Source organism: Eschrichtius robustus, chromosome 3 (assembly GCF_028021215.1).
Source record: "Eschrichtius robustus isolate mEscRob2 chromosome 3, mEscRob2.pri, whole genome shotgun sequence".
NCBI classification, from domain to species: Eukaryota; Metazoa; Chordata; class Mammalia; order Artiodactyla; family Eschrichtiidae; genus Eschrichtius; species Eschrichtius robustus.
In genome coordinates, this window is record NC_090826.1 from 2,520,412 (window position 1) to 2,659,382 (window position 138,971).

Sequence of the window (138,971 nt, forward strand, 5' to 3'; positions counted from 1 at the left end):
AGGGGGGAAGGTCTGGGGGTCATTTGGAGCTTTTGTTTTGTTTTGTTTCGACCACATGCAGGTTTTGCTTTTTCAATTAAAAACAAACAAACAAACAAAAAACTTGGTGTGGTAGAAAGTCTTCGCACTTTGGTGTTAAGCTTCCTGGGTCCAGGTTGTGATCTGGCACCTTCTAGCTCTAAGGCGACCACGCTGACCTCTCCCACCCTGATTCCAATTCCTAAAGCCAGGAAAAGTGAGGCCAGGTCTACCTTCCCTAGAACCTCAGCAGGTGGCAGGTGTGGAGGGTGCTGCCTTCCTCCGCTAAAGGCGAGCTTGGTTATTTTCCCTGTGCTCACAGCTCGAAAGACTAAGGAACAAGATCATCCAGGCCACCTTCAACACCATAGGATTCAAGTCCTTGGCCACCGAGATCTCTGACTATGACATCCTGGAAGCCTTGCAGGTATACCCAGCCTCCTTGTCCCCGGGGCCACGTCTCCACGCCAGAGCTCCAGGGTCTGCAGCTGGGGGCAGAGGGGAGAGGCCTGGATGGGAGGCTAGGGACCCCCATTCTTGTCCTGGTGGTGTCACCCTCTTACTGTGACCTCAGAACAGTCCTTTCTCTCTGCTTAGGCAGAGGGGACTAGGTCTGCCTAACGGGTGGCAATGTCCCCGAGCTGCTCTCAGCATTCAGCGCCCAGCAGCAGCTGCTGCAAACCCACCCAGTGAGGTAGGGAGGGGACCAAACTGCTGGGTCCTGGGCATTTTCCTGCAGCAGGAGCCCATCCCCAGGCTCTGCCCAGCTCAGCCTCCTCCAAGGATGCTACTTTGCACCTCAGCCTGGCCTCCGCTGGAATCCCTGCTGAGCCGGGAGTCTGGCGCGGACCCTCTCCCCGGCCTTAGTCCATGCCAGCTCCTCACTGACAGGCAGAGGCCTCAGAGGGGCAGGGCGGTGTAGGGGAAATAGTGCAGCTTTGGGGCGGCAGGAGTGAGTCACCACCTCCTGGACCTTGGCTTCAAAGCTGTGGGCCGGTCACTTGACTTCGCTGAGCCGTAGAGCTTCCCTCTGTACCCGGGACAGCGTGCCTGCCTTCCAGGCATCACGGGGCCCACAGCTCTGGGAGGAAAGCATCTGAAAGACAGGTGCTCCGTGCAGGGCCCCAAGCCTCCTTCGACAACACAGCCCTAGACCCCAGCAGCTACCCATGACCTGCCACCGGCCCACATTTCTCTGGGGCTTGGTGCCTTTCCTCTCTGAGGTGGGGCGGGCCCCTAGTTAATGGTGCTCTTGTAGGGTGGCCACAGTCCTCGGGGCAGAGGGGACCTCCGCATGGGGACCTGGGGAGAGGTCTCTGTTGTTTGGGGCCTGGGGCCTGGTTACTGTCGTTTGTGGGAGGGGAAGAGGGAGGAAGGAGAGAGGGGGGAAGGAGAGAGAGGATGGGAGGGATGGGGGATGGGAGGGAGGGAGGGGGAGGGGGATAGGAGGAGTCATCACCACCACCCAGTAGCCAGGGAAGACCCCCTTCCTTTGCCAATGCCCCACACAAACCAGCAATGGGCCAGAGAGAAGGAGGCTGAGGAGGGGCGGGACAGCCTTCCCTGCGCCCAGGACAGAATGGACTTGAGGTTAAGACTTGACGGCCTCTGAGGTCTCTGGGAGTCTGGGCTCCCAGCAATTCCCAGAGGACTAAGAAGTGCATTCGGGGCAGACTCCAGGGGTGAGCTGACCTGGAGCCGATGGTGGGCATCTCTCCCCAGCTCCGAGTTCTGTGGCTGGATCAGCCGTGGTGGGAGGGCTTTCAGGACAGAAATTGACAAATGCTACAAACCAGAGCTTTTTATTTTCCCCTGGAGAACAGGCTGTAAATATTCACCAGCACAGCACTGAGGCAGCGGGCTCTTCTCGGGGAGGGAAGGGTGGCGTCCCAGGAGCCTGCAAGGACTGGACACACGCTGCTGCGTGTCTTTTCTAGTGGATCATCTCAGAGAGAACCGACTACTACAACCAGTTGAAACAGAAGGGGGTCAAAGTGCCCCCCCTGCAGCAGTCGGAGATCTTATCCTCGCCCAGCAAGTCCAAGAAGATAACCTCCAAGTAGGCCCAACTAGGACCCCAGGCGCAGCCAGTCCAGCGGAGGCCGGGACCCAGCCTGGGTGTGCCCTGTGTGCCCCCTCTTCCCCTCCGTCAGCCCCCCACGGCCCCACCCTTGCGCCCAGATTCAGAATTACACCTGCTTTTGGCCACCGTCTCACCTTCTCCTTCACTAGGACACGCAGGGGAGCTTGGGCTACATGGACACCCTCCATTCCAAAACTCACTCGTTGGGGGTCAGCACAGCAGCCTGCACCCCTGGCTCCTTCCTGGGAAGACCCCACGCTGAGCAGGGCGCCCTCTGGTGGTCCCAGGTGTAGGAGGCCTGAGACTGCGCTCCTGTCCACCGCATTCGGTTCAGACCCCACAGAGGTCCTTCTCTGCCGCCCACACCTGCGGCGGTTCCCCTGGCAGAGGCTCCCCGGCTGGGGCACTGTTTTGCCGGTGCGACCCCGTGGAAGAAGATGGGTCGGGCTGCGGCACTTCTGTTCACATCCATCGCTCCTGAGATGAAAGATCTGCGAGGACAGGCACGCTTGTCAGTGTCGTTCGCAGAGACCTGTGCCAGGCACACAAACACGTGCTGAACCTAGTCAGTCCTCGGCCTCTTCTCTTTGCTCTCCACCCTCACCTGTCCACGCGTCCTTTCAGCCCCTCCTTCGCGCAGCGCCCGCTCGCTGAGTGCGTCCAGTGCGTGGCCGCCCCGCCCAGGCCTCTGGCCGCTCAGAGCGAGCGGAAGGCCGGCTGGCGGCTGGGGGCCCCGATGACTGGCCGTCCCCGAGAACAGTCCGGTGCCTCGGTTCTAACCAGGCGCGCTCGCCATCCCCCCTCCCCCCACCGAGCCCGCTTCTGCGCTCGAGCCCGGTTCCCGGCGGGGAAACTGCAACAGTGGGGAGGGGTCTAGGCCCTGGAGAGAGGCGCGCTCTGCGGCCCTTGCGGCTCCTGCGGCCCCGGCGCCCCTTGCTGCCCCTCGCCCCTCCAGCACGCACCCCCTGGAAGGCCTGGGGACCTCCCTCTTGCTCCGCCCCTGCCGCGCCCCCGGGAACGGCCCCGCCCCTCCACCCCTCCACCAGGCCCCACCCCCGGTCCCGGAGTCCGGCGGCCGCCCACCCACGGCCCCAGGCCCCGCCCCGTTTGTGCCCCGCCCATCGAGCCCAGGCCCCGCCTTGACCTACCTGCCCGGCCCCTCCCCCGGGCCCCACCCCCCACCGCCTCGCCCCGCCCACCCCAGCCCTGCTCCGCCCCCGCTCAGGCCCCACCCCCCACCAGGCCCCACCCCCTCCAAGGCCCCGCCCCCCTCCGGCCCGGGACACGTCTGCGGCGCGCGGAGCGGCCGGGGGCTGTCGAGCCAGGTGAGACACGGGGTCGGGGTGCGGTTTCCTCGAGTAGAAGAAGGTGGTGCGCTTGGTTTCGGCAGCCCCCCGCCCCGCTAGGCCGCGGCCTCTGCGAGCGGCCGGCCCGGGAGAGAGGAGTTGCTGGGGTGCAGGCGGGGTTGAGGCTGTCCCGGGCCCACAGACCCCGAGGCTAACTGCCTTCGCCGCTCCTGCTGGCCGCCCGGGACGCCCCAGCGCCCCTTTCCCTTCCCTAACCCCTGGCAGCGCCGCTCGCTCCTCTTCACCTTTTTTAAATTTTCCGTCTTTCTTTAAGGTTGGAGGCATCTGAGGTTCCTCAGATCCCGAACTGCGGGCTGGGAGGAGGTGAGATCCACGGGCCGGGGTCTGACCATCTTCCTGGATCGCAGAGGCTTCGACCCCCAGCGCCAGGACTCTCCCCTTGTAAGCTGTGGGCTCCCTGGAGCTGCATTGGGGGTGAAGGGGTCTAATGTATATGCAGCCCCTGTGTGCCAAGGACTCTCTGTCCCCACACACTCCCAGGAGGCGGTGGTACCCCTGAGGGTCCCAGGGCTTAGCAGGTGTCCCTGCCAGGCAGCACAGCCCCAGGGTCCTGTGACACTGTGTGACCATCGCATGTGGGTTGGACAGACCATTACAAGCAAGTGAATGAAGCCCTCAGAAGCTCAGCTCCAGCACCTCCCCAGCTTCTGGTGGCTTTCTCCAACCAGGACTACCTGAGGGCCACCATCCACATCAGTCAGGAGCTTGTTCTGCTGCAAATAACAGGAACCCACTGTCCCAGGCTTGAACAGATTGAGCTTGACCCTCCTCAGATCAAGAAGCTCATGGGTGGGCAGTTGGTGTGGATTTGGAGACTCAGCACCATTGGGCTGGTGTGGCAGGATATCCAGATTGCAAAGTGGCTGCTCAGCTCCAGCCATCACTTCAAGGCAGGAAGAAGGAAATGGCTGTTGTTTTGTTCATGAAAGCAAAAGCCTCCTACCTCCTGCTGCACCCCAGCACCTTGCTCACATCTGGGTGACATGGGAAAGCAGGGGTCAGAGTATTAAGCTTGTCTTAGCCCATGACTGTCACTTTGGGCTGGCACACTGCTGCCTGGAACAAGATGGGGACTCTGGCCACAGGAGGGAGGGGGTGGACATTAGGTAGGTAGCTAACAGAGTTGGCCCTTAGCCCCTTTCCTGGACACACCCTGGGAAAGCAGAACCCACGCTCAACAAATGCTTGGCCTTTCCCAGGCCTGAGACCCGGCCTGCATGGCTGCCCCAGAGCACAGGATCCCACAGGAAGGACAGGCTTTGTGGCTTTGAGACAAGCTCGCTTCCTTTGTCCCATGGGCCTGGGATTTGGGAAAGGGCAAACGTGGAAGCATTTTGGGGGTTTAAGAACTGCCTGATTTCCTGAGTTTCTGGGTTGGCTTCTTGCTAAGTGGCTCACTGTGACTTTAAGCCTCTGTGTCCCAGATTACCTGGATGAAAGGTCAGGTTTTCCCAGGCTGGCGGGAGCTGAGCAAAGTCTCAGCCCCTGGACTCCCAGCAGGGCACAGCAGTGGGTGAGGGAGGGGCTGCAACTCGGACAGGCCAGAGGACACAGCTGCTGCTGCTGCGCAGGCCAGGCAGGCCTCCTCCCCCTACTGGACAGGCCGTACCAGCTGCCCCCAGTCCGGCTGCCCCGCTTGCCCCGTCCCCTTCCTGCCCAGCCTCCAGGGACGGCTCTGGGGCCTTATCTGGCAGGAATGGGAGGAGGGAAGGCCGTTAGTTATCAGGCTTGGTGACCTGGCCCCAGCCAGGGGCCCTCCAGGGTGGCAGCAGCTGTGCCTGGAGGGCCGCCCCTGGGGGAGCAGGCTGGGTGGAAAAGCAGCCTCTCACATTCCTGAGGGCAGGGTTTGGCAGACTTTCAGACTCCCTGTTGGAATTCCCTCTTGCCTCCTCCCACGTGACCCTGGACAAGTGGCCTAACCCCTCTGCATCCTGGTCACCTCCTAAGCTGGATGAGAGGATGCGGGCAAAGAGCCAGCCCACCTGGCCCGTTACGGCCCCCAGGCAGACCCTCACCCCAAAAGCAGTGCCACACAGAGCCCTGCCCCTAGCCTCACCGGGTCTGGAACAGTGTGTCTTGGGAGGCTCAGCCCACCTTCTGCCCCTCCCGCCAGAGCCCCGTGGCCCCCAGGATGCAGCCCCAGGAGAGCAGCATCCAGTACAGTAGGTGGGAGGACAGCAGCCGGGATGAAGTCAGCGTGGCCAGCGGGCCCGGCGCAGAGGAGGCCTCGGGCTGTAAGAGGTGAGGGGCTGGGGAGGAGGGGACCCCCTGGCCCTACGCAGGCCCCTCCCATCCTTCCTGCCAGCCTCTGCTCTGCGCCCACTGGGCGCCCACCCCAGGCGGTCTCGGCAGACCCGGGCCCCACACCTTCCCCGGTGTCTCCGCCACTCCCCTCCCTCCTGTCTTCCAGTCCGGAGCGCCCGGGCTGCCCTCCTCTGCAGTCCACCTGCCCGGGGCCCGCTCCTCCTCCTCCCCGAGCCCAGCCGCACCCCCCCCCCCCCCGCCCCCCCGCACCGGGGGCCGCCTGGGGGCTCACGTGCCTGCGGTTCTCACTCTAGGGTCTCCCGGAAGCTGTGCTCGGGCAAGCTGGGCATCTCCTTGAAGGTGCTGGGTGGAGTGGCCCTCTTCTGGGTAGTGTTCACCCTGGGCTACATCACCGGCTACTTCGTGCACAAGTGCAAATGAACGCTGCCCAGAACATGCGCCCGGGGGCGTGGGCTCGGAGGGACACCCCGTGTGCGAGAACCCCTCCGTGTACACGGACCCGCCGGTCTGCACGGACCTCAGCGTACGCAGCCTCCCGTGTACACAGACCCTCCTCTCTATACACAGGCTCCCCTCTGTGTACACAGCCCCTCACCATGCACACAGACACTCTCCCCCCACCAGCGCACAGACTTCAGGGGCGCACGGGGCACACGGGGCACACATACTGGCCTCAAGCTCACGGGGACACCACTGTGCACAGCTGTCACAGGCACCCACAGGCGTACAGCCAAACAGGGACACGGGTAAACAAGGACACACACGTGCACGCCTGGCACACACAGCCACCCAGGGGCCCACGTGGCTGGGAGGCCGGGCCCAGCCTGAGCTGGGGCTGCAGGGTACACCCAGGCTAGGCCCTCAGTCCAGGGCCCCGAGAGCTCCCCTTCTCCCCCAGGCCGAGGGCACAGGCCTGGCAGCCCCAGGGTGGGGTCCTCCCTGGGTGGGCATCGTGCGGAGCTGTGTGGCCCTGACCAGGCCCCTGCCCTCTCTGGCCCTTCTGACTCCCATTGTGAAAGGATGGCTCTGAGGGGGTGTATGTGTGTCCCTCTGTCCATCCACCCTCCCCGGGGGCTGAGTCATTTCCTGGGTAGAGTGGGGAGAGGGGCCTTAGCCCTTGTCCCAGACCCCCCACTGCATCTTCCCTCCAGGAAGGTGGACACGTTCCCCGGGGCTGTCCACCCCACGGAGTGGGGCCTGCAGGAGCCCGGCCCCTCCGCCGGCGCCCTGCAGGAGGCCCAGACCCTGCCCACGGAGGTCGTCATTAAATGTCTGCTGAATGAAAACACGGATGACGGTGTCTCCCGTGGGTCTCCCCGGCGAGGTGGGACTCACGGCCCCCGATGTGAGGCCAGCTGGAGGGTGTCTGGACAGCGGCCGGGAGGCCTGGGAAAGGGCCTGTGAGCCTCCCGCTGGCTCTGGGCCTTGGGATGTGCCCAGTCCTGGCCAGGCCCTCTGCCGGGAGATGGGAGCACAGGGGCAGGCCTGGGGGCCCGCATGTGGCTGGACCTGCTCCTGCCTCTCCTGACCATGGACAGCGCCTCGCCGGCTCTGTTCCCGCTCGCTTGGCCCTCGCCTGCTGTGAACTCACGCCTCAGGCCCTGCACACCCCTTGCCAGAAACACCTTCTTAGGGAATTGGTCCTCACCCCACAACTGCCCAGAACTGAGGGCAGGAGACGAGGGACAGTCAGGATCCTTATGGGCTCATAGCAAACCTGGGTGTCTGAGGCCGAGCTGGCAGGGAGGGCAGAGACCCCACGGGGCTGGCCTAGGGCACAGCGGGTCCACTCCAAGTCTGCCCGGGCCGGGCGGGTGTGAGGTGGGGCTGCACCACCTGCATCCCTGGCTCTGAGCCCGCTGCTGGGCTGGGGTCTCCCAGCCGCGGTGCTTCAGCAGGGCCTGCTGCGGGGCAGGGGGCGGGGGAAGCAGGTTAAGGGGCAGTGGTGGAGGGTCTGTCCCAGCCGCCCTGGTCTCTGCGCCTCAGCACCTGTCTCCGGAGAGACTCTGCCCCCACCTGCTTGGCGACAGGCAGGGAGGGGGCCCCAGCTGGCCCGCACCTGTCTGGCCTCAGCCTAGCACCCCAGTTGGAGTCCCCTCTGGCCATCTCAGGACGGGCACTGGGGTGGAGGGTGTGGGGAGGTGGGCAGGGGCCTCTGGCCGGGCATGTTTCGGCTGCGTGGCCTCCGGGGGCTCGCAGCGGTCGGCGGTCCTCGCTGGAGGTGCAGGGGCTGGCCCTCCCCGAGGCCCAGTGCAGCCTCGGCCAGGAGCGGGGCGAGGGCGCGGGACAGGAGGGAGGGGCCCCCGCTGCCCCTGCCCCCGACTCCCTCTGAGGCCTCTTTGGCTCCAGGGCCGCATTCCCCGAGTAGACCCTGGGCAGGGGCAGGCCTGCGATGGACAGGTAGATGTGACTGGCCTGGGGCAAGGCAGGGAGGTGGGACGGGGCAAGGAGGGGCAGCCAGCAGCGGGAGCCGGGGGAGAGGAAGTGACCTCGGAGCCTGTCCGGCTCGGTCCAGCACTGCTGGGTGACGCCCAGGGTCCTCACGAGGCCTGCTCCCCAGGGTCGGGGGGAACCTTACGGGCGGCCGTGGACGGTGCCGGGGTCTGGCCTGGGTCTGGCTGGCCGTGTCCTGTGTGCCCCACGGCCCAGCAGGTCTCAGCATGGAGAGCTGGGCGCACCAGCCCAGAGCCTGGGGGATGCGCAGCACCCCTGGCCCGGGCTCTCCTGGCACCGGATGCCTGGCCCACGGAGGTGGGGGGCCACAGGCAGGGGCACGCTCCTCCACGCGGCCCACCTCAAGAGAGACGTGCCCCGGGGCCCCAGCTGGACCCGAGTGGCCGGGGTGGAGGTGGCGTCCCGACAGCCCTGGGAGGGTTGGGAGAGGACGGGACAGGACCCTTGGCCTCCCCTCCCACAGGAGGTTCGGGATTGGGGTGGTCTGCTGGAGGCGGGTCCCAGGAACTTGCCTCCTTCGGGAAAGCCCCGGGGTGGGGTCCACCTGGTGATGCTGCAGGAGCAGGTGCCCAGGACCCAGGGGTCAAGGGCAGCAGCTTCTCTGGGCCAGGCCCGAGTGACAGTAGATAACTGCCTCTCGCTCTTTGCTGGCAAGAGGGTCCCAGGTCCTCAGTTTCTCCACAGACACTTCCAACACGCACCTCCAGAAATCCCAGGAAGGACTCACGGGCAAGGAGCCGAGATGTTCTTTCTAAATGTTTTTATTAGAGGGTCGGGCTGACAAAGAAAAAGAAACGTCAGGGGTTTTCTGCTGTAAGTTGAATACGTTTCCAAACCTCACACGGAATCAAACTGCACCAGAGAAGAGCAGCAGGGTCGGCGGCTTCCCCAACATCAAGGAGGCCCCAGACCTGGTGCCACGCGGCCGCTGAAGCCATAGCCTGATGCCAAGAGGGCAGCTCAGCTGCGGCCCCAACCCGGAGCTCCCAGCAGGGCTTCGCCGTGACACCCACACCCACGTCAGCCACAGCGTCTGCGGCCTTGATGGCCCGAGGGTCATGAAGTGACAACCCGGAGCCACCGATGCACACAGGTGTCAGGTAGGTTTGGGGAACACCGTCACCTGGTGTCCACTTCAGCGCGGTTAAGCACGGCTGCCCCAGGGCCGACGAAGGGCAGCCCTGGCAGTGACCAGAGAGCTGGGTCACGTGTCAAGGCAGCCCCGCCATGTCCTTCGAGGAGGGCTGGCCGGGCTCTGGGGAACCCACGTGGTCGTACGGCAGGCTCAGCGTGTGGGGTCTGGGCCTCACGCGGGTCTGGTTCTGACGGCTACGTGCCTGGGCCCGGGGGGGGGGCTCTCGCACGTGCCTGCCAACCGCCTGTCGTTGTGACAAAACACAAAGTGTCCTTTGCAGGTCAAAGACCACGGAACACGCGTCACTCAACAAGAAAAAGCTGGCGGGTCAGTTTTTCCTGCGCTGGCCGCTCCTGGAGCAGTGAGGTCGGTGAACTGCCGACCCAGAGCTGGAAACACCTAGAATGCCAGATGCTGAGACCCCCTCGTCCGGCACATGCTCCGTGACTCCTGGCATTGAGCGCCCCACGCCTCCTCCAGTCACTGCCACCCCCGTCCTGGAGCAAGGTGACGACGGCTGACCGTCCTGTCTGAGCGTGGAAGCCTGTTTTGCAGTGGGAAACCTGCGCACTGACCTCCAGACGCAGGTGTGACACCTCACGGCCCTGGTGCTGCTTTACAGACGACTGACGCCCCCGCCCTCCCCAAGTCCGGCCAGTGCAGCAGGCGGGTTGGGCCGTCGCTCCCGGATGCCCTGCCTCCCACCCCCAAAGCATCCTACCGCAGCAGTAAGAAAAATGATTTTGCCAATTCTAAGGTCACGTTAAAAAAATGTTTTTATAAAAAGATTACGGTTTACAACAACTGGAAACCATGACATCCCACATTTCTAAGCTGCAGTGCTGGAACCGTAGGACTTTAAAAGCTATTGCGTCGTAGAAAAATAACTGTGCAGCTCAGTAACACGCATGTTGTTCAGCTTCTCAACTTAGAACTAAATATTCACACCAACTATAGTGTCCTTTCCCCCTGTGAATACAGTGAGTTGCTGTGTGGCTACATGATTTCAGAACCCTTTGAGCAGTAAGTTCCAATATTCAAGTGATTTCATAGAAAGCACTGGCAGAGTCAATTTGGTGCTGTAAAGGTGAAATGACTTAACTGCATGTCAACGTGGCACCCCCTACGACAGAACCGACTGGAAAACTGAACAAAGAATGCACATATCTTAAAAACTACCGAGGTGAAGGAATAATTTAATATCACCACACGGAAGCCCTGCAGAGCCGGTGCGGCGGGCAGTGCCTCCCTGGGAGCCTGAGGCAGTGGCCCGGCCGTCAGCGGAGCACAGTCACGTGGGCGGCGGCGAGGTCCAGGTCCGTCTTGGACGGATACACCACCTTCAGGTGCCCCTCCTCATCCACCACCCGGACCTGCTCCACCACCAGCGGGGCGCTCCCAGCCTGTTCAGCACCGGTAGTCGCCCTGGGATCCGAGACTTGTCCAGGAATGGCATCGACTTCGTGGTCGGAGAGGGAACCTTCGTCTTTATTTTCCAAAGTGTATTTGTTGATTTCTGCCATTTTCTGCAAATGAAAAATATCTTTTTAACCGAGAGATTAGGGGCAACCCAGGGAAGACAGGCTGCCGTCACCCATATGGCAAAGGGCAGCGGATGTGCCATCTGTCCCGCGGGGCCAGAGCCTCGGTGGGCAGGATGGGCGGGCAGGACGCTAACCAGGATGAGGGCGTCCATGATGTCCTTGCAGATCTGCAGGCTGGCGGCGCTCGTCACTTCCAGAAACAGGTCACAAGTGGTTTTCTTAATCTTAAACAGAAATCAGAAAGATTTCAGGAAAGAATCAAGGTATCACAAGCAGAGACCAGCAACTGCAAGGTCTAATCTGCAGAAAACCCTGTAAGACGGTGTCACACAAATCCGGACTGTCGCCCTCCCGAGGGCGGACACACACCGGGGCGCGGCACACGCGGCAGCGAGCACACGCAGCCACACGCGTGAACGCGACACGTGACGCGGTCTCAAAGGTGCCAGACGCTGGCAGACGCCGCCCACCTTCGTCTTCTCGCTGTTTGTTATGGGCGGGAAAGAAATCACGTCGCCGTTTGCATCCACGAGGCACGGGTAATGCTCCTTCCCGTCCAGCAGGTGAAGGTACCTGGGTGGGAAGAAATACCGGTAACAGGCACAGCTGTGGAAACACGCCTAAAGGTGAGTGGACGAATCGCAGTTCTCTGGACACGGTAGGTGTCAGGTCAAGGGCACGTGACACGAGCCAATTCAGAGGAGGTGTTCGCAGGGCCTCCTCGGTGCCCGAGCCAGCCGAGCCTGACCCGGATCAAGTGCAGCAGGCCCGGCTGTCCCCTCATCCATGGCGCGCTCTCCCTGGGCACCTGGTGGACATGCCGAGGGCCCCCCTCTGAGACAACACAAAGCCTGCACTCCTGGCACCTGCTCCTCTGAAGCCATGCGACACGGGGCCACGGTGGATCCTTCCCCCCCCCCCGCGTAAGAACCCGAGAGGAGAGTGAACGAAACCTGGACGGCCTCTCGAGTTGGGGCAGCTTCGCGAGCGCCCGCCTCGGCACAGGCTGGTGAAGGGGCCCCACCTGTGCAGGCCCGACACGTTCTGCCTCCTCTTCTGCTTCCTGTGCTCCTCGGCCTCCAGCTGCAGCTGCCGTACCAGGTCCTTGGCCTTGGCTTCCCGGCGCCCCAAGGGGACGATCTACGGGGTGGACACCGCACGTTGGCCTGTCGCTGGGGGTCCCAGCGGGAGGCTTCTGAGAGCTGACAGTCCTCCAGGCGGACGTCCATCGGGCTGAGGACAGAGGCTGCCCCCACGTCACGTGCAGATATACTGTGCCTGCAGAGGTCACCCTGGGGGCTGAATCTGAAACCCGCCTAGTGCACAGCCGGGGTTCCACGCCTGTGGCTCTGAGGAGGCCGAGGGAAGAGATGGGGCCAGCGGCCGGAGCCGGTCCCCTGGGAGCCCTCCGCCTGGGGCCCGAGGTGCCTCACGCAGAACCCGAGAGACCAGGAGCGGGGCCTTGACAGAACTCACACTGCGGTCAACCCCAGATCCGGGGGTTTGCAACTGGGATATAAACCACAATTTCTGGTTAAAAGTTAGTGAGCAGGTGAAGGAAACCACTTTCAAATCACCACCTCCTTTGATGTGTTTACTTTTGAAAGTAACTGTCAACACAACCTGTTTTATTTTATGTTGCTGCTGGGAGCAGAACAGGGTCAGATTCTACCCAAAATGCTCTGACTCAACCACCTGCACGTGTATTTTTTGAAAAACACACAAGGAACACTCAAACTGCAAACACTGGGATGTGTGGCCTCACCCTGAGGTCCTGCGGGGGGCGGGCGGCATACAGCAGGGGCCCCCGGATGGCTCTGAGGTCGTGGGTTGCGATGGTGGCCGCCGTCCTCTTCTCACAAAGGTCCTCGTGCAGCTTTGTCTGCAACACAAGTTCAAGGGCAGGCAGAGCTCAGTGTCCAAGGCTGGAGGGCAAGCCCCCCGCCACCCCAGGCCCCCCAGAGCAGCCTCCCCGGCCAAGTATTTATTTCGTGGAACCTCCGCTGGAAAGCTGGTATCTGCTTATCAGCAGAATTTCTTCTCGCCCTAACTCTACGGTGCAATGCTTGAGACTTCAAAGAACCCATCTCGAGCTAAAATTTATGAGTGAATAGACAGAAGTGTGACTTAAAAACAACCCCAGCAAGCTTTTCCTCCAAAACACTGATCTTCGAGTTCTGAGCTCCCGGCTCAGCTTCCTCCCCGTACGTACGGCCTCAGCCCCGCAGGCCACGCTCGGGGTTGCCCACGTGCAAGGATGTGCTTTTTGCTCTAATAGCTGGGCAGACTTCACAGAAGAACAACGAACTCTAAGTCTGTCTAGCTGAAACCTCACAAAAACTAAACAAGTCACCCGAGAACACGATGGCAAGGGCTAACGATTTCAACACTCTCTCATGTGAGACTGAACATGGCACCTATCGCGGAAGTCAGAAACCCACGCGCACAGCAGAGACTCAGGGACGCTGACTGCGCCGGGTCCCCTCCCCACCCCACGCGGGCCGGGTCGCCCCGCCCACGGCCCGCCCCCCCCCCCCGCCCCCATCGCGGCCGCGGGCACCCACCTGGGAGGAGAGGAACCGCTTGAGCGCGTTCCCAGGCTGCAGGTCCATGCCCCGCACGACGGCGCCCACGATGAAGGGCCGCACGTCCCCGACCCCGGGGCTCACCGTGACCGTCAGCGGGGCCGGGTTCTCGGCCACGTGCAGCACCCGCAGCAGCAGCCGGCTGGCCTCGTCCACCCACGCCTCCTCGGGCTCGCCGCACTCCCTCTTCCTCCGCTCCCGCCGCTTCCTCCGCGCCTCCTCCCTGTCGGGGCCCTCGGCCTTGCCCCGGCCCCGGCCGCCCCCGCGGCCCCCGGCGCGCAGGTACTCCAGGATGGACCTGGTCTGGCAGCCGCTGACCATCTTCTCCAGGCGCTTGTCCCGCAACCTGTTCCCCCGGAAGTTGATGTCCTTGAGCTTGGGGCAGTCGGCCAGCTCTGCTGGGATCTCACTCAGCTGGTTGTTGGACAGGTCCAGCGTCTGCGAGGGAGACCGGGACGCATGAGACCGCCGGGACCCGCCCTCCTGCCGCCTGCCCCGCCTCAGCCCCCCGCCTCTCCCCCAGCCCAGCGCCCAGCACGGATGCAGTGACCGGGGCTCCTCGGAGGGGAGGCGTCAGTGGACTGCCAGTCGCCTCTGTGAAGTGCTGGTCTTGCTTGTGCTGCCTGACCACCGTGTGCCCGTAGTAACAACCACGGCAGAATTTCCCATCGATGGTTAGGTTAGAGGGGAAAAAAGACAACGAGGAACGCGGGGAATGTCTGGTTATAAACACATAAGGACTTTACATGAGAAATAGGTTCCCCACAAAGTAGCGCTGAGATGTCTTTAATTAAATGAGCCAAAAAGCAAGAACAGAGCAAGAGTAACACAGCACGATGCTCTCTATCCTGCGTGTGCGACAGACAGCGACTCAGCGTCAATGCTGGGACGCGGGAGGAGGGAGCGGGGGCTACTGCTTCTGCCCCGTAAGGAGGTTGGTGAAACCCTGCGGCCCGTGAAAAGGAACCTTCTATGACTACTACTGAGGCTGCCATCAGTGTCGCTGATGCGGTGGAAACGGGCCAAGTGGCCACCTCACGTGGTGGGCAGAAGGCAGGGTCCTGTGCCGGGGGAGAGACTCAGCTGGTGGTAAGGAGGACAGGGCCCCTCCCAGGAGGCCCAGGTGGCACACAGCCCTGTAAGTAAAGGGCTTCTTCCTCGTTCTCCTCCAGGGCCCGTGGGAAGCTCTGGATGGGCCCCGCTCGGCTTCGCTTGGACCTGACACGGGGCCTGGGGAGAAACCCTATCACCTGGTTTGGTGGGAGTAAGCACAGGGGACTGGCATTTGGACAGCAAGGCAGTGACGGGCGGCAGGGGCCTCCCAAGGGGCTGCAGATCCGGGAGCGCTCGGGCAGGCCCCTCCTCGCACCCAGGGAGCAGCGCCCACACCAGCGTGGCCAGCGAGGAGTCCTGGTCCTGACGGGGACACCACGGCCCCGAATGACCACAGCTGGGCCACAGCGGGTGGCGGATTTGTCACCTGCTGGGAAGGGGGGCAGGGGCTCTGACTATCCACAAGATACGGTCTGCTGTGGCTGGCACAGAGGGTGGTTTTAAGGGAGCGTCACAAACCCCGGTTATGAAGGAAACTCCGGCTCAGCAGTCAGGCTGCTGCGAGGCTGGAAGAACCAGGGTGGGGGAGGGGTGTGGGTGCCCGACAGAGGGTGACAGAGGAGCCTCCGCACGGCAGGACCGGGGGCTCGGGAGGGAGGGAGCGAGCAACTGCAGAGCAGACTTTGATCCTGCAGTTGACCCAGAAATGGAGAAAGAGAAGGTGAGCCTGACACGGTCTCCAGTCACCACTGGGGACCAAGCACTCAGGGGTCACGCGGGCTGTGGGTTAACCGGACGTCACCGTTTGGTGCCTCTCCAGGCCTCTCCCTGCTCTCAGGCGAGACTGGACAGGCGGGTAGATGGGCTGAAACGTGGCCCTTCCAGGCTTCTCTGTGTCCTGCCCCCCCCCCCCCACGCTCACGCACACACACACCCACCCGTGCACAGGACTCGGCGGTGCCCCCTGCGCCCCAGCCTGGGGTCCGCTGGCCTCCTCACTCACTGCTAACTGGCAGTGTCAGCAACAGCCAGTGCCGAGCCCAGGGCTGCAGAGCTGCTCCCCCAGGACACGCCCAGGTGTCAGAACGCACCTGGACGGGAGGACAGGCCGGGGCCACCTAGACCAGGTATCCCTGTGTGCACACTCAGCCTGGCCTGGGCCAGAAGAACCGGGTCCCCGCCCACCGGCAGGCTGTGAACAGCAGACAAGGGCTGGCATTTCAAGGTCAGGTTTGGACCTGCACACCCAGCTTGGGGTCTCAACAGCTTGAACTCCACTGGCAACTCTCACTGCAGCGTGAAAACACAGCCGCCGCGGGTGGAAGGTCTGTGCCTCCATGAGGAAGAGACCCACAAAGAGCAGCAGAGGAAGGGCCGGCAAGCGTGGGGGAGGGTGGCCCCCAGCCCCGACCAGAGCAGCGTCAGGCCAGCAGCCTGGTGAGGTGGTCTCCACGGAGGACAGGTGCAGGGGCACTGGGGCGCGGGTCTTTCAGGGGCAACAATCACCAAACACTGGGCATTTTGGAGCAAAGGGCAGTGGCAGCAGCCAGTGCCACAGACAGCAGCCCAGGACCTGCCCCGGGGCCCTGCGGGAGACAAACAGGGAGCAGGGCAGGCAGCCGACAGGGCTCTGGGGGTGCCATGTCCAGCAGAGGCGGGGAGACCACCGACGAGTTCAAAGCGGCCCCCACAGCAGGACACACCACCCGGCGCCAGGCACGCAGAGCCGCAGGTCGATGGGGAGTGGAGTCCACGGGTTTCACGGCCAGAGCGTGAGTGCCGGAGGGAGAGCCTGTAGCTGAAGTGATGTCTGGATGGCGTAAAACTGCGCAGGGCAGGGGCCGGGGGCGGGAAACCCACAATCGCCGAAGGGAGATGAAGTGAACTGAGTGCCCGTGGAGGGGCCCCCAGGCGCCTGCCCAGAAGGCACCCAGGCACTCTCCCCTATAGGTAACACAATAGTGACACCGGCCAGGCAGGGCCAGCCTCTGACCCTAGACTGTGACTTGACTGCTGGGCCGAGCTGCGGGGAAGGGACCCAGAATCCCTGGTTGTGAGACCCTACAGACACACACTCTACCCCTGGGGGTGTGGAAGGACCCCCCTGTTCCAGGTGAGGGGACCTGAACCCACCATCTCCAACAGCAAATGAGAAAATGAAAAGATGGAATGATTTTTTTTTAACTTCAGTTTTTCATCACTGGACAAAGGTTTCATGGTCAAAGTTCCACTTCTCTGTGAAACGTGATTACGGGAGAAGTCCCATAAATGAGCGACACCAGACAACACGAGTGGGCACAACTCCTGGCAGGGCTGGGAGAAACCCTGAGTGCCGTGGCCCTTCAGCTGATGAACGTGCTGTCCCGGAACAGTTCATAGATCTGGGGGCACATCTGGCCTGCCCGTCCCTCCAGCAGTCCCCGGTGGCAGTGCCATGGGTCTGGCTAACTGTCACTTACAATGAGGGCATCCTTGGAGCACCACAGCCCTGCGGCTGAGCCCGATGGGTAACAGAACCCCAGTGGGGAGAAGCCCAGCTGAGTGGGTCCGAGGTCAGGACAGTGATGAAGCCGGCTCTCCAGGCAGAGTTAAGTGGGGAGGGAAAGGACAGCTCTCCCTTCAGCTTCCTCGTCCCCGGCAGCTGCAGTGGGGAAGAGGGTCCGACCTTCACGGCTCCCAGGGAAGTGGGCACCAAGGAGCTCTCATTTGCTGTCTCCCGACTGGGAGGTGAGTGGGACAAGCAGGGGCCTGTGTGCTGTCACCTTGGTGGCCCCTACAGAACCACGCCTCCAAGTATTCACCTCCTTGTGTGGCCTCTCCCACAACTCTGGACTGAGCTCTACTTACTGAATCAGCAGGATGCAGTGGAGGTGGCAGGCTGCTAGGTCCAGGTCTGCACCTCAGGAAAGCCTGGCAGCTCCTGCCCTTGTGCTCTAAGGAGCCCTGAGCCGCCATGTGAGAGGTCGGACTACCCGGTGGCGGCGGAAGACGTCCCAAGATGACATGGAGAGAGGAGTCAGCCACGCCAGCCACGCCAGCTGAGCCTGGCCCTGAGCCCACGGCAGCTGACCGCAGCCACACGAGTGACCAACGGCAAGTCAGCAACTGTCCAGCTGGGCTGGCCCACAGTGGAGGACCGTGAGCAAATAAAACGACCGCCGTGTTAAGCCACAGCCCTGGCGCGGTGATGCGGCCACAGAGGACCCGCACCAGTGCCATCGCTGCGCTTTCTTCATGGCACCGTGGTCATCCTCAGAGGAGAGGAGACAGGCAGGAGCCCAGGGCGCCGCCACAAGACACTGAGCTGAACCCACACTTTCTGGTTCCGAGTGCGGCTGTCCGACTCCGCTGTCCCCCCAGCGCACAGGAAGGACAGAGAACACCTCTGTCCTCGGAGCGCCAGCGTGTGGAGTGACGCTGCTTCACCCAGCTCTAGCAGCCGTTCCTCGTGAAGGCATCGGTTTAGAAAAGGCCCCAAAAGGACATCTAAGTCCAAAAGGGATTCCAAGTAGCTCTTACATGACACTCTCCAAGAAACAGGTCTCTTCATGTGAAAGAGATCGACGGAAGTCTAAAATGGGGAACAGGATGGACCGGCCGAGGGGGGATTGAGCAAGCAAGACGTTCTCTTTCACCTGAATGAGGGTGCTCTGGACACAATAAAGGCTACTTTACTGGGCGGGCACCCAGAGGTACTACAGAACATTAACAAAACAAAACAAAACCCAAACTTGAATACTGCTAAAACATTATAGATTTGAAGAAAAATATAAAAACTGTACACTCACACGATGCTATGTTAAGCTACACGTTTGGTACATCTACCTTCTGGGAAACCAAGAGACGTATGAGATGGGTGATGGAGTAGAAAAGGGTTATATCATGTGTCACACCACAGCCCTGAAGGGAAGCTACAGCCCTGGGACCAGCATCCCAGGAGTCGTCCCCCACAGCTTCTTCCCGGAAATGCCAGTTAGCGCGTGTCACTCTGCAGGGTGGCCTCCTGTTTCTCTTAACTATAAACACACACACATACACACGCACACAGATACATCCTGACATAAAGACATTTGTAAAATGAGTTGGCAACAACTTAAGAGTAATTCCCGCTGCAAATAGGTCAGTTGCTAAACTGCACACACGTTTTATTGTTTTAAAAAAGTCTGCATTGGGAACCTACCTCAACGTCATGAAGGCCATATACGACAAACCCACAGCAAACATCATTCTCAATGGTGAACAACTGAAAGTATTTCCTCTAAGATCAGGAACAAGACAAGGATGTCCACTCTCGCCACTATTATTCAACATAGTTTTGGAAGTCCTAGCTATGGCAATCAGAGAAGAAAAAGAAATAAAAGGAATACAAATTGGAAAAGAAGAAGTAAAACTGTCACTGTTGCAGATGACATGATATTATACATAGATAATCCTAAAGATGCCACCAGAAAACTACTAGAGCCCATCAATGAATTTGGTAAAGTTGCAGAATACAAAATTAATGCACAGAAATCTCTTGCATTCCTATACACTAACAGTGAAAGATCAGAAAGAGAAATTAAGAAAACAATCCCATTCACCATTGCAACAAAAAGAATAAAACACCCAGAAATAAACCCACCTAAGGAGGTAAAAGACCTGTACTCGGAAAACTATAAGACACTGATGAAAGAAATCAAAGAAGACACAAACAGATGGTGAAATATACCATGTTCTTGGATTGGAAGAATCAACATTGTGAAAATGACTATACTACCCAAAGCAATCTACAGATTCAATGCAATCCCTATCAAACTACCAATGGCATTTTTTTTTTTTTTACAGAACTAGAACAAAAAATCTTAAAAGTTGTATGGAGACATATAAGACCCAGAATAGCCAAAGGAATCTTAAGGGAAAAAAATGGAGCTGGAGGAATCAGGTTCCCTGGCTTCAGACTATACTACAAAGGTACAGTAATCAATACAGTATGGTACTGGCACAAAAACAGAAATACAGATCAATGGAACAGGATAGAAAGCCCAGAGATAAACCCACGCACCTATGGTCAACTAATCTATGACAAAGGAGGCAAGACTATACAACGGGGAAAAGACGGTCTCTTCAATAAATGATGCTGGGAAAACTGGACAGCTACACGTAAAAGAATGAAATTAGAACACTCCCTAACACCATATACAAAAATAAACTCAAAATGTATTAAAGACCTAAATGTAAGACTGGCCATTATAAAACTCTTAGAGGAAAACATAGGAAGAACACTCTTTGACATAAATCACAGCAAGATTCTTTTTGACCCACCTCCTAGAGAAATGGAAATAAAAACAAAAACAAACAAATGGGACCTAATGAAACTTCAAAGCTTTTGCACAGTAAAGGAAACTATAAACAAGATGAAAAGACAACCCTCAGAATGGGAGAAAATATTTGCAAACAAATCAATGGACAAAGGATTAACCTCCAAAATATATAAACAGCTCATGCAGCTCAATATTAAAAAAACAAACAACCCAATCAGAAAATGGGCAGAAGACCTAAATTTCTCCAAAGAAGACATACAGATGGCCAAGAGGCACATGAAAAGCTGCTCAACATCACCAATTATTAGAGAAACGCAAATCAAAACTACAATGAGGTATCACCTCACACCAGTTAGAATGGGCATCATCAGAAAATCTACAAACAACAGATTTGTAGAAAGGGTGGGGAGAAAAGGGAACCCTCTTGCACTGCTGGTGGGAATGTAAATTGGTACAGCCACTATGGAGAACAGTATGGAGGTTCCTTAAAAAACTAAAAACAGAACTACCATACAACCCAGCAATCCCACTACTGGGCATGTACCCAGAGAAAACCATAATTCAAAAAGACACACGTACCCCAATGTTCATTGCAGCACTATTTACAATAGCCTGGTCGTGGAAGCAACCTAAATGCCCATCAACAGATGAATGGATAAAGAAAATGTGGTACATATATACAACGGAATATTACTCAGCCATAAAAAGGAACGAAATTGGGTCATTTGTAGAGATGTGGATGGACCTAGAGACTGTCATACAGAGTGACGTAAGTCAGAAAGAGAAAAACTAATATCGTCTATTAACGCATATATGTGGAAGCTAGAAAAATGGTACAGATGAACCGATTTGCAAGGCAGAAATAGACACAGATGTAGAGAACAAACCTATGGACACCAAGGGGGAAAAGCGGGGGGTGGGATGAATTGGGAGATTGGGGATTGACATATATACACTAATATGTATAAAATAGGTAATAAGAACCTGCTGTACAAAAAAAAAAAAAAAAGTCTGCATAAAAGGATGGCAATGAGGAGGAAGAAACAGAGGCTTGCTTCTTTAAGCACAGGAGCCTCTAGGCTGGATTTAGGCCATGGTCACGGCAACTCCTGCCCTCTGGTCTCTTCCTCAACAGACCTACTGGGCCCTTGTTCCGAGTCGAGCATTCTGTTGGGACCTGGGGTCCCCGGATGAATAAAATAAGCAAGCAGTCCCTAAACAAGAGAGCCTAGACGAAACCCCAACCTATTTGCTGTGTACTTTGGCAACCCCTTCCGGCCTTCTGTAAGACAGGAATAACCACCCCTGCCTTGGAAAGCCGCTGTTGGGGTCAAGTGAACTATCACATGTGAAATCACACGCGTGACCTTATACAAATTCCAGTCATTTCACATCTCCACGCCCTGCCTGGGTGGCCCCACGCACAGGGCTCACCCAGTCCTTTCACAAACGTTTGGAGATGCAAAAATTTAGACACCCGTCCCTGCTGTTGACCTGCTTCCGACCTGAGCGGAAAACCCAGTTAGTCCACGATCACGAAACACTGTGTTGCGTGTTAAAGCCCAGTTGTGAGCAGAGTGTGTGGGGCGAGCCGAGAGGACCACCCGAGGACGGAGGCCAGGCTAGTGCGAGGGGACCCGGCGGTGGGCCCGCTTCCCAGAGATACCGACGCTGCGGTGGCCCTTCCCGGCCGAGTTGGGACGGCTCGGCACCGGGAGGAGACCCCCGTCCGTGGCTACCACAGGGCCCGCCCCGCCCGCCCCGCTGACCGCTGACCTTGAGCGAGGCCAGGTGGGCGATTTCGGGGCTGAGCTCCCGGAGGCAGTTGTCGGCGGCCGCCAGTTCGCTGAGCAGCGGCAGCGCGCCGGGGCGGAAGAGCGCGGCGGGGAAGGCGTCCAGGCGGTTGCCGGTGAGGTTGAGGGTCTGCAGGCGCGGCGCGCAGCGCGCCAGGTCGGCGGGCAGCTCGCGCAGCCGGTTGCCACTGAGGTTGAGGCTCTGCAGCTGCGGGAGGCCCGGCGGCTCGGCGGGGCCTAGGCCCTGGCCCGGCGGCAGCGCCTCCAGCGCGTTGCCTGACAGGTCGAGCACGCGCAGCGCGGGCAGCGGGCCGAGCTCAGGGCTCAGGCCGGGCCCCAGCGCGTTGCGCCGCAGCACCAGGCTGTGCAGCTGCGGGAGGCCCTGCGCCAGGCCGGGGCCCGGCTCGCGTAGGCTGCCGCAGCCGCTCACCTCCAGGTAGTGCAGCAGCGGCAGCGTGAAGAGCCGCGGCGGCAGCCGCCCGCCCGCCGCGCGCACCCGCTGCTCCAGCCCGGGCCCGGTCAGCAGCAGCTCCCGCCGCCGCTCCCGCTCCGCCAGCTCCAGCTCCGGCCAGGCCTCCGAAACCGCCGCAGCCGCCATCGCGCCGCCACTCCCGCAGCCCCTACCGGGGCGCTTCCGGGGCACGCGGCGCCACTTCCGGTCTGGGCCGGAAGGAGCCGTCGAGAGCTGTGCGGACGCTAGAGCGCCGCAGCGAGGGCCAGAGAGGAGCCCGGTGGGGCGTGGCTCGAGGCCGTCGCTGGCGGGGTCCGGGTCCTCACCGTGGGTGTGTGGGTGGGCGCCCGGAGCGCCCATGCCCACGTAGGGCCGTGAGTGCTGGGCCTCCGGCCGAGTCTTCCTGCCCGCGAGGCTGTCGGGGAGCAGCGGGGAAGGCCCCGCACGCCGTGCTCTGTGGTCTCGGCCGAGCCCCTAAGACAAGGCCGGAGAGCGAGTCTGCGGACGCGTCCGCCTCACGGACCTGAGGGAGACGCCCGGGAACGTGGTGACTCCCAGGTGGCCTAGAATTCAGGCTAAATGCCGTCTGAAGGGGAAGGGGGAGGAGATGAGTGGTTCTTAGGGGAGATGAACGGTCCCTAAGAGGACAGACGGGCGGAAGGACCGTGTGACAACGGGTGTGTTATCACTTCTAGTCCCTCCGGGGACGAGCCCGTCTTCCCTGGACGGTGCGCTCCCGGGAGGGGGTCTCTGATGACTGAGCTCCTTTGGGAGGATGTGTTTAGGCAGAAGGGGAGTTCAGACAAACCTCTCCCTGCGTTTACTGACTTCCAAGAGGACACAGCTCAGAATAGTCAGTGTACCGAGGTGGTACATTTCGGGGTGGTATGATCTGAACTCCTAGTCATATTTCGGGGTGGCATCGTCTGCTACCCTTCAAACACCTAACCAAGTTCCTCTTCGTAATTTCCCATCCGCTGGCTCCCTCTCCCTGCCCTGTGGCTGTAACCTCCCAGCCGCCCTGTATTAAGAGTTGAGTTCACTGTCCTCTGCTGCAATCTTGCATTAAGTCTTCCTTGCTGGTTTTTAACAAGCATACAGTGCACTTTTTTTTTTTTTTTTTTTTTTTTCCTTTTAGCGGTTAGTGATTTGTGCATTGGAATCACCAGGAAGTTACAAGTGACTGATGCCCGTCCCTAGTCCAGAGATTCTGGCCTAACAGTCTGGGCTGCAGCACGGGCATGGGGGTTTTACAAGCTCCCCGGGCATTTCTGTTGGGTACGCAAGGTTGAGAGTCCGCTAGGGATCAGATCGTTTCCATGTGTTAGGACCCACTAATCAGGGCTGTTTGGAGGAGGAGGGTGGGAGGAATAGTGCTGAGGTCGGCTGTCCTGTTCTCTGCCCCTGTTTTCATGAACTCCTCACCCCAGCAGGGTTTTCAGTTTTATTTTGTTTTGAAATTCCTGAACATTGTATTGAAGGGTGAAGTACATCCAGAAAAGTGTGCACATAGCATAAGTGAATTTTGTCCAGACTGAACACATCCGTGTAGCCATCACGCAGAACAAGAAACCAGTGATCACCAGTCCCCCCAGACCCCCCTTGTGCCCTGATATTGCAGTTTTGCCAGTTTTTGCACTTCGTGTATAACGTGCAGGGCCGGCTCTCAGTGCCTGGCCTCTTTTGCCCCATGTCATGCCTCTGGGAGTCATCGTGTGTGGGAGGTACTTGTGGGTCGTTTGCTGTCTGGCATTATAAGTGCGTTGTGACTGTACCATGTTTATTTCTGGCAGGGCCTTTGTGCTGCCCTGACTTCGCCCCCATCAGCCCCAGTGACCCCACACAGGAAAGACAGATTTTTGTCTTGGTTGCTGTTGTGACCAATTCCATCTGTGAAGGGCAGGCAGTGACTGTCCCCAGGCAAGGCCGGGAGAGGTGAGAATGGGCCCCTAGGACCTCTTCCACCTGTGCCTTCTGAGCCGGCTTCCGCTGCCCTCTGCGTGCTGCTGGGTCTCCTCAGTGATTTCTTGGAAGGTTGTACATACATGCATGATATCAGTGGCTTTCGGTTCCTGGGACCTGGTGTTGTCTTGCTTGCTTAGTTTCTCGTGGTAGATTTCTGGGCCGCTGTCCAGCAGCTCATGCTAACACACATCATCTTGACAGGCTATGAGAGTAGTAATAGTTTTATAGTAGCCAGCACTGGAAACAACCAATGACCATCAACAGGAGAATGGATAAATAGATTGTGAGACGTTTCTTCAAGTGGATGACCACACGGAGAACGTGTCTGAGCTGCACACGGCAGCATGACTGACAGACGGTCAGGGTCGTGATGGGGAGGGAGGAAAGCAAATCACACAGATACACACGGTATGATTCCACGTGCACAGCTTACAGATATGTCAAACTCAAGATTCTTTTGTCTGGGGATACATACCTGCGTGGTGAGTCTGTGAAGACAGCCAAGGTTGATACTGCAGACAGCGCGGCCAGACCCCAGTGCCACCGCCGTCTCTTCTCCAGCTGTGCCGAGCTGCTTGGTCGGCCTGCAGGGTGCAGCCGGTCCATCCAGACCCCCTCCATCCCCTTCCCTCCCCAGTCCCCATCGCTGTCCCCACCCTGGTCCCCGACCGTGTCTCCACCCAGGCTGAGGCTGAGGCTGGGAGCTGGAGGCCCTGGACACCTGGCAGTGCTTGCCCTCCGGCCACTGTCCCAGCCTCCGGGGTGATTTGATTTAGGATCCCTGAATTTGGTAAACAGCATTCCCAAGCGTTGTCTCCTTACCCCGTGGGGGGAGAGAGATCTCCATCTAGAACCCTAGCAGTGGTTCCAGCAATGACCCCCACCTTCAGCAGGACACTGCTCCCCTCCATTGCCAGGACTGGTCCCGGGACACCGGGAGGCACCAAGGAGGGGTGGCCAGGTGACCGGTGTGGAGGCGGCGCTAGGTCACTCCTGGGGAGTCCTCAACCTTCAGGACGAGGGCCATGAAAGGGGGCTTTAGGGATGAGCTAGGCCCCGGGACTCCTGCTCACAAGGGCACCCACCCTGCTGCTCGGAGTCTGACCTCACTCCCTTCCCCGCTTTCCCTGCTGGGACATCTCTTGACGGGGAGGGGGCTGCACGCCTCCCCTGCGCTTGAGAGCTCAGAGACTGGGGGAGGGAGGAGCGGGGGTGGTGTCCTTCCTCCTGAGGCTGGCTCCTCCCCCCCCGCCCCCCCACCCACCCACTGGGAGGCACCCCTGGGGACCTCAGAGGCCAGAAGGAAGCTGGGGAGCTTTTGAGGCCAGCCGGGCAGGTGGCGGCGCCACACCTTCCGTCTCCCCCCACCCCTGCAGGTTCATCACCTTCCCCGCCTGAGATGAAGGGGTGGAGACTGCCCGAGCGGAACTGCTCTGTGCTTGGGCGCAGGCGCGCAGAGGGCGTGTGCCGGGAACCAGGCTCAGCACCTCCCCGTCAGCTCCGTTCCGGTGTCGGGGGGGTGGAGAAACCGAGGCAGAGACAAGCGGATTCCAGTACCCCGAACCTGCTCCCGGCAACCCTCACCGCAGGGTGGACAGAGGCGCAGAGCCCAGGGTTCACATCTGGGCACGCTGCCTTCCGGTGGTGAGGGCTTGGGCTCCGAGCGTTTCCCTGCCCGCAGTGGAGGGTAGGACCAGCTACCCTGCAGGTCCTCTGACCCTTCCAGAACACGCACGTGGGGGCATGGGGCGCTCCACTGAATTGCTCCCGTCCGCCCTGCAGCAGCGGCTCCGGGGGTCACCGCCCCAAACCCCGACCCCAGATCCGAGAGGCTCAGCCCCTGCCCAGGGCTTTCCTGCCCCTGGTGGCAGCAGGGTGGGCGGAGACCCCAGCGCTCCGAGGATTCGAGGCACACGCTGCTCCAGCAGGCTCTTGTTTAGCACTGGGCTAGTTTTTAAGAGCAAATAAGCAATGGCACGAACGAACACCTAGTTGAAAGTAGCGCACTGAAATCTCTCGGGGTGTCTGACACTAGCAGATGGAATCACACTCTTCCCTTTGGACAGCGAGCTCTTTCCTCCCACGTTCTCCAGAGCACACACTCAGGCACACCCCCCACCTACCAAAGTAAGTAATTTTGCTGTTTAAACTGTAATGCTAAGTTTTAAGTTTATATATGTGTGTGTGTGTGTGTGTGTATATGTATATATATATATATATATATATATATATATATATATATATATATATATATATATATATATATATATATATATATATATATACATACACACACACACACACATATATAAAGGAAAAAACTATAACTTCAAAATGGAAACAATTATAAAACCATCAAAGGTAATAAAAGCTTAAAACCACTCTACAAATCAACAGAGAAAATACTGTATTTTTACTTATTTGAAAAGCAAAAGAGCTTTGTTGGCTGGTAAAAATGCCCTCTTTCAAAAGGGATAAAAAACACAGGAAGAGACTATAAAGTATAAACCTCTGATGGGCACAACTGGAGCATTTATAAAATATTCTCATTTTATTCCATGGGATAAAATTGGTAAAGAACTTTCTCTAATTTATATGTAGCTTAAAATCTTTTAGCTTCTTCAGGAGTAAACCCACAAATAACTTATTTTAGGAACCACACTCTCTCCTGGCAACTTAATACCCACTGCCCCTTTCTAAGCAAATCTCAGCAATTCCCTGGCGTTTCAGGGCTGAGCTACACCTGCATGTTTACGAAAGGAAATGTAACTTACCGATTGTTTTTTAATTATAATTTTAAAATAAAAGTGACAAAACATTTAGTAATCTTTTTATTATATTCATATACTCAGGGTGAATTAACCCCTAAGCCCTCAAACAACAACAAAAATATATTACTTATTTTATAATTTTGGTACCTGAAATAAAGACAAATAGAAAACTATGTCAAAACATTAAAAAGTTGCAAATTTTCATTAAAAGTATTTACACTTGTACTCTAATGCCAAATTTATAGATACAATTCTTTTAAATTAGAGTATTTTGAAATATGAAAATAATAGAAATAAATATTGTTACGTATCCACAACATATTCATGAGTGAAACTTCAATTAATGACTGTTCCAGGTTTAGATATTTATGATTGGCCAAGGGAGCTTATAGTTCCTTTTTAGTTTTTTCTCCTTTATTCTTGGTTCCTTAGTAGTATATAACTCTGTAAAGATTTTAATAACCACTGATCACTGCCAGGAATCATCTGAACAGAAACACATGATTCTTCTGTAACCAGCAAGACTGATCTGTTTTAAATGCACTCAATTTTGTTTGTCAATCACTAAAAATTAAGTAATTTTACAAATATCTTCTTTATGTTACAATACATAGGAAACATTAACTGTATATTTCTTAAAAGTTTTGATTGGAGAGAAAAGAATAATTTCTTGGTTAACTTTTCTCATTTTTCTGTTTAAAGAAGTGTTTTATCTGTACTTCACTCTCATGGGTGAGAGACTATGGCAACACCTTTTTGAAACCAGGAAGGATCATTTTATAATTATCTTGGCATCTGTACTGTGCTCTCTCTAGTAAAGTTTTATGTTATTTCTCCCCCCATACTTTTACTTTTTTTATAGAGTCTATTTTTGAAGGTAATTATCTTGGTCACTCTTATTCTGGCTCAGTATTTTGCGTCAACCATACGAGAAAGCATTAGCCTACCAAAAATGGAAATTGATCGACTAGTACAAATTCACGGTCACTAACATACCCAGGGAGCACATTGCTCAAATAGCTATTAGTTTTTAAATATATATTTTGTTATTTTACATGGTTGGGAATTAAAAATATTCTTACACTAACTGTGTAGTACAGATTTCATCAATCCCATGCATTTCTGGCCATCATCCTGGAAGCCTGCCCGTATCATGCTCAGGAGGAAAGCGCACCCTGGGCACGGGGCCGGGTGGGGTGGGGAGGGACATCTTACGGCCCCTAGTGGGCTGGGCACCCGGGGACCACAGGCGTGGACGAGAAGGCGGCCTTTCCAAGCACGTTCTGGACGGACACTGGCTTCCCCTACAGCCACCGGGCTCTGAAGTCAGGTGAACCACTTCCACGGGCCGGGAGGGTTGGCTGGGGGCTGGTCAGGAGACTGGATTCTGAGGTTTGGTTTCATCATTTTAAGTGGTTTTTGGTGTTGAGAGTATCAATACGAAGTGTTTGAGAAAGGTGAACATACAGTTGCAATTCCCACGCGGATCCGAGCGGGACAGGACGACGGGCTGAGCAGAGGCTCGGAGGCTCCTCCGAACGTTACACAGAGTGGGAGTCGCTCTGCCTGCCCCAGGGGTTTAGGAAAGGGCTATTTCGACGGACACACCTGCTCAGGTGAGCGCAGGGTCATCGGGGGATGTCGTCTCATATTTTTCTAGGGCTTCATGCGTGTAAAGAACTTGAAGCCCCCCGAGGAAGGGCCTGACGTGGAGCCGCCAGCATTAACCTCCACTCCGCCTGGTGTGGGCGCCGATGGGGGGGTCAGGTGGGCTGCGCTCCGAGCATCTGGCAGGTGAGAGCCGAGGGGGCCGGGCCAGGACCTTAACTTCTCGACCTTGACCTTACTTCTTGCTGCCGTGGCCGTGTAGGCTTTGCAGGCCGGCGGCCGCCCTACCCTGGGGAGGAGGGGCACGGGGTGACTGGCCCCCCCCATCCCGTCCCATCCCCCGGCCTGGCGAGCCCTGCAGACCTTCCACCACGGCTGAGAGAGACCCACATGCAAGAGGTTTAGAGCAAGGACTTTATGGAAATCACTCCAAGCAGCTGCGGAGAGAGGGTGCTGCGCTCAGCCAGTGCCTCCGCACGGGCCGCCGGTGCTGCTCCTCCAACAGAACCATCTCCTTCTGTGGACCCCGGGCCCCGGAGGGCGGAGACCTGCGAGCCGGAGCCACGGGGAGATCAGGGCCTCACTCCGGACGCAGGGGCCACGGTCAGGACGGGCGCAGCCAGGAGCCTGGGGGCAGCGGGGGCGGAGCGGGGGTTGCCACGTCTAGAGATGCTTTGAGGTGACACGTCCACGGTTGGGGAAGCTGCTCGGTCCCTTTGGAGACGAGGGAGCAGATGGGGGGTTGTGTCACCGCTTTGTGTACGTCCTGCCGGAGCTTTTACTCAGGCCCCCCTTGGGGGTGGGGATCTTGCTTCCGACCTTGGATCCCGAGGTCCCTGACTTGGTTGCGGCTGGGCCTTTACCTGCAGTGGACACGCAGACACACAGAGCACGGGGGACAAACGTGAGCCAGGGTGCAAGGCCGCTGTGACAGTATGAGTGGCCCGGGGTCGCCAGACACGGGGAGGATCTGAGCACGAGGGGCTGGGACGCTTCCGGTCACCCAGCCCACAGGTGGCCGGGCTGGGCGGGCTACCCTCGAGGATGCACATGTGACGGCAGGAGAGGAAGAAGAAAGAGCCAGAGGAGAAGCCTGACGCATGGTCAGAGGAAAGAACTGAGCCGCTTACCTAATTTTTAGTTTCAAACAGTTAGCTCCCGAAATGAAAGACCAGCAGCCATGTGACCAGGGCCGCTTACCTGGCTAGGAGGCTCCCCCAGCACCTCTGGTCCTCACTCGTGGGTGTGTGTGTGTGTGTGTGTGTGTGTGTGTGTGTGTGCGAGACACATTTCCTCATGTTCTCGTTGATCGAATAATTTTCTAATGAAAAATAACACTTTTCTGTAAGGCATTCTAAATCCTACAGAAAGTAGCCAAAACTGTGATTCAGAAGTCAGGTCGTGGCGCCATCTATGGGTCTCCTACTGAACCTCCTGTTTCTGGACACTGGCATCCACGGCGTGGAGGGACACCGAGACCCGGGGTGTGCCTGCGAACACCCGCGGTTTGGTTTGTCGACTCTGTGAGTGCCACCGCGGAGCGTGGGGAAGCAGGGCCACGTGGAGGGGCTTCGGCCAGAGCTGGTGCCGACGACACGATCGCCCTGCTTGTGCGGGACCCAGGGACGGGGCCGAGGCCGGGGCGGATGCTTACCTGGCGGCAGCGTGGGCACCTTGCGCAGCACGTGCGTCCGGCGAAGGTTCACCGTGCAGCCCGCGGGGCCCATGAGGTGGGCCTTCCACGCCTGAAACGAGAGGCACGTGGAGTGGGAACCAGGCCACCGGAGGGGCCGCTGAGACGACCGAGCCAGAGGTGGCGACGCGCTGCGTCTGCGGGAGCGGGTCCTGAGCTCTGTGCGCGTCCCGCCTCGGAGCCCCCTGGGCTGAGTGCACCGCCGGAGCACCCACGTATCTTGAGATGCTGCCTGCACTTCTCACCCCTCCCAGTTCTCATCACCGCTGAGCAAACACGCCAAGACCGCTGTCACGCAGGGTGCGCAAATGTGCGACGGTCCAGGGGCACAGGGTGTGCAAACGTGCGACGGTCCAGGGGCACAGGGTGCAGGGGCTGAGGGTGGCCCTGCTGGACAGCCAGCAAGGAAGCAGGGCCCTCGGTCCTACAATGACGAAGAAAAGAATTCTGCCAGCACCTGCGATGGGCCAGGAAGTGGCTCCTTTCCCTGCCGAGCCACGCATGAGAGCGCAGCCCGGCTGACAGCTCGAGTGCAGCCCCGGGAGACCGCAAGCGGAGGGCCCAGCCAGGTCGTGCCTGGACTTCTGACCCACAGAAACTGTGATAGAATAACGGGTGTTTAAGCTGCTCGGCAGGTGGTGACACGTTAAGAAAACACGGAGAAAGCAGAGGAAAAGCAGCACAAGCGTGCTGATGCCTCTTTGCAGTTGACTGTGAGTCAGACGCCATCCCCGCAAGGCAGACGCTGGGGGACTTGGGGGGAGGGCAGGAAGGAAGGGGGCCACTGCCACTGTCGGCGCTGCTCAGAGCAGGAGCCGACTGGTCTCCAGAAGGAGGGGCTGGTCACGTACGACAGTAACAGTGCGAAGGTGACAATGACAACAAAAGCTCAAAGGCTCCTAAATTCTAAAAATACACAGGGAGAGAGAAGAAGTGTGGGCAGTTGAGAGCAGTTCATATTTAAGACAAATGGATAAACCATAAAAAGCCCCTCGTTCTGTAAGAGGAGGGATGGTGGGCAGGGCAGCAGCTTCTGTCGGGTCTTCCCTGAATAAGTCTCATTTGACAGACTTTGGAACCATCTAAGTATCTCATGTAATTGTAGAGCTTGATTTTGAAAACCCCTAGGACTTGAACACAGACCGAAACAATGAGGCTGAATTGTTAACAACTGGTGACACAAGCAAGTGGAGCAACTCCCGTGACCGTGAAGCAGAGATGCTTGCCCCATGTCTCCAGAGGGAGGCACGGGAGGGACACGAAGAGCTGGGACAGCGTGACGTCCAGCAGCATCTCCCTGCCCACAGCGCCTGCACCGCTGCTCTGAGCGCCCCCCACGGGGAACGTGGGTCCGAGCAACGCACACTCTGTGACGGTCCGACGGGCATCTCTGGGGGCTGCGGGCACTGATTCTTGGGAGGGACGGAAGGACACACAGACGTGCGACGCAAGAGGTTCAAGAAACCCTTACAGCTCAGACTCCGAATCAGGAACGTCACCATGAACTTTTGATGGATTTATCTCAACGTTTTCCCTGGTTCTGTCCGCAAAGAGGCCCAGAATGGTACTGAACCAGGAGCGAGGAGCATCTGAGGCACCCGAGGGGGTCCTGGAACGTCATTTCCACTGCAGGGAACCAGGAATGGAAGGCTCAGTGGGGCACCTTGTTACGACGGCCAGGAGGCTCTGAGTCCCCTGGGCCACCGGCAGCGCCAGGAGCCCGTCTGCAGAGGCTCTGCTGGCCAGAGATCGGCTCGTCCACGCACCACTAAGCACAGAGATGCCAACAGCTGAACACAGCAGGCAGTTTAAAGCCGTGAGTTCCTGATGGTGCTAAGATCCAACAAGCAAATAAGCCACCACTGGAAGATGCTGGGGACCCAACTTGCTGTTCTGAAAACCAGTCAACGATGGAAGAGACCTAAACCTTCCCCGTGCCTTCCCCACACGCGGCCCGTGACGGTGCACGCGGTTCCTGTGCTTGTCTTTGTTACGTGTGTGGCGTTTTCTGAGAGGGAGAGAGGATGAGCCCTGGACGGCCGGATGGCCGGGGTGCTGAGGGAGCAGCTGGGCGGCCGGGCCCACCGTCTGGCATGGCGGGGCGTCGCGGGGTCTGAGCCATCCTGTCGGCACCACAGCCCCAGGGCTGGGACAAGGGACCCCGCAGTGGACGCAGTGGGTGGACCGCAGGTGGCCGCGGCTGAGGGGCTCAGGGCAGGAGAGGCTGGGCCTGCTGGGCCCCACGGGAGCTCAGCACGCAGGACAGCGCCGGCATCGTGTGAGCCGGAGCGAGTGGGCCAACACCAGAGGACCGGGCACGTGGAGGAGAGGGTGGGAGACCCTGGTGCCCCCCAACTAGGCCCGCTGTGTCACCCGCATGGCTCACGCTGGGGGCGGGCGGAGCGCTGGGCACCGGACACGAGGTAGGATTTCCAACCTGGACGGGGCTCGGCTTTATTCATCATAAGGGACCAGAGCGTTACAGAATCTGGCCAGGAGGCCAGTCTAGGCCCCAACGTGGAGATGAAAGCCAAGCCTGGAAAAAGTGAAACCACTTCACGCTTCCGTCCCAAAGAGCCGAGATGCTCCCCCTTCCCGGGAGATGCCGCAGGCGTGCCGGGCAGGGAGCGCAGGAACCCTGAGACAGAGCCTCACCCCACCCCGGGGGCCAGCCTCCGCCCGACGCCCGCCGTCTCCGCGGCGACACAGCCTCGCCGTCGTCCCTCCACGCGGCCAGGTCGCCCCCGCGTCAGCCCCTCACCTCTTCTCCGGGGGGGAAGTTCTCGTGGCACAGAGGACACCGGTTCGCCAGCTTCTCCGCTTTGGCAGCTGAAACGGTTTCAATGAGACAAGATCTAGTTACTCCTGTGGGGCGCGAATGGGGGCGCAGAGGAACAGGGCGGGCAGGGGCGCCGGTGGACGCGGGCTCTGCCCCCCGACCCCCCTAGCCGGGCCTCCCGGGGATGGCGCAAGGGTCTCGGGGGCCGCGGGGCACTCACGGTTGCAGTCTCTCGTTTTTATGTGTCTGGGCAGCTCTTCCTTTAAAACGGCCTCCCTGCAGTGGTAGCACTCCCCAAAGCCGTCCTTTTTGTCACACTCCGTCAGCAGGTGCTCCGTCAGGCTGCAAATCTCCACCACCTGCAAGCCACGCCGGGACGCGTCACACGGCTGAGCGCCCCGAGGTGCGCGCGGCCCCGGCCCCTGCACGAGCGCGCGCTTCCTGTCCCGCCAGCGCCGCTCGGGAAGGGAGGCGCATGCCTGTTACCTCCGCAGTCGCGTACACGTGGCTGGAGGCCTCACATCCTGCTTGCCATGCTACCTCAGGAGCATCCAGAGGCCACGGCTAAGCGGGGACGGGAAGCGACGGTTCACCCACAACACTAACCCTGACCTGTACTCTGAAGAGCTCAGGGGTCTACGTGGCCTTGGGTTCAATCCGGCTCCCGGCCATTTCTAAGCACGTGCCCGGAAACGGGTCACAAGAAGAGACCCTTTCACCACTGTGACCTCTTTGCCAGGAGGGGCTTGTACACACCCTAGAGCTTCACGCCGCAGGCTCTTGCTTGCTGTCAGAGGAGCCAGGCCACGCCGGCTGGGGCAGTCCGCACCGCCAGCCGGGCGGGCGGGGGGAGCTGCTCAGAGGGTGGGGCCCGCCCCTGCAGGCCTGAGAGCCCCCAGGACAGGAGAGAGGGTCACTCCCCTTCTGGTTCCCCTCCTCTGTCTAAAGGAGGGCCGGCTGCATAGAGGAAAGATGAACACCTGGGGTGCGCGAGGACCCCTTCAACAGGACGCGCAAGCATTAACCCTAAGACGGATCAGTAGGGTGGACAACATTAAAACGAAAAGCGCCTGCTCGTCAGTGAAAAGGCCAGACACAGAGTGGACACCACACATTCAAGTGGCGAAGGACGCACATCCGGGTGTGTCAAGAATGACTACACGTCAGCAAGAGTGGGACTGGCACCCAATTCACAAGATGGGCGAGAAACTAGAAGTGCTTCGCGAAAGAGGGCAGCGAGAGGCCAGCGGGGGACAGCGCTCCAGCCCAGCATCGTCAGGAGAGCGTGACGGGCGCGTGGCCGGTGGCAACCGCGAGGCTGGCGAGGACGGGGAGCGGCTCCCGCCTGGACACCAGGAGCGCTGCTCACACTGGCCCTGCAGCTGGACGCGAGCCCACCCAGCCATCCTACAACGAGGTGCGCACCCAAAAAAGTGCGCCCGCACGCGCGGAAGATTACACAGGGGTGTCTGTAGCAGCGCTATTCCTACCAGTCTCAGCCCAAACCCAGACGCAGTAGAGAGGACCGGTAAATTGCGGTACATTCAAACAACGCAATACCGTAAAGCAAACCCCAAACGTTGCGTATGATTCCACTTCGGTAAAACTCACAGAGCAAGAAACAGACATGAGGACAGTGACGACCCTGGAGAGGAGGGTGGGGTACCTTGGGGTACGTGGCCTGGGGGCGGTTACATGGATTTGTTTACCTTGCGATAATTCAGGAGCTGTAACACCTATGACTTGTATGCATGTATATATATGTGTTACACTTTAATAATAAAGTAAGAAAAATCGACCCCAACAAAACTTTCCCCATAACGTTTCCTCTGAAAATGCTACGATTTGGGACATTTTTGTGATTCGGCCTTCGGGAGCGGCGTGTCCAGCTCGCCTGCCTGGGTCTGGCCTGCCCGCGCCAGCACTTGACCTGTTTGCAGTAGTCACATCTCGTCAGCATAAGACAGTGCTTCCAGTAATGGAGATCCAGGCCTTCTTCTGTGAAGGAGTCGCTCCTCTCCCCACAAAAAATGCATAAACTGAAACAAAACAGAAAGGTAAGAAATGAGGCACAGACCGGCTTAGCCATCCCCATTCTGCCAGCTCCCGGGGAGCTTTGTGACGCCCCCCGTGCCCAGCCTGCGGCCACCGTTCTGGACCCACTGAGTGGGCTTCAGCTTGACCTGGAGGCACGGCTGCCCCTCACCGAGGGGCCTCAGGAGGGGCTGGGTAGCTCCTCTATCAAAGGGCGCAAAAAAGAGTCTTTACCACGTAGGGGTTTGAGATAAAGTAACTTAAGATCCCTTAGAATTCTAACTCTGTCAGCGTCACCAAGCAGAAAGGATATTTTAAATCACAAGAAAAGATTAGACCAAGACATTTCCCTTAAATTCCTTGTAGATTTGTCTCAGCCACAGCACAGGAGAAAGCATTTTGCTGCTATAAAATTTGAGCCGGACCATATTCAATATCCTGTGATAAACCACAATGGAAAAGAATATGAAAAAGAACATATATACGTATAACTGAGTCACTCTGCTGTACGGCAGAAATTAACACACTGTAAATCAACTATACTTCCATAAAACATTAAAAAAAATTTGGGGCCTGTAACGGGACTTTTGACGAACAGCCTGCTCATTTCTGTCGGGGAAGAGAGGAAAGGGTACCCTGACTCACAGCGGATGCTGCCTGGTTTAGAGGGCAACTTCCTAGCTTTCAGAATCACTGAAAAGAGCCAATTAGTTCACCTAATCCTAATGAACCAGGGAGAATATATTTATCTGACAGCGTCTTTATGTGGTTAGTCCCTCTACTTATTCTACAGTGGGTTAGAGACAACTTTACTCACTTATCTAAATAGTGATTATCTGGAATTTCTGGAACATTAGGTGGGGCCGCTTTCCTTCCTTGAGTGTCTAAAGAAATTAAAAAGAAAGCTATTTAAATAACCTTTTGTAGAAAACTATTTTCAAAGTTTTAGTAACCAGTTTGATGGGAAATACAGTTTAAAAGCTACAAGTTCATAAAGGTAGTACTTTGCATTCAGCCCTGAAGCGTCAGAGATGCAGACATTCGCCACGTGAATAAAAGTGGTTTCTACGCCGAGCTTTCATGATGTGCGTTCTACGTACCCTGATTCTTGGCCTTCGCAGCTTCACTCTCTTTTTCCTGAAACAGAAGAACAGAAAGATCAGGGACAAATGGCTGCAGTGCGAGTGAGAGTCTACCCAGGGTCTACTGTGATCCTGGAGGCATGACCTTAGGCTGTGTGGTAGAATCTCCATCCACAAACAACACACTTGTTTGAAAGAGTCGCCTTCTCAATCGTGGGCAGCAGTCTCCTCCATCCTGCCCTCCACAGCCCCTCCCACGGGCTCCTGTCCCCCCCCATCTCCATGGAAACAACTCTTCATCAAGGCCACCTGCACCCCCTCCGGGTCGTCTGCCCATCATCAGTGTCTGCCCGCCTGAAGGACGCACCATGGGCTCCCGGCGGCACGTGACTCCTCACCTGTCTCCTCCAGGCTCTTCTTAGTCCGGCTCCCAGGGCGCCCCCCCCCCCGCCCCCTCCAGGACTCAACCTGCCCCCCGTTTGTCCGTACAGACCCTGACGGTGCTTTCACCCAGGTCCCAGGCTGGACACCCATCTCTGTGCTCATGACCCAAACGTTTGTGCCATCACCTGGGCCTCTCTGCTACCCAGCATGTACTTGGGTCTTAACGTCACTTAAATGTTACTCAACCAGACCAACCCCCCCCCCCGCCCACCCCACAGGCTCCCCCTCACACGCGCCCCTCGCAGCCTCTGGCGCAGAGCCCAGAACCGCCAGCCTTCCAGGTATTCAGGCCACGAAGCCTGGAGAACCCGGCGGCTCCCACCCCTCCCTCCCCTTCCAGGTGTGGCCTGTCCCCAACCCATCAGTGAGCACCGCAGGCTCTGCTTCAGCACCCCAGGAGCCTGCCCTTCCCACCACTTGCAAACACAGTGGCCAGGGCGGCCCGTTACTGCCCCTGTAAAGGGACCCCCGGAGGCTCCACAGGCCACGGCACTGCTGCCCCGGGGGCCCCGCCACGCAGTGTCACGTGCTGTCAGGCGGCGTCAGCTGGCCGCCTCCCTCCTCTGGCTTCCTCTTCCCCTGAGCGGGCACCACACCCTCACGCACCGCGCATCTGCCTCATGGGTCTTGGTTGCTGGGCGTCCCCACTGTGGGAGGTGACAGCCGGGGGCGCACACTGCTGACCGGAGGAAGGACAGGGTGCGGGGCCCTGAGTGTCCACGGCGGGAACCTGCCCCTCTCCACCCAGTTCTCCTCCTCCTGCTCAGGGGCCTGCCGGGGGCTCCTCCTGTCACCAAGCTTTCCTCCCTGCACTGGCCAGTCTGCCCCACCTGAGCCTGCCAGACCCGCGTGGCCTGGGCTGCTGGCCACTGGTGGGGAGGGGTGTCTGGGACTTGCAGTTTCACGGGAGGACAGGGACGAGCCGGTCCCCTATCCACGGCATTAAGTGATGCATTACATAGACACTGTCTACTGTGTTTGTACAAAATCAAAGCTTACACGATAGGAACTTCTCTCCAACCCAAGCTCTGAATACAAAAAACACACGAGAATACAATTTTAGGACCGGGGAAGCACTTGACAGACTGATATTAAACTTGCAAATGGGGTTCACGTGATTTATACACCTACCGACTAAAGAAAGCAAACTTACACAAATGGATTCTGGGCATCAAAAACAATTCTTATTAATGAGAGATGGGTTTGTATATCTTGCAGGGAAACAAATGAACAATGCCAAAGTTAAAGTTTAGTTGTAAAATCTACCTTAATCTATGCTTTGAACAGATTAGACAACTGATTGGTAATTTAAAAATCTTTTCCTAAAACTCGTGAGCAATCAGGTGATTTAAAAATATTCTGCCGTTCTCACAAGTTGTGGAGCTGGATGGTGGTGGTGGTTACACAACGATGTGAATGTCCTCAATGGCACAGAACCGTACACTTAAAAATGGTTAAAATGGTAAATCTCATGTTATGTATATTTTACAATAATAAAAAATAGAAAAAAAGATTCTGTCATCCTCCTGCGAGATAGCTTCAGTGATCATCTCAGGACAAGGACAGCTGGCCGGCACCCACCCTCCCGAGCGGCCGTGCCGTGTGGTCTCTCCTCCTGGAGCAGCGGCCCTTGTTCCTGCCGCATCTCTGGAGCCCAGGGCAGGGCTGGCCCAGTGCAGGCGCTCAACAAACACTGAAGGATGAAGAGGAGCCGGAGGACAGGCCTCCACGCCCCGCACCACAGACGCTGCGGGGACGCACAGCCTGGTGACCTCGGCAGCCCCCAGGCCAGGCACTGCTCCCACGCTGCCCCGCCGGTCCCCCGCCTCCTCTCTTCTGTTCCTCGGTGGCCGCTTTCCCGCTCTTCTCACAGGCATTCTGACATGCCAGCGTCCAGCGGAAACGCCACTGTCACTTTCTGTCACAGGCACTTCGACATACATTCGGTCGTATTTTCTTTCTTTTTTGCCATTTTTAGTCACTTATTCTTTTTCTAAAAAGCGGTGGTCAGAGCAGTTCCCAGGAGACCCACCCTCATGAGCACAGCCGGCCTTATGCGCCCACGCCCTCTCCCTTTTACTATCAACTTAAGGAACTTAATCACAAAAACCAGAGTGATGGCACAAATTTAAATCACGGAGGCAGGGCCCTTCAGAAGGGACACGTTTCATACAACCAAACACCATCTGATGCCCCCTGTGCACTAGGACTCAGCGCTTCTTGATGGGGAGCATTTGCCCCAAACCTTCCTTTTTTAATGTACGGAAATCAGATCTTCATATTCAAGCTTCTTTTCCTCCTTTGCCTCTGAAGGAGGCGAGAAGCTGCGGAGAGGACTCCTGTCCCTCTACCCCCTCCCCGCCCCACCAGCTCCTGCAGCCCCGAGCGTCCTCTCTAAACACGGCTGGGCCAGCAGCGCACTTCATCCCCCGGGAGAATGAAGAGCATGCAGATGATTCAGTGGAGGATTCCTTTTATTTACCCCTAAACTAATTTAAAAAACAACAAAGAATAAAGATACCCGTTTGGAGAATCCCACGAAAAGCAAACCAAGCATGCTGTACGTCTACGTAAGGAAATAAATGGTCACAGGATTTCGACCGAGAGCATGATGGTGAAAGACAGTGAACCTTGCCAACCTGGACGTCAGCCTGCATCTCCTTCAGTGCCGCCAACTGCCCTTGTAAAGCTTTAATCTCTTCTTTCTTCTGTTTTTCTGCTTCTTCTGTAGCCGCTCTTTTCTGTGCCTGGTATGAAATGATTTTCCATTAGAATTGATTCTTAGGGTAGCGTTGGAAATTGAGTGATAAGTTATAGCATATAAATTATGTTTCTTATGTATTATAATCGTCATTAAGACTAATACTATAGCTAGGATTAAAAGAAAGTCCACCAGATTCGTCTAATACATGTTTACTGGTGGTTTTTTTTTTTTGAATTAAAAAAATTTTTTAAAATTTTATATTGGGGTATAGTTGATTAACAGTGTTGTGTTAAATGTTTCCTGTTGATAGAAACTGCAGGTGTCCTCCCGGCCATCATCATCCCCGCACAGACAAAGTGGAAGAGCCAGGATGCGGGCTCAGGGACCAGTGACCTCCGTGTGCTGTGTTTCCCGTCCCCACAGCCCCGTGAACCATGTGTCAGTTTACTCACGTAGCAAGTCACTTCTTAAACCTGGGACCAGGTCATACCTTCAGGGAAGTTAACGTACCCTAACTTCAGCATCTGTAGGTCGGCCGTCTATCGTAGCAAATCCCTCAAAAAGCGTCCTGTAGAGGACGCTCCGGCGGGCGGCGCACTCCTCGGGAGGGAGGCGCTCCAGGACCCGCGCCCGGTGCTGCGCGTACAGGCCCAGGACCAGCCCCACCGCCGCCTCGCGCACCTTCTGCTCCCGGTGCTCCAGGGCCCGCACTGCGAACTAAGCACAGGGTCGGGGCGTGCTCTTGTTACTGGCTCGCGAGATAGCCACGTTTATTTCTTCTGGCATAAAAGAAACATAGGGACGTCACGGACATTTGAAAAACACAGAAGAGAACGCCCACAGACTTCCAGCTATTAAGATACAGAGTTTTCCTCACTTCCTTTACTTTACATGTGCAGCTGAACTCATGTTGTATGTACAATTATTAGTGTTTTGCTTTCTCCTACTTCAGGTATTAAATAGCATTTCAAAAGTTACATCCCCCCAGAAACTTCATATTAAGTATGAGAAAATATTTCAATCATAAAGAGGAAATATAATAAACTTCATGCATCCACCATCTAGATTAACCAACGTTTATCATTTTTGCCGTGTTTGCTTCAGCTCTTTCTAAGAAACAGGACCCTAGGACTACGGTGCAAGTCCCCTTGGAAGTCTCCCTGGTCCCCTGGCCCCTCCCACGCCCCTCCCCCCCCAGAGGCATCAGTGTCCTGAAGTCGGAGGGCACGTGCCCCCCAGACGTCTTCACTTGCTGCAGTGTACGTGCCGTGTGTATGTGTGTGTGTGTGTGTACACATAGGATTTTTGTTTGACATTATAAATGATTCACTGTGCTTATCATTCTGACACTTTATTTCTTCTTATTCAACGTTCCTTTTTCAAGATCTGTGCATGACCTTGACGTAGGCAAACAATCCACTCCATCCATTTTAAGCGCTTTAGTGTCATCGGAACACAACACAATGCCCCGACGTTCCCACGTGTAGTAAACCCATGCCCCATCCTGGTCCTTTGGGCGCCGGCCCCTCACTGGCTGGGCTTCCTCACTTCCCGTGTCTCCGCCTGCCACACACTCAGGTTTTACCCCAGACCTTGTCCTTCCAAACCCCCGCACCAGCTCGAGAAGTTCTGACTGTGAGCACCCCCCGGGATGATCACCTCCTGCCTCTCCAGCTCACCTGTCTGCACTCCCTCCCGTCTGCCACCTCCCGCGAGTCTTTCCCGCCCCGCGAGTCCATCACCAAGTCGCCCCCGGCATCCCTGCAGGCCCTCAAATCTGGGGCCCCTCCTCCTCCGTGTCCCCAGGTGAAGCAGAAGGTGCTGCGGGCTCGGGAATTGTGCCAGCTGGTTTCATGCTGGACTTTGGGCCATGGCGATCCTGGGGTCCTCGGCATCACGCAGTAAACTGACCCGTGACGTTTCCTGGTCGGTTTCCCTGCTCAGAGGTCAAGGGCAGCATCTCATACTTCCTGCTCGCCTCTCAAACCTCCCCATCCACTCTCGGCTTTGAGCCGACGCCCTCCTGTCGAGAGGCTGGCTGGCCGCTGCCCAGCTCTGGGCCGAGCTGTCTGAGCGTGCACTGCAGCCCCATTCCATCGGCTGCCTGGGGGCTTGGCTCCTTCAATTAAAGCCTCACCCCCACCTCCAACTTCTACTCATTTCTCCTCCTTCTTAAACTCTCTGTCTGGATCAAGCCCACCGCATGGAGACGGACCAGCACAGGGGGACGTGCTCACCAACCCAGTTTCCCCACTTCCTTGGGGCACAGCTGTACACGCCTCCCGGGCCCTGCAGTGAGGATGGGGCCGCCTCAGTGGATGGAAATGTCTGAGAGTGGCTCGGCCCGTGGACACCTCCACTCACAACCTCTAGTCACCCTCCTCCGTTCAGTGACCTCAGAGGTCACGTGTGAAGCCGTGGCATCACACCGGGAGGAGACGGAGCCCCCGAGTGCCCACAGAGCAGAGCGGCCTCTGTCCCCACAGACGGCACCGGCCACAAGGGACAGCAGTGAGCCTCTGCTGTGTCACTGCCCTGGAGAGTGCGCATCTGTGATGGCAGCACAGCTTACTGGGCCAAAGCTTACGCTGGGATCCTGAAGTGGGCGTGGCCCTAACAAGGATGTAGGCACGTGGGGCCGGCTTCTGGTCTGTGCTGGGGAACAAGGAAACTGACGTGGAGGCAGGACAGACAGTGGCCACGTGACGCAGGGCAGGACAGGGGACACTGACCCACACTCAGGAGGCAGTCCAGGGGCTCCAAGTGAACAGACACAATCAGTGTGCACTTCTGGGGCTCATGGGGTTGTCCAGAGCACAAAGCATGCACCTCCTTCCACAGACCTGCCACCCGCTACGACGCTGTGTCACTGCTTGCAGAGCTTGCTTCCCTGGGGACACGGCTCTGCACGGCTCACGCCCCGACGCCACGGCATAACCGGCAGCGCGACTCCAGCACCCTCATGTGTCAGAGAAAGCGGTGACGTTCCGAAATCGCCCCCCACCTCCGCACGCAGCCAACACCGGCCAGACGCTTGCCATGCTCTGGGCACCAGCTCGGGGCCCAGGCTGCGGCGGCCACCCTGGGGCACTTACCCGCATCACGCTGTCCACGGTGAAGCCCATGCCCTCCGTGCCCAGGTCCTGCAGCAGGCGGGCCAGCAGCGCCATCTGGCTCATGGCCAGGTGAGCCGAGGAGTTGGCTTTTAATGGCTGGACCAGGTAAGATGGGATAAGCTGGAGAGACTTCACTTCTTTAAACAAGGCCATTTCCTATAAAAACCAACATCATTTGTTAAGTTTTACTGGAAAATGCTAAGGGCAACTTAGTGCCATCCGCAAAGTAAACACTGAAGGAAAAAACAGGAAACAAAAAATGACAGTGACAAATGGCAGTAAAGTCACTGATCTATAAGCTCATATTTCTATTTAAGATGTAATAACAATTAAAAACAAAAACCAAAAGCATCAGAAATAAAAACCACGATCACTTGGAGATTAATGAAAGCCTTACAACAAATGTGATTGGTAACTTAAGGTTTCTCTTCTCAGGATTTCACAACCTCAAGAAAAAGGTTTCCTAATTTCTAAAATTCTGAAAGAAATTAGTCCTGCTGCGAGAACCACCATTTCAGTATTTATTAAACATCAGCCAAGCATGTAACCACGCACGATACTTCAGGTGAACAGATCCCTGACGGGTTTAGATGAAGGAGGGTAAGTACCTCCACACAGTCCAATGTCTCCAAATGAGCAAGTCTTCCCGCACTTAAGATTTCATCATTTAATTAGCCAGACGCAGAAAAAGAAAAAAATGGTAAAATATTAAAGAAAAAGATCAAAGAAACAATAAAATATTGATAAAATATGAGCTGTAATATAGAAAGACATCTGTTTTTAGCAGGTCTGCAGGCCACACTACCCAAAACACCCTCTCATTTTGACAGTACAGTTAACTCTCTCTCTGGGCCCATGAGTAGCTCTGAACCAAAGGAAAGAAGAAAGAGGAAGGACAGCCCCTCAGAGCAGCATGAACAGTGAACTCCCACGTGACACACAGATGCTGAGGACGCAGGGATGCAGGGTCGGCTGCCCAGATGCTGGTGCAGAACGAGAACAGCTCCCAAGCAGAGGACACTCAGCACCACCACTGTCTCAGAGGTGAATGTGGCTTGAAAATAATTAGCTGCATATTCAACGCATCCTTTGAAAGATTTCCCCCAAATAGTATCACTTACTTGTTTTCTCTGAAAATTTAAGTTCATTAAACAAAACAAGATCAGTGGTTCTTCATGTTGGAGAAACTATGGCAGCTTTGGGTTCCTTCCCTAGAAAGCCGTGCACACTCACAGTACTGTGTGTGACATTCGAAGGAGCTTGCAGACTTTCTGAATCTTAATTTGAGATCTCCTAGACCAGATGGAGTCACTAATTTAAAGAGAGCAAAGCATATTCTCACACTGCTCGTCTAAGCGTGTGCCCCAAACTCTTCTTCTTAAAATTGTTATTGGAGTATAGCTGATTTACAATGTTGCCTTATTTTCTGCTGTACAGCAAAATGAATCAGTTATATATAAATACATATCCACTCTTTTTTAGATTATTTTCCCATATAGGTCATTACAGAGAACTGAGAAGAGTTCCCTGTGCTATACAGTAGGTCCTTATTAGTTATCTATTTTATATATAGTAGTGTGTATATGTCAATCCCAAACTCCCAATTTATCCCTTCCCCCGTGCTTTCCTGTTTTCTATGTCCGTGACTCTCTGTTTTGTAAATAAGTTCATTTGTACCCTTTTTAAAAAAAATTCCACATATAAACAATATCATATGATATTTGTCTTTCTGTGTCTGACTTACTTCACTCAGTATGATAATCTCTAGGCCCATCCATGTTGCTGCAAATGGCATTATTTTGTTCTTTTGTATGGCTGAGTAATATTCCATTGTATATATGTACCGCATCTTCTTTATCCATTCCTCTGTTGATGGACATTTAGGTTGCTTCCATGTCCTGGCTATTGTAAATAGTGCTGCAATGGACATTGGGGTGCACGTATTGTTTTGAAATATGGTTTTCTCAGGGTATATGCCCAGTAGTGGGATTGCTGGGTCATGTGGTAGTTCTATTTTTAGTTTTTTAAGGATCCTCCATACTGTTCTCCATAGTGGCTGTACCAATTTACATTCTCACCAACAGTGCAAGAGGGTTCCCTTTTCTCCACACCCTCTCCAGCATTTATTATTTGTAGACTTTTTAATGACAGCCATTCTGACTGCTGTAATGTGATACCTCATTGTAGTTTCGATTTGCATTTCTCTATTAGCGATGTTGAGCAACTTTTCATGTGCTGTTTGGCCACCTGTATGTCTTCTTTGGAGAAATGTCTGTTTAGCTCTCTTGCCCATTGTTTAATTGTTTGTTTTTTTTTTTTTTATATTGAGCTGCATGAGTTGTTTGTATACTTTGGAGATTAATCCCTTGTCAGTTGCTTTGTTTGCAAATATTTACTCCCATTCTGTGGGTTGTCTTTTCGTTTTGTTTATGGTTTCCTTTGTTGTGCAAAAGCTTTTAAGTTTAATTAGGTCCCGTTTATTTTTGTTGTTATTTTCATTACTCTAGGAGGTGGATTGAAAAAGATCTTGCTGTGATTTATGTCACATAATGTTCTGCCTATGTTTTCCTCTAAGGGTTTTACAGTGTCTGGCCTTACATTTAGGTCTTTAATCCATCTTAAGTTTATTTTTGTGTATGGCATTAGGGAGTGTTGCAATTTCATTCTTTTACATGCAGCTGTTCAGTTTCCCCAGCACCACTTACTGAAGAGACTGTCTTTTCCCCATTGTATAGTCTTGCCTCCTTTGTCATAGATTAGGTGACCATAGGTGAGTGGGTTTATCTCTGGACTTTCTATCCTGTCCCACTGATCTGTATTTCTGTTTTTGTGCAAGTACCATACTGTTTTGACGACTGTAGCTTTGTAGTATAGTCTGAAGTCAGGGAGCCTGATTCCTCCAGCTCCATTTTCCTTTCTCAAGATTGCTTTGGCTATTCAGGGTCTTTTGTGTTTCCATACAAACTGTAAAAATTTTTGTTCTAATTCTGTGAAAAATGCCATTGGTAATTTGAAAGGGATAGCACTGAATCTGTAGATTGCTTTGGGTAGTATAGTCATTTTGACAAAATTGATTCTTCCAATCCAAGAACATGGTATATCTATCTGCTTGTGTCTTCTTTGATTTCTTTCATCAGTGTCTTAGAGTTTTCTGAATATAGGTCTTTTGTCTGCTTAGGTAGGTTTATTCCTAGGTATTTTATTCTTTTTGTTGCAAAGGTAAATGGGATTGTTTCCTGAATTTCTCTTTCTGATCTTTCGTTCTTCGTGTACAGGCATGCAAGAGATTTCTGTGTTATTAATTTTGTATCCTGCCATTTTCATCAAATTCACTGATGAGCTCTAGTAGTTTTCTGGTAGCATCTTTAGGATTTTCTAGGTATGGTATCATGTCATCTGCAAACAGTGAGAGTTTTACTTCTTCTTTTCCAATTTGGATTCCTTTTATTTATTTTTCTTCTCTGATTGCCATGGCTAGGACTTCCAAAATTGTGTTGAATAAAAGTGGTGAGAGAGGACACCCTTGTCTTGTTCCTGATCTTAGAGGAAATGCTTTCAGTTTTTCACCATTGAGAATGATATTTGCTGTGGGTTTGTCATATATGGCCTTTATTATGTTGAGGTAGGTTCCCTCTATGCCCACTTTCTGGAGAGTTTTTATCATAAATAGGTGTTGAATTTTGTCAAAAGCTTTCTCTGCATCTATTGAAATGGTCATATGGTTTTTATTCTTCAGATTGTTAATGTGGTGTATCACACATTGATTGATTTGCATATGTTGAAGAAACCCTGCACCCTTAGGATAAATCCCACTTGATCATGGTGTATGATCCTCTTAATTTGTTGTTGGATTTGGTTTGCTAGCATTTTGTTGAGGATTTTTAAGTCTATATTCATCAGTGATATTGGCCTGTAATTTTCTTTTCTTTTTTTGTAGTATCTTTGTCTGGTTTTGGATCAGGGTGATGGTGGCCTCATAGAATGAGCCTGGGAGTGCTCCTTCTGCAATTCTTTGGAAGAGTTTCAGCAGGATAGGTGTTAACTCTTCTCTAAATGTTTGATAGTATTAGCCTATGAAGCCATCTCGTCTTGGACTTTTGTTTGTTTTTGTTCACGCTGCACAGCATGTGCAGTTAGTTAGTTCCCCAACCAGGGATGGAACCTGTGCCCCCTGCAGTGGAAGCACAGACTCCTAAACAGTGGACCACCAGGGAATTCCCTGTTAGAAGTTTTAAAATCACAGTTTCAATTTCAGTACTTGTGATTGGTCTGTTCATATTTTCTATTTCTTCCTGGTTCAGTCTTGGAAGGTTGTACCTTTCTGAAAATTTGTCCATTTCTTCTAGGTTGTCCATTTTATCAGTGTATAGTTGCTTGTAGTAGTCTTTTATGATTCTTTGTATTTCTGTGGTGTCTGTTGTAACTTCTCCCTTTTTATTTCTAATTTTATTGATTTGAGTCCTCTCCCTTTTATTCTTGGAGTCTGGCTAAAGGTTTATCAATTTTGTTTATCTTCTCAAAGAACCAGCTTTTAGTTTCACTGATCTTTGCTATCTTTTTCTTTGTCTCTATTTCATTTATTTCTGCTCTGATCTTTAGGACTTCTTTGCTTCTACTAACTTTGGGTTTTGTCCTTCTTTCTCTAGTTGCTTTAGGTGTAAGGTTAGGTTGTTTATTTGATATTTTTCTTGTTTCCTGAGATAAGACTGTATTGCTATAAACTTCCCTCTTAGAACTGCTTTTGCTGTGTCCCACAGGTTTTGGATTGTTGTGTTTTCATTGTCATTTGTCTCTAGGTATTTTTTGATTTCCTCTTTGATTTCTTCAGTGATCTCTTGATTATTCAGTAGTGTATTGTTTAGCCTCCATGTGTTTGTATTTTTTACAGTTTCCTTCCTGTAACTGATATCTAGTCTCATAGCGTTGTGGTTGGAAAAGATACTTGATACAATTTCAATTTTCTTAAATTTACCAAGGCTTGATTTGTGACCCAAAATATGGTCTATCCTGGAGAATGTTCCACGAGCACTTGAGAAGAAAGTGTATTCTGTTGTTTTTGGATGGAATGTCCTATAAATATCAATTAAGTCCATCTTGTTTAACGTGCCATTTAAAGCTTGTGTTTCCTTATTTATTTTCATTTTGGATGATCTGTCCATTGGTGAATGTGGGGTGTTAAAGTCCACTACTATTATTGTGTTACTGTCCCTTTCCCCTTTTATGGCTGTTAGCATTTGCCTTATGTATTGAGGTGCTCCTATGTTCGGTGCACAAATATTTACAACTGTTATATCTTCTTCATGGATCGATCCCTTGATCATTATGTAGTGTTCTTCCTTGTCTCTTGTAACAGTCTTTATTTTAAAGTCTATTTTGTCTGATATGAGTATTGCTACTCCAGCTTTCTTTTGATTTCCATTTGCATGGAATATCTTTTTATGTCCTCTCACTTTCAGTCTGTATGTGTCCCTAGGTCTGAAGTGGGTCTCTTGTAGACAGTGTATATATGGGTCCTGTTTTTGTATCCATTCAGCCAGTCTGTGTGTTTTGGTTGGAGCATTTAATCCATTTATTTTTAAGGTAATTATCAATATGTATGTTCCTATTGCCATTTTCTTAATTGTTTTGGGTTTGTTTTTGTAGATCTTTTTTCTTCCCTTCTTCTTTTGTTCTCTTCTTTTGTGGTTTGATGACCATCTTTAGTGTTGTATTTAGGTTGCTTTTTCTTTTTTGTGTGTGTATCTATTGTAGTTTTTTTGGTTTGCATTTCCCATGAGGTTTTGATATAGCAGTCTATATATAAACAAGGTTGTTTTAAGTTGCTGGTCTCTTACTTTCCAATGCAATTCCCATTTCCTGCATTTGTGCTCTCCTCTTCTCACGACTGCTGGTTTTGATATCATATTTGTGTGTGGATGATTTGCTTTTAGTGTATGTTTGCCTTTACCAGCAAGCTTTCCCATTTCTTAGTTTTCTTGTTTGTAGAAACAAGAATTCCCCCCCCCCCCACCTAGAGAAGCTCCTTTAGCATTTGTTGTAAAGCTGGTTTGGTGGTGCCGAATTCTCTTAGCTTTTGCTTGTCTGAAAAGCTTTTGATTTCTCCATCAAATCTGAATGACAGCCTTGCTGGGTAAAGTATTCTTGGTTGTACATTTTTCCCTTTCATCACTTTAAATATATCCTGCTATTCCCTTTTGGCCTGTGGAGTTTTTGCTGAAAAATCAGCTGATAACCTTCTGGGGATTCCCTTGTATGTTATTTGTTGCTTTTCCCTTGTTGCTTTTAATATTTTTTCTTTGTATTTAATTTTTGTTAGTTTGATTAACATGTGTCTTGGCATGTTTCTCCTTGGGTTTATCCTGTATGGGACTCTCTGCGCTTCCTGGATTTGGGTGACTATTTCCTTTCCCATGTTAGGGAAGGTTTCAGCTATAATCTCTTCAAATATTTTCTCAGTTCCCTCTTTTTCTCTTTTTCTTCTGGGACCCCTATAATTCGAATGTTGGTGTGTTCAATGTTGTCTCAGAGGTCTCTGAGAGTGTCCTCAATTCTTTTCATTCTTTTTCCTTTATTCTGCTCCTTGGCAGTTAATTCCACCATTTTATCTTCCAGCTCACTTATCCGTTCTTCTGCCTCAGTTATTCTGCTATTGATTCCTTCTAGTGTATTTTCCATTTCAGTTATTGTGTTGTTCATCACTGTTTGTTTGTTCTTTAGTTCTTCTAGGTCCTTGTTAAACATTTCTTGTATCTTCTCCATCTGTGCCTCCATTCTTTTTCTGAGATGTTGGATCATCTTTATTACCATGACTCTGAATTCTTTTTCAGGTAGACTGCCTATTTCCTCTTCATTTAGTTGTTCTTGTGGGTTTTTACCTTGCTCCTTTGTCTGCAGCATATTTCTCTGTCTTCTCTTCTTTCTAATTTACTGTATTTGTGGTCTCCTTTCGCAGGCTACAGGGTGGTAGTTGCTCCTGCTCCTGGTGTCTGCCCCCGGTGGGTGGAGCTGGGTCTTGTCCCTCTGGTGAGCAGGGTTGTGTCAAGAGGTGTGTTTTGGGGTGTCTCTGAGCTTAGTATGACTTTAGGCAGCCTGTCTGCTAATGGGTAGGGCTGTGTTCCTTTCTTGCTGGTTGTTTGGCCTGAGATGTTCCAGCACTGGAGCCTGCAGGCTGTTGGGTGAAGCTGGGTCTCGATGCCAAGACAGGGACCTCCAGGAGAGCTCATGCTGATTAATATTCCCTGGGGCTGGGAATTCCCTGGTGGTCCAGTGGCCAGGACTTGGCACTCCCACCACGGTGGCTTGGGTTCGACCCCTGGTTGGGGAACCAAGATCCCACAAGCCGCACAGTGCGGTGTGCCCCAAACTCTTAAATGCTCACTTCTATCTTAGCTTCCCCCAGCGCCCCGGCTACAGGAGGCGTGTCTACTCAAAGAATAAAAATATTTAGATCAAGACCATTATACATTTTTCTTGTACCCCATTTTTCTATTCTGATTTAATTCTCCATAGAGTTTTATTTATTAAAAAAATTAATAGCGTATGCTGAATAAGAAAAACACTAGAAAAAGCAAACTGTACATTTTAATCATGTTTAAGGCAACATTTACCTGGTTTAGAACATAAGGAAAATATGGCGGTGAATCACTAAGGATAACCTATGATGCTCTTGGGTAGACAGGATCCTTTTTTTTTTTTTTGTCCATTTCTTCCAGGTTGTCAATTTTATTGGCATAGAGTTGCTTGTAGTAGTCTCTTAGGATGCTTTGTATTTCTGCGGTGTCTGTTGTAACTTCTCCTTTTACATTTCTAATTTTATTGATTTGAGTCCTCTCCCTCTTTTTCTTGATGAGTCTGGCTAATGGCTTATCAATTTTGTTTATCTTCTCAAAGAATCAGCTTTTAGTTTTATTGATCTTTGCTATTGTTTTCTTTGTTTCTATTTATTTCTGCTCTGATCTTTATGATTTATTTCTTTCCTTCTGTTAACTTTGGGTTTTGTTTGTTCTTCTTTCTCTAGTTCCTTTAGGTGTAAGTTTAGATTGTTTACTTGAGATTTTTCTTGTTTCTTTAGGTAGGCTTGTATAGCTATAAACTTCCCTCTTAGAACCGCTTTTGCTGCATCCCATAGGTTTTGGATCGTTGTGTTTTCTTTGTCATTTGTCTCTAGGTATTTTTTGATTTCCTCTTTGATTTCTTCAGTGATCTCTTGGTTATTTAGTAACGTATTGTTTAGCCTCCATGTGTTTGTGTTTTTTACGTTTTTTTCCCTGTAATTCATTTCTAATCTCATAGTGTTGTGGTCAGAAAAGATGCTTGACATGATTTCAATTTTCTTAAATTTACTGAGGCTTGATTTGTGGCCCAAGATGTGATCTATCCTGGAGAATGTTCTGTGTGCACTTGAGAAGAAAGTGTAATCTGCTGTTTTTGGATGGAATGTCCTATAAATACCAATTAAATCTATCTGGTCTATTGTGTCATTAAAAGCTTGTGTTTCCTTATTTATTTTCATTTTGGATGATCTGTCCATTGGTGTAAGTGAGGTGTTAAAGTCCCCCACTATTATTGTGTTACTGTCGATTTCCTCTTTTATAGCTGTTAGCAGTTGCCTTATGTATTGAGGTGCTCCTATGTTGGGTGCATATATATTTATAATTGTTATATCTTCTTCTTGGATTTATCCCTGGATCATTATGTAGTGTCCTTCCTTGTCTCTTGTAACATTCTTTATTTTAAAGTCTATTTTATCTGATATGAGTATAGCTACTCCAGCTTTCTTTTGATTTCCATTTGCATGGAATATCTTTTTCCATCCCCTCACTTTCAGTCTGTATGTGTCCCTAGGTCTGAAGTGGGTCTCTTGTAGACAGCATATATATGGATCTTGTTTTTGTATCCATTCAGCAAGCCTGTATCTTTTGGTTGGAGCATTTAATCCATTCACGTTTAAGGTAATTATCGATATGTGTGTTCCTATGACCATTTTCTTAATTGTTTTGGGTTTGTTTTTGTAGGTCTTTTTCTTCTCTTGTGTTTCCCACTTACAGAAGTTCCTTTAGCATTTGTTGTAGAGCTGGTTTGGTGGTGCTGAATTCTCTTAGCTTTTGCTTGTCTGTAAAGCTTTTGATTTCTCCATCAAATCTGAATGAGATCCTTGCCAGGTAGAGTAATCTTGGTTGTAGGTTCTTCCCTTTCATCATTTTAAGTATATCATGCCACTCCCTTTTGGCTTGTAGAGTTTCTGCTGAGAAATCAGCTGTTAACCTTATGGGAGTTCCCTTGTATGTTATTTGTCATTTTTCCCTTGCTGCTTTCAATAATTTTTCTTTGTTTTTAATTTTTGCCAATTTGATTACTATGTGTCTCGGTGTTTCTCCTTGGGTTTATCCTGTATGGGACTCGCTGCGCTTCCTGGACTTGGGTGGCTATTTCCTTTCCCATGTTAGAGAGGTTTTCAACTATAATCTCTTCAAATATCTTCTCTGGTCCTTTCTCTCTCTCTTCTCCTTCTGGGACCCCTATAATGCGAATGTTGTTGCGTTTAATGTTGTCCCAGAGGTCTCTTAGGCTGTCTTCATTTCTTTTCATTCTTTTTTCTTTAGTCTGTTCCGCAGCAGTGAATTCCACCATTCTGTCTTCCAGGTCACTTATCTGTTCTTCTGCCTCAGTTATTCTGCTATTGATTCCTTCTAGTGTAGTTTTCATTTCAGTTTTTGTATTGGTCATCTCTGTTTGTTTGTTCTTTAATTCTTCTAGGTCTTTGTTAAATATTTCTTGCATCTTCTCGATCTTTGCCTCCATTCTTATTCCGAGGTCCTGGATCATCTTCACTAACATTATTCTGAATTCTTTTTCTGGAAGGTTGCCTATCTCCACTTCATTTAGTTGTTTTTCCAGGGTTTTATCTTGTTCCTTCATCTGGTATATAGCCCTCTGCCTTTTCATCTTGTTTGTCTTTCTGTGAATGTGGATTTTGTTCCACAGGCTGCAGGATTATAGTTTTTCTTGCTTCTGCCATCTGCCCTCTGGTGGTTGAGGCTATCTAAGAGGCTTCGGGTAGACAGGATCTTGTAAGGTATTAAGAAAGTCAAGTATCTGTAGTTATATGTTTATTATTTATGGTTTCAAATTTTGTGGTGAAGTTCATACCTGAATAAAATTGGAAGCTATAACACGGAGGCGAGCAGAAGAATCTCCAGTTCTTGTGAGCAGAACAGGAATGGTCCTTTCCACACAGTGAGTTGTTTCAAGCTTACCCAGTTTATGTTTAGGAATATATTGTGTGATTATCATTTTCAACAATTTCAAAGATGCCTGAAAGACCTAAGAAAAAAGTGATAAAAACAGATGAGCCACTCTAACTGAATTCCACCAAAAGAAAACATGAAATTTACTATTAGTTATAAACATGAACGTTACGCTGAAAACTACACGCTGTCGGAAGGACTGGAAATGGCCAACTGAAAACTGCTCTGTGAGCACAGTTCCCTGCACACAGAAGGCACGGGCTCTTATCTCCCACGTGTCATAAAGTCCCCGACATCTCTCCATGAGCCAAATATCTGATATTACCGCTGAACTGCATGAGCTCCTGTGTGAATGCAGACGACAGTGTAATTGTGGGATGTTCATTCTTAAGGCCCTTTCAGGGTCAGGAGAAGTCAGTGGTAACTCCCAAGCTCCTCAGGTGTCATGAAGAACAAAAATATAAAGGGGCATGTATCAGTCGTGGTGGCCAAGCCTCTGTGCACACGGGACCAGAGGGCACGGCCCACGGGGACAGACCTCAGACTCCTTAGCGACCACATTCCTTCCTTGAGAGCTTCATTCCTAGTGACACCACATGCTAGGTGACAACAGTACTGGGGACCAGGCTGCCTCTCGGGCTACCCGGACCTCCTGGGGACATCCTGGCAGCTCTCTGGCAGACACGGGGGCCCCTGAGGGGCGGGCAGGGACTCACTGGGGTCACGATGTCTCGGATGGCTCTCCTGATGAGGAATACGGCCGCCCTCAGCGTGCTCTTCAGGTCTTCCTTTGGGGTTGCCGCCGGTGCATCCATCAGCTGTTTATACAGGGCGAGCAGCGCGTCCTCCCGGTGCGACCATGTCTTGGAATAGGCCCCGGCCACCTGGGAGGGCGGGAGCCGGCCCCTCAGAGTGGGCACTTGGCCACGTCCCCTCCCCAGCAGCCCCAGCAGTCCTGGCAGCCTGCACCCTGCACCCCCGGCCTTGGTTTGTTTTAAACCAAGACACAGCTTTTCTAATAACAGGATCTCCACCCACTATGTACGTGTATTTGGAGAAATACTCCTCCTAACGTGCAAAATTTAAGTTTATGTTAAAACATGGAACGTATCAAAAGTTCCAGCACGAGAATCTTTTGAAGCTGGTGACACGCTCAAGTTTTGTTTGCTCTGCTGTCCTCTTCCCTGGAGCTGGCAGTGCTCTCAGGCAGGAGCTGGTGTTGGATCCCAGCCCTGTCAACACCACAAAGGAGGCCCAGGCTTAAATGGATACTTGTCATGAAATCTGAAATTCTAGCTTATGCTTGTGCTGCTTCACATAAGGAGTAACTATCAAAAGACTTTGCCATTGAACAGTGAGGACAAAGGGCAGTTGCAGCATCAGGACCAGCAAGCCTGGGAGCCCTGTGGAGCCACCCGCCCCTGCCCGTTGTTTGCAGGCTGTTTATACGAGCTTCTGTTCTTACCAAGGCCTCTCCCAGCACGTCCACGGCGGAGCTGGCTTCGCGCAAGGCCTTCTCTGTTAGAGGCTCAGGCTCGCCCGCGGTCCCCGCCCTGGGAGGCTCGCCGCTGTCCGTGTCCCTCCTCTCTGGCTCCGCGGCCACTGCCCCAGGCTGCTTGCGGGTCGCGGGAAGGGGCTGCTCATCGTAGGGCAGGGACTCGAGCTGCGGGAGGACAGGGCGGCTGCTGGGCTCGGTGCAGGATCCTCCCCGTGTGCTGACCCCCCCGTCTACACCCGTGGGCTCACTGCTTGGGACTTACCTGGTCACAATGATGGTATTTTGCTAAATATCAGTCTTATCAAGTTAGAATAATTTATACAATAGGGTGTAATTGGAAAAAAAATTAGATCAGGGGTTTTATTCCCTTCTAAACTTACTACAGACCTAATAAACAAGCAATGTAGATTCTGCCGCGATTACTATTTACAACTAGTGATTTCAGTTCAGCTGAAGGTAGGTCACCACAGTAAAAGTCATTACAGTTTTTTTCTGGCAAGACCTTTGGCATTTTCTTAGTTTATTAGTTTATTTCTGAGAAATAACTATCAAGCCTCATTTTAAACGCATCCAGTATCCAGCAGCCTTGAACTAACACAGGCAGCCAAAGCTCCAGATCCTTACGCCACCTTTGTCTGCACGCTTCAGCAGACATTTCCCGGGCTCTGCTCTTGGTGACCCAGGCAGAGCAATGGGAAGACAGACTCCCTGCCCTCGACGGGCCTCGTTCTCAGGGGGAGACAGATACACATTAAACAAGTAAACACGTCGCAGACTTCCAGGTAACTGAGGGCAGAAAGAGCGATTCCAGAGTCACTTTCTAAGGCAGGCATCACGGTGACACTGAACAGACAAGGAGGACTGTTTATTCATACTTAATACTTGCTGAGGTCTTAACTGGGTGTACAACACATGTGAGATTCAGTTTCTCATCTTTTAAAATGTACTCACACTTGTAAAACAAAACACATTGAGGTACTAAAAAAGGAGAAATTAGAGTACTTTTAGATTGAGGTGTGCAACATAACAATTAAGTTGCAGACAAGATATCACTTGAGGGAGAGGGAGGACGGCAGTGCTCACAGAGGCGCCCTGGGAGAGCCAGCGGCACGAGGCAGCTGTGGGCCTCTCCAGCTTTCCTGGGCCTCTGGCTGCCGTCGGCACTTGCCTGTGCCCGCCTGGCATCCTTCCTTCCTCCCCAGGGTCTACTGGCCACGTGGCCACGCACAGCAGGGGCTCCAGGGAGGCCCTAAGAGGCCAGTCGGCACCTTTGTCCCCTCTGGTCCTCGTCACTGCTCCTGAGGTGGCAGGTGACTGAGGCCGATCTAAGCAGGGTTAACCCGGGGACTCTGCTTAGAATGGGACGCACGCTCCCCCCAGATGGCACAGCGTACAGACCTGAAGCTGAGGTCACATGACGGGCAGCCTTCCAAGAGGGCGTCTCAGAACCACAGAAAACAGACTCGCAAGACAGGAATCAAACCAACCCTGGAACCCACGTGACCTCTTAAAATTCCCAGTTATAAACGCCAATAACCCCGTTTGAACGAGGTTTTCTGTCCCGTGCCACACAGGAGGTTCTAACAGGTATGGTAACTGTGTATGACTTGCACCGAGGCTCTACTAAGGTCATGCCAGGGTAGGAACCTGACGAATACTGTCTCATTTATTCCTGGAAACCACCCTTTAAGCAGATGTCTGTACATCTTTGCAAAGAGAAAAGCAGAGGCTCAGTGGATGAAGTGTGTCTCAGCCATTGGCTGATGTTCCGGCCGCAGCTTTTCTGCCCCTCTCCTTGATGCAGCGCGGGTAAGGCTGTCACCGTTTTGTACCCTGATACATCCCTTGTCCCGGGAAAGCACCCGGCATGATGCGGGTCCCCACTACATACATGTGGAATGAACTGCCCACAGCGTGAACATGAGTTACCTACATGGGTCTTGGGAGGAGGGTCTGCGGCGGGGGGTGACCGGTCCACCGCACAATGCTGAGGAGAAATGTCCAGGGGATGCGATGAAGGCTTCTCCTGAAGGAAAGGGTCTGCAAACTGGTTTTCTGTCCCCCTTTCTTCTGGCTGTGGCAGTGTGAGCGCGGGCTGCTGGTGGCAAGGGCTGCTGGAACAGACCAGGGGCTGGAGGGGCAAGTCCAGAGGCCTCCGTATCTGGGGAGAAACAGGCCATTCAATCCCCAGTGTCACTGCCCCACCAGACCCACCCCTTGTTCCCCCAGGGGAGCGCTAGTTTGGGAAGGCAGGGGGGAAACCCACACTGACGAGGTCCCATAGCCATGTCACTGCCCCCGACTGTCTCTGGATGGCTACTGTGTGGACCACTCAAGTGACACCTGTACCAAAACACCAGCGTGGCCGTGAGCGTCCGTGCACGGGGTGCTGTGGCGGGGAGGCCACAGGCGGGCAAGGAGCACTCGGGCTGGACCCGAGAGGCCTGTGCTGGTCACTCCGTGTCTGCAAAGCGGGCCACTTTGTGTCACCTGAACGAGTGCAACCGACTCAGCGGTGGTCACGTGCTGGGCCAGGAGCAAGCGCTCCGGGCAGACGACCGCATCTGGGGCTCCCTGTTCTCACCCCCGTGGATGGGATGGGGAAACTGAGGCACAAAGAGGCCAAGGAATGAGTCCGAGACCACAGAGTTGGACGGAGGAACGGAGCCCGGGGCCTGGCAGCGAGTGCCAGAGGCTGCACTCCCTGCACTGCCCTCTGGGTGCCGGGCCTGTGTCCCAGCCTGGAACGTGGGCTCTGGACATGAGACCCGCCCCACCCAGCCCGAGCCGCCAGGGTGGTGCTCTCTCCCTGCACTCCCGGGGACCGCGCGGGCAGGGCTGCCAACAGGAGAGATGCAGTGGCCCGCCGGGAAGCCTTCCCACCCGACCTGCCCTGTCTCCGCCTCTGCAAATCCTCCTGCAAGAGCGCGTCAAGGCCAGGCCTACGATACGGGCCCGCGGGCTGCAGCTACCTGTCACCGCTGTGGCCTGAGCCTGACAAAGTCCTCCGTTTTGCAACACACGCGGCCGCCCTCCCTCATGGCCCCAGGTGCGGGCCCCCGGCACCCACCAGCTCGGCGCCCACCAGCTCGTGCAGCCGCAGCTGCCCGTACACCCGGCTGCGGTAGCACTCCATCTGCTGCTTCTTCTCCTTGGCCAGGTCGTAGTCCTCCTTCTCCACGGCGCAGCGCTTCTCCACCTCGTACCGGCCCAGCCGCTCCCCGACCTGAAGCACACGGCCAACCCGCTCACGCGAGGTGCAAAGGCGGCTTTAAAGGAACGCTTCGAGGACAGTGTGGGCGACCAGCTCCGTGTCGGGGGCAGAGGGGGACGGCACGGGGAATGGCGGGAACGGGCCACCACCACCTGCGAGCTCACGGTAGTTTAAACATCCTATGTTTCCTGCGGCCACGGGCGGCACACGGCCCCGAGGAGGGCTCTGCAGGGGTGTGTGCTCTTGCTGTCCTTCCTGTGCTGATGCCCCTGAACCCACGCTAACCCCGCAGCCTTCAGAGGCCTGCCATTTGCTGAGCGGGAACCAGGGCAGTTAGACACGGAGCCGCCGCCTTCCCCGCAGGCAGTACCTTCTGCAGGTCGGCAATGGCCTGCTTGAGCGTCTTGGCGTCGTCGTAGCGCTCCCTCTGGGCCGCCTCGCGCTTCCTCTCATCTAACCTACGGATAATCTGTGCCACTTCCGGATCCTGGTACATGTCAAAGGCCAAGTCATCTAGTGGGGAAATATAGTCAGACTTCCTAAAGGAAAGGAAAGGGTACTTTAGAGCCAGTTTCAATCTACGTGACGCTGCAGGGGGAGAGTGGGCCCCGTGCTCAGTGCTGAAGACACAGACAGTCTGGAAAGGTCCCACCCCCACCCGTTCCGGAGCATTTCCGGCTGAGAAAGCAGAGGCTCAGAGAAGTCAGTAATGGGCTTCAGGGTCACACAGCAAGTGCAGGCAGGTCTTGCTGACCCCACAGTGTACGCTCTTGACCATGAATTATATGCACTTGGGGCATCTGAGCCCTCAGTGCACTCATTCACTCGTTTGGCAGAAATTCCGAGTGCAGACCGTGCAGGGCTCTGCTCTGGGCGCAGGGACGGGACAGAGCACGTGCATCATTTGCAGACGTGGGAAAACCAAAACCAAAGCCAGCCGTGACCAGGCCCCAGCCCTGCAGAGGCTGGCTTGGTGGCCCAGGCCGAGTCCAGGGTTGCATTTCACGCCACAGTAATGGCGACGAGCATTAGAGATGGAGAACTGCTACCACTGGGCTTGTACCTCAAAGTGTCTGATCGTAGGACATCACCATCCAGTCCTGCAGGAGATCAGAGAAATCCTTCCCAGAATAAATGACCTAAACGTGATCTGAATAACCTGTTTCAGATTACGCATTGCCTCCCTCTTTCCTCCCAATTCTATAACCGGCCAGCAGCTTTCTTCTGGGCCTGACGTTTAGAACCAGGACGCCGTTCTAACTACTCGACAGAAGCGTTAGGGGACACGGTTCAGAGTCTCCCAATCTGCTGCATCAGAGGCAGGAAGACGCCTGCTGTTAGCTTCGCCTTGGGTGTCCTTGCACACAGGGAATCTCATTAAAGAGATTATTTGTCATAAGAGTTTGGTTGATTAACAATATATTCAAACAGGACGGGGGACCACATCGCCTTTCAAAAGCAGCCGGGACCCCCTTCCCCCACGCCTTGATTCAGGCGGCTGCGGGCACAGCAGCGGGCACACGGACACGGCGGCTGTGAGCATCTCCATTCGTCTCAGTGATGACTGAACAAGAGCACGTTTCTGTGCTTCCAAGATCCGTTGACTCTTTTTACCTAAATACACACCACACTCTCAAGTCTAACTCACTCTGCCTTGAAGTTCCAGAGGTGAAACCAAGACTTCTTTACAGTATAAAAACCCTACGAAGGACGAAATGATGTTGCAATGCCCAGGCATCGGCAGCGCCCACTTTCCACGATGCCCCAGCGGTGCCTGTGGACTCAGCCTTGGGCGCTGCCCACAACCTTTCAAGACCTCCCTCTACCTTCAGGAAAACCCTGGCCGGGGGGGCGGGGGGGGTGGTGGGGCAGGACAAGAAACTGCAGTTTACTGTCCCCCATGGCTAACTTGATAAAGTACTGATTTAAATAGAAACCACAATTCCCCAGAGGGCTTTTCTTGGAGATACTAAACCCGGTAAATGAGCTTAGTCGTCCCTGGTCCCAGTTCACCAAGGGCAAAGCCGGGGGTAGCACCTCCACGATGCTGAAGGAAGTGGAGACGTACCTGCCGTCAGCGTTCCCCCCCATGCTTCTCACCCCCACCTGGCAAGGTGAGGACTCCAGCAGGCAGGAAGGATCCGGGCTGGGGACTGAGGTGGAACTTGTGTAGGTGGGATGGGTCACCCTGCACCGTAACTTTTTATACACGAAACTGTAAGCACGGCCTCCACGCCAGTGTGCCATACTCAGCACCACCCAGTGGCTCCGAGCAACGGCACAGAGAATTGACCCCACGTTTGATGCAAACGGAAGAGCCAGCAGTTCTGGCCATGTGCGTGTGAGCGTGGAAATACACCACAGGTCATGGGCAAATGTCAACCGTCTACTAACATCTAAGCATCTTATCTTTTTGCTATTGGGAAGTTGCCATCAGAAAAGGAGACCTGGGTATTGTTTTGAATTCCTTTCTCTTTAGGCCGGGCGCCTGTGGAAGGGGTCCCCCTGCTTTAATAAACAGCAGGCACATGACAAGGGTGCTGAAGGACTCTGTCCCAGAGGGGCACCTAGGGACAGAGGGTGTAAAGTGCCGTGCCCTTGGCCTTGCCCTCCACGCCTGACTTGCTAAAGAGTCAGCAAGATAGCGAAGTCTGTACAACTGTCCACGTGACGAGTGTGGAGAGGAACTTACAGAAACTGATGTGACATGCAGTTCTCACTCCCTTAAGGAATGAGGTTTTAAAGCAGATATAAGATGAACTTTGGGGTAACTGGTAATCTGGGTCAATTAATACTTCGATTCTTACGTATGAATTTGCCTGTGCCACCAAAATACCAAAGGATGGCTGACAGATCTTTTATCTGAATGCATTTGAGGAACTGTCTAGTAATACCAGAACATATAAGAAATGAAGTCATCTCTGAAGGGCAGTGAATGAAGATGTGCTAAATAAAACAGCGACCTTAATCTGCAGTGTACTTAAGACAATCCCATCAGTGGCTTATTCGTCTCCAGACTGAATGTAGAGGCCCCCAGGTCCAGGATCCTTTCTTTGGAGCTGACTTGCACTTTCATGATTCCAAGGAAAATTACAGAAATGTATTGCCTCGGGTGGGCGGGGCTCTTACCCAGAACAAGTTCCTTCGAGAGCTGGGTCCTCTGTGTTGTGCCCTAGGTAATGATCAATCAGCTTCTCTCTAGAGGTCTTTGGGGGAAAAAGTTATGCTTAGTATCTCAGAGAGAAAAGGAACAACATAAAACAGGGATGATCTGACATAAAGGTGTCAGTCAGGGAGTTTCAATGATCCTAGTGTCCTGGAGGGACAACTAAAATTCTCGAGTAAAGTTTAATACAACAGCTGCTGAAAATTATCTGCTAGCTGTTCACCAGATAGTTTTGTGAGGATTTTTAGGATGACACTTTTGTGACAAAAATAAACGATCCCCTCTTGTTAGAAATAAACGTCCCTCTTCAGGAATGAAACTTCCCAAACTTACAATATTGCTTTCATCACTGAAATCTGCAGGGTCTCCAATGATATTTATTGCAACCAAAGCAACCTAAGAAAGAGTTAATCAACAGAAATTAAGCATAAAATGTTTGACATGACTTAACCCTGTTATAACAAACTCTGAGCCAAGCTGTCGTAAAACGGGATGATGCACGGCAAGATGCTTCAATTGTAAAATCTCGCGCTAATACACAATTATTAATGACTTGTATAGATTACAGAAGTTAATGTTCTAATGCTGAACCAAGAGGGTATTTTAATGTTTAAAGGATGTTAAAACAATACAGCTAAAAAACCTCCTAAGTTTTAACCCAGCTTTATATTGAAGCATCCACTCAAGGTTAAGGATGGGGTCACATCTACATGATCGTGGTAAATTAGACAATGAAATGAAAACCCACGTTAACATAGCTTGGTTTGTCCAAGGCACTGATTCTCACTTGACGGGGAGGAGCCGCCTTCCTGTACCCCCTTCCTTGAGAATCACGGTTGCTGAACTGAAAACTGAGGAGTTACTGGTGAATACACAGATGGGGTGGAGGAGGGAAAAGGCTCAGAATTCTGCTGTCAAATACAGACCAGGCAACATGACTGTCTCAGAACTCTCCTTCAGCTCACTTGCTCAGCATAAAGCTCTGACTTGTTGGAATGCTTGCATTCCTCTTGGAGGGGGCAGGGAGTGCTGTAAATACTTGTGCTAATTAACAAGACTGCTTTGGACACAGTTGATTTCCACTATATTCTTTATGCCAAAAAAATAAAAAGAAAGGGACGGAGGGAGCTAGAAAGATTCTGGACTGCATGCATCATGAAACCGCATTCTCGATTTCCAGCAGGGGATTTATCTCGTAAGAGTTTAGTGGGTTTATGTAGAACGGTGTTGTCCAACAAAAATACTGGGCCGGCCAAAAAGTCTGTTTGGATTTTTTCCATGAGATGTTACGGAAAAACCCCAACAAACTTTTTGGCCAACCCGATATAATGCAAGCCACATATGTAATTTAAAATTTTCTAGTCGACACAGTGAAAGAAACATTTAAAATTGATTTTTTGATTTTACCAATATATTTAAAGCTAATGTATCCAAAACATCCCCCTCTCCTTGTGTAACCGAGCCTGGGTCACACATGCAGCCCACGCACGTGGACCAGCCACGCTCCCAGCGTGCACAGCCGCACGTGGCCGGTGGCTCCGAATCGGAGTGCGCAGCTCCAGGGAGCTTAGCACTCTCCCACAGACACCACCTTAAAGGAGGAGTCTGAGATGCCACAAAGCAGGGGGCGGGGCAGGGGTGTCACCAAGGGGAGGGCCCATGTGTCTCACCTGATTATACACATTGTACTTGTTGATATGGTTTTGGTGAAAAATCAGCTTAAGAAACTGTCCTACTGCATCCACATAAACCGATTTTAGTTCCCGGGCTTTGCAACCTGTCTTCTCATTGTCACAGAGAGAGACGTAGCTGAAAGAAAAAACACAACTCTGGAATCACGTTGATGTGGAAATACGCTGCCTTCGGTGCCCACTGAGCTCCGCAGGTTTCAAGGAAAGTTAGGTTTGGAATGAAAAACCCTAGGAAATAAAGCCCAGCAGTCAAATTCTAAATAGCTCTCTTCAGATAAGCTCTGCAGCTGAAAAGTGGCCTGAATACGACAGACAGGAACACTGCTCGGTAAGCACACTCAGCACCAGGCAGGGTTCAGAAGTGGTGTGACCTCCACCCGCACGCAAGTACGTGAGACAGCGCCAAGGGCAAGGGCGATTCCTTAGTGTTTAATTGCTCTGAGGTAGAATTAGGCTAAAAGTCCCCACCATACGTGTTTAATTTCATTCTTACCCAAGCCTTCGAAACCGCTCTGCTTGATACGGTGCGAAATATTCAGGCAGGCTCTCACTAACGTAGAACTCGATTTTACTGGCAATCATATACTGGTGAGCGAGCAACTGTAGTTTTCTTATCCGACATCTCTCCACCATTTGAAGAACAATTTCTTGTGGAAACTGGCAAAATCTGAAAGAAAACACATTTTTGTTTTATCTGCAGGATCTCCGTAGAGGGTTGAGGGATGTTCGCAGCCCACTTCCACGTACGTGGCAGGTCTGTGGGTTCTGACGCTGCAGGGTCCCCGGTGCTGTCCCCGCCCTCTGGCCTTCCAGTTGCAGCTGGAGCTCGGAGTGAAGGTTTGCTGGGGTCTGCCAGCCCCCCAGCATGAATCATACTTGGAGCAGTTAGTTAGTGGTTTGAAATGAAACCCAAAGTTTATCACGAGATAAAAACATCAATCTAAAGAGGCTGTACTAGTGAGTCAAAGGATTTTCCACCAGAACCTGAACACTTCAGGAAACCCCTTGCTTTAAAGAATCCTGAGTGGAGTGAGCAACGATCAATACTTCAAGAGAGCCTCTCACGCTCGCTCAGCAGCCTGGAGAAGCCTACAACTGTCCACAATGGAGCTTCTAATTCTGTCCAGAAGGGACACAGCGCATGAGAACGTCACACTGCAGTATATGATCACGACTGGGGGTGGGGGCAGCACGATGCTTCAACAGTGGGCAGCGTGTGCGCCGAGCTGGCAAACACTGGGCGCGCACGACAGTGGGCATCGAGGGCATCTAGAGCCGGGGAAGCACCGAGGATGCGACAGTGGGAAAGGCCTCTCCAGCACGAGTCACGATCCTCCTTGAGTGCAGTGGTGACCTGGCCACTGGCCGGCCTGGCCCCTCTCCTGCCTTTCCTTCCAGCAGCCCCAGCACACTGCAGGTGCCCGTCCCCACCACAGCTGAACTGCACCAGAGCCAGCCTGCCCCTTCTCTTGACCCCATCACCCCATCAACACACACGCACAGGCACCCTCACTCACACAGACTCGCATACTCTCACACACACTCACACACACTCACACTCATACACAAACTCACACAGTCACTCACACAGTAACACACACTGACACACACTGACAGACTCACACACACGAACACACACACACTGAAACTCACACACACTCATACACACACTCACACAGACACGCACACACACACACAAACCCACTCACACACAACACACACCTACACACTCACTCACACACATACACACTCTCACACTTGTACACACAACACACACTCTCACACTCATACACTCACAGGGTCACACACTCACACAACACACACACACACTCCAGAAAAGCCTGAGGAGCCTCCCCTGACCCTGCCTCCATCTCCAGCTCCCATCCCGTTTCTCAGCTGCCCCCTTGGCCAAGGTCACAGGCCACCACTGACCTCCATGAGGCTGAGTGCAACATACACCTCATGGTCCTGACCTCCTGGGCCCCTTCCTGCCTCGGGCCGCCTTCCCGTCCGGCCCTGACTGTGCCCTGGGCTGGGTTCCAGGTTCCCTTCTCTACCTAGACTCACTGTGAGGCAACCTACCTGCCCCATGGCTTTGCAAACCTCCTATCAGGGAGGAACCCCAAGCAAACACCATCCTGTGCCCGCACTTGCGCATCTCGTTGGTGACTTGACATTGAGTGCAGGCATCCTCAAAGCACCAGATGTGACGCAGACACACACACCCCTGACCCAGCTCCCCAAGCCGCCCCAAACAGCCCCCTCCCCCAGCTTTTCAGCATCGGCACCGCACCCATCCTGTGGCCCGAGCCTGTCCTTACGCCTCTGGCAGGAGGGTCACCATCAGTGGGCAGGACAGAAAGGACGAGCACAGGAAGGATCGTCAGGCTGAACGGACGGGACTCCGGAAACTTTTGTGCTTAATTGAGGGACGTAAAAGGGTGAGCGGGGAGAGCGCTGCTGAGAAGGTGGGGCCAGTGACTACGGATGGAACAGACTCGTATTCTGGGGGGTGATCGCTGGGGTTTCCTAAACGCCAAGGTTGTAAGAGAGATGCATGTGGGGCAGGAGGGCAGCCAGGAAACTGGGAACTTAGCAATTCGAGCCTTGAGTACCCTTCAGTCAAGCACTGCTTTAGACATTTCAGATATTTACTTTTTTTAAATGCAGGGCATAGACATTATGATTGGTGGTGAGATCATTCTAGACATAAGGACACAGTAATCTCGTGTGGAAAAAAATCCTTTATTATTTAAAAAAAAAAAAAAAACCTCCAAAACTGTTTAAGGAAAACTAAGATGACTGACAAAAGTTTGAAGTTGCATATTTTAAAACCCTTCAAAAAAAGGGCTATGGGAATTCCCTGGTGGTCCAGTGGTTACGACTCAGCGCTTTCACTGCTGAGGGCCTGGGTTCGATCCCTGGTCAGGGAACTATGATTTAGCTATTCAAAGGTAGCTTATTGAGAGTTTATAGATGAATCAAAAATACCCCTCAAACTGATTAAAAGAAGGGACAATACCCTGTGCAAATCAGTGAAGAGAAACCCATCTAAAATGGAGCCGGGGGCCCTGAAGGGAGGGTCTCAGGCATGGACTTCCTTCATCCGGGCAGGGAGCGGCAGACTCAGCTGTCCCAGCAGCAGAAGGGAGACTTTCTCCCGGTCCAGTAACAGCCCAGCCAACGAGATGCTGTGACCACCCCAAACCCTCGCTTTCCTCCAATGGACTTAGGTTCAAAGCAGCCCCTCCCAACTGCCCCTTTTCTCTATAAAATAAGGTTTCCCTCTCTCCTTTGTCCTCAGACTCACCTACGCTTTCACCAGTTTGCGTGTCCCCAACTGCAATTCCCCTGCCATTCTGGAATAAGCTCATTTTGCTGGCAAAAACAACTGGCTATTTTATTTTTAAGGCTGACATCGCATGGTGTCCAGAAGCGGGTTCTGGAGGAGATGGACCCTGGACCCCTGTGTGACAGCCGCCCGTGCCCCGTGCCCCGCTCCCCTCCCCTCCTGGCAGTGAGAGCCCTCCTCCTTCCGGGCCAGGAAGCCTCCCCTCCGATCAAGCTCCCTCCTTCTGGTTGAGTGCTCTGACTTTATTTGGGATCTGCTTTTTTTCTTTTTGGGAAGGCTTTGTCCTTTTGGTGAGTACTCACTCATTTGTTCCCCCTATTGGAAGTGTGCTAGAATTTTGGTAAAATTCCACTGGAATCAGGCTATTTAGGGATTTTTCTTTTGCTCTTGAGAAAAGCTCTAAGAAATGGGACCCCAGTCACCTAAATACTCTAAGGGCACCCTCCTTCGGGGACCCTGGCTGGCGTTATGTTTAAAAACTATGGTCCTTCCTCATGCACATTTTAAACTAAATAGACTGACTTAACCCCAAACACTTCAGAATACCAAGGGCCATTATGGGAAACTTCCAACCTCTCCAAACTTGTTTCTCTCAGAAACAAGTCAGAAAGCCACGGCTCTAAAACTAAACAGACTGAATGCGATGCTTATTTTAATTGGTACCTTGGAGCTTCCAAACACATCCAGGACTCTAAAACTGCCTCTTTACAAAATACCATTCCTAGACTAACAGAGGCGAACAAACTGAAAGAAGACAAAACGGCTTCTGAAGCCTCTCTCCCCTCCCCCCTCCCCCTTGTGCCCCTGCGCCACCTTCCCTCCCCTTCTGCCCATCCTCACCTCCTCTGGGCCCTCCACCCCCTCCTAACCCTCTTGCTGAACTCCCCTTTTTCTCCAAACCTCTCCCTGTTTCCCCCTCCCCTGAACTTTTTAAGTCCCGCCCTTTTAAAGCTAAGCCTTCTAGGGGTCCAGATGCTAAATCCCCAGTTACTTATGTTGCCTGGACTAAAGCTGAACTTTGAGCTATAGTCAAAGATTTTCCCAAAGTAACTGAGGACCGCCACGGGTTTGCTGAAGAACTTATCCACTTATAAACCTATCAGCCTGGCTTCTCAGATTTATATCAATTAGTCCACATGCTTGCTGGTGAAGGTCAGGCCCAACACTGGATTGAAACTTGCCTGATGGGAAAATCCTGAAAGGGATTTAGAAAAACAAACCCTGACTGTTAGCAGGAAATCCAAGAACTTGCTAGAAATTTTCGCTGAAGAGTTTCAAAAGGTATTCCTAAGCATGATGACTGGAACAAAATTCAGGCTTTGCATGCAAAAACCTATAAAACCTGTACACAACCATTGTAGTTGTCTTCAGACTGTCTTTAAAGAAAACTCTGGTCTTCTTTTGGATGTTGAATCTGCTTGGGTTGCCTTTAACTCTGTGTTCATTAACGGGCTGAATGGGGATTCTCTTTCAGTTAAAAGGACCAGGATGGGGACTTCCCTGGTGGCGCAGTGGTTAAGAATCCGCCTGCCAATGCAGGGGACGTGGGTTCGAGCCCTGGTCCAGGAAGATCCCACATGCCGCGGAGCAACTAAGCCGGTGCGCCACAACTACTGAAGCCTACGTACCTAGAGCCCGTGCTCCGCAACAAGAGAAGCCACCCCAATGAGAAGCTCGAGCACCACAAGGAAGAGCAGCCCCCGCCCATCGCAACTAGAGAAAGCCCGCGCGCAGCAACGAAGACCCAATGCAGCCAAAAATAAATAAATAAATTTAAAGAAAAATAAAAAAGGACCAGGATGGAATGGGAAACTCTGTCCACTCCAGGTTTGGTTAATTTGGTAAATCAGCTCGTTTGCACCCTAGACAATTCAACAAATGGAGGCCCCACCCTCCCCGCCAAACAAAACCAAAACCCTCTTGGTCTCTGCTATTACTGCAAAAAGCCAGGACACTGGAAAAGAAGACAATTAAAGCCTAAGCACCGCAGGCACCTTCAGCCCTCTAAGCAACCTTTCCAATGTCCTCCTAACCCCGTCGGCCAGGCTCTGGGGAACTACAGCGGGCTCTTCCCAAGCCTCCCTTTTAATCGGCTCGGAGAAACGACCCTCCGGATGGGGAATGAATCTCTGTGTCCTCACTGACACCACAGCTATGCTCTTGGTGTGCAACCGCACTGCTATACAGCAGCCCTGCCTTGGAGTGCTACACAGTTCAAACAGTGGGGGTTTTAACGGATCCCAAAAGATCCCCGTCTCGGAACCCGTTCCCTTTTGTTTGGGCCCTTTGAGAGACACACACTGTTTTCTCCTTAGGCTCCTTCATCCTTATTCAATCATTGGGCAGAGATTTCTTAGGAAAATACCATGCTGGAATTTCTTTCTCCTGAAAGGGGGAAATAGTTCTAGAATTTGACAGTAGCCATCAAAATAGCCAAGCAGGGAACTGAATGACCCTCGATATCTTTTACTTGCTCTGTCTCAGATGCATTAGAGGTGATTTCAAGGACACTCACTAGTCACTTGTCACCAATGGATCAGCTACCACTTTCCTTATGGGCAAAATCTCCAACTGAAATACCCAGAATCCAGTGCTCCTCCTATTAAGATTCAAACATATCCCTCAAAACTTCTCCCCAGAATTAATCAGTACCTTATAATTAAATAAAGAGGTCCTTCAAGGCATCAAGCCCATAACAGAAGATTTCAAAGCCGCAGCCTCATTATCCCTTGTTCTAGTCCCCGTAACACCCTGCTTTGCCCGTGAGAAAACCCAGCGGCTGAGGATGGAGGTTTGTCCAGAAACCGGAATAAGTGACACCGTTATCCCTGGCACCCTGTTGTTCCTAACCCGCATATGCGACTAGCATCCATTCCTACTAAAAGCAGAATCTCATTGTAATTGATCTATGCACTGCATTCTCTAGCATTCCCCTTGATAAAGCTACTCTGTATCTTTTTGCTTTCACTTGGGAAAGAACAGTACACCTGGACAGAAATGCTTAAGGGTTTTACTGAAAGTCCTTCTTCTTCTGGTTTTTAAAAAAAATTTATTAAAAAAAAAAATTCTTTTGGCCGTGCTCAGCACGTGCGATCTTAGTTCCCGGACCAGGAATTGAACCGCGCCCCCTGCAGTGGAAGCATGGAGGAGCCTTAACCTCTGGACCGCCAGGGAAGTCCCTGAAAGTCCTTCTTACTTTTCAAACCTTAAAGGCTGACCTGGACAATGCAGTTTTCTGCAGGCTCTACTTTATTACAATATATGGATGGTTTGCTTCTCTACTCTCCTCTAAAACTTCACAGGAGGACAGCATTCACCTGTTAAAACCTTTTAGCCTTAAAGGGACATAAAGTCTCCAAGGAAAAACTGCAGTTTGCTCAAACTCAGGTTCAATATTTAGGCCACCTGATCTTAGAATGAGGCTACATTTAGATACAGGTAGGCTTCATGGTACCCTCAACTTCCCCAAATCTAAAACTCAGCCCAATTACGAGGTGTTTTGGGCTAGCTGGCTACTGTCAAAACTAGATTCCAAATTTCTCTCTTATGGCCCAGCCCCTGCATGTTTTACAAAAAACAACAAACCGGACCCTATTATTTGGGGCGATCAGGATGACATAACCTTTGGAGCCTTAAAGAAAAGCTTAATAGGGGCCCCTGCCCTTAGATATCCTAATTGTGAGCTTCCTTTCTTTCCCTTTGTATGTGAGAAGGAGGGGAACGCCCTTGGAGTACTCACCCCAAACACAGGGACCATCGTCGACCCAATCGGCTACTATAGCCGACTGCTGGACCTTGTGCCATGGGGACAGCCCCCTGGTCTCAGAGCCACTCCTGCCACTGCCCTTTTGGTTAAGGCCACCAAAAATGTAATCATGGGATTCCCTCTAACCGTCTTTGCACCCCGTGCGGTAGAAGCTCTCCTGAATTCGCATCGCACTCCTGTGAGACCCTCTTGCTAGCTGCTCCTCACATAACTCTTTCTTGCTGTAATAACCTCAGCCCTGCTGTTCCTCTCCCTCCTGCTGACAAAACTCTTCCAGACTGCTTAACACTGACACATCACCTTTTGACTCCCTGCAATAGTTCACAGGAAATTCCTCTAACCAATGTAGATTTTTCATGGTTTACTAATAGTTCCTATCTAAAAGATGAAAAAGGTAAACACCGTGTGGGGTTGCTGTCGCAACTCCTCTTGAAGTCATCAAGGCAGTATACCTTTGGCTACTTCAGCCCACAAGGTGGAATTATATGCTCTCACTAGGGCTTGTACTTTAGCCAAGGGCAAGACCACCAACATTTATACCCACAGCCGGTATGCCTTTGGGGTAGCCCATGACTTTGGGACGTTATCAAAACAGCAAGGTTTACTAACCTCTGATGCGAATAAAATTTAAAATGGCTCTCATGTCTAAAATTTATTAGATGCCATACTTTTGCCAGCTGCCCTGGCTACTAGCAAGGTCCCTGGGCATTCCAGACTCGAGTCCCTGTAAGCTAAAGGAAACCATCTTGCTGACATTTCTGCCAAAAAATGCTGCTCTCAAAGGAACCAATGGCTAACCCTCTGTCATGGTCCAAAGGGATATCCCCCATATACCCCAGATGATAATTTGGAAACATTGACTAGAAATGCCCAACAATTGGCCCCAGAAAAGGAAAAACAATATTGGAAATTGAATAACTGTTGGCTTGATAAAAAGACAGAACTCTTGGTTTGGGCCAAACAACAATCTGGTCCTACCAGAAATTCTAAAGTTCCCACTACTGACCACTGCACATGCCTTAAGCCACTGGTCTACTGGCAAAATGACAGAGTTCATGAACCAATATTGGTGAAGAAACACGAAGAAAGCTGTGAAAAGCGCCCACCGTGCTTGTCCCATCTGTCCAAAACACAACCCAGGAAAACCTGTCTGCACTGCATTAAATTGCTAATGGGCCATTCAAGACCTGGCAAAGGGATTTTATTCAGCTGCTCCCATCTCAGGGATATAAATATGTCTTAGTCATGAGTTGCATGTTTTCTCACTGGACTGAAGCTTTCCCTTTTAGACAGGCTACTGCCTCTTCTGTGGCTAAGATTCTGTTAGAAAAGATCATCTCTACCTGGGGAACTCCCCCCGCCCCGAACTTCAGTGGTTGAACACTTTGACAGGTCTGTGCTGTCTGGCTGGTTTTACACTTTCACTGTCTTACCATCCTCAATCCTCAGGGCTAGTCTAATGCATTAATGACATCATTAAGACACAACTGGCAAAATTTGTAGAGACCCTCCAAATACCTTGGCCAAAAGCATCACTGTTGGCCCTTCTAAATCTCAGATCCACCCGTTTGGGAACTCACAAACGCTCACCCTCTGAGACAGTCACAGGAAGCCCAATGCACCTGGTTCCCGCCTCCTTTGAGCCACAGCTGATAAACGGAGATATACTTCAATATTGTAAGGGCCTTACTGCTTCCATTGAAAGTAATCACACTTTAGTAATGTTTTCACAGCATGCAACCTGGAGATTTCACCTACTGGAAAGGACACCTCCAGAAGGACTCCCTTCGACCTCACTGGAAAGGCCCCTATCAGGTACTGCTAACCAACTCTTGTGCTGCTAAGCTCCAAGGAATGGACTCCTGGATTCATGTCACCTCTAAAGAAAGCACCAAGCCCTGAGTGGACCTGCACACCAACTGGCAACTTGAAAGTAAAGATTTCCAGGAATTGAAGGAGACAGCATCTGATGAGACAGCTTTCCCAAGATGGACCAGGCCCATATACCCTTTTCTCACTATTGCTTCTTACCTTATTTTCTCCCTCTCTACCTTGGACAGACATTGCTTTTATGCACATTTTCTGATCTACTGCAAAAGAGGGAAACCTCTCTGATTATTGGATTTGTCACCAGAAACCTTGATCTGTCCATGACAGCAGTGACCCCTACTCACACTATAAGTAACTTCTCTGGAATCCCAAATGCCACTCGGTACCTAAACTGTTCCGCAGGTCCCTTGTATAAGGTGAGACTACTAAATCCACATGCCCTTGTTCCCTGGCTTAATTTAAGCTCTCTTGAATATACATACAGAAGACACTGGAGCAGCCAATTTGAGTCAGACCGTTTGTAAGCTGGCTGTCATACCCATATATTTAGGAAGACTTTTAGTATGTGATAACATCATACTTGAGTCTTGGTTGAATGACGCCAAGTCCTTGATACCGACAAATGAGCCCATAAATGCTACCCTTGATGAGGGGGTCCTACGTGCTCCTCCTGGTTACTCTTCTATATGTGGAAGCCTTGGTAATGGCCCCTGTGCTTGGGCAACTCATCATCTTGACAGCTGGAGGGTTAAAGAACAGTGTGCTTTTGCTGTATTCACTGTTCTACTTTCTCTTCATAACAGATCAGAAACCTCCCATTGGTCTATTGCATTAAACCTCCTTAGCTGCCTTACATGGGAACTTCTAGCAGGTGTGTATGACCCTAGGTTTGCCTCTGTAGGGAGAGCCACCCTTCTCCCCCCATCAGAGTAGGTGCCAATGAACACATGATTAGAAATCTCTTCCTAACATTAGGAGAGCTGGCCAATTCCACAGCCGAAGGAGTAGCAGCCCAACATCGATCACTTAACTCATTAGCTAAAGTGGTTTTAAATAAGTGCATAGCCCCCAATTACCTATTTGCTGAGCAAGGAGGAGGTGTTAGAACAATAGCAAATACCATCTATTGCACATGGATAAATGTCTCGGGAGAGGTAGAAATCCAATTACACAAAATCAGGGAGCAAGTGCACTGGTTGCAAAAAATTTTCACCTGATATTCCATGGTCCTTGGATTTGTTCAGCTGGCGACCTTCAGGCCTAGGGTCATGGGTCAGAACTATCATACAATTTGGAACTGTCATGTTACTTTAAACTTTGTTTTGCATAATTATTTTTAACCTTTGTACCTGTTACGTGTCAAACCTTTGTAGAAATGATGTACGCAATAGCGTGATGTTGGCTCAATGCTTTGAGATCTCCAGTGTGCACAACCTTGACAAGATGTACACTTTAGATAGGAATGCTTGAGAGTCTTCCCTTCTAACCTTCCTTGTTCCTCAAACATGGCCTTAAATGGTTTCCTACTGCTATGTACTTTCCCTCCGACTTTGGATGTGACAAATAGGAAGGGTCCTTCCTGACACTGAAGAACAAAAACCACTAAATGTGGAAAACTTGACTCTTGATCAGTGATACTTTTGGAGAAAGTTCTTGTTCAAAAGGGGGAAATATGACAATTAATAAAAGGAAACCTCAATTAAAATGGAGAAGGGGAGCCCTGAAGGGGGAGCTCTCAGGCACGTATCTTCCTTCATTCCTGGGCAAGAAGAAGCTGATGTTACTGCCCCAGCAGGAGAAGGAAGATTTTCTCCTTGTCCAGCAACAGCCCAGCCAATGAGACAATGTCACCACCCTGAACCCTTGTTTTCCTCCAATGGACTTTCACTCAAAGCAGCCCCTCCCAACTTCCTCCTTTTCTCTATAAAGCAAGGTAAAGTAAGGTTTCTCTCTCTCCTTTGTTCCCCAGACTTGCCTATGGTTTCACCATAGTTTGCATGTCCCGAATTGCAATTCCTCTGCCATTCTAGAATAAGCTCATTTTGCAGGTAAAAGAACTGGCTATTTTATTTTTAAGGTTGATTATTACCTAAAAAGGTATGTATCTCTTCAAGATAAACTGACAGCTCTAAATTTCTTTCTTTTTTTGGCCATACCGTGCATTTTGCAAGATCTTAGTTCCCCGACCAGAGATCGAACTCGGGCCCCTAGCAGTGACAGCACTGAGTGCTAACCACTAGACCACCAGGGAATTCCCTAGATTTCTTTTCGAATGAAAATTATTTGACAATAAAAAATTCATGCCCAGAGGCTCTGATCACTGGTGTAAACTTTGTGTTCTCTTGGAGAAGTGTGTCTCATGCCTTGAAGATTTCAGGCTCTATGAATTCCTAGGTCACAGAAGGCACTGGAGAAACTTTCCTTGCAGCCTTGTAGAGACCCCCAGGAGCACCTCCCACTGGAGCTATATCTATCAGTGCCTGAGCACTCCCTCTTTGACCTGGGCTAACAGAGCACCCTGTCCTCTCTTTGGGAGACTTGGCTTGAGGGTACTTTCCTTTGCCTTCCTATGATGTGCTTGACCTCAGAGAACACTGTTGAAGTCAGGAGACCCCTGAGCCAAACCCAGCATGAGTCTGAATGGAGATCAAGGCACATATACCCTTTCCTTTGAAGCAGTCTGAAAGTTTACTACTAAAGCAAGTATAGGTCATGCCTTAGAAGAAATACCATGTCAAGACATGAAAGAATCATATTAGTATTACTTTTATAAATATTACAAAAAAGCGGCCCTGTCTGTATATTTAAGTACCTTTAATTCATGCATAAATGCTGAATAAGTGCATTTAGTAGAAAGGACCTCTGCTGAAGGGAAATGCAGGTGTGTGTGTGGGGGGAATGGAAGTGTATTTGCATAAAACCGCGGCCCCAGCTCACTCCAGGCCCCTGGGCTTGGGGAGAGGCAGGACTGGACTGATTTGTGAGTCTGGGGGGGAGCGTGGATGTGACTGAGGCTGCCTGATGGAGGTGTTCCTCCAGCCCCATTGGACCTGGTGAGGCTGCCCTGGCTGGCCCAGTCCTGGGATGCTTACTTGCCCCCAGACAAAGCCCTTGTTCAATATCAGCTTCATCAGTATTAAAGAGGCTATTTGTCCCCATCTGCTCTACTCTTTTGTTTCATTTCTCAGTTCACTGAGAACGGAGTCTTGTTTGTTGGGTTCCCTCAGAAACTCCAAAAGGAAAATATATATATATATATATATATATATATATATATATATTTTTTTTTTTTTAAATGTATAGCCCGGTTTGCTTTTTTTTTTTTAAAGAAATTCACGTTCTTTTATTTATTTATTTATGACTGTGTTGAGTCTTCGCTTCTGTGCGAGGGCTTTCCCCAGCCGCGGCAAGTGGGGACCACCCCTCATCGCGGTGCGCGGGCCTCTCACCACCGCGGCCTCTCCTGTCGCGGAGCACAGGCTCCAGACGCACAGGCTCAGCAATTGTGGCCCACGGGCCCAGCCGCTCCGCGGCATGTGGGATCTTCCCAGACCAGGGCCCGAACCCGTGTCCCCTGCATTGGCAGGCAGACTCCCAACCACTGCGCCACTAGGGAAGCCCGGAAAATATATTTGAATTTTAAATGGGATTTACATTCAACTTTTTAGCAATATATCATCTGAATAAGTGTAAGTCACAGTATATGACTGAATGTGAATGTCATACAGATTTACATGTTCATGAATAGGAGCAAATAGTAAGCCTTCTACTCACACTTGGAAAACAAGTCATGAGGAGTGAGATTCCCCGAGGAGGTGACGGGATCAGGAGGTGAGTGGCCTCAGGCGGCCGACACTGAGTCGGGGAAGCCTGATCAGGCCCTGGGGCAGCTCAACAACTAACTCTGCCCCACCTCTGGGGAAGAAAGAAGGCTTCTCAGGAAAAGACTTAAATGTTTCAGAAAAATATTCACTGGTATTACATCACTCAAGTAATGAAGACTTTTAAAGGTGTACAAATATTCCAGATGAATCTGAAAGAGACTTTCTTGGTTAAAGTCCTGTGTTACATGAAAGCAGTGAGATGCAAAATCTTTACCACCAAGCACAGAGAATGAGGGACTGGCCCTCAATCAGGGAATTGGGGGAGGGGCAGTTCTCCTTCCTCTCTTCCGTATTTGCACGCTTCTTAAGTGAATGTGGGTTAATGTTATAGGGAAAAAGGTTCAACAAATTTTCTTTAAAAACAGAAGGAAAAAAGTCCAGCGCGTAACTAGATGGGTGACCCGACCCTCGTGTGGTTCTGCCGTCTGAGTCGTAATAAGACTAGCAGCTGAGACGGAGACAGCCCATGTGCCCTTGAGGACCCACCGCCCTTGGCCCCTCGTCTGGCCTACCTCGGTGACCTCCACCCGCTGACAGTCGGTGCATGGATCATTAGTTCCCGGGCACTGAAGCCGTCTTCGTGTCCAGATGAGCTGACAACTACGAATCCAATCTTGTGGGGCATTCTGCGCGCTGGGGCTGTGTATGAGAGCAGGAAAGACTGCTTTAAGGGACTTAGTAGTACGTCGTAACATTGAAAGTGTTATTTCCTGCCTTTTTAATACACAAAGTAATTCCCAACCTAGGCAGGACTGTCCCATCACTTTGAAAGAGTCTAGTCCTCATTACACAATTTTTAAGATGCCTCTAATACCACATAAGGTGTCATTCAAGTTACCCTGACTTTTCCCAAATATACGCCAAAAAGTCTGACCCGCGTTGTGGGTGGAACTGCGTCCCCCAAAAGCTATGCTGAGTCCTAACTCCTGGTGCCAGTGACGTGACCTCGTCTGGAAACAGTGGGGACGTAAGCAAGTTACGATGAGGTCATATTGGAATAGGATGGGCCCTGCTCCAACACGACTTGTGTCCTTATCAGAAAAGAGACAGGAACACACACACAGACAGGGAGAAGTCAAGTGACAACGGCCAAGCAGCTGGCGCAACGCATCTACGAGCCAAGGAACGCCGAGTACTGTTCGGAGCCACCAGCAGCTGGAAGAGGCCCGGAAGGAGCCTTCAGAGGGGGCGCGGCCCTGCACAAGTGCACCTCGATTTTGGACTTCTAGCCTCCGGGATAAATTTTTGTGGTTTTACGTCATCCAGTTTGTGTTACTTTGTTATGGCAGAAACAAGGTCTTTTGCTAAGATATGAATATAAAGATTTTCAAATTAGTTAAGGAACTAATAAACCAGTGTGTTAATGAGTTATACAAAAATAAGGGAAAAGGGGGCAGTTTAATCAACAGCATAATCACTGCTAAACGAAAATGCTGACCAGCAGAGGGAGAGCAGAACCACGGACAGAACCTCCAGCACACAGGCGTTCTCCCGGAGCCTGGCTGAGTGGCTGACTCTGGGGAGATGCGTAAATAGCGGCTGAATGATTTTTTTGTCATGATGTTTTAGCAAACCTGGCTTGGCTCATAGTTACCTACCATCGTTTTGAGGGTGGCTGTAGTGACGCCCAGTTTTGCCCACTCCTTTGAAAACAGCACCTCAATCCCAACTTCCCTCGGTGGTTCTGTCCTCCCCACACCCGGAACCGTGGGGCTGACGCCCATCCTGCACCCCGCAGATCCCCGCCTGAGGGGGGCACGTTTCCCAGGCTTGGGTGGTCCATGAGTTCCACATCCCTCCTCAGGAACGGGCTCAGGGATGGAGACATGAGAACAGGACCCAAACTGGACCGAAGCCACCCAATCCCAGGACTCTGCGAAGGCTGTGGCCATAGCATAGTGTCTGCGGGGGTGGGGGGGCTGCTGGAGGCCACCAGCGGGGAGATCCAGGCAGGGAGTGGAGCTGATACGGGGAAGCAGTGCTGAGAGTGGCAGAGACACCCTGTGAGCCTCAGGACTTAAAGCCCGAGCAACTCACGGACTTCCGGTTACTCTCCAGTGACTAAGCCTGTCGATGCTCTTCAGTCGGCTAATTTGAGTGAAGGGTTAGTATGCAACCAAGAGTCCTCACTAACACAGGGGATAAAGGCTTCTCCAGAAAGTTCTCTGGGGTAGGACATACTATGAATGGAGATTTTCAGGAGGAGGTGACACACAAGCATATCCCACATGAAATGTGTTTGTTTTAACATGCTTGATACATGATCCAGATCTTCCTTTGACTTTTACTGAGAACCTGCAGAGGACCACGTCAATAAGTTAATTATTGGCTGGCACTCGCTAATGTTTCTTGGGATATATGAACAAAAGCATTTAAAATAGAAAGAGAAACCACTATTAAAGATCCCAGTTATTGTTTATACAAAGCTCACTGCAGGACATCACAGGAGAGAAAACCAAACTAACCCAGAAAGTAATAAAATGCAGGCACAAAAAATGGACGAGTGTGATTTAACCCACGGCAGCTGCACAGCCTGGCCTGTGTGCCAGCTCCCATGCCAGACGTGGACTGGCCTCGCCCAGCCTGTGGCTCCTCCCACGTGCCCGGGCTGGCAGCCTGGACTGACCCCTTGGCCTCCATACCTCCCCCTCCCCCGCCCCCTCTCCCTCAGTGCCAAGTCTCACTGGTCCCACCTTTGGAACACTGACTGAATACGTCACCTCTTCTGGATCCCACTGTGTTCTCTAGAAAACCACGGCCAGGTTTCCCCACGTGGAGTACTGCCCCCACCGGAAGAACCCTCCTCAAGCCCAACCTGCTGTTCTAACCCCCGCTTTCTGTCATGGATTCTAAAGTCCCTCCAAACTTACTAAAGCTCAGAGTTAGATCCCTGTGCTGGGGATTCCCTGTGTCCTTCCATCATCTTTTTTTTTTTTTTTTTTTTTAAATTACGATGTCAGAAATTGGGAAGTAGAGCATGGAGAGAAGAGTTTAAGGGAAAGGCGAGTGTTTGGGGTTTTGTTTTTTGTTTTTGTTTTTTTAACTGGGTTTATTTATTTTGTTAATTTATTTATTTATGGCTGTGTTGGGTCTTCGTTTCTGTGCGAGGGCTTTCTCTAGTTGCGGCGAGCGGGGGCCACTCTTCATCGCGGTGCGCGGGCCTCTCACTATCGCGGCCTCTCCTGTTGCGGAGCACAGGCTCCAGACGCGCAGGCTCAGTAGTTGTGGCTCACGGGCCTAGTTGCTCCGCGGCATGTGGGATCTTCCCAGACCAGGGCTCGAACCCGTGTCCCCTGCATTGGCAGGCAGATTCTCAACCACGGCACCACCAGGGAAGCCCTCCTTCCATCATCTTTAAGAGCAGGGCCTGTTACTTTCTATCCCACCTTGAAAACAGTAGGTACCTATGAAATATTTTCAACTGAGTGTGACCATGTATCCTGAAATTCCAGAGATCTGAAATACTGTCTATTCATCTTGCTGACCTGTGTACTGACCTACTCCCTTACACCGTACTTTTGTGTGCAGATGCATACATGTTTATACCTTCATCACAACTCTGACACCCCAGCTGTAGAGACGAGGAAACTGAGGCACAGAGAGGCCTGGCCCAGGGTCATCCGGCTATGAAGCCACACAGGCCGGGTTTGTTCTAAAGCTGGTCAGGTTCCAGAGCCTGGTGTTGACCAACACCCTCGGTTATGGCCCTAAGAGTTAGAAATGGGGCCCTTTAAATCCGAATAAAGGACGTGTCCACTATACTATGCTGCCTCAATAAATCCAAAACACAGCCCTGGCATTTAGGAACCAGACAGGAGAAGTGCCTGGGAACCGCAGAGGCAACGCTATTGCCTCGGTTTGGGAATTCGAACAGGATTCCTTTTTGGCCACGTCCTTCCGCCTTGTACCCTGGTGTCCCCTGTGCGTAAACCTTCAAGTCTTCCCTAAGATGCTTGGGGTGTCACTAAGGACACTAGTATTGGGCTCTATAAAAATCACACTAACATTTTGGGGAGAACCAAAGCTCTGTCGAGTGCGGGGCCCCGGTGCACAGCGATCCTCGCCTCTAAACGAGCGCCGGTTGCATCTTCCCCAGCAGCGATCACTCTCCCCCGCGCCGCGGGACGAGCTGGGGCCGTGGGGAGAAGGTAACTCGGCGGTTCCTCCTACGAAGTCTGCTTTTCACTATGCATCGGGGTACTGAATCTCTACGTTAAATCGAAACACTTTACCAACTTCCGAACATCTTGCTACAAGACTAGGAGACAGACTTGTATCCAGTTTCCTTCTTAGGAAAACCTAAATGTTACACACTTAAATGGTTTTTCGGTCAAGCAACCTCAAGACTCGAAAGTGCCCCCTGAGAATCTCCGAAACAGACGAGGTTGAAGAGCCAGCTCAGCACCGAGTCGGGGGTCGCTGAGCCCGCACCGCCGCCAAATGCGGGGACCAAGCGCAGGCGCCGCCGGCCGCCCGGGGCGGTGACGCAGCGTGCGGGCCGCGCCCACGGAGGCCCCGCCGCCCACGGAGGCCCCGCCGCCCCCGGCCCGCTCGTCTACCTGTCAGGACGTCCGCACGACCCGGGCTCTCCACCGGCCCTCGGCAGCGCCGAGGAGCTCAGGAGGCGCCTCCTCCGCCGACCCGGGCCGGCCGGCACCCTCAAGCCGCAGCGGTGGTGGCAGCCCCGGCCGCCAGCGCCTGTCGCCCGGGCCGCGGCGGCCGCTCTCATGACAACCAGGCCGGCCCGCCCGTACCTCCGCGCGTGCGCGACCCCGCCCCGTCGCGCCTGCGCACAAGACGGGGTCGCACCCGCCTCTTCCTGGGCCTTCTGGGTAATGTAGTTTTCAGGGAATGGCGCCTGCGCACAAGGCGGGGTCATGCCGCCGCTTCCCGGGCCTTCAGGGTAGTGTAGTTTCGCGGGGTGGGGGGCGGCACGGGGCCTTGATTCCCCTCCGTGGAACCCCCCAGGCGCGGACCCCCGGCGCGGCCCTCCGAGTAGGCGCCGCCCGCGGGCCCGGAGGCTTTGAGGATGTCTGCGGTGCTCCAGAAGCTCAAGAGGTTCAAGCTGCGGGCCCTGCACAACCAGAAGAAATTTGGGGTGGCGGGCAGGAGCTGCGAGGAAGTGCTGCGGAAGGCGTGCCTCCACTTGCAGGTGCCCCGGGGTCCGGGGAGCGGGGGGCCGATGGGCTGGGGGCCTCTGCTTGCGGGCGCCCCGGGCCGCGTGGCCTTTGGGGTGGGGGCGAGTGTGGCCGAGCGAGCCTGCCCAGAGCACTCTTGGTGAGCTGGGAAGATGTTGGCCCGTCGTCCTGCACTGTCAGGACTGGCCGAGCTCAGGCTGCACCGAGCCTCCGTGCGTCCCCGAGTCCTGACGGTCGCTGGGAGGGGGCACTGTCCATATCCCCGGGGCGGAAAGCCTGAGCCTGACCACTGCCGACGGCCACGTGCCCGACCCCGGGCTCCATCCTGGCTCCTTACGCGGGCTGTCGTGGAGTCCACCTGTCGCCCTGTGAATCGGGCGCTAACACCCCCATTTCACAGATGAGGAAACTGAGGCACCGAGCGACTAAGCAACTTGCCATAGCCACTGAGGAACGGCCGGTGTTTAAACCCGGGTCTCGCTACGCCGGAAGCCTCTTAGCCCAGCCTCTGCGGGTGCGGGGGGCTGCAGGCGGGGGTCGGGGGAATTGGGGTCCTTCCCGGCTTCTAGATCCTGGTGCATGGTGCCGCATCTCAGCAGATGGCCTGAGTGAAGCCTCTGCCCCAGCGCTCAGGAGCCCACCTGCTTGGGAGAAATTCGGGGAGAATAGGAGGTGCTGCTTTTGTGCCTCAAAACCAGAGAGTGTGGGAGACATCTGGGCCCCAGGGAATTCCCATTTCCTGTGCTGCTGCAGAGGAGGCCCCCAACCTCCTCCTCTGGCTCCTCGGCCCCGTCAGAGCAGGGGGAGTTTGTAGAGAGGCCTGGGAAACTTCCCCCTTCTGACTGTGAGGGTCAGGACAGCTCTGGCCTGAGACCCAGGGACCTGGTTCCAGTGCTGGTAGGCTCAAGTGCTCCAGGGCACAGGCCGTTCCCTGCCCGGCTTCCCCTGGTGTAAAATGAAGGGTTGGTCTCAAAGGCCTCTCAAAGCCCTTTGGCACGAATATTCTAGGTATTTCAGCCATTGTTCTTACCCTTATTGAATTAATTTCCTCGACTGGGCTTAGACCAGTGCTGGGGTTGTGTGTGCATGTGTGGGGTGGTGGGGGGGAGGGGAGGAGTTGCTATTGAAGATGCATAAAACTGATCGGTGTCGAGCAACAGAGGACTAAACCTCAGCAAGTTCAGAGTCCCATGTGCTGATCACACTTCCGCGGACAGAGGCGGTGAGTCCTGCCCAGTAAGATGTTCTCCTTAACTAATTGGTGCCCAGGGAGAAACTCGAGCGGTAGGCGATGTGTCCTGACACCTGTCGGGCAATGAGCCTCGTTGATGGGGATGTGTTTACAGGCTTAGTGCAAGCAGTCAAGGGTCATTTTTGGAACCAGGCTTGGATTTTAAAGTGCCCTGGAGGAGCTCGGTTTGAAGGGTCCGAGTGGTGAATCCTGCAAAGCGGTTATCACCGTGTATGTATTTCTATGACTTTCCACATCTTAGAACGACCTACAGTAGGTGCCCTTGTTTGGACGTGCTCTGTACGTGCAGACTGCATCTCGAGCGGGATTCTTTACAGCGTAGTAGTTCCTTCTTGTTCTCTGTGAGGGCTGCAGATGGGAAGACCTCAGGTCGCCACCCCAAGACTGGGCTGCCCGAGATCCAGGAAGTAAGCATCCCACCCTGCTGTCCCCTCCCCCCTTTCTCCCCAGCTCCCTGTTCCTGGCTCCAGACTGTGTCTCTACGAGGATGGCACGGAGCTGACTGGAGATTACTTCTGGAGTGTCCCCGATGACTCGGAGCTCGTGCTTCTCACCGCGGGGCAGACCTGGCAGGGTTGTAAGTGGCGGGGACCTTGGAGATTGGTGGGGAAGCTGGTGCGGCTTTGGAGGTGCAGAGGGCCTGCCTGGGGGTGCCAGCCCCGGGAGGGAGCGGTCCCCCGTACTCTGCACTCTGAAGGAGGAAGCCCCCGGAGGCAGAATCAGATGGCAGAGTTGTTCATCCTTTTGTCAGGAGGCCAGTTGTCCAGCTGGGTGTTCTATGTGTCTTTTTAAGAAATTCCTTTAGTTTTATTTACATTCATTTGAAGTGTCCTGGTAACCCCTAAGGGCAGAAGGGAGGGCTTTGGGGGTGGGGGCCTGCCCAGGTTTGCGGGGAAGGCAGAGCCAGAGAGAGAGGCTGTCCTGTTCTGCTGGGCTTTGTCGAGGAAAATAATCAATAACCAATCAATAATAAGACTAGAACAGTTTTATTTGAGCCAGACTGAGGACTATAGCCCAGAAGCCCTCTTCCCAGGTTACTCTGAGAAACTGCTCCCGAGAAGCAGGGTTTTCGGCACAGTTTTATGTCTTGTCAGAACAAAGACCATTAAACAAGTCAGGGGTGCATTTCTCCGAGGTTTCAAAAGAAGACCAGACCAGCACGTACACAGCGAGTCAGCATGGGCTTGGCACCTGGGAGGAAGCCTTACGATCGAAGGAGTAACCAGCATTGGCGTCCCAGGAAGAGGGGCATTTAATTTTTATTTTTAACATGGATGTTCTTTTCTTCTGGTCAGTGCGCCGTTTTCGTTAATAATTCAAGCAGATGTGCAGTGTATGTTTGATGAGCCACAAAAAGGCTGTTTCAGTTAGCAGCAAATTCAAGTTAACTCATGTAGAAGCCAGAACGACGTCCCTGTTTCTCAATATGTAAAAATTTCTTTTATCAACTTGCTAAGGGATGGGCTGGTGGCTGATGCCGTGCTCAGTGTCTGGTCTCTGTCGGGTTTGCGGACACACCGTCCTTAGGCTCCTGTCGGGGCTGCCTTATTGGAGCAGGTGCTTTTGGAGGTGGTTCTTTAGGGGGGGGTCTGTGCTGGATGACAAGTGCTACTCTGGAGCCATAGGCCGGTGGCCAGGCGTGTGCCCTTCCCCTGGGAGGGCCGTCTGGCCCTTGTGCAAAGGGGCTTCCATTTCAGGAGATGTTTCTGGTGCCTGGGGAAGGAAGTGGAGCTCTGAGGACCGAGGTTGTCCTACCTCCTCCGCCGAAAGGGCAGAGAGAGAAGCCCGAGAGCAGTGCAGGTGTGGCCTCGCCCCTCGGTTGGGACTCTGCTGTCAGCAGTGGAGGTGACACGTCTGCTGTGCGCTCCTAGTGGCACGCGTCCTTCCTCCTTGTGCTTCTAGAGAATGAAGTCTCAATAAAGTTGTTAGAAAAGAAAAGGAACTGCACGCTGCCTTCCAGAGCTGCGGTCCCATCCTATCTCCACAGCAGGGACGAGAACGGCCTCTCCAGCTCTTGGCATTGTCGCTCTTCTCATTTTAGCCATTCTGGTGGGTGTGCGATGGCGTCTGGACTTGCATTTCCCTCCCGACGGATGGTGTTGACCATCTTCTCCTGGGCTGATTTACCACCTGTAAACCTTCTTGTGAAGTGTCTTTTGTCCGTTGACTAATGGGATGTTTTTTACGGTTGAGTTTTGTGAGTTTTTTCCTAGTATATTCCGGATGAGTCTTTGTCAGACGTGTGGTTGACACTGGTATTTTCTCCCAGTCTGTAGCTTTTTTTTTTTTTTTTTTTAATAAATATGTTCTTATGACCATTATGCTTTTATTTCTGTGAGAAAGATTCCTAGGAGTAGAATTGCTGAGCCAAAGAGTATATGTGTTTTTTTAAAATAAATTTATTTAACTTATTTTTTTTGGCTGCGTTGGGTCTTTGTTGCTGCACGTGGGCTTTCTCTAGCTGTGGCGAGTTGGGGCTACTCTTCATTGCAGTGCACGGGCTTCTCATTGCGGTGGCTTCTCTTGTTGTGGAGCACGGGCTCTAGGTGTGTGGGCTTCAGTAGTTGCGGCACGCGGGCTCAGTAGTTGTGGCTGGCGGGCCCAGTTGCTCCGCGGCATGTGGGATCTTCCCGGACCAGGGCTCAAACCCGTGTGCCTTGCATTGGCAGGCGGATTCTTAACCACTGTGCCACCAGGGAAGTCCTTGCAGCTTGTTTTTTTGTTCTCTTAACCGCGTCTTTCATGGAGTAAAAGTTTAATTTTGATGATATCCAACTTGTCCCTTTTTATCCTTCTACGCGTATGGCTTTGGTGTTCAGTCTGAGACCTTTTCACCAAGCTCTAGGTCTCGAAGATTTTCTCTGTCTTTCTGCGCCAGTTGCTCTGATCATGTGACTTTTCTTGGTTAGCCTGTTGAGGGTGGATCACGCTGATTGATGTTTGGACCCTGAGTGGCCCCACATCCCTGGAATGACCCTCGGGACCGTGGGGCCTGTTCCTCACATGCGTCTGGACTTCTGTTCGTAGGACGCTGTGAAGCCCTCGGTCCCGAGTGCCTGCTCGGAGGGCTTGCTGCTTTTGGGCGTGAGCAGAAAGGCCCCGGGAGCCAGCAGGGCAGTGAAGGGACGAACCTGGAGTGTGAGAGGTCTCCAGGGAGGTCCCAAGACGAGGCGATTTCCCTTGGAGGAAGGAAGGCTGAGGGGAAGGGCGGCAACTCGCTTGGGTGGCTTTCGTTTTCCAAACCGCGTCCCGTGTCCTCCCCGTCTGTCCTCACACCAGCCGGGCGCGGGCAGCCAGGCCCAAGGCCCGGAACCCCGGGCTGGTGACTGTCGGGGCAGGGGTCTGGCCGGTCCCGGGGGAGGAGGTGGTGTCCCCGAGGCAGTGCTCCAAGGCCTGGTGGCCTCTCTGTTCCCTGCGGTGGCAGACGCGAGTGACATCAGCCGCTTCCTGAGCGTGTTCCAGGAGCCGCACGCAGAGCTCATCCAGGCCGCCCGGCAGCTGCTCTCGGACGAGCGGGCCCCGCTGCGGCAGAAGCTCCTGGCCGACCTGCTGGGCACCGTCAGCGAGAACATCGCGGCCGAGACCAGGGCCGAGGACGCGCCGTGGTTCGAAGGTGCCTCATGGAGTCGGGCCTGGAGGGAGCGGGCGGGGAGGGCTTCCTCCGGGCCAGCTTGCTGGGACATGGGATCTGTGCCAGTTCCCAGACCCAGGGGCTCCCCAAGCGCGGGGCCAGGGGCCAGGCAGCCCTGGGACTGGCTGTTTTATTTTTATTCAATTTTCAATGGTGGTCAAGTAGGCATGAGGTGAAATCTACCGTCTTTACCGTTTTCAGGCGTGTAGTTCGCTGGCATTACATACGTTGCCGTTGTGGGCGGCATCACCACCGTCTGTTCTCAGACATTTTTATCTTCCCAGACTGAAGCTCTGCCCCCATTAAACATCACTCCCCACCCCTCCCCAGCCCCGGCCCCCAGCCTTCTTCCTGTGCCTGTGATTCTGACTCCTCCAGGGGCCTCGTATGAGTGGGATCGGGCATCTGGCTTACTTCACTCAGCATTTAACGTCTTCATGGTTCATCCATATGGAAGCAGGTGTCAGGATTCCCTTCCTCTTTGAGGCTGCGTGATATTCCATCACCTGGGTGGACCACATCTTTATCCATTCACCTGGGCTGCTCCCACCTTTTGGATTGGCCTCTCAAGCCAGATGGAGGGAGCCCTGAGCGACTGCAGCCCTCTTGGGAAAGGGGCTCGGAGGTGCCACCAGGCAGAAGCGCCTCGGTGGCCTTTGAGATGCTCCGTGCTGGTGGACCAGACTTCTCCACAAACGAACAAAATCCAGGGATAGTGTGTAGGTCCCCATTAGAACGTTTCTAGATGGAGCCGAGCAAAACGACCCTCACCTTCCGCCCCTCCTGGGAGAGCACGGGCCCTGGGCTCCAGGCGTCTTGTCTCTCCTTCCGGCAGGTTTGGAGTCCCGGTTTAGGAACAAGTCTGGCTACCTGAGATACAGCTGTGAGAGCCGGATCCGGAGCTACCTGAGAGAGGTAGGTCCACACTGATGCCAGGTGTGCCAGGCGGGTTTAGGAAGCGGGCTCTGCTTTTGGGACTCTGCTGCAGGGCCAGCGTGGATGTTGGAGGAGCGCACAGGCTGGTGTGGGTGCAGGTTCAGGTGCAGGTACCGGTATAAGTGCTGGCGTGGGTGCTGGCGTGGGTGCTGGGGTGGGTGCAGGTCAGGTGCAGGTGCTGGTATAAGTGCTGGTATAAGTGCTGGCGTGGGTGCTGGTGTGGGTGCAGGTTCAGGGGCAAGTGCTGGTGTGGGTGCTGGGGTGGGTGCAAGTTCAGGGGCAGGTGCTGGTATAAGTGCTGGCGTGGGTGCTGGGGTGGGTGCTGGCCTGGGTACTGGCATGGGTGCTGGTGTGGGTGCAGGTTCAGGTGCAGGTGCTGGTATAAGTGCTGGCGTGGGTGCTGGTGTAAGTGCTGGCGTGGGTGCTGGCGTGGGTGCAGGTTCAGGGGCAGGTGCTGCTGTGGATGCCAGTCTGGGTGCAGGTGGATGTGAGCCAGCAATGGATGGGCCGCTTGCCCGGGGAGCCCCCCGCACGGCCGACCTCTGGCTTCCCCCTGTCAGAGCTCAAGCTGGGTCCGGGGTTGCAGACTTTGCCTCCCTGCACTCTCCGTGAACTCTCCCTACGGGCTGTGAGTAGAACCCACCTTCGAATGCCTTCATCCGTCGGGCGGTTCAGTTTCGACATGAACTCATCCCAAGTAGCCGTCTCCGTCCACTGTTAGCTTAGATGGACGCCCACACAGTGGGTGGGGAGGGGCAGCCGCTCTTCTGTCCCCAGCGCTGCCGTTGACTTTCCTGCCTGTGCGAGGCGCAGCTGTCTGACCTCCGAGAAGCAGCAGGAGGGGCTCTGAGTCGTGGTGGGTCCAGGCTCTGACTCTGGGCTCCCCTCCGGGAGGCGTGAGAAGCAGGTGGATACAAGTTTAGAGCGAAACGCTCCCGATGGAGACGCACTTCACCTCCGAGGAGAAACGGGTCCTCGGGCCCAGTGCGCTCTGTCCCGCTGCCTTTCAGCAGGGAGGTGACCCAGCTGACGGATGACCTGCAGCAGGGCAGGCCGCGGGGGGGCTGGTGCCTGTGGTGCCTCGGGGGTGCGTTGCCCCCTCTCTGGAGGATAACCTGGGTGCTTGACCGGCCCCGAGGCTGGGTTCTGGGCGGCTCTCTTCCACCCATCATGGGAGGACAGGCGGCAGGGGGTGGGTTTGGGGGCAGCGGCAGGCAGGGGTCCTCAGAGAACCAGCGCTGGAGCCCGGGGCTGGGCTGGGCGCTCCCCGCAGAGGCCCGTGGGCGCCGTTGCCCCTGTGCTGTGTGGCTGGACGTCAGCCGTGGGGCGTCTTGTTCGTCCTTTGCAGACACCCCCCCCCCCACCCCTCACCTGCACCTGGCCGCATGTCGGTGCTGCAGAACCGCCCACACGCGCTCCGTTGAGATCCCCTCACACGGAAGGAAACCTCAGGACTGGGGTGTCTGAGGTCCTGGGGCCCGGTCCAGCTCCCCCTCTCCCCCTGCCCCCCATCTCTGCCTGAAAGTGGCCACCCTCGGGCTCCTTCTGTTGCCGAGGACGCGCTCCCCGCGCTGGCTGGCGGGTGTCTCCAGGGCATCCTTCCCAGCGCCTGCTGGGTGCAGCCCCCTGTCCGCTGATGACCCGTCTGCTGCCCTGCTGTCGCTCCCACTGGGCCAGGCGGTCTCCTCGCTTCTGCCCAGTGCTCAGTGTGGGCCCGGGTGTGCCCACGGGTGCCAGTCTCCACCTGCGCCCCAGTGGGCGGCAGTGCGCTGGTCACTCCTCACCCGCACACTTCCTCTCGGGCTTCTTGCTGCAAAGCAGTGGGCAGTGCTTGGGAGACAGGGCGGCCAGGATGCCTGGAGCTTGAGTTCTTATCTGATTGTGACCAAAGCTCCAACTCATGGGCCCAGAGAAATTTCCCAGGGTCAGACAGGCACAGTCGGTGTGAGCTCAGACCCCCGACCTCAGGGCCACGCTGGGACCCCAGGGGGCGGGGGCCGGATCCCCAACATCAGGGCCGTGCTGGGACCCCAGGGGATGGGGGCCAGATCCCCGACCTCAGGGCTGTGCTGGAAGCCCAGGGGTCGGGGGCCGGATCCCCAACCTCAGGGCCATGCTGGGACCCAGGGGGCAGGGGCCAGATCCCCGACCTCAGGGCCGTGCTGGAACCCCAGGGAGCGGGGGCCAGACCCCCGACCTCAGGGCCGTGCTGGAACCCCAGGGGGCGAGGGCCAGACCCCCGACCTCAGGGCTGTGCTGGAAGCCCAGGGGGCGGGGGCCGGATCCCCGACCTCAGGGCCACGCTGGGACCCAGGGGGCGGGGGCTCTGAGGGCTGTGGCGTTGGTGGACCGGGACCCCGGCGGCGGTGGGTTTTTGGGCGCACGGCCAGCGTTCAGCGATGCCTCTGCCTCTTCCAGGTGACGTCTGGCGCCTCCCTGCTTGTCACGGAGGCTCGGGAAGAGTACCTGCGGGTCGTGGGCGCCATGTGCCAGAAGCTCCAGGCCGCCCGCTACAACAGCAGCTACTTCGACAGGGGGGCGAAGGCCAGCCGCCGGCTCTGCACGCCTGAAGGCTGGTTCTCCTGCCAGGTGAGCCACGAGCGTGTGCCCCGGGCCACCCCGGCCAAGGCCTGGTGAGCTGGGGCAGCCCTCGGGTGTCAGCTCACGTGGGGTGAGGGAGGGTCTCAGCCAGTGGCTCCCAGACGTCAGTGGTGTCAGAACCCCCTGGAGGGCTCGTGAGCCCCTGGGCCCCTCCTGGGGCTTCTGTTCCAGCAGCTCTGGTGAGGCCTGAGAGCCTGCACTTGTGACACGTTCCCCAGGGGTGCTGGTTCAGGGCCCTCGCTTGAGAACCGCTTTGGTGGGCGCGGGTAGCAGGACACAACTGCTCATGAGCCGAGACCCCACCCTGGTGTGAGAGGAGGGATGGCATTTGTTTGGGTGGCTGATGCGTGTTTCGCTCCCCTGGGAAAGCCTGGATGAGGGAGCATCCGGATTTCAGGGTGGTGGCTGGACGTGACGTTTCGGGCTCTGGCTGAGCTTGGCAACGCGGTGGGTGGCATCAGCTGGAAGCAGCGTTCTGAGCTGTGGAGACAGCTAAGGGCACATCTTGCTCTTTGCAAGCTGTACGTCGCACTTCCAGTAAAATCCCCTCCTGCCGCTGGCGCTGGGCCCAGAGTGGGCGGGGGGGGGGGGGCGCGGCCTCCCTCCCACAGGCCCCCATGCCTCTGCCCCCACCAGGCAGCCCCTCCCAAGTGTGACGGGCCCTGAGCATCCAAACGCCGCTCCTTCCCAACTGGCTTCACGTCACACCTCACACACAACTGACCTCTCCCTCCCGGGGGGGTGTGACTGGAGCCTGGCAGTGAGTGTGGCGGGGACAGAGACCAGACCCTTCACCCCGGCCTGGGCAGGCTCTGGGTCAAAGGCCTCTAAGCGAGTCGGGCGGTAGGCTTCCTGCGGGACGGCTGTGAGGGCCCTTGGGGGCTGGAGTGGGGCTGGGGGCTTCAGGCAGGAGGAGATGTTTTCACACGTCTCCGAGGCCCAGCCTGTGCAGGGTCTCAGGGAAATGCTGGGAAGCCGTGGAGGAGACAGGAGGGGAGCAGTCGTGTGATGGGAGCAGCGTGGGGAAGCTGGCGTCCCAAACGGCCAATAGGCTCACTTGTCGCCTTCGCAGACGCAGTGCATCACCCCGGGGTCATGAGGGAACGGGGTGCCGTTCCAGGACAGCATGCTTTACCTCCTGAGCAGAGACTGTTTATCGGGGCCTGACCCCCACCGAGGGGTGCCTCCGTCGCGGGCGGAGCGGCAGTGAGACGCTCCTTGGCTTCGTGGCCTTTACCTTCTCTCTTTCGGCCCAGGGTCCCTTTGACGTGGACGACTGTGCTTCCAGACACTCCATCAACCCCTACAGTAACAGGGAGAGCCGCGTCCTCTTTAGCACCTGGAACCTGGACCACGTGTGAGTGCGTGGGGCTGAAGGCCACAACCACAGGCCCGGAGCGCCTGCGACCTGGCCCTGCCCGGCCTCCGCGGCGGGCGGGCTGCCTGGTGCGCCACGCGCCCGGCGCACGCGTCACGGACCCACGGACGTCGTGGGCGTGTGGCGTGGAAGGGGCTGCCAGGAGCGTGTGGTGTGGACGCTCCTGAGCTGCGGGGCGGGTGTCACTCGGCGCGGTGGGCTCAGATCCCCGTCCGCACCTGTGCGACCCCGCGCGTCCCCGCCCGCCGCCAGCGCCCACCTGTGGGCGGGGTCAGCGGTCGGCAGCCGCGGGCCCAGTCGGCGCGGCACCGGTGCAGCTGTGTGGGGTCCCTGCCTCGCCCAGGGAGCCGGAGCTCTGCGTTGTGACGTGTAGGGCGTTTCCTACTTCAACCAGGGTGAGCAAGTCTTGGCCAGCAGGATCATTTTATGGGTGTATTAGCTCATTCTTCAAAAAAAGTGCAGAAATGGAAAATTTTATTATTTTAACTGAGATGCTTTTCTTGTTGAGCCCTGAACAACGTGGGGTTTGAACTGCGTGGGTCCACGTATACGTGGAGTTTTCAGTAGGAAATACTGCAGTACTGCTTCATCCACGTTGGTTGACTGCGGGTACCGAGCCATGGACACGAAGGAACCCTGCGCGCAGAGGGCCTCCTGGAAAGTTACACGTGGAGTTTTGCCCGCGTGGGGTGCTGGCTCCTAACGTCCCCTGTCTCCCGTCCTGCGTGTTGCCGGGTTGCTCTCCAGGGTGGTCCCACCGACACCCTCACTGGCTGTGAGTTCACGCGCCCCAGGCTTCACCACCTCTTGGTATCAGTACTCTTTTTGTGTTCTCCCAGTCTGATGGGCGAGAAGCAGATTCTCCTGTTACAGTTCATTTGCCTGGTCACTAGGAAGGTTGAATGTCCGTGTGTTTATTGGCCGTTTGTGTTCTGTGAAGTGGCTCTTGCTTCCTCTGCTCATGTTTTACTGGGCTTTGGTTTTCTAATTAATTTGTAGGAATTCTTTACACGTCCTGGTTACTGATTCTTTGGTAGCTCTTTGTGTTACAGGTATGTTTTTACAGTTTGGGCTTGTCTTTCACTCCTGGGATGTCTTTGATCGTGACAGGTTTAAATTCCAGTGTACTGAGACATATCTCTTCTTTTTTGTGTGAAATCCTTCCCTTCCTGTATCATGAAGATATCCTAGTTTTTCTCTACTGGTTGGCTGCGCTGTTTCTGACCTGCCTGGACCACCCCAAGATGATCTCGGGGCTCCAGGCCATCTGTCTGCTCCTGTCTTTTCACGGCCCACTAGGGGCCACCGCCAGCGTCTGAGGAGGGAAACCGGCCGGCCTGGAAGAGAACACGGATGAAGCAGCAGCGTGCATGCCAGGCCCTGAGTCGTGTCTCCTGAAACGTGCCAGTTACGTTGCCGCTCTTCTTCTAAATACACATACGTCCACATAGATACACGCACTGGCTTTTAATTTAAAATGCAGTTTTGACAGCAGGCAGCCGGGGTTTGAAAACACTGGTCTGATTGTTTCCCTGAGACGTGGCCACAGGCCCACCCGGACTCTGGTGGGGCTGAAGCCACAAGCCACGTGTTTAAATAGTTAAACACTAAAGAGTAACAAACCCTCAGTACAGCACGTGCTGTCCTCCCCGCTGGACCGTGTCACCGCGGCCCAGGCCAGGTTCCTGGTCCCAGTCGGCGGACTTCTCAGGGCTCCGGGACGTGGCTACAGTGGCCTGCAGTCCGCAGCCTGCCCTCTTCTCTCACCCCTCGGGCCCCCTCACACCACGAGGGCTGCACGTACGGGGGCGCAGCCTGTCCTGGGAGGACGTCCTGCGCCTGAGTTCCGGGCGTGTGGGCTGGGCGGCGGGGCAGGGGTCCTGTTCCCCGAGGGCTGAGGGCACCTCCTCCAACACCCGGTGTTGTGTTGTGAGACGTCTTCCTGTCTGGGACCAGCGCTTCCCTCCCTCCCTTCAAAACCGTTCTCGGCCTTTTCCTTAACTTCATACATTTGGCTTTTATTTTTTATCCCTTCTTTCTACTTTTTGGGGTTTCTTCTTGCTTATTAGTTAATTTGCATCTCTCCTGTTTTCTATCATGTACATTTCAGGCTATCAGCTTCAGCTTTAGCTACCGCCTGTGAGTTGGGTAATTTTATTGTTGTTCAGGTGTAAGGATTCTGTCATTTCCATCGTGATTTTGTCGCTGCTCCGTGAACTGGTTAGAAGTGGGCATTTGTGTTCAGTTGCTGCCGGATTCCTAGCTGCCTCTCAGTTCCCGCTCGCTGCTGTGGCCGCTCACGCCTCCTCTCAGCCTCAGTGGCGGGGGCGTGAGTGCGAGTGGTCTCAGACCCACGTGGCCTCAGACCCGCGTGGCCTCAGACCTGCGTGGCTGGATTTAAGCTGCTCTGCCGGCTTTCCGCCCCTTTCTTGTCGACCTTGACGTGTCTCCAGGTTTGGGTGAGTGTCCCACTGGCCGTGTTATTGCTCTTGTTCCCGTGGGGTCCGAGATGGTCCCGTCAGAGCTGACGGCTGCCGTCCTCTGCCTGTGTGGTGACGGCCGTGCTCCCCGTCGGCATCGGGCTCTGCCAGGTCACTGGTGTGGGCACGTCCCCAGCGTCTTTCAGCTGCCGGGGCAGCGTCTGGCCGCTGTGGCCATTCACCCAGTGTTGGCTGAATAAATAGGAAATGTGTTTGGACTTCTGTAGCCCTCTCTTCTGGGTTCCCGGTCACCGTTCCAGTTCTTCCCTTTTGGGTCTCCTTTGTGCTTTCTGTGGGTTTAACCGAGTTTTCCTTTTCCCTTGCCCATCACCCCACCCTTCGATGGTTTGGGAAATAGATGTCTGCTGGTGTTCCCTTAGTGGGGCCCCTGAGTGAAGCACGTCGGAAGCAGAATCGCATCCCCCTCGCCCCGAGGCCCCGTGGAGTCACCTTGGTGTCACCCCCTCTGCTCACCGTGAGCCCTGCACAAAGCGTGGGCGTGTTCCCGGGGTGGGACCTCGCTTACGCTCATCCACAGATCACCTGGCACTCAGGCTCACTCCCTGTCGACGGTGAGGGTCAGGGGCTCGTAGAAAGGCCCTGAGCGCTTGCTGAGCTGACGTGACTCCAGGCCGGCGGCCCCTCGGCCCGCAGTGCTTTGGAGACACGCCGCCTCACCTTCTGGCGTCTGTTCACAAGGCTGCCGTCAGTCTCCTCTGCCTTTTCTGTGGCAGCTTTAGGCTTTCCCTTTCTCTCTGCAAATGATGCGTATCTAGTACAGATCTCTGTTTTAAATTCTGACCGGGACTTGTATTCTCTGCTCTGAAAACGTGTCTGTCTTTAATTTTGGGAAGCTCTTCAGCGTTGATTCTCTGACTCCCCCTCACGGACCTGGACCAGCTCCTTCTGTCCTCCTCGTGCTGCGTCTGCTCTTACACATTCCCTTTCCCGGGGACTTCCTGCCACGGACTGAACTGTGCCCCCCAAATTCATGTGCTGAAGCCCTAACCCCAGGGTGACTGTGTCTGGGGATAGGCTCTTCAGGAGGTGATTAAGGGTAAATGAGGTTGGAAGGGGGGGTCTGATGGGACTGATCTGATAGGACTGTGGTCTCATAAGAAGAGAGCGCTCGCTCTCCACCATGTGAGGACGCAGCGAGGGGGCAGCCGTCTGCGAGCCAGGAGGACGCTTCTCAGCAGAACCCAACCACGCTGGCCCTCTGGTCTCAGAATCCCAGCCCCCAGAATGGTGAGAAAACTGATTTCTGTTGTTTAAGCCGCCCAGTCTATGGTATTTTGTGACGGTGGTCCGAGCTGACTAATAACACTTCCTATACATTCAGTTCATGCACTGTCTCTTCAGCTCTGATGCCATTCGGTCTGTGTATTCAGCATTGAGTACGTATTTCCTTTCTACAAGTGCTTTTGCGTTATTTTTTTAAAAAAAAAGACCTCTTCATGCCAGTCTGCTTTCATTATTATTTTTATTTCGTTTTTATTTTAAATACACTTATTTTACGGTTGTGTGCAAAGAGAGGTCTGGCCTCTGCCCCTGACCCCCGGGAGGTCACCTCTGAGCCCTCGGAGTGTCCTGCCTGCTAGTGTCTCTGTTTGCCTGGGGCCGGGGGTCACTGGACAGCCTAACAGTGTGACTAAGGTGGGGGGTTTGGGTCACGTGGTTTCACCTTGCCCTCTGGGGGTGCTGGGGGTGAGGTCAGCCTGTGGATGGTCAGCTGTGCCCACATGGCGGAGCCCCAGTAAAGACTCTGGACGCCGAGGCTCGGGGAGCGACCCTGTGTGCTGATTCTCCACGTGTGTCGTCACTACCGCTGCTGGGAGCACTGTCCCTGACTCCCTGGGGAGAGGACGGCCGGAGCTGCCCTGGGCTCCCCGCCCCGTGTGTCCCGAACCTTGGATGATTTTAATTTGCATGCTTTCGTGGTTGTAAACCGTAACTGTAAGTGTGAAGGCTCTCAGGGCCTTCCGAGTCCTTTCGGCGAACTGTGGACCCTGAGGGTGGTCCCGGGGCCCTGAGCTCTGCAGTTGGCGGCAGAGGGAGTGGTCTGTGTAAGACCCCTGGGGGTTCTGGGGGCGCCGCAGTTGGCTGCATCCTCCTGTGCATTGCAGTGCGTTCCTTGTGCTTTGTGTGTGTCTGGGCTGTGAGTTCGTCCTCGGTGGGAGGCGTCTGCAGATGGCCCGTGTGTCCCCACCGAGCGGTTCTGCATGTTTCCACCAGGTGCCCGGGGCTTTCAGCAGGCCTTCCTTGCTCGTGGGTTCCCTACCACGTGCAGCGTAAAGTTGGACATGTGAGAGGTGGGCTGAGGGTCCTGGTTTTCCATGTGACTGGAGGACGGTCACACTAGTGGTGCCCTGTGTCCGGCACCTGCCGGGTGTCCTTACCTCGTCCCCCCACTGCATCAAGCATACGGGAACCCGGGGGTGCCTGGCAAGGGCTCGCACGTTCACCACGCCGGGGAGCCTGACTTGGCCTCCTGGAGGATAAAAGACCCCGCGGGGAGAAGGGCCAGCCCCTGGCCAACCCCCCAGCAGAGTGCAGCCCCGTGACTGGGCCAGGCCAACCCACAGAACCGCTAAGTTTTGGGGGGCTGGTTATGCAGCAGTTGGTAATTGATGCAGAGGCTTTTCCTTCCCCTCCCAAAGCCATGGATCCCCGGCAGCACCTGTTCCTCCCCTAATGGCTGGGGTGGGAATCTCGGCCCACCCCTCCTGGCTCTTGAGGGCCCCTGGGGCCTCCATCAGGACCGGAACCCCGGTGCGCTGTGGAGTGTAGCTCAGTCCTGTGGTCCAGCATTGGTTTCTGTGTCTGCAGAGGGGAGCCGCCTTCTTTCTTTTACTCTCAGCTACTTATTTATCGTTACTCACCTTTTCTGTGTCATGGGGCACAGGATTCTATGTGCCGGTTTAGTTGCCGCCAGCCCCCCGAGCTGTGCTGTTTCCAATTCCATCTTGTCAAGTTTACAAGCTTCTAGGCTGGTTACTTAGGTCTTTTGAACTGTTGTTTATAAGTGAAAGCAGTTTACACAAAGATAACATCACGATTGTTTTAAGTGGACACACATATGCGTATAAAAGTACAGGATGAAATTTGGAAAGACAAATGTCAGACCCTTAATAGTGATCGTCTCTGGGAAGGGAAGGCGGGAAATGAGAGCGAAGGCTGTAGTTGGAGGTGACTTTAGCTGTATTTGTAAGATTCTATTTAAAAACGTTTGTACAGTATCATGTAATTTTTTGGTAAGTCTGCACATAGCTAAAGTGTGAACCAAGGAAGCCAAGTTGTTGGTGAGTGAGTGTGATGGGACTACGGTTGGCTCTCATTTTTCTCTGTGTACTTTTCAGTATTTAAAAAAAAATACGCACTACCTACTTTTATTTACTGATTTTATTTTTTTAATTTGGCTGTGCCGCGCAGCTTGTGGGATCTTAGTTCCCCGACCAGGGATTGAACTCGCACCCCTCAGCAGTGAAAGCGCCAAGTCCTAACCACTGGACCGCCAGGGAAGTCCCCCATCTACCTGTAAAATGTGAGAAGCCCGGGTGGCCGGCATCAGGCTCTGCCAGGCTGGCTGGCCCGGCGGGCGTGGCCGCGTGCAGCGATGGCACCCCCGCCAGCCTGTGGAGGGATGTCCCCAGTGCTCGTTCGATGGCCACAGGGTGAGCCCCTTTCAGCGCCCGCCCTGCTCTGTCTGGGACGGCCTGAGGGCAGTTCCTCTGCCGAGTTTAACCGTCTCCACCTGTCTCTCCTGGAAGCAGCCAAACCTTGATGGATGTCTCAGCCGAGGAGACACCACATTCAACCATCTCTGTGGTTTAACAGAAAACGAGGCCTGGCAGGTGCCTGGGGGATTGTGACAGATTGTGACAGCAGAGACGACGTCTCTAACCTTGCTTTGCAGAATAGAAAAGAAGCGCACGGTCGTCCCCACGCTGGCCGCGGCCATCCACGGCGCCGAGGGGAGAGAAGTAGACTGGGAGTACTTCTACCGCCTGCTCTTCACCTCTGAGAACCTCAAGTTAGTCCACATCGCCTGCCACAAGAAGACCACCCACAGGCTCCACTGCGACCCCAGCAGGATCTACCGAGCCCCGGCGGTGCCCCGGAGGAAGCGGCCTGCTCGCCAGCGCCCGTGATGCAGCCCGGACAGCACATGCGTCCTTCCAACAGGTGCTACTTTTTTTTTTTTTTTTGCCACTCCAATATTCCCGGAAAACTCTTGAAAAAAATCTTCCTACAGATTCTGGTTTGAGCACATTTCTGAAGCTGTTTTCTGACCTCTGCAAGCCCAGCTGCCAGAGGACAATTCTGGTGGCTTCCCGGGACAGCCGGGGTCAGGAGTGGCCTCCCTCCGGCTTCACCCATGTGTGCGTGCAGTGTCCCCAGCCAGGCGGCTCCCCTCTCGCCTGGCCACTCGGGCTTCAGGGAACTTGTGTTAGCGCTCAGCTCCACTGGGCCTCCACGCCCCAGGCAAACGCAACGCTCCATCCTCTGGTCTCTTCTAAATGCTCGAAAGAGTCGTGACCCTTCTGGGGTAAAATACAAGGATATTCACTGCTGTGTTATTTCTAACAGCAGAAAGTGGGAAACCCTCCAAATGTCTGTAGGGCCGCTTGTGGCATTATGCTGAACCGTAGGAAATTGCTGTTTTTGTGGGTCTAGAATGGTCAGATAGATAGCATTAATTTCGTGACTCAACCTGACACAGCTACATAATGCAAAACTCTGTAACAGTTTCAGGCATTTATGTGAGAAGTGGGAAGCTGGCTGTTAAGTGCATGAGGCAGGCAGGTGGCTCGGCCATGCCCAGTGTGACACGGGTGTGTATCACACGTATGTGCTGGTCATGCAGAGACCATCACTGCGTGTGAAGAGCAGGAAAGCTGGTGGGGGGGGGTGATTGGATCACAAAGGACTAATTTTCTAAATCATGCATTTTATAATACTTGAAGTTTTTGAAATGAGCATTTATTTCATAATTTTTTTAAATTTACTTTTTAAAGTCACATTTTGTAATACTTGAAGTTTTACATGTACTGTATAATCACAAAAGCAATAAAGATTTTTTAAAAATAGACACGTCAAAAAAGTTTGCCCTCATTGAGAATGACGAAAATGAGGAAAAAAATGAGTCAATGACTTTTAAGAAGCTGACCCAAATCATTCTGTCTTAGTCACTGAAATATACACACATTTTAGAAGGTGCCAGTTTTGTGTGGGATTTGAGAAGTGCTGTCTCAGTTCATGGCACTGATCTAGTCTGATGGGAAGTGGGGACGTGGGAGAGGCTGGACGCCCCGGAGCGTGGTGGGTCCCGTCTGTGCAGTAAGGAGGCCGGACCAGGCCCAGCGGCCCCCACCCCGTCCCTCCAGCTCCGCGGCCGCCTGTCCAGGGCAGGGCTGCCTGCTCTCTGCTGCTGGAGTGGCCCTGTTACAACCTCTTCGTGACATGTTTCTGGAGGGCAACTCAGCAGAGTTGTCATAAGGACCCCTTCCTTCCCCCGCCCCCGGCCTCTGGTTGCGCAGGGCTGCCCGGGCACCAGGCCTCCCCAAGAGCCGACTGGTCAGGGCTTCTGCTGCCCACATCATGCCGCCTCGGTGTGACTGCCAGGAGAGGTGTCCGGAAGCTTGTGCCGGTCTCTCCTGGACTTGGCCCCGTGCACCTTTTCCCTCTGCTAATTTTAATCGGGGTGACCAAGAGTGCAACAGCTTTCCCGAGGCCTGTGAGCTCTGGGAACTGTCGTGCCTGAGGCCGGTCCTAGGTCCCCTGCACAGACGTGCGCAAGGAAGCGGGATGAGCGGTCGATGGCAGTCGACAGAGTCGCAGGAATGCTCACAGGACGCACCCCACACCCCTACTGCTCTGGCACCGGTAGGTCATTTTGTGAAGATTCACGTAGAAAGTGTTTCTAAAAATCTGCACGTGTCACACGGCCTGGCCTGCGGGTCGGGTGTTCATTTCAAATGCTGGCAGAACACATCCTCGGGGTACTCCCAATTAGAGCAATTTTAACACGCGTTTTAATACGCTTTTTGAAACTTTATTTCGTCCCCCGGGCCTGATCTGCGTTCCATCTGTCTTGCTCATGTCACCCTGGGCTGGCCTCACGAAGTGTTTTCTTTGTGCTGTCCTCGCACGTGTGAGCACAGAACAGGTTCCCCAGATGCGCCGCCACGGTCCCAGCCGCGTCTTTACGGGGACACCTGGTGTTTTCTTTTGGTAATGTCTCACTCTCGGGAGTAAACCATCAGGGACATGGACTTGCCCACCCTGGCCACCTTCAACACCCAGCAGGTTCCACCGGGCGTTCCCTGCACTCAACGTGATCCTCCAGTTGCCACTGGAAACCACAGAGCTGCAACTTAGTGGAGCCAGCTGGTGCCGGGGAGGCGGGTGGGCGGGACGATGGCCCACCACACTGTCCGTCATCAGTTAGAAAAAGGCCTGGAACACGTGGGGAGCTTCCTGCGGTTTAGCTCAGCAACCTGGGTGGCTGGGGAGGAACCTCTCCGGGTTCCATGTGGACCGCAAGCCAGCGGGGCTCAGGCATCCAGGAGTGAGGTTTACATTTCGCATTTTGGTGGGAACATGCCGATGCATCTGTCCTGCAGGTGGGCTGTGATTCAGGTTGATGCTTCTCCCGGGAGCCAGTGTAGGGGAAAGACAAAATCCCCTGAAATCTGAGGCAGCTCGACCCCACTAATCCGAGTGCCGTGATTAACAGTCATTCCTGCAGAACCTCAGGTTGTAAATTACTCTCCCTGGACGCTGCCCAAAGGCCTCAGAAGCAACATCATCACGTTACTAAAGTAGTTTGTTGACCAGTAAATCACAGAATGATTCAGAGCAGGGGAAGGTCACAGCTGCTGATGGGACAATGACCACATTGAAGCAGAGAGTGACCGTGGGGACAGGTGCTTCCAGGCGGCACTTTGGGTCCATCAGGGACAGTGGGAAACCTTACAGGGCACTTCAACTATATTTTGCCCCCAAATGATGTTATGTAAGAAACTTCCGTGGTTCACAGGACATTTTAGGGGGAGGGAAGTCTAACGGCTGTTGTAACTAAACCAGAAGTGTTTGCTAGCTCAGCAACAGTAGGACCGCTGCTCACCCGTGAAAATCCAGCACGGCCCTCCGGAACTGCAGGCAGCTCTCCTCCTGTGCCCGTCACCCGGGGACCAGGCTCCCTCTTGGACGCTCTCCTAGTCCCCGGCCTTGGTGTCCTCTGCCAGCAGCTGGTGACAGGAAGGGGCAGCGGACAAGCAGGCCCACATTCCTCTCCGGAGCCCACTGGCAAGAATGTGTCACCAGGCGCTCCTTGAGACGGGGAGTGGCAGTGTAGCTCCGGCAGGGCAGCTGCACTGGGTAACACCGCACCACGGAGGAGAGCGCGGCGTCGCTGGATGCTTGGTCCCCACACCACACGGGGCGAGGAATGTGCCGAACACCTACCATCTCAGAAATCCCACAGCCTCACAAGCGGAGGGGCCGTGTCCCTTCCAGCTCACAGCCCTGTGCTCTCAGCTCTTGGCGCTGGTTAATGGGTGCAAAGCTGAGCCAGCCTCGCATGTGTTAAGACAGGACAGGATCTGTTTTCTCCACTTGGCTGTCCAGCATTTTAGAAAGGAATACAGCTCTAGGGACATAAGCCTGCTTTAAAAATATTTTCAAAATATATTTTATTTCTTTTCCATATGGATTTTGCTGAATGTCCAAGGTAAACGTGAGCTTCATATACAGAAATAAAGGAGAGTTCTTTAAGAACTGGGATTGAATCAGTCACAAGAATGATCAAATTTTGATTATGGAAAATAAACTTGCACGTTATCAAAGCTAAGCTTAAGAGTTTCCTTTATAGAGATATCTCTCGTTTACGAGAGAAGTTAGCTGGAACCACCACCACGTGGGTACAGATGGGAGAAAATGCATCACCGCGGAAACAGTAGCTTTGCACGCAAAGGTCTTTTAGTTCACGTGCGCCAGTCTCCCCGCGGGTACGTGGCGTTGTGGGCTGCTGACCTTTGTGGGTCAGTTCTGAATTCTGTTTAGAAGCGTGGACTCTTGGAGATAGGTTTGGTACAAACGTCTAACGTGCTGAACTGGGAAGCAGTCAACGGTACTGACGTGCCGAGGATCAGCGTGTGCGTCTCACCCTCTATGTTTCTGCACCGTCGGCATCATCGTCATCGTCGTCTTTGGCTCTGAAATGCATTTTCCTGAATTCGCGTCTGCTCATCGAAGGGCAGGATGACGATGCGGGCGGGAGGTCCTTGGAGGGAAGAGAACACCTGCTTCAGGCACGGGTTGCCCAGCACGAGCACCCGTCTCCGGGCTCTGGTCCCCCCCCCCCCCATCATGGGAGCGTGCTCCCCACCGGCGTGATGGAGGGAGAGAGGAAAGACTCTGGGTTCAAAGCAAAAGCAAGCCCGGCAAATGCGGGGGAACCGCCCAGGGAGCCACAAACCACGGCCACGACTTCACACCCCGCAGCAGGGTCCAGACTCACGTCGGCCAGCCCGCCCACACCCGCGCTCGCCAGGGCAACGGTTCTCAGCTCCGTGCGGGGGATGCCCCACATCAGCAACCGTTTTGTTCTCTCCTCCCGGGTTAGAGCTCTTACTGCGTTTGATCTGCACCGGCGGCACTCACACGTGTGAACTGGGGCCGTGAGCAGGCGTGCGGTCTGCTGGGGGCTGCCTGCCCAGGGGAGAGGCCGCGGGCGTTACCTGCATGAGCTCGACGTTTCCGAAGAAGCGGCTCACTGGCATCGGCTGGTTGCTGTCGTCGTCGAGAAGGACGCTGTTGTCCATCTGCAGCGGAGGCGAGTGGCTCTGCTCCGGGTCCGCCGCCGCCCCGTCCCTCTCGGGGCAGCCACCGTCGGACTCTCCTCCCGCGGGGGCCCCGCATCTCGGCGGGGGCGGCCTGTCCTCAGTCTCCGCCGGGCAGGCGTCACTCATGGCCCCACAGTGCCCCCGGGGGAGTCCTGCGGTCCCCTGAGGAGCGGAGCCGCTGGCTTCCTTTCCCGGAAGCCTGGCCCTGTCCTCGGCCGATGCCAGAGGCTCGCGTTGACCCGGGGTCTCGGGGGGCGCTGTGGGCGCAGCGGTGCTGTCACTCTGGGGGATGGCTTTCTGGAATTCCGACTTCACAAGATGACCTTTGTCGTACTTGAACTTCTTGGACGTTCGCCTGTCGGTGGCTTTGTGTGATGAGGAAGGCTGTCAGGAGAGAAAATGCAAGGGAAGACCAGACACGCTGAAGGTCACGAAGCAGATGGCAAATAATTAGCAAGCCTCAACCCCAGAGGCTGGCAATCCTGCTCACAGCAAACGACGTCACTGCTGGAGCCACAACTTATAGGACAGGGTCCTTCCATTATCTGCTGCCAAAGGGGCGGAGTGCAGACTGACGCTGTCCCCCGAGGGGTGCCCTGACATGTAAAATGATGACCCCAGACCCAGCTTCCGTTCGTTTCTGCTGGGCTGTGAGCTCTGAGGAGGCAGGACTCTGTTCCATGGCAGGAGCGGGCGCTCAACAGGGCCGTGAACTTGACTCGGCGCAGCTCTAACAAGCGGCGCCCCAGGAGGGAAACCAGGCCAGTTGCTGCTGCGAAACCAAGTCCAGCCAGACCGCCGGGCTGCGGCTCAAGGGAGCAGCTCCGGAAGCCGGGACCACCGGGCCACCATGGCTGCGTGCCCCTGGCTGCAGACACGGGGTCCCCTGCCTCCCCGCCTGCCCTTCGGGGTGAGCAGCATGGCCTGTGCCAGCGTCGCTCAGGCTGCCCAGCAGAGGCCGCTGAGCCCGCAGCTCTCGGTGGGTGGGGCGCACGTGCACCGAGGGCGGGTCCTCCTCTGATGGTGACAGCGCCGTGACCTCGCCTCTGGGCTGTTCGCCACACTCAAGGCTTTCTAACGTGACACGTTTCGTGGAAAGGTGGACACTCAGTCCAGTCCTGTCTCCGAGGGGCTGAGGCTCACCTGACATGCCGTCCGGGCAGACGTGGCGACGCGGGCTTCCTGGGCCGAGGCCGACGTGGCCAAGCAGCTCCGGGCTCGGAGGCGCGCCGACGACCGCACTCCACCTGCCAGCTGGGCCAGACCAGAGGCTGGTCAGAGACCCCGAAGATGGCCCCTCCCACCCCCATGTTTTTATCGACCATGGAAAGACAGACACCGTGGCCTTTTTTTGTTTTTTTTTTGGCTGTGCCGTGTGGCTTGTGGGATCTTAGTTCCCCAACCATGGGTTGAACCCGGGCCCTCACAGTGACAGCGCCGAGTCCTAACCACCGGACCGCCAGGGAACTCCCGACACCGTGGCCTGAATGTGCGCATCTGCACAAAGCTGGGTGGAAGGTGCTGATCCCCCATTTCCATGATCCGGGAAGCTTGCATACTCTGTCCCTACCTCCCATGTGTTTAGAACCTCCATTTGTAAGTAAATAGATGTTCAGTTAACTGCAGGTGTTTAGAATAAGCAGCCTGTATCCTTGCTCAGAAGGTTCTTGATAAAAGGTGAAAAAGCAAAAGCTCCCCCCGCCCAAACCCTCTCTTTGAAATCACAGGGGAGCCTAATCCCCTCAGCTTAAAGGAGCTCTAGCTGCTGTCGGACAGGCCTCGCTCAGCACTAACAAACCAGCCCACCGCCATCTCACGTGGAATGCAAAGGAAAGTCTTCCAGTAACAAGAAAGGAATTAATTAAAACAATGAAACTTACAATCATTTTATTTAGGAATAATTTTAGGTTTTCAGAAAAGCAGCAGAGGTGGGAAGGGAGTTCCTGCCCGTGCCTCCCTCAGCTTGCCTGCAGCCAACAACCCGGTGCGTCTGTCGAAACTAAGCTCAGCGTCGACGCGACAATTCACCAATTCACGACACTGGGGCTTCATTTGCATTTCACCTGCCTCTCCACTGACTGCTCTCTCTGTTCCAGAATGGGGACCACAGACACTTAGAAAATCATACATTAAAGCGCAAGTGAGAACTTGAAAGTGAGAGAGGTGGGTGATAGGGAGGAGGGCGTAGCGGAGGGCAAGCCTGACAGCCGTTGTCACAGTGGCCAAGACCTGGGGGATGAGGACGGGGCCGGATGGGGGGCAGCATGGCCAGAAGTGGAGAAAAGAGATCCACAGCGAGAACAAGGCACTCCAAGCCAGGCAGGACCCGCTGACGTGGCTGCCCCAGGGCTGGGCTTCGCTCAAAGAGCCCAGGCAGCAGTGTGGGCGGTCATACCCAAGGAACTAAGCCTAAGAGGTTAGAGAATATCTCGTGTGGGGACGGCACCGCACCACCCAGTCTCCCTGGAGCTCTACTGCCGCCATGGTCGGGAACAGACATTCTTCGCCCCGGAAAGCCACGGACTATCCTCTCCTTCCCGTTACAGTCCGACTCCAGACGTTTCGATGCCGGGTCGTGCCAGGCTCCCTCGTGACAGCGGCCACCATCCCTGAGTGTCAACACACAGGCGCTGTGCTCGTGCCGAGCGGCTTTAAAAGGAGCGGCACCCCGCTGCAGATGGGGACGACTCGGGAGAGGACCCTGCCGAGGTCACACGAAGTGACGATGTCTGGCTTCAGAGCCCCGCCCCCTGCTCGGTCACCAGAGCCACCCGCATGGAAGCCTCGGCTGCTTGCAGAGGGACTGAGCAGAGAGCCTGCCGTCCGGCTCTGGGCTGTGTGCCGTGCAGGCCCTCTGCCGGCAGCAGGGCGCTTCTAGACGCTTTGTACTGTAGCCCTTAAAATCTCGGGGTGCCACAGCTCCGTGGGTGGGCTTGTCACCCCTCAGCTTTCTGGGCCCCTCTGCAGAGGTAAAGTTGGTGAGGGTCTGGCTGATGCCCAGAAGCTATGGTTACAGGCACCTGAGCAGGCCACCTGCCATCCTCACTAGATTTGCGAGAGTCAACTCCAGTGGCATTTGGCTTTAGTTTACTCGTGGGTAAAACTACCTCTAAGGCCCTTGCTCCAACATGTCAAGAATCAATTACATTTTTTTCTAACTTGGAGAACCGTTGCTCTTCAGTTAGGCAAACTGGTTGCTTCCACGTAGACAATCCCTAAATGAAAAAGTCCCCATCGTTGAGGACTTCCTCCTTCCAAGCAGACTAGTTAAAGACTAAAAGGGCTGGAAGAGATCAACAAAACAGCAAGAGGTGCTCCACTAACCCTCCCCCAGTGAAACTGGTGAAGAGTATTAGAAACAACCATTTAAAACCTTTGCAAATGGTCCTATAAGCAAAGAGCAAAATGAAGAAACAGGTATTCTGGTGTCCCAACTCCAAGCGGCCAAGGTCAGCACACAGGACACCCTCCCCCCGCTCCCATCCCAGGCAGAGGGCTTTCTTCCCAGGGGAGCAGGACGGCAGCATTTCTCATTCTGCCCTCACCCCACCTGTTGTGACGCTAAGTCTCCAGCAAGCACGGTTGAGAAGAGGGGCTCCCTTCTGCCGAGGCCCCACTCGTGGAACAGAGGTTCCTGCCTGGGCAGGGCACTAAGGAGACTGGGGTGCCGTCACCCTCGCCCCTCCTAGTGAGGCAGTGGTTCCAAGGCCAGGAGAGGCAAGTCCAGGGGATCTCAGGCTGCTGCCCCCCTTCCCTCCCCTGAACACTCAGCTCTGAGAGCAGGGGTGTCACAGAGAGAAGCCTGTCACTGTCCCCAGCTGGGGAGCCCTGGCTCAGATTCTGCCTGGAGAAGAGGCAGGCATCAAAACAAAGGGCTCTTAATCTCTTCCGACTTCATTTACAACAGAGTGTGGAGAAGTTCATGCCTAAGGGGTCCTCAAGAACAGTGGAAGCTGTGATGAAAGGCAGATGGGAGAAAAATCAAGATAAAGTGTAGGCATATAGTCTTCAGGAGAGAGCCAGGGAAAAACACAGCAGGAGGAGCCCTCCTGGGGTCAGAACAAACATCAAACACTGATCTTAGAAACTACTCCTTCAAAGAAGCCAGAATGCGACTGGAGTCCTTTGTAGAAAATTTATGCTCCAGGTCATCGCTGGAAACGACTGAGCAATCAGCTGGCAACTAGCGGAGTTTAAGAGCTGGGTGTGGGGACTTCCCTAGTGGCGCAGTGGTTAAGAATCCACCTGCCAATGCAGGGGACACGGGTTCGAGTCCGGGAATATCCCACGTGCCGCGGAGCAACTAAGCCCGTGTGCCACAGGTACTGAGCCTGTGCTCTAGAGCCCGCGAGCCACAACTACTGAGCCCGCGAGCCACAACTACCGAAGCCCACGTACCTAGAGCCCATGCTCCGCAACAAGAGAAGCCACCGCAATGAGAAGCCTGCGCACCGCAAAGAAGAGTAGCCCCTGCTCGCCGCAACTAGAGAAAGCCCGCGCGCAGCAACGAAGACCCGACGCAGCCAAAAAAAAAAAAAAAAAAAGAGCTGGGTGTGGTCAGAGAAAGAAGAAGAGAGCCCCCCTGAAACCAGGGAGACCCAGGTGACTGTGGGCACACCCAGCACTGCCCCTGAGAAGCACCGTCACAGCTTCAGCTGGGGGAAGGGAAACAGACTCCACTAGAATCCACCCCATCACTAAACAAATAAAAAGAACATTAACAGTAAAAAGCCTCAGGGTGGGGGTGGGAGACCGGTACCCAGAGCTGCTACAATATATTATCTAACATGACCAGTTTTCAACAAAAAATTATGAAACACGCAAAGAAACAGGAAAGCAGACCCATACACTAGCATAAAAGCAGGCAACAGAAACTGCCTGTGAGAGCGATCAGATGTTGGATTTATCAGAAAAGGACTTCAAAATAGCCATTATAAACGTGTTCAAGAACTAAGAGAGATCATGATCAAAGAAAGATTTGATGACATCACATCAAATAGAGATTATCAATAAACAGATAGAAATTATAAAAAAGAACCAAATGGGAATTCAGGAGTTGAAAATTATAATAGCTGAAGTAAAAAATTCACTGGCAGGGGTGGGGGTGTGCTCAAGAGTAGATATGAACTGGCAGAAGAAAGAATAAGTGAACTTGAAGATAGATTGCCAGATTACACAAGCTGAAGAACAGAGAGAAATAAGAACGGAGAAGAATGAAGAGCACCCCAGAGACATGGTGGAGACTATTAAGTGCAGCAACATACGTGTAATGGGAGTACCAGCAAGAAAGGAGAGAGAGAGGGGCAGAAAAAATATTTGAAGAAATAATGGCTGAAAACTTCCCAAATTTATTGAAAAACAACAATGCACAAACCAGCAATCTCTGTTTCTCTTTCTTTTTTTTCTTTTTGGCTGCGCCATGCGGCATGCGGGATTAGTTCCCCAACCAGGGATTGAACCCACGCCCCCTATAGTGGAAGCACGGAACCCTAACCACTGGACCGCCAGGGAATTCCCCAAACCCAGCAATCTCAAAGAACTGAACTTCAAGTAGGATAACTGCAAAGGGATCTATAAGCAGATGCAACGCTGTTTAAGTGCTGAAAGTCAAAGACAAGGGGAAAGTCTTGGAAGCAGCAAGAGGAAAATGACTCCTTAGGACAAGGGAGCCCAACAAATGAACTGCTGATTTAGCAGAAACAATGGATGCCAGACCACAATGGGTATATTCAAAGAGATTCAAAGTTCTCAAACAAAAAAACCGTCAACCAAGAATACTATATCCAACAAAACTATCCTTCAAAAGTGAAGACAAAATAGACACTGCCAGATAAACAAAAACTGAGAGCACTTGTTCCTGCAGACTCCTCTTACAAGAAATACTAGAGGAAGTTCTTTGGGTTGGAAGCAGGTGACCCCAGACGATAATTCAAATCCACAGAAAAAAGGGCACCAGTAAAGGTAATTACGTCCTCACGAAGACAGTTTACGTGCATATTATTTCCTTCCCTTAGGTGATTTAAAAGACAGTCGCGTACACGTATGCGGTATAGGCAGCAATGCCCGTTAACAGCACAAAGGAGGTGCGTGGCAGCAAGGCTGTACTGGGCTAAGGAAATGACCACGGCTGGTAAAGTAATCATGACAGTGTACTATCGGGTTTGTAACATTAAATATTTACCACTACCAGAAAAGTGCGTTAAGGGAACAGAGTGCGTTAAGGGAACAGAGCTACGTAGGGGTAACATTTTTGTATCTCTCTGGAACTAAGCTAGTTCAATCTGAAACGGATTCTGCTAAGTTACAATGTACACGGTAAGACCTAAAGCAACTCCTGGGGGAAAAAAATAAAGGGTGAAAAAAAATCAGTAAATTAAAACCCTACATTAGAACCAAACAGAAGTGTGAGGAAAACAAAAAGTAAAATAACACGTGAACCCAACTAAGTCAGTGATGCGCTAAACAATCCCTCAAAAGGCAGAGACGTCAGACTGGGAAAGCGCAACCACGTGGGTCTTCAGGAGACACACTTTCGGGTCAAAGGTACCCCAGGTGCGGCTCCCAACCCCCGGAGCGCCCCCTCCCCAGGCAGGGGCGCATCCTGTCCCGGGCCCTCGCCCTGGTTCACACCGCCCGCCGGCTACCAGTGTCAGGAACTGGCGCCCCTCCATCCTCTCCACCCTCCGGGGTGGACCCCTCGTCATGTTCCCGCACTTGGGCTGGCTCACCCCGGGCTCGGTTACCGGCAGCAGAGGCACGCGAACCCCGGACTGGGCAGCGTCAGAGCACCAGGGGTCCAGACCAGCTCCGGAGAGGGAGCCCCCCCACCCCAGGACCTGATCTGGCAGCCCCCTTCCCAGGGGCGTGGCCTCGGAGCTCCCCTAGCCCGGGGGCGTGGTATGGGGGGGGTGCCCTTCCAAGGGCGTGGCCTGGGAGACCCCCCTTCCCGCGGACGTGGTCGGGAAGGGGGACGTCCGCTTCCAAGGGCGTGACCTGGGAGCTCCCTTCCGGGTGTCGAGAGCTAGGCAGAGGTCCCCCACCTCCGCCCGAGGCGTCCCGTGGCTCCCGTTCAGCTCCCAGAAAATTGGCGGCAGGAGCCCCCGCCGCGCCCGGCGCAGCACCCGCCCGGCCTCCGCCCCCTCACCTTCCGGCTCCTCATGAGTGTGAGCGGCGCGTTGCCGCCCCCAGCCCCGTCGCCAAGCCCCAACGCCCGGCCTAACGCTTTCCAGCAGAGCAGCGACCCGGCCGCCCTCGGCTCGCGTCGCGGCGTCTGACGTCACCAGAATGCTGGCCAATCACAGCCTGGCGTCTCTAGGCATGTGACCCAACAAAGTCGCCGTTTTACGTAGCTGGCGGGTCGAGCGGCAGTGTTGCGAGGAAAATCTCCCTTGGTGTTTCTGCGGCCGCCATGTTTAAGCGGGTCGGTGGCCATGTTTAAGAGGGGCTCCTCCCTTGATGGCTGTGCGGCCGCCATGTTTAAGCGGGGGCGGCGCCCATGTTTATGAGGGGCTCCTCCCTTGACGGCTCTGCGGCCGCCACGTTTAAGCGGGGCGGCGGCCATGTTCGTGAGGGGCCTCCGTTGCAGTCACCGGCCACGCGTGTGGAGGCGGGCTGGGAGGGCCTGCGCGGTGGTCTCTTCCGCCCCGGTCCGGCAGGCGATTTTCCCGGGCACCGGCCTTGGCTTCGGGGCCCCGGGAGCGGTGCTGGAGTCCCTGGAGGTGGGCGCGCGAGGCCGTTCCCCGCCCTGGCCGCACTGCCCACCGATGCAGTGCTGGGTGGGCCGGGCCCGGGGCTGCACGGCGAACCCGGCCCGCGGGGGAACGGACGGGGCGTCTCCCGCCGCGAGCTCCGGGGGCGGCCGCCCTCGGGTGGATCCCCCGCGCTGGCCCGCACCTCGTCTCAGGCACGTGCGTCGGCGCCACAGGACCGAGGTCCACGGACGAGGCTGAAGCCCTCCCGGTGCTCGGGGCTCCGGGGCCGGGGCCGCAGGACCCTATCGGGCGGGGGGGGGACACCAGCCTCCGTTCCCGCGGTGGCCCCCCCTCCCGGAACCACCCTCTTTCTCATCAGGGACGCAGGGACCACGCGCTCTTCACAAATAAACGACAGTGCTGTTTCCTTTTGTTATTAACTGTTTTTTTTTTTTTTTAACAGATGAGAACATTTAAATCAGGCAGTTTTGTCAATTACGTTTTAAAATTAGAGTATAAAGGTTGAAATGTGTATCGCTTGAGGGTCCCTCCGCGCGTTCCCTGGCAGAGGCGTGATTCACCATCTCTTCCAAAGGCTTCATGGTCTCTGCTCTGACGGAATGACTCCCTCGAAGCCTGGAAATACAGCCTGGAAATACAGTCGATGCCTCTTTTCAGTGCATAAAAAATGTGGGTCCTTCGGGATCCCGCCAGAGCGCTATGCAGACTCTCTTCTCTAGACACGCGTCCGTAGGTAATTAGGGCTGCACGTGGGGTTTTGCTTTTGGCAGTGCGTGAAGACACGTGCAGTCCTAGGGTACACACGCATACACGGGCATGTGCACACACACGCACTGCACGTGCACGTGCATACATGTGCATGCACAGGCAAACACCAGCGCAAGCTCACCTACCTGGCTATCCTATCCATCTTCCTTCCCAGTCCCATGCTTTTCACCGGGTTGTTCCCCATGGTACACACCTAAGGGAAAAGACAAGTGTGGACTGGCAGGAAATCCTTTTTGAAGGGGAAACTAACATAATCACTGTCAGCTGTTAAGAAAAAAAGCAAAGTGCTATGGGTGTTAAATACCTAACCTGTCCCATTTTCACTGAAGTCGGTTTCATAATAAGCTGGGTTCAGTGATTTTATTTTGGACTCCTTAAGAGCTCTGAGTTCTCATTAACTAGGGGCTGATTGCCACAAGCCAGTTTTGGGCTCCATGGTGGTTTATGGTTAATGTCAACTGAGATACACACTGCACTGCTTGAGCGTGTCCTACTGTGGCCAGATCATCTCAGTGTCATCCCGAGTTTAACGTCCCAAAGGAGCTCTTGATCTCTTGTCACAGATATGCTCTGCTCCCCCCTCACTGCTCCCCCGCCTGCAGTTTACATAAGCGGTATTTCCAGCCGCCCAGCTGCTCAGGCCTGGCCCCCAGGGCCATCCTTGACAGCCAGGGCACGCTCACTGCCCATGTCCCATCAGCGACCACCCCTGGTCCCCCTTCCCCTCTTGCCGGTGCTGCCCCTGGCAGTCAGGGTGGTCGTTGATCAGTGGTGACCCACCCCACTGCTAACGCTCTTCAGCACTTCCTCACCGCTTCTAGGACGGAGAGCAACAGTCCTAATACGACCTGCACAGCCCAGCACGGTGCCTGGCACAGCGGCTAAATGAATGATGGTCGAATGAATGCCCAGAAAGCCCTGCGAGGTTGCCCACCACTGCCCCTCGTCCGGACTCATCTGGCCCTGCCACCCCCTCCCCTCCCCCTCTGCTGTGCTCCCCACTCCCCTCTCAGCCCCCACCCTGCATGCACTATTCCCTCCGCCTGGAAAACCTGCCCCCCAGCCCCCCACCCATTTTGCCTGACAAGTTCATTCTACAAACCTCAATGCAGCTTCAGTTTCATGTCCTGGTGTGGGGGGGGGGGGCGTTACCAGATGTTCCCCCCAAACCCCCAAATTCAGCCTGTCAGTTGTTTTCTAGCATCCTGTACTCTTCCCCCAGGGCGTGGAGCCAGCTGGCTCTCCTATCCCCTCTCTCCTGGAGCACCGCGAGGCATCCCTTCACTCGCTCCCTCCATGTGTCTGCTGAGCTGTCATGGCCGTGCTGAGCTGGGCCTGGGGTCCCAGTGGTGGTGAGCTCATGCCAGTCCTGCCTTTGTAGTGCTTTAGCCCCACAGGGGGATGGGCGTTGCTGGAATAATCACGTGAGGATCAATCAATCTGCATTGGTGGTAAGAGCCACAGGGGAGAAGCCATAGCACCTGGGGTGTCAGACCCACTCAGGGGAATCAGATAAGGCTTCTTGGACAGTGGAAGTGGATCAGGAGTCACCTCTTCTCTCCAGGACCCAAGCCCCTTTCAGGCTCCCCAGGAGGAAGCAGGCAGGAGCCCCTGCCTGGGCAGAAGGTCGCCCCTCCTGATGCAGCGGGAGGTCCTGCCCTGGTGGAGCAGCCGTGCTTGGATTCTCCGCTCTGCACGCCTCCCAAGCCACCGTGTCGGGACACGATCCATCCTGGAGGGCACACAGAGGACATGGAACCAAAATCACGCCTCTGCACCTCCCTCTGGCTTCCTCGGCGCCCTTTGTCTCTCTTTTTCTTCCTGAACGGCTGTACCCCCTGCCCTTCCGGGGTTAGGGGCCCAGAGAGGGACATCCCCATGATGGCAGGACGTTGGTTCTCGTTGGCGGTTGGTCCCCCACGTGGATTGCAAGCTCCCTGAAGGCGGGCACTGTGTTCTGCTCAGAACCCTGTCCCAGGACCCAGCCAAGTGTCTGGGACATGCAGGCGGGGGCTCGGGAAGCACTGGTTGAAAGAAGGATGCTGGTAATGACACATAGGAAGAAACTGAAGATGGAAGATTCCGAGGAAACTTTGTATTCCTCAGAATGCAAAGGTTTCCTTCGTAGCCCACCTCTCCTGCCTGACTCGGCTGGGTAGTCACAACCCTACAGCCGTGCAGCCGTCGAATTCCTCTCGTGAGTCAATCCCACGCAAATTTGCCAAGGTCCTAGCAGGAGCCAGGCGTCTTCAGGACCCAGAGGTCGACAAGGACGTGCAGGCTCAGAGCCTTGTAGGGCACACGAGAGGCACACAGAGCTCCTGTGACCCAGAGAAAGTGCCAAGAAGTTCCAAAGGGCCACTGGTGTTGAGCAGGAAACAGTCTCTGTGGAAGGAGATTGGTCAGGGAAGGCTTTCTGGAGGAGGTGGTGCTGGCCTTGGGCTTTAAACATATGTGAAGTGTCAACACCGAGGTGGAGGAGAAGCAGGTAGAGGGAATTTGTGCGCTGACATCTGTGGGTGGGTGGGAGCCCAGGGCCGCCCTTCGCAGAATCTCACCAGTGGTTAAACATCAGTGCAGTTTCTGTAGGCTGCTTTGCAGGCTAATCAAATAGTCTGTGACATTAAAACATTTGAGAACAATAGGTCATTTTCTGCTTCAAATCTCCTACAACCTGCTGGGAAGAGGGGCCAACTGTGGGTCTATGAGACAGGCTCACGTTTCAGCAAATTCACGATCAGCAGAAAGACCTGTGTGAGGGAGCTCTCCTCAAGCGCACGGCTGTTCCCACCTCCTCTTTGCCTCCTTGGCAGGAGACTTGGAGGCGGCCTCATTCAGAATTTCTTGATCTTGTTTTTCCTCGTTCACTTGGCTTTCCATTCTGGGCTTCTGTCTTTTATGTGCAATTAATCGTGTGTGTGTGTGTGTGTGTGTGTGTGTGTGTTCTAAAAAATCTAACTGTGATTCCGTTTTTATTGATAGCAACTCCGAATCGTTTTGGGCAGTAGTCAGGATGTAAATGTATACGAAGCAAAATCCTCATAAAGCCTTCACGTTCCACTGACATCGGACAGGTAGAAATTCACCAGAATCAGCCAGGAATGGTCTCCCGACGCCTTCTGGCTGCGCTGTACCTGTCATCATTATCCACTCGTTTCATTCATTGAACATTTATAGAGCTCTGTGTGTGTACTGCGCTTCAACACCGTAAGAAATATTGCAGCCATATCACACAACTCGGCTGACAGCTGGAAGGGGGGCTTCCTCAAAAGAGGGGCTTGGGATCTGGGGGACCCACAGATGTTTACTCGAAGCCAATGGAGAAATAGCGCCAGGCAGTTGAACTTTGGGAACTGCCGTGGTCCCCGTTTGCCCTGAAAACACAAGGAACACACTCTGCTTGGGTATTAAGGGAACCCCAATCAGAATGGAACGTTCAGGACATAATCCTGGCATAGAAGCTCCGAGTGGTTGGCAGTGTCGGGACAAAGCTACTCCCCTGGTGGGGACATCGCAGTGATCCGTGTCCTTTAAATGAAAACCCAGGGATTTGCAGAGCCTGGAAAAGGCTAAATTTCCAGCGAGATGGAGAAAATGCCATTTTATGAGGACCTTTGGGCTGGCAGCAAGAAAGACCCAAAGAAGAAAAGCTCTATTCTGAGAGCTCCTGGGCCCCGGGCTGGGGTGGGGTGGTGGAAATTGGCTTGTGATCCTATTAACGTGGAGCAAGGCTCAGGCCGTGGAGAGAAGGTGTAAATTAGTCTCTCGCAGCAGGTTTACTTCTGCCTTCACTCACAAGCGCTAGCTTCTTCCATGGCCCTCTCGGCTCCTCTGGCTAAAAGTCCGTGACACGTTATGGACGGCCGCCAAAGACGTGAATTTGCCGGTAAATGTGGCATCGTTAACTCGGTGCTTCCTCCCTCTGAGGCCGTGTGGTGGCCCGCGGGCTGAGCGTGGGGACCATACCCTCTTCAGGCTCTGAGTTCCGGGCATCGCCTGCATCTGAGCCCAAGCATCACAGGACCCTGCCACCCCCATGGGGGGAAGGCCACCCGGGAGAGGGCATGACGGTGGCTCTGCTGGTTCTCACGGACGTCACTGTTGGATGCAGAGTCAATTAGCGCTGGGAACAATTGACCTCGAGTCTAGGTCCATCCCTCCCGGGGCCTTGCGGGGCTAATCACCAGATCCCAGATCCACTGAGTTTCACCTGGGCTGCAGAGACGTTTCAAGGTGCTGCCCTCCTCCCCCGCTGTTGAGAAAGGTGATGAAGGCCCTCTGGAGGTGGGCAGCAAGGCAGTGAGGGGGCTGATGTGGCAGACGGGAAGCACAGCAAGGCTGGAGTGCCCACCCGCCCGCCCACCTGGGAGATCACAATGCGCTTAGCTTTCCTTCCAGACACCTTTCAACCACCTGAAAGACTTGAAAGCCATGAATATGCAGTTTTGCTCTCAGAGATGTGGGACAGGGAGATTTTGCACCAGCAGCATTTGCTTGGAAACAAGGCAAGGTCGGAGGACCCCTGTCTGTTTCCCCTTCCCATGTGGCAGGCGGCTGGCTCAGAGAGGGAGAAAGGTACTCGATAGGGGAGGTGGTTAATTCACAAAAACAAAACCTGCGGGAGTCCGCAGGTGAGCCGGGGTCCTAAGGGATGCTGGAAGGGCCCCTATCCCCCATCGGTGAGTGGGGTCTGCCCTGATCCGCTGGCACAAGGAGCAGAATGACAAAACGGCTGGCCTCTGCCCGTGGTGGCTGGCTTCTCTGCCCGCAGGAATCCCCGTGTCCTTGAAGGGCATCTGCCTCCTCGCATCCCCACGCTGGCATCCCCGTCATGCTGCTTCCTAAGAATGCAGAATAGATTCAGGTCAGTGCGTTTTGAGGCAGCTAAATGCTGGATAAATGTCACCGTACGCAGATTTAAGTGGCACAGCCAGGGTTACCTGTGGTCCCTTCCCAGCAGCTAACAGATGTGAGCTAATGTCGTGGACGTAACCTTGCTCTCAGGGGGTGCCTCGCCAAGGCTGGCTGGCTACCTTGTCGTCTGTGGCCTCACCTGTCTCGCTCAGGTGTGGGCTCCCCTCCTGCCTTGCTCCAGCCTTCTTTTCAGTCTGGGCACAAAATGGGAAGCAGAACCCGCTTTGTTATCCGGTCTCCACAGACATCTCTCAGTTTGTGGGGTGTTGGCTTGTGCACAGGGAGGAGCTCACAGGTTTGTGCCTTATTGAGGCTTTCATGACCGAGCCATCTGGAAATCTCGGACAGTTTCAAGCTAATGCAGTTGGCACGAGCTTAGAGGTGACAAGGTGGGGATGATCTTTTCCATTGGATTTGCCAGTCCCAGGATCTCTGACTTCAGTATTCTGGAAGACAGATTTATACCAGAGCAGGGGTTGGGGACAGATACTCATTCTCTCCCTCTCTCTTACACACACACACACACACACACACACACACACACACGCACACATGGGGGCACGTCCTAGAGAGTTCAGACCAACTACAAAGTTAAAGGACGCAAGACCTCATTCAGTTGCAAGTTGGGGATCCCCAGGACCACCCTCAGAGTTACTAATTCTCTGGAAGGACTCACAGATCTCATGAGAGCTGTTATCCTCTAGATTACAGTTTCTTGCAGGGAAAGGATGCAAATCAAGATCAACGAAAGGAGGAGACGCCCAGGCAGAGTCCCAGGAAAGTGCCCAACGCTGAGTCCCCTCCCTGTGGAGTCGGGAGGGGACTCACCGTCTCCGTGCTGACATGGGATAACACACGTGGACGACTGCCAGCCAGGGAGGCTCTCCTGAGCCTCAGTGTCCCATGCCCTTATTAGGTTGGCCTCCATGACAGAGGCATGATTGATGATCGATCAACTGATTATTGATTTCCCACATCATTGGTCTCAGTCTCCACTGATACCCATGACCCCCACCCTAAATCATGAGGTTGGTCCTTCTGGCCTAGCCAGCCCCACCTTGAGCCTTCCAGGGGAGGCTGTCTCCTACCCTACATCACATTATTGGCCCATTCAGTGTGACCAGAGGCCCCCAGGAAAGCAAAGACACTCCTATCAGGCTGGACATCTTAGGGGTGACTGCCCGGAAGTGGGAGACAAAGGCCAGATTAAATTCCCTAACGCACACAGGCAGGGGGGAAAATGAAATAAAATGGTGCTCTATGGGTCTATAACTCCTCCTTTCATAGGCTGGTTGGAAATTTCTTATCTCTTTTTTCCTGATTTCTGTTGAATTCCCTGGAACTAATGCCTATTGTATGTACCTGATTACAAAGGAAAGGGTTTTATAGAACATTTTTCCTCTCAGGAAAAAAAGAGGCACCCTGCCCTTTTCTCAGTGAGAGAGAAATGCTTTTTTGAATAATTTTTTAATTTACTAAATTGTTTTTGATGCTGTTCCTTCGCGGATGCAACCTTCCAGCAGAGAGGCACGCGGACAACGATGTTTTAATATTGCGCTGCTCCGCAGGGTGGCTGGCGACGGCCCAGGTGTCGAGGTACTGCGGTGACTCGTAAGACAACTCCCGTCATCTCGCCGTGACCACGAAAATGGGGCCCCAGGCCGCCTAGCACAGCCTCGTCCCTCCCCAAGACCACGGGGACCGAAGCGAGGCTCCTTTCTCTGGCCCGACCCAGAATGACCCCGGCTGCTCTTCCAGACCAGAGGCCAGCCTTCCCTGCCTGACGAGAAGTTAATTATCCGTATCCCCAAAGAGATGTTGTCGTCTGCTGTTCATTTTCTGCCTGGAGTTTTAAAAAATAATGCATTTTAAGGTCAGTGAAGTTTTGATGGTTCCATGCACGGTGGCACCTGAGTCAGTGGTTACATCATGCATCATGCACAGGGCAGAGCGCTATGTCCAAACGGTGATCTTTTCCACTTGAGATTCTCAGCGATTGCTTTTTAAGCTTTGCTGCCAGGATGCTCAGCGTCAGGTACCGCTGACTCTTGGAAATAGCAGTGCTGCAGCTCAGGCCCTGTGGTCCAGACCGGGAATGCCCATCTACCTCCCAAGCCTTCCTGCTTGGGCGGCTTTTATGCTGCACACACTGAACCGCGGGGTCGGCGTGAAGAGCCCTGCCGAGACTGGGGCTGGGGCTGGGGCTAGAGGTGCTGAGCGGAGCTGGGGGCCTGGATCCTGGGGTGGTCTTGTGAGGATGGCAGGGATGCAGAATGTGCAGGTATCAGGAGGGGCCTGGTGCCCCAGCTCTGCACACTCGCTCCCCCCAGATTCTGACCTGCATGAGGGCCTTAACTTTGCAGAGAATATGTGTCCACATGGAAAGGCAGCTGACACCGGGGGGGACGTGCCAGGAAAGGAGCGGGGTCCCTAGCACGTCCCCCGAAACCATTGGGTGAATAATCAAGTCGTGGTGACATTGGGGGTGTTCCGGCGTCTGAGCCCCATGCTGATGGGACAGGCGTGATGAGGCTCTCAAATGTTTCGAGCCCCTCCGTGGGTGCCTGGCCGGCTCTAAGCCTCTTCCATGGATTACCCCCCTCTTCTGACACCACCACGAGATAGCTTCTCACGTGGCCCCATTTACACCTGGAAACTGAGGCCCGGAGATGGGGCTTGACTTGCCCAAGACCACAGAGCAAGGAGGTGATAGGTCAGGATCTGGACCCGGATGCCCCCAGTTCACCACCACCTGGGGCTCCACAAGGGAGGGGCCCTGCCCCCCGGTGAGGGGCTGGGTGCTGAGCACGAGGTGGAGGAGGGAGGGCTGCTGGGAGCCGCCCGGGGCCTCCTCACCCACCAGGTCTGGTGTCTTGGGTCCCCGACACCAGGGGGCAGGATGACACAGGGAACGGAGGCGGTAGCTCCCAGCTGGTCCTGCTCTCAGGAGGGTGGAGGGCGCAGGTGGGGCAAAGTGGCTCTTTTTCTGACGACCTTCAGAACCCTCTGGTGGGCCAGGGGCAGGGCGATCAGCAGCTACTGCTGCAGAAAACATGCATTTTCGGCCTCTCAGGCTCCCAGCACCTTGGCAAATGCCAGCGAGTGAAATCAGTGAGTTAAAAATGAACTAAGGAGACGTGGCAGCTGCTTTCAGCACGGGGCTGTCAGGAGAGGAGCTGGTCCGCCGGGCGGCGCCTGCAAGGACACCCGTGCCACCGCTTCCCCTCTGGTCTGGAGATGACGTGGATTCCCCTGGGGTCCCCGCAGGTTCCGTGCCAGGTGGGGTTTTCCTGGTGAAGCGGGTGCCGTTTTCCTGCTGCCTGGAGTTTTGCCTCTGGCCCAGGGCTGGCTCAGCCGCTCTCTCTCCCCTTTGCTGGTCTTTTTTTTTCCTTATACTTTTTTTGAATTGAAGTATGTTGCTTTACAATGTTGTGTTAGTTTCAGGTGTACAGCACAGTGATTCAGTTATACATACATATATCTATTCTTTTTCAGATTCTTTTCGCATTATATGTAATTACACAATATTGAGTAGAGTTCTCTGTGCTCTACAGTAGGTCCTTGTTTATCTGTTTTATATATAGTAGTGTGTGTATGTTCATCCCAACCTCCTAATTTATCCCTCCCCCACCTTTCCCCTTTGGTAACCGTAAGTTTGTTTTCTATGTCTGTGAGTCTATTTCTGCTTTGTGAATAAGTTAGTTTGTATCTTTTTTTTTTTTTTTTTTAGATTGCACATATAAGTGATATCATAGGATATTTGGTTTTCTCTGTCCCTTTGCTGGTCTTTTCACACATGTTCACTGCCCGGGGACCTTCCTGTGTGGAGGTGGAAGCTCAGACCTTCCCCTCAGCTCGTCAGTGCAAAAGGTCCCATCTGGGGGGCGAGCTGGGCTCCTTGCCGTGGGCCTTGGCTCACTGGGACCCAGGAGGCCCTGTGGAGACTTAGGACTCAGGTGGAGCTTCACCTGTCCCTCCCTCCCCTGCCCTGCGCTCCCCTGGACTTCTAGAAACACCTACTCTTTTGTGGGGTCACCTGGGGATCTGCTGGTCCAGATCCCTCATTCACAGAGTGGGAAACAGGGGCCAGGGTGACTCAGGCCCTGCCCAAGCCCTGGAGCCCTTCTGGCTCCTGGCGTATGTCTGCCCCGCTGTCTCCCCATGGGGGGCTGTGCTCCCCTCGGGGCATCGGTTCTGGGCACCTGTTTGCTGCTCCAGCTGCTGTGTATTCCCTTTTCTCCCCCAGTTTTTCCTCCCTCTCCTTTTGTCCCAAACCTTCCTCCTTCCTCTTCTTCTTGGGGGCATGCACCCAAGCCCCCAGCCCAGCAGGAGGAGGGGTTTCACCGGCCCCATCTGCATTGCAGTGGTGATAGGTTGGGGGACGGGGGTGGGCTAACGGTTCCCAGAGTGTCTGGGGCTGTGTGCCTCTGAGCCCCCTGGAGAGGCCTGTCTTGATTGGACAGGGACAGTCCCCACAAACGCTCTGCCTCGGGTGTTTTCCGGGCATCCTCCCAGGATGCACTTTGCTGCCTTGATCCCAAGTCTTCAACTCACCCTGGGCCAAGAAACTGCTGGAACTGAACACATGGATGAACTGTCAGATAATCCAGCAGGTGCTGGCTTCCTCCCACCCAAGCCTGTTGGGGTGCAGTTCTGAGCTGCTGCCGGGTCACGGGACCTGAGAGGGAGACCACCGCCCCGGTGGTGGCAGGAGCCCGAGTGGCTGTCTGCAGAGACTTGGAGGGCTGCCTCTGCCCCTACTGTCCCTGGGCCTGCTGCCAGCGTGGGTCCAGGTGCCTGGCTGCCAGCGCAAACCCAGATGCAGCCCGCAGTTCTGTGCCTTGGGAGCGGCCGGGACACGTCACTGAGCCCCCGATCCAGACCTGGGTCTGGGTGGCCTTCGAGGTTGTGTCGACCAGGCGGCCTGTCTGCAGCTCATCCCAGCCCCCCAAGCAGAGCCCTCTCCATCCTGACCAGAAACGCAGCCCAGGGTAACTTTCTGTTTCTTTGGCTCCCACGAGCGCCCTGGGAGGAAAGCAGTGCTCCAAGTCGACCAGAATCAGCTGTCTTGAGTCTTCACTGGAGACCCCCCACCGGCTCTGGGCCCTGGTTCCCACTGGGCCGAAGAGGGACCCAGGCGGGGAGAGGTGGGGCTGCTCAGCTTTGGAGGCCGACGTGGAGGTCCGTGCCGGCCTCTAGCATCTAATTCCTGGTCTCCACCATCGCTCTTCACTGTCCTTGGGGGAGAATTTCTATTCCTCCTTCAGACTCTCCTCCCCGAACCTGCCCTAAACCCCGGCAAATGGATCTCTCCTGCAACCGTGACCCCCGTGACACAATGTTCATGCAGATGGATCTCTCCTGCAACCGTGACCCCCGTGACACAATGTTCATGCCTCTGCCATTGGAATGTGTCTGGGCCTCCAGTTACCCCAGGTGGTCCCTCCCCTGTGGGAAGTGGCCAGGGGGCTGCAGGGGCCCGAGGAGCAGGGCGGCTGTGAAGTGGTCACCTCGACTCTTTGAAGTTTGGTACAATCTCCTCTCTGACCCCAGTCTTACTCACCTGGGCCTGACCTCTGACCTCCAAGCTCCAAGGCCCAGCAGGTGAGCAGGCAGCTTTAAGAAACATGGCGCTTGGCTCCTGGGTGCGGACCACCCAGAGGGTGTGGGTGGAGGCCCGTCAACTGCTCTTCTCGCTAGAATCCTCTAGAAGTGGCTCACAAACCCCCTGTCCTGGCCTGTGGACCCTGCCCGGAACCTCCCACCAAGGATGCCCCAGCAATCCAAGCCCAGCTTCTCTTCAGGCTTCTAAAAGCATTTGGGGACAGTGACAAATGACACTGAGGGAAGGACTGGCCATAAAACTATGTCAGTGTTGAGGTTTGCAGGCAGACACCACGAGGTCATTGTTTGGGGCCTCAACGGGACAGGCTTAGGTTCGAAATCGATTTTGACATATAGGTTATCCGTGCGTTCAACTAGTACTTACTGAGTGTCTATTATGTGTCTGACATGATAGGCACATGGGGACACCACTGGCCCCAAATGCCTGCCCTTGTGAAGGTTGGGGCCTAGGGAGATGGAAAATAAATAATACATACGCAGCTAAGCAAGCTACACGGCACGGGAGACCACGCCAAGGGCGACGGGAGACAAAACAGGATGGGTGGGGGATGGGAGCGCTGGGGAGGCCCTGCCACGTTACCCACGTCAACACAAAGCCATCGACACAACGGAAGCCAGCAACCTGGGTCCAGTGTGGGCCTGGGGATGACCTCCGTGACCCCTGCAGGGACAGAAGAACCAGCAAAGATTGTGTCTCCTGTGGGTCCCAGAGCTGCTTGGCCACTGAGAGTGGTTCTGACCCATGGTGGCAGCCATGCCACTGGGGAATAAGGGAGAGAGGAGTGCAGCCATTCCCACCCCTGTCCGTCCTGCAGGGTGTACGGTCTGATTCCCGGCCGTGACAAAGAACTGGCAAGGACACCTGGGCGCTATCGCAAGACTGACTGCAACAGTGCATTTCATGTGTCGCCTGGGATGGACCTCGGTGCCCAGACACGGGGCCAACTGTTATTCTGGATGTTTCTGTTAGGGTGTTTCTGGATGGGATCGACATTTAAATCAGTAGCCTCTGAGCGAAGCAGATTGCCTTCTATAGTGTGGTGGGCCTTGACTGTTCAGGCGAAGCCCTGAATAGACCCAAAGGCTGATGTCCCCCCAGCAAGAGGGAGTCCTGCGGCAGATGCGCTTTGGACCTGAACTTCGGCAGCAGCTCTTCCTGTGTCTCCAGCTGCAGGTTTTGGGCTTGCAGCCTCTGTGACCGTGTGAGCCATTTCCTTGGACTAAATCTCTCTCCATGTTATACACATCTTTTTGGTTCTGTTTCTCTAGAACCCTGTCTCATACACTAAGGCAGGACATGCTTGGGTTTTCTGAGACAGAAGAAGGGAGAAATGGTGACTGTCCGAGAAGCGGCACCCAGAAAGGGCTGAAGAGCTTCCCTCACGGACTTGGGTGACGTCTGTGCGGTGAGCCCAGGAACACGACCGAGGGTGAGTGTGTGACGTCACGGTTTCCCGGAGCGAAACGTTTCTGTCCTTAGGCCACGTTGCTGATGGCTGTGCTGTCAGAGCCTCACCATCCCCAGGAAAACCTCCCTTTAAAGCAGGGGTCCGCGACACCCAGGTCGCAGACCGGTACTGGTCCGTGGCCTGTTAGGAACTGGGCCGCACAGCAGGAGGTCAGCAGCAAGCGAGCGAAGCCTCATCTGCCACTCCCCGTCGCTGACGTTACCGCCTGAACCATCCTCCCCCCGCCCCCTGCCACAGGCCCATAGAAAAACTGTCTTCCATGGAGACGGTCCCTGATGCCACAGAAGTTGGGGACCACCGCTTTAAAGCACAGCATGTAACCGTGCCCTTTCCTCCTGCCAGGGAAGCCTCCAGCCCCCAAAAAGTTGACCCGCCCTCGGCCCCTGCCCGGGCGGCCGGCCATCTCCTTGGTGACTGATGCTGCAGCCATTCTATGGTGGTCTCAGCCTCCTTGACTCGTGAATTCCTCCGGAAAGGGAAAGGCAGAGAGGATCTCACTGTCGTCTTTCTGAAGCATCCTGTGGTCCTTCCGTCCGTGCTGGGTCCTCTATGCCTCTCTCCCCTTGTCCCCAGCCCAACACCACTTTGTGGTACCCACAGTGGACTCCCCCATTCCTGAGGGTTCAGACCCCTCATCTTCCACCCCAGCCAGAGGGCTGCATCGTCTGCTGTCAGCTCGCTGCCTCTGTTCCCGCGAGGCTGCCAGCGAGAAGGGGGCCGTGAGATCTGCGGGGGGGGCCTGGCCATGGAGAAGCAGCCGTGATCTCGGAGGGCCCGGTGGCCAGGGGTGGCGGTGAGATGGCGGTGAGACACAGCGGCTTTGGGGGAGCGATGGAGGCAGGGGCTCGTCTAGCCCTCCCTGGAGCCCTGGCTGTGGTCCCACTTGGGGACCTGACTCTCCTCCTTCAGGCTGGAAGGTTAGTGGCCTTTCTCCCCCATCCCTTCCAGACCTCACTCTCTCGGCCACCCTCACATTCACAAAAGCCTCAGTTCCCATAGGAAACACCCTTTTCCTAAAACGTGAGGGGTCCTCTGTGTTCTTGGCCGGACCTGGACTGGCCTGCACCACGTGATCTTGGCGGGGCCCGGCTGCCCACGGGGCGGAGACGGCTCAGCACTGTGTCCGGCTTCCCCGGCCCGCCCACCCCCCGGGCCTATCACACAGCCCAGCGGCTCCAGGTGCATCTCTGTGTCACCAGATGGCCTCTTGGTGAGATTTCCCCGCGAAGCAGAAGTGGGTGCTTCTGGATGAAACCCTGACACCCCAGGGCACAGGGGACAGACGCAGGTGCCGTCCGCCCCTGACATGCCCTTCCCGGGGAGGGATGTCTGTCCACGGGGGGCTCCTGGCCTCTCACCCGGCCTCCCCTCCTGCCTCTGCAGTGGGTGAACCTTCAGCCGGGGGGCAGCCCGTGGCCCCCTTTGCTCACTAGAGGCGGACAAATCAGATGGTGTCCTGAGCTGAAGGGTGGGTCCCTCCTCGCCGGCCTCTGCCCGGATCAAGAGAGGCCGCAACCCAGGCCCTCCCGTCGGGGCGCCCCCAGCTCTGCTCTGGGGCAGGGACCCTGCCTGGCTTGGCCACACAGCTCACCCCCAACCTTTCACGACAACGGTGAGATTTTGGTTCTCCACCCGCTGACCCATTTGTCTGATTTCTTATTTGGTTCTGACAACAAAAAAAATGTTTGCCATCCGGCTGTAAAAGGGTTGAGTCGCTGGCCACTGCGGTCACTGACCTTCAGCACACCCTGAAAGGAGTCCAGGGTGGAGATCAGGAAGGAGGCGCTCTGTGCTCTGGGAAACTGGCAGAACAGGCCTTCAGGTAGGTATTTTCAGGAGAAAATCTCATGAACCCAATTTCTTGCATCTTCTTATACCTAGAAAAGCACTAAAATCATTAGCAGAGATGTCTGCTCCTCGAGACCAGCAGCAACCTTCTACCGAGATGTATGCTTGATTGCAGGTACCCCTTCTCCAAAATCACGCATATACTGACCTCCCCGCCTTACCTCTTCAGAGCAGTTCCTCAGAGCTACTGAGAGGCTGTCTCCCAGGCGATAGTCCTCAGTAAGTCCCCAGATAAACCTGAAACTCACAGCTCTCATGTTTTTTTTTCAGTTGACAGTTCAGGACTTGGGTGGGAAGAAGGGTGACATTATTTAGGTCCCCCAGAGACCTGGACAACAGGTGACTGTACAAATAGCATCTCAAAACCTCTAATGCTCTCTCCTCCACCTGGAGGCTTCCCTCATGCTCTGGACCCAGAAAGCTTGAGCTGGGATCCGGGATCTGCCACTTACTAGCCGTGTGGCCTGGGGACACTACCGAATCCCTGGTCCTCATAGTAAAATGCAGATGAAAATACTTCTCGTTGATAATTTCAGAATCAGATGGGACAGATGATGGATAAGCAAGTTCTCCGCAAACTGCCCAGAACCACAGACAAACCAACCAACTGCATCTAACACACGTTCTTTCCCAACCCAGGAGCCTCGAGACCCCAGCCATGAACCACTCAGGGACCGTGTGAGAAAGGAATAGGGGTCCTGACTGTGGCCAAAACCCTTCCTTTGACTCCTTCCAGCCCTTCCATGTTTGTGTTATGCACGTACACGAGGGACATATGATATTAAAAAACTCTAAATAAGTCTGAAAAACTTTTTTTCAAGAATTCTAAAATCAAATGATAAGTGATAAAAAAATCACTGTGCTGAGATACAGTTGGCAGCATTTTTCATTCTTTCCTAGTGGTTTATAAAACAAGGGTACGCCTTGGAGTTGATGAAATGAATAATTTATTTCAGGCAGATTCAGACACATCTGAGTTAAAAGCTTAGCTCTGCAGCTAAGCAGCCGTGTGAACTCGACCCTGTTACTTAACCCCAGTTGCCTTGTCTGAGAGTGAGGAGAACATGGGCTACGACTCTTTGGGGTGCAGGTGATAAGGAGAAACCACCCAAAGTGGCTCCAACGTAAGAAGCGATGCAGGTCACGGAGCTGCAGATCCCAGGCTTGGCCTCAGTCTTGGGTTCTCTGCACCTCATGTTGGACGTGGGGACAGGACGACAGCTCAGAGGCCCTCTTCCCAGGTTCCAGGCACCTGGGAGCATGCCAGCTCCTGTGCTGACCGGGAGCTGACCGGGTCCCAGTCCTTGTGTGAGCCAGGCGGTGGCTGGAGCTGATTGGTCAGGCCTGAGTTACGTGCCCCTCTGGAGCTGGGATGCCCCAGTGCACCCCAGATGTGAAAGGAGATGGGGGTCCCCAGGGCAAGGGACCGTGTTCTGGTGCCCAAACACCAAAGTCCTCTGCACCTGCTTCTACGCGGACAAGGCACCCACCACGCTTGCACAGGGACTGGTGCACGTCAGGGGTTCCACAGACTCAGTTCTCTTTTCCCTCCTTCCCTCCCATCCCGTCATCTGCTCTTTGAGGCTGACTGGGGCTGGGTCGGAGGGTGCAAAGGGGAACTGGGGGTGCCAGCATTCTGAAGGAGGCCCGACAGAGCTCCAGAGGAGGCCTTCTTTGTGCAGGTCTCCCCGTGAAGGGCACACAGAACACATCATGTCTCTGCCCGGGAGTGGGGAGTGAGCACTTCACCAGCTTTTTCGGAATAAGCACATGTGTTTCTTCCTGGGGCAGGGGAGGGGGCCGGGGGAAGGACGGATGAAAGACAGACTCCGGGGGCGCCTCACTGACACTCATGCAGCAGATTTCCTACGAAACTCTTGAACTAATTCCAGGTGGAATTCTCATCCAAAATCACCTGCTGCAAACAGCCCAGCCTGCTGGAGCGATGTCAGATCGTGACCAGACAGCTGAGGCTGAGAGAACCTCCCCCCGCCCCAAAGGGCTGTTAATAGGGTCGGGGGCTTATTTCCAGGATCACGACCCCTGGGACTTGCCAAAGAAGAGCCAGAGGGCTGTTTGGAGTGGCTGGCACAGAAGATGGGGTGCCCACAGGATCCTTATCCTCCCAGCAAGATGCCCCTGATCCCTCCCTCCTGTCTCTGGACCCCCGTCAGTCGATTCACCGGCTACAAAGGGCTCTCCCTCTCCTGCGCTATTTGTGGCTTCGCTGCTCACATGGGTCTCCTACTCGGTTCAGAGGAAGCCTTTGTGTGCCAGGAAGGCCAGCAGTGGAGGCCAGCTCCTCCTGCCATTCAGTCCCAGCCCACGGACTTCAGCAGCTTTTGCAGGGACAATCTTTTTCTTTCTCCAAATAGGGCATAAAAATCACCTGCATCGTGACACCCCTTCTGAACCATGGCAGCGGATGGTGAAGCTCTGGAAGTGGGTGTGGGTGGGGAGCGGGGGGACAGGGCTTATCCTGAGGACCGCCCCCCACCCCAATTCTCTTAGCCACTTTACCTTGTGATCAAGGCGAGTGATGGCAAGGTGACCAGCTGGACACCAGGAAGCAGAGGAGAGGTGACCTCTGGGGACTGTGTCTGCTTAAATTCCAGGGATGTTTTGACCAAGAGACAGAACTATTGGAGACAGATTCAAACACAAACCGTCTTCCGTGTACTGAAATGGGCTGCTTCCAGCGCTCTGCCCCTGGGGCACCCGGGAGAAGGCGATAAAGACTTCCGGCTGTCCAGTCCCAGGGGCACTTTTGACCACCTAGGAACGGCATCCTCGACCCCTCCCATTCCAGAAATTGCTCTGGGTTCTTCCCAGCCTGTGGCCCGGGGCTGAAGAGGTTTCTGGGCCCTCATCCCTTGAATGCAGACAAGCTCCGTGAACTCTGCAGTTCTCAGGGTGACGTGGACCTGGGTGCCATGCCCACCTGCCGCCCACCCCCAGGTGTTCACTGCCTGGCACTTCCTCCCGCCCGTTTCTGCAGGTTTGGGAGTGACAATGGGCAGTGACGCTCCAAGGACCTTGGAGACAGCAACGAGCCCTGGCCTCTCCTTTAGGGAGAGACGCAGCCAAATGATGACAAAACGGCTTCTTAAAACCGCCTCCATCAGGTTTTCACAATACAGAGGTCAAGGCCTCTGGGGGAGAGGCGCTGGGCTGGAATGGGGCCCCAGGGAACCTTCTAGGGTGATGCAAATCCTACTGCAACTCCTCTATGGGGCGATGATTGCATGCATGCGTATAATTGCCAAAACTCTTGGAAATGAGCACTTCAGAACTGTGCATTTTTGGGGGTATGTAAATCATATATCTGTTAAAAAATTTTCCAAGCACCAACTAGCAGTTCTTTCTGTTTTTTTTTTTTTTTTCCTCACGTGTAAAATGGGGATTGTTGTGAAAACCAAATGAGATATCCATGCAAGGCTCTGGGTAGAGGGCCGGCCCAGGACATGGTAATTGGGCAATAAAGGCTAGCTGTCTGCATTATTACCACTTTGTTTTTCTTATTCCCAATGATTGGTCTAGATCCTTCCACCGAAGTGAAATGCATTCTGTCTTTGGTGGAGATGGAGAATGTCCATCTTTCCTGAGGCTTCATGTGCTCCCCTCCCCCCCGACTCATGCAGACCACGCCGGATCAATGCAGTGACTGTGTGATCACTGCATGCACAGGGGTTTACCTGTCACCACCTACCTGCCTGCAGTGGTACGTTTCATGAGCGCAGGGGGCAAGTCTATGCTGCTCACCACTGAATGCTCAGCACACAGCACAGTCCTGGACACAGGGAACTCTTTAGAAACATTTGTGTGGAATGATGTAAGGCTAATGAGGTGATGATGATGATTTTAATGACACCTATAGTAGGTAACTTTTCGAACCTTTCCATTGTAAAATAAAGCACATGCATGGAAAACCATAGAGAAATGTTTAGTTCACTGGATTATTATAAGGCAGATGCCCTTGACACACCACCCACATCAAGAAATGGAACTTGGGGGAATTCCCTGGTGGTCCAGTGGTTAGGAGTTGGTGATTTCACTGCCGTGGCCTGGGCTCAGTCCCTGGTCGGGGAATTAAGATTCCACAAGTCGTGCGGTGCGACCAAAAAAAAAAAAAAAAAAAAACACAAAGAAAAGTTGTAAGACTATGAGGCAGAGGAAACTATGAGAGAACAAAAAACTGTAACAATTATGTGCTCAATTTCCAGGACAGTCCTGATTTAAAAAAAAAAAGAAATAGCACTTGGTTTTGTCTTACCCATTAGGTTAAACCTGATGTATATCTGAGTCTCTTTTAATGGGCAGGTCCCACATGTATCCCTTCTTTCCCCTACACTTTATCTGCTGACGTCCCTGGGCCATTGGATGGTGGAGGTGCCCGCACTCTGGGTTTGCTGATTGCATCCTCGTGGTGCTGTGTATCGTGTTCCTCTGTCCTCGGGACTTCCTGGCAGGAGGCAGCTGAAACCAGAGGCTCAGTCCGACTCTGGTTTGGTCCCCTTGGCAAGGCAGCACGTAATGTCTGGTTTCACTCTTTTTGGATGTTATCTGCTGTCGTGGGGTAGCTTGTTCCTCTCCCAAAACACATGTTCAAGTTCAAACCCTGGTACCTTTGACTGTGGCCTTATTTGGAAAGAGGGCCTTTACAGATGTCATCAGGTTAAGATGCGGTCATCCTGGATAAAGGTGGGTTCTTGTCCAATGACTGGTGTTCTTAAAAGGAGAGGAAATTTGGACACAGATGCATGGAAAGGAGAACGCTTTGTGAAGACACAGATGCACACACACAGGGGAGAAGGCCATGTGGCCACGGAGGCAGAGACCAGGGTGATGCGTCTCTAAGCCAAGGAACGCCAAGGATGACCCACACCACTGGGAGCTGGGAGGGAGCCTCCATCAGGAAGCAGCCCTGCCCACACCTGGATTTGGGCTTCTGGGCCCCGGAGCCGGGAAGCTGCTGCCGTTCTCAGCGTCAGGGCAGAATCCAGGTCGTCAGTCAGACGCTTGATGCCGGTCCCGTTTCTGCCACTGAGGACAGGCTGGGGACCTGGCACAAGCCAGCCAACTTCTCCGTGGCTCATGCCTTTATCAGCAACAGCCGGGCAGAGTTCATACCGTCTCCTATGGCTGTGTGAGGAGAAAATGAACTGACGGCCCCGAGGCCTCGGGGACGTGTCTGGCGGGTAGGAAGTGCTCACCAGCACAGGCAAGTGGGTCCCCTGGTGGTGGGGGGAACAGCATGCCCAGGCCACATGGGCCCCAGCCTGGATTCAGGCCCTGGCACTGCGTGCTGGCCCCGCTCCCTGGACCATTGACCTTGTTGTATCTTCTCAAGATCACACACCTGGAGACGGCGCAGGACCCCAGAGTCACGCCAGGTGGGCCCCCCGGGGCCTCACTCTCCCAGTGACAGGCTAGGAATCCTTCCATGTCACACAGTGTGGGTAGGTGGGTGGGCTTGGCTGGAAGAATGAGAAACTGACACAGGCCCAGAGCTGTCAGAGAGGATGTGCCAGGCCTGGTCTCTGTCCCAGGGGAGGGACGGCACCGCTGGGCACCCAGCTTTTTATTAGGCACGAGAGGAATCAGCCTTGTCCATGTCTGGAAATGCCAGCCGCCCAGCACTTGGGGCCCCCGGGCCGAGTTGTGGGAAGCGGGTTTGGGAGCAGCTTGCCGGCCGGGTGAAGGGCGTGCCCTGTCCCGCTGTCCTGCGGTCCTGCAAGCGGGTCATGTGGGGACAGGCCTGCTCATTGCGCCACATGCTTCCCTGGTGATGGACGGATGGGTTATGTAAGACACTTGCAGAGCTGGAGAGATTAAGAAAATGTTTGAAATCGTTACAGACACTCTGACAGCTGCTGGCTGAGCCTACAGACGGGTTTCCCGATTATGTCCTTTTCGAAGTTAGCTGTCCTGAGGGTTTTGCTGGAGAGACCTGACCTCTGGGCAGCTTCGAGGAACCGGATGGGACGCTCCTGCCCTGCCCCCGGACCCCATCCCCCTCCGTCTGTGGGTTCTGCATCCCACTGTCTGGCAGGGGCCCTCAGCTTGCCTGCACCCACCCCCGGGGGCGATTTCCTAAGCAGTGCCTCTGTGCCTGGGGCTGCCCTATCACTGTGGGTGAGGGGATGACAGGTAATGCCCCCCAGCTGGCAGCAGCCCGGGAGGAGGGAATTTACTGCCCTTGGGAGGAAGGGGCCTCTCTTCAGAGAGACGTCTCCATTCGTCTTGTTCTGACTGCTGGTGGTCTTTTGAGCAAGCCCCCTGGGGCAGCTGCCTGCGCCTCCACGCGGAGGTTCTGCCGGACCTCTAAGTCTGCAGCCCCAAACAGGCTCAGGCCCTGCGTTCATTCTCCAGGCCCGCCCTGACGGTGCGCTTAGCTTGGCCGATGGTCCTCTGTCCTCTGGCCGCCCAGGCTACAACAGCCGAGTCACCTGCAGCTCCCATTCCCTCGTGGCTCCTCAGGGAATCGGCCTCTCAATCGGCGTCTGTTTGTCCCCTAAACGGTCCCTGGATCTGCTTCCTTCCAGCAGCCTCCCGTGGATTCCTGAATTACAGTGAGCTGTGGACACGCCTGTCTCCGGGCAGATGAAAAAGGCCCTTCCCGGCTGGGACCACCTGGACCAGTTGGTAACCAGGTGCTGCCTACACAGAAGGCCCTTTGTTCCCACAGAGCCCCGCTCGCTCTCCTCCGGGAAGCCCTCCAGCCCTCAGGAGATGGGGTCTTTCCAGGGGACCTGGGTTCCTTGCTCAGCCCTTTCCCTCTGTCCAGACCCAGGCTTCCAGAGGGTGGGGACCGAGTCTGTTCCTTGTGCCTGTAAGGCTCAGAAGGTTGGACACAAGAGTCAGAAGGACAGGGGAGCTGGGTTCTCTCTCTGAGGCGGGCGCTGGGGCTGGGAGGGAGGTGGGAGGCGTTCTCGTCCTCCTTCTGGCCTCCAAGGTCATCGTCCCAGACCTGGAGTCTCAGAGCCCCGAGTGGGACTTTGTCGGCCAAAACCCTCCTCCACTCAGTGCTGAGTTGGTACCTTCAGCCTTAATTATTCCTAACTGGGCCGTGGACGTTACTTCCTTCTTCTCTCCTGGAGGGCACAGTCTCAGATGGCAGAAGACACATCTGCTCTACGAGGCTCTGTGGTCAGCACTTTCTGAAGGCAGTGTGTGTGGCTATGCCGTCCTCAGGCAGCCCGAGGGGCGGGGCCGTGGATGCACAGCCGCTCACGGTCAATGCTGTGCTGCCTGGGACACACTCCCAACTTCAGAGAGGAGAACTCAGGCACCTGCCCAAGGTCACGGGACCGGGAAACAGCAGGAGGCAGGTTTGAAGCTGGGCATCAGGAGAGCCCAGGGGGCCGATATTGACCACGTGTTTGGGGGAAGTTGAAAAAGAGATGCTCATTGAATTAGTTTCCTGTGGCTGCTATAACAAATGAGCACAGGCAGTGGCTTAAAGCCACACCAATTTGTTCTTTTACCATCTGGAGGCCAGAACTCTAAAATGGGTCTTTGGAGCTGACTCTTCCTGGAGACTCCAGGGATAATCGTTTCTTTGCTTTTTCCAGTTTCTAGAGGCACCCGCATCCCTTGACTCGTGGCCTGTTCCTCCATCCGCAAAGCCCACAGCCCAGCATCTCCCCTCTGACTGTGACCCCCTCCCCCACTGCCTCCCTCTTATAAGGCCTCGGTGATGACACTGGGCCACCCAGGTGTTGACTGAAAAAAAAATGCACAACCTAGAAGTTGAAAATTATGTTTTATTCGTCAGACTTTCTGAGGACTCAGGCCCGGAGGCAGCCTCTTAAAAAAGCTCCGAGGGACTACTCGGAAGAGACAAAGGAGGGGCCAGGACATACAGGAGTTTTTGCAACAAAAACCAGTTTGCTGGAACATCAAAAGATTACTGTTAGGACTTTCCTGGTAGCACAGTGGTTAAGAATCCGCCTGCCAATGCAGGGGACACGGGTTCGAGCCCTGGTCCAGGAAGATCCCACATGCCGCGGAGCAGCTAAGCCTGTGCACCACAACTACTGAGCCTGCGCTCTAGGGCCTGCAAGCCACAACTACTGAGTCCGTGTGCCACAACTACTGAAGCCTGCGCGCCTAGAGCCCGTGCTCCCAACAAGAGAAGCCACCACAATGAGAAGCCCGTGCACCGCAATGAAGAATAGCCCCTGCTCGCTGCAACTAGAGAAAGCCCGCGCGCAGCAACGAAGACCCAACACAGCCAAAAATAAATAAATAAATTTGTTAAAAAAAAAAAAAAAAGATTAGTTAATTAAAGGAAACCAGACATCTCAAGTTAATGAATTTAGCGCGCTTTACTATGTATGGGAAGATGCAAGAGCCTGGGCTCATTGAAATCATTCCTTTGATTTGTACCTCAGCTCTCTAGGGCCATTATCCTGCTTCTCTCCATCCTGAATCCCCTCAGGGTGCATAGCTGAGGGCGGCTGCAGTGGATGAGGGCTTGATGGCCACAACATCCTTTGTTTATTGATAGGGCAGGCGACATGCTTAGTCCACACAGGTAATCCAGGATAACCCCATCTCACGACCCTTAACCACCTCTGCAAATTCCCTTTTGCCAGGTAAGGGGACACATTCACAGGTTCTGGGGACTAGGGTGGGGACATCTTTGGGGGCCATCTTTCAGCCAACCACAGCCCCTGTGGGCTCTGCTTAAATAGTGATGAATGTCCTTGGCTTTCAGAGAGTAGAAGGAACGGGGAGGACACACCTACTCTGAGCCGCCTTAGCGAATGTGGGGTTTGCTTAGACTGAAAGGTCATGCTCCCCCAGCCTTGGGCCAGGCTTTGGCCAATGTGGTGCACTATTCAGCACCATTTGTGGAGGGAGATTAAAATTGCATCGGGCTCTGGCAGCTCCCGCTCCTAGCACCTGACAGTAACAGAAGGGGCTGTTTTACAGAAGGTTCATTAAAAATGAAAACATGATGGTGATTTCCAGTAAACCTAAATTACTTAAGCTAGTGTAAGCGGATAAATATTTCATGCCACAGTTTATTAAGCTCCCACCAACAGCATCTCTCTGAATGCCTCCAAGGGGTCTCGGCTGGGAGACTAAGGGGAACCCCCCTTCCTGCCCCAGCCGCAAGTTCACAGGGTCATCCTTGGGGCCAGCCACAAGTCACCGGGGTCCCGGGGCTGCCCTCTGATGCGGCTACCAGCACAAGGGTAATTACATGAACCAGAGAAAAGTAAAAAAGCGGAGAGAGTAACCAGAGAGCAATTGCCTTGGTGATGCCGTTTTTCTTGGGGAGGGAAGTTAGGACACAGACAGTTTGGAAACTCAGCTTCTGCCCTGCTCACACCTCCTCCCCCGAATGTGTGCAGAGGCCGGTGGGGTGCTGGCGGTGGGGGAGCCCCCCTGAGCCCCACTTGTAATGTGTCTGGATCTTCTGGCTGCAGAGATGCCTGGACACGGGATGGCCATGGCTGACTATCCACTCCCCTGTCTGCTTGGCTTTCTCCCCCAAAACAGCAGGCATAAGAGCACCCGCTGCCCTACAAAACTGTACTAAGGACTGTCTCCCCCTCCCCCTGCCAGTGGAGCAAGAAATATACACACAAGGCAGTTTGGGGGCACTAGACACCAACAGTGCCCTTATGGCCCGGCCTAGGCCACCTCATCCTCCACTGTTAGTGCCACCTTGTGACAAGAAGGCCCCTCTTCACGAGCTCATGGGCAGGAAGAGGCATTAACCCGAGAGGGCCGGTTATGTAGTGGGCTGTGTTCCTCAAATTCATGTGCTGAAGTCTTAGCCCCCAGTATCCCAGACTGTGGTCCCATTTGGAGAGGCCATTAGGATGGGCCCTAACCCAAAAGGATTGGTGTCCATATAGGGGACATTTGGGCATGGGAGCATGCGTTCAGGCAGCACGCCTGTGAACACGAAGACAGCCACCTACAGGGCGAGGAGAGGAGCCTGGAGCAGATCCTGATCTCAGCCTCAGAAGGAACCAGCCCTGCTGACACTTTGAGTTTGGACTCCAGCCTCCAGACTAGTGAGAGACTAAATTTTTGTTGTTGAAGCCGCCCAGTCTGTGGTGCTTAGATACGGCAGCCCCAGGAAACTAAAACAGCCATAGTTTGTTCCTTCTGGGAGGGAAGGTGGGTGCAGAGGAAGTTGTTACTGGTGGCAGTGGTGGGGAGGGGAGAGCTGGCTTGTCCCTGAGTGGCACCTTGAGGCATCTCGGTCAGTTGCCTTTATCAGCACTGAGCATTTTCATTGTACCCAATTGTCTAAAGTGCTTCCTTAGCTCACCCAGCACTCAGACCACCTGGTGATGCAGGCACTGCCATTTTCCCCACCTGCCTGACACAGAAAGGTCGAGAACTTGCCCAAGGCCACACAGCTGGCAAATGGCAGAGCTGGGATTTGAAGGCAGGCCGTCCAACTCTGGGGGCCCTGCTCTTGCAGGAAAGAGTGAAGAATGTCCCTGGGAGGCAGAGGCGACTCGTTAGCTCAGTGGTCCAGATGGTCCCCAGGTTCACCTGGAGAGTGGTCCAGGCCAGCATAGACAACACTGGGTGCAGAAACCACTTATTCCTGCCCCGAGGGTGAGACCACGTTGGGGCCCCACCCACATAGGTTCTAATTCCTTCCCTGCAAGAAAGATGACCAGTTAAGTGCCTGGGGCTGGAAGTCCTGCCCGTTTCCAGGCCAGGTCGTTGCATTCTGCCTGGGGTCTCTCTAGCAGTTTCCATCGTCCGCATGGACGGCTGCCCACACCCAGCTTCTGGAGGAGCTCACCCAGGAGCACAGGACTTCCCTCTGCCCCTCCACTTCCTCCCCAAGCTGGAAACGAATCCCTCCAAATCAGTCGAATTGTTGGGGGACAATTCTCCATGACTACTTCACAGTCTGCACAGGTGGGGGCCTCTGAGCAGGGGATGTTGGCAAGTCGACAGAGTAGCCCACACACCTCTTTTCAGATACACCTGCTTACACTCAGGGCAATAAACCTAGAGCTACCCCTCTCCCCCCATGCCTGGGGAGGGTCTGTTCACATTCCAGAGTAGAGACAAGGTCTCTTAGGAGGGAGGGATGGGCAGAAGTGCCAGCTGCCCTGTCGAAGCTCTGAGTCTCATAATCTGGGGTTCCTCTCCGTGTCGTAACCCACTGCACGTGCAGCCAACAGCTTGCTCAGCTGCGTTGCCTGTGGGATTGGGACTCAGAACTCGTGTGAAGGTGGTGTTCTGGGAGTTGTCTTTGCTGTGAGCAATAAGCATCCCGTTTCTCTAACCAGGGGTCTGTGTGTCTCTGCCAGAATATGTGGCAGGTTGACCTATTAGCTTGCAAGTAGGGTAGCATCTCAGAACCGTCGTAGCTTTTTTTAAAAATAAATTTAATTAATTAATTAATGGCTGCGTTGGGTCTTTGTTGCTGCGCACGGGCTTTCTCTAGTTGCGGTGAGTGGGGGCTACTCTTCCTTGCGGTGCACTGGCTTCTCATTGCGGTGGCTTCTCTTGTTACGGAGCACCGGTTCTAGGTGCACGGGCTTCAGTAGTTGTGGCACATGGGCTCAGTAGTTGTGGCTCATGGACTCTAGAGCTCAGGCTCAGTAGTTGTGGCGCACTGGCTTAGTTGTTCCTCGGCATGTGGGATCTTCCCGGACCAGGGCTTGAACCCGTGTCCCCTGCATTGGCAGGTGGATTCTTAACCACTGCGCCACCAGGGAAGCCCCCGTCGTAGCTTCTGACTTAGCAGTACTGGTGCTGAGACTGGGAGGTCGTCAGCGGTGTGGCTGCTCGCTGAGAGAGAAAGATGAGGGCCCGAGGGCTGGCTCATGTACTTGAGGAAATTCCATGGGAATTGGTAGCGGAACAAACTGTGTGGTCAGCTGGGACCAATACGTGGTCCTCTCCTTTGCTGCCTGTAAGTGAGAAAGGGTTGGGGAGGTGGGGGAAGGCTGGAGATTCGCAGGTGGCATTGAATCAAGCAGCTAGAACCGTGCTTTTGGTGCTTGCTCCCTCCTCCAGATGGGAGAACAGGTCCACGAGTCCCCACGGCTGGCATGGGACTATGGGTGGACTGAAAACATTACAAGCTTGTTCGTCTGTTGCTGTCTCCTCCAGGCAGGGGGAGAAGGGGTTCAGCATGTCCCAAAGCTGGTGTAGGGCTTTTGGTGAGCCAAAGACATGGGCAGTTGGGCCATGACCAAGGCTACCACGCTGCTGAAGCCAGAACGTAAATGTGTCCCGAATCCTCCTCCTCAGCTATCCTGATCTCAGCTGCTTTAAGGGTTAGTGGTGAGGTCAAGGTCTCTCTGCCCCAAGGGCGAACCAAAGGCCCGAAACACTCATCCCAACATGCTGGGAGCTTTAGGGAGGAGAGGGACTCAAATGGCTTACAGCGGGTACACACTCGAGTCCCCATCCTGTGCAGCCGGTGGGGGAGGGGCGCTGGGGGAGGGGCGCTGGGGGTTGAAGGAAAGCTGGATGGAGCCTTGGTGGCCTGTGAGGGGCCAAAGAGTCCAGGGTGCTCCCTCGGTGCCGGCAGGAGCACGGAGGGGGAGGTAGACTCTGGCACAGGAGCCTGGCTTCTCCAGCCTTCCTCCATCTCCCCCACCTGGCCTCTCTGTCCTCCCCCACCCCAGCTTGGAGGTAACGCCATCTCCTGGAAGCTGTCACTGTAACTCTTGAAGTGCTGACTTTAACTGGGAGGGCTTGAGAGAGAATTGCAGTAAAGCAAAAGAAGGTCAAAGTCACTTTGTAGGGTATACTTTTGTGCCGATTCAGTGCACTGCTTCTGCTGCGTCTCCATCTGGATGTATTGTAGGAATTAATGCATTATGTTGCATGCTCCTAATTCCCCATTTTTATGTGCCTGACAGAGAAGAGATGCATTTCTTTGGCTTTGTCCTGCTTGTGGTTCACTGAGATTCTTTAATCTGTAGGTTTATGTTTGTCACCAAATTTGGGAAGCTCCTCAGTCATTATTCTCTAAGTATTGTTTCAGCATTGTACTCTTTCTTCCCTCCTTTTGGGACTCCAATGACATGAATATTAGACCTTTAAAAAAATAGTCCCATAGGTCACTGAATCTCTATTTTTTCAATCATTATTCTTTCTGCTGTTAAGATTTTATAATTTCTATGGATTTAGGTTCAACTTCACTGACGCATCTGTCATTTCTGGTCTACTTTGACCCCATCCAGTTAGTTTTAATATTTCAGTTATAGTACTTTTGAATTCTAGAATTTCCATTTGGTTTTTCTTTATATCTTCTGCTTTGCCAAGACTTTCTCTTTTTCCTTTTGTTTCGAGAGTATCTGTGATTGCCTTTTGGAGCATCTTTATAATAGCTGCTTTAAAGTCTTTGTCAGATAATTGCAACATCTGTGTCAGCTCAGCATTGGCAATGATTGTTTTTTCCATGTGAGTCGAGAAAAAAAACTGGTTCATCACATGCCATGTAATTTTGGATTATATCCTGGACATCGTGAATATTATGTCATGAGGCTGTGCCTTGTTTAAATACTTTGAGAAATGGTACTATTTTTGTTTTAGCAAGCAATAAGCTTGGTTGTGTTCAAACCACATGTTCCAACCCATCTTCTGTGCATTGTGGTTCCAATGTCAGCTCAGTTTTCAAAGCCTGCGGGGCACTATTCAAATCTGTCCCTTGTGTGCACAACCCAGAGGCCAGCCTTTGGGCTGCGAGGTGGTTCAGTTCTTAAAGTCTTTGGTATACTGTCCAGGATCAGATTCATGCCATGTGCAGCTTGGGAGGTGAGACCAGGAGTTTATAGTACTACTTTATGGTGTTACTTTCCACAGCTTTACCCTCTCTGAAATTTTCCTCATAATCTCTGGCCTTTTTTGGTCCTTTGGGTAGAAACCTAGGGCTCCAGTGACCTTGCTCTGACATGCACTTCTGTGACTACACCAGTATCTGGTGTGAAATGGTGGAGAAAGAAAGAGGAAAAAGAGCAATGGAGTTTTCCCTGCCTTTTGGGTATCGCAGATCCACTAATCGGAGAGGAAAATTCCCCTCCCTCAGAGTTTTGGCTTTTGTGGGTTTCTGCTGTGGTCCCGCAAACACTGCCACAGGGTTATTTGGGGGCTGAGGTGTGAGAAAATAGAGAAGAGAGAAAGGACATGGGATTTCTACATTTCCTTTGAGCATTTAGGAGGCTCTGTTCCTTCTCCTTGAGCCAGAATTCGAGGGCTTCCCCTGAAGCTTTCTGTTTGTGCCAATGCTCACTTTCAAGTTGTGAGTTGCGTTGTGTTCAGGCCAAGTGATGCTAGAGGAAAAAAATGGTGAACTCACTGATGATTTGGTGGTACTTAAAAAAAAAATCTTGTTTTCTTCCTCAATCTGCCCGCTCTATTTACTGTTCAAAGTCCTCAAATAACTGGTCCAGGTGTTCTAGTTATGTTTAGTGGGAGAGGTCAGGTGAGGTGTGCTTACTTCAACTTAACTGAAGTTGGAATCCTTACCTTTATTTTTTAAAGATAATTTCACTGTATAGAATTTTAGGTTTTTGTTTCTTCAGAAATTTAAAGATGTTCATCCACTGTCTTCTTGCTTACATTGTTTTCAATAAGAAATCTGCTATCATTTTGATTTTTGTGTATCTTTATGTAACGTGTCCTTTTCCTCTGGCTGATTTTGATATTTCTTTTTATCCTTGAAGTCAAGCAATTTGACTATGATGTGACTTTATTTCTCTCATGCTTGAGGTTCATCCAGCTTCTTAAATCTGTGGGTTTGTAGTTTTTATCAAATTTGGAATATTTTCAGCCATAGTTCTTCAAATAGATTTTCTGTTCTTCTCTTCTTTGGGGATTCCAATTTCACTATTTTAGGCTGTTTGAAATTATCCTCCAGTTCATGAATTCTCTTTTAATTTTTAAAAACTATTTTTTCTCTATGTGTTTTGTTTGGATAATTTCTTTGGATAATTTCTATTGCTTTGTCTTTACGTTCATTGGTCTTTCCTCCTGAAACATCTAATCAGCTATTAATTCTACCGGTGCATTTTTCATCTCAGATATTGTCGTTTTCAAAACCTTGATTTGAGTCTTTTAAAATATTTTACATGTTTATAACTTTTTTTTTTTTTTTGGGGGGGTTTTAAAAGTAATTTATTTTTTATTTTTATTTTTTTTCACACACACACACTGTATTTTATTTTTACAAGAGATAAATAGACTGACACCAAGCATTGTACATGGATGACCACAACAAAAGCAACAATGATTGCAATTACCAAACATGAAACACACTCATACTATGTCATAATATTGACATTCAGTCCAGTAATCCTCCACTGTAACAGCTCCTTTACTTTGCAGTGAAAATTGATTTGTATATTCTTTGCCTCTGAGTCCTTGTGGGATTTTTTTTTTTAATTCAGACAGAAAGTCACAAAAATTATATTCATCCTCATCAGTTCACTCAGTCCCATGTAATTAATTTTTTTTTTCATCTTGATCT

At 53.8% G+C, this 138,971-nt stretch overlaps 6 protein-coding genes across 9 annotated transcripts in view; 3 read left to right on the forward strand and 3 right to left on the reverse strand.

The window, feature by feature from the left end:
• CCDC27 (coiled-coil domain containing 27) overlaps positions 1-2,081 on the forward strand; it is a 13,869-nt gene extending 11,788 nt beyond the window's left edge. Inside the window, exons 12-13 of the mRNA XM_068537700.1 lie at positions 341-445; positions 1,956-2,081. Coding sequence (XP_068393801.1) covers positions 341-445; positions 1,956-2,081 — 231 coding nt within the window. The remainder of the gene's footprint in view (positions 1-340; positions 446-1,955) is intronic.
• A 1,300-nt stretch (positions 2,082-3,381) lies between these two features.
• On the forward strand, positions 3,382-7,188 carry SMIM1 (small integral membrane protein 1 (Vel blood group)). Its single transcript, XM_068537701.1, has 4 exons — positions 3,382-3,426; positions 3,722-3,849; positions 5,582-5,709; positions 6,027-7,188. The coding sequence occupies exons 3-4, from the start codon at positions 5,600-5,602 to the stop codon at positions 6,151-6,153; spliced, it is 237 nt and encodes a 78-aa protein (XP_068393802.1). The 5' UTR covers positions 3,382-3,426; positions 3,722-3,849; positions 5,582-5,599; the 3' UTR covers positions 6,154-7,188.
• A 2,892-nt stretch (positions 7,189-10,080) lies between these two features.
• Positions 10,081-22,229, reverse strand: LRRC47 (leucine rich repeat containing 47). The gene is made up of 7 exons (XM_068538749.1): positions 21,581-22,229; positions 13,431-13,889; positions 12,632-12,748; positions 11,891-12,006; positions 11,337-11,439; positions 11,001-11,090; positions 10,081-10,848 (listed from the first exon to the last, which is right to left on the reverse strand). Exons 1-7 carry the CDS (start codon positions 22,193-22,195, stop codon positions 10,600-10,602), a joined length of 1,749 nt encoding a protein of 582 aa, XP_068394850.1. The 5' UTR covers positions 22,196-22,229; the 3' UTR covers positions 10,081-10,599.
• Positions 22,230-26,943: 4,714 nt separating this feature from the next.
• CEP104 (centrosomal protein 104) lies at positions 26,944-79,642 on the reverse strand. Of its 3 annotated transcripts, XM_068538750.1 has the most exons (22): positions 79,452-79,640; positions 75,405-75,531; positions 62,554-62,727; positions 62,040-62,178; positions 60,703-60,765; positions 60,333-60,409; positions 57,574-57,742; positions 57,060-57,215; positions 55,923-56,150; positions 53,957-54,154; positions 53,208-53,375; positions 52,394-52,567; positions 42,224-42,400; positions 39,639-39,845; positions 39,064-39,171; positions 35,999-36,035; positions 35,716-35,782; positions 34,795-34,903; positions 33,085-33,223; positions 32,847-32,914; positions 30,047-30,137; positions 26,947-29,255 (listed from the first exon to the last, which is right to left on the reverse strand). In XM_068538750.1, the coding sequence occupies exons 2-22, from the start codon at positions 75,515-75,517 to the stop codon at positions 29,140-29,142; spliced, it is 2,778 nt and encodes a 925-aa protein (XP_068394851.1). In that variant the 5' UTR covers positions 75,518-75,531; positions 79,452-79,640; the 3' UTR covers positions 26,947-29,139. The 3 variants fall into 3 exon arrangements, with proteins under 3 accessions (XP_068394852.1, XP_068394853.1, XP_068394851.1); XM_068538751.1 differs by lacking the exon at positions 52,394-52,567 and having other exon boundaries at positions 26,944-29,255; positions 79,452-79,642; XM_068538752.1 differs by lacking the exons at positions 60,703-60,765; positions 62,040-62,178; positions 62,554-62,727; positions 75,405-75,531; positions 79,452-79,640 and having other exon boundaries at positions 26,946-29,255; positions 57,574-57,716; positions 60,333-60,396.
• Positions 79,643-79,750: 108 nt separating this feature from the next.
• Positions 79,751-97,396, forward strand: DFFB (DNA fragmentation factor subunit beta). 2 transcript variants are annotated; one of them, XM_068538753.1, is made up of 7 exons: positions 79,751-80,044; positions 81,733-81,859; positions 84,707-84,895; positions 85,749-85,828; positions 88,268-88,438; positions 89,707-89,807; positions 96,225-97,396. In XM_068538753.1, the coding sequence occupies exons 1-7, from the start codon at positions 79,922-79,924 to the stop codon at positions 96,457-96,459; spliced, it is 1,026 nt and encodes a 341-aa protein (XP_068394854.1). In that variant the 5' UTR covers positions 79,751-79,921; the 3' UTR covers positions 96,460-97,396. The 2 variants fall into 2 exon arrangements, with proteins under 2 accessions (XP_068394854.1, XP_068394855.1); XM_068538754.1 differs by having other exon boundaries at positions 95,741-96,316.
• Positions 97,369-108,412, reverse strand: C3H1orf174 (chromosome 3 C1orf174 homolog). Its single transcript, XM_068538755.1, has 4 exons — positions 108,302-108,412; positions 102,301-102,411; positions 101,053-101,541; positions 97,369-100,595 (listed from the first exon to the last, which is right to left on the reverse strand). The coding sequence occupies exons 1-4, from the start codon at positions 108,314-108,316 to the stop codon at positions 100,482-100,484; spliced, it is 729 nt and encodes a 242-aa protein (XP_068394856.1). The 5' UTR covers positions 108,317-108,412; the 3' UTR covers positions 97,369-100,481.
• Positions 108,413-138,971: the final 30,559 nt, after the last annotated feature.

Coding starts and splice junctions, on each gene's coding strand:
- SMIM1 (XM_068537701.1), top strand. CDS start 5,600: ATGCAGCCCCAGGAGAGCAGCATCCAGTACAGTAGGTGGGAGGACAGC. Junction 5,710..6,026: donor GAGGCCTCGGGCTGTAAGAG/GTGAGGGGCTGG, acceptor TTCTCACTCTAG/GGTCTCCCGGAAGCTGTGCT.
- C3H1orf174 (XM_068538755.1), bottom strand. Junction 101,542..102,300: donor CTGCCCGGACGGCATGTCAG/GTGAGCCTCAGC, acceptor CTCTCCTGACAG/CCTTCCTCATCACACAAAGC. Junction 100,596..101,052: donor GAAACGTCGAGCTCATGCAG/GTAACGCCCGCG, acceptor CTTCCCTCCAAG/GACCTCCCGCCCGCATCGTC.
- CEP104 (XM_068538750.1), bottom strand. CDS start 75,517: ATGCCCCACAAGATTGGATTCGTAGTTGTCAGCTCATCTGGACACGAA. Junction 56,151..57,059: donor AGCTGGTGGGCGCCGAGCTG/GTGGGTGCCGGG, acceptor GTTTCTCCCCAG/ATACGGAGGCCTCTGGACTT. Junction 32,915..33,084: donor AAAAACGAGAGACTGCAACC/GTGAGTGCCCCG, acceptor AAACCGTTTCAG/CTGCCAAAGCGGAGAAGCTG.
- DFFB (XM_068538753.1), top strand. CDS start 79,922: ATGTCTGCGGTGCTCCAGAAGCTCAAGAGGTTCAAGCTGCGGGCCCTG. Junction 88,439..89,706: donor AAGGCTGGTTCTCCTGCCAG/GTGAGCCACGAG, acceptor CTTTCGGCCCAG/GGTCCCTTTGACGTGGACGA. Junction 89,808..96,224: donor ACCTGGAACCTGGACCACGT/GTGAGTGCGTGG, acceptor CTTGCTTTGCAG/AATAGAAAAGAAGCGCACGG.
- LRRC47 (XM_068538749.1), bottom strand. CDS start 22,195: ATGGCGGCTGCGGCGGTTTCGGAGGCCTGGCCGGAGCTGGAGCTGGCG. Junction 13,890..21,580: donor CCCACCTGGCCTCGCTCAAG/GTCAGCGGTCAG, acceptor TCTCCCTCGCAG/ACGCTGGACCTGTCCAACAA. Junction 12,007..12,631: donor GCCCCCCGCAGGACCTCAGG/GTGAGGCCACAC, acceptor TCCACCCCGTAG/ATCGTCCCCTTGGGGCGCCG.